General features: G+C 46.9%; 4 protein-coding genes across 10 annotated transcripts in view; 3 read left to right on the forward strand and 1 right to left on the reverse strand.

The window, feature by feature from the left end:
• The first annotated feature begins 6248 nt into the window (after window positions 1-6248).
• On the forward strand, window positions 6249-21014 carry PLIN1 (perilipin 1). 3 transcript variants are annotated; one of them, XM_040257565.1, is made up of 10 exons: window positions 6249-6501; window positions 6914-7080; window positions 7669-7727; window positions 10426-10630; window positions 12454-12536; window positions 14530-14794; window positions 15327-15499; window positions 17250-17441; window positions 17849-18094; window positions 19056-19982. In XM_040257565.1, exons 3-10 carry the CDS (start codon window positions 7683-7685, stop codon window positions 19395-19397), a joined length of 1551 nt encoding a protein of 516 aa, XP_040113499.1. In that variant the 5' UTR covers window positions 6249-6501; window positions 6914-7080; window positions 7669-7682; the 3' UTR covers window positions 19398-19982. The 3 variants fall into 3 exon arrangements, with proteins under 3 accessions (XP_040113499.1, XP_040113500.1, XP_040113498.1); XM_040257566.1 differs by lacking the exon at window positions 6249-6501 and having other exon boundaries at window positions 6789-7017; XM_040257564.1 differs by lacking the exon at window positions 6249-6501 and having other exon boundaries at window positions 6792-7080; window positions 19056-21014.
• A 3185-nt stretch (window positions 21015-24199) lies between these two features.
• Window positions 24200-43519, forward strand: KIF7 (kinesin family member 7). 3 transcript variants are annotated; one of them, XM_040257567.1, is made up of 19 exons: window positions 24200-24277; window positions 26493-26844; window positions 28288-28488; window positions 29131-29524; window positions 29779-30298; window positions 30724-30840; window positions 31487-31714; window positions 32619-32773; window positions 33175-33290; window positions 33486-33638; window positions 34948-35150; window positions 36637-36834; window positions 37190-37315; window positions 37510-37686; window positions 38695-38910; window positions 39768-39974; window positions 40130-40328; window positions 40407-40553; window positions 40763-43519. In XM_040257567.1, the coding sequence occupies exons 2-19, from the start codon at window positions 26517-26519 to the stop codon at window positions 41134-41136; spliced, it is 4059 nt and encodes a 1352-aa protein (XP_040113501.1). In that variant the 5' UTR covers window positions 24200-24277; window positions 26493-26516; the 3' UTR covers window positions 41137-43519. The 3 variants fall into 3 exon arrangements, with proteins under 3 accessions (XP_040113501.1, XP_040113503.1, XP_040113502.1); XM_040257569.1 differs by having other exon boundaries at window positions 37513-37686; XM_040257568.1 differs by having other exon boundaries at window positions 32622-32773.
• On the reverse strand, window positions 43518-86785 carry TICRR (TOPBP1 interacting checkpoint and replication regulator). Its single transcript, XM_040257570.1, has 22 exons — window positions 86008-86785; window positions 77049-77328; window positions 75885-76123; window positions 74412-74646; window positions 73359-73488; window positions 71526-71665; window positions 70370-70588; window positions 68911-69077; window positions 68203-68300; window positions 67306-67399; window positions 67132-67211; window positions 66727-66963; window positions 66114-66207; window positions 64125-64185; window positions 61292-61438; window positions 53722-53812; window positions 52604-52665; window positions 51187-51321; window positions 49949-50106; window positions 46051-48187; window positions 45810-45935; window positions 43518-44996 (listed from the first exon to the last, which is right to left on the reverse strand). Exons 1-22 carry the CDS (start codon window positions 86668-86670, stop codon window positions 44884-44886), a joined length of 5706 nt encoding a protein of 1901 aa, XP_040113504.1. The 5' UTR covers window positions 86671-86785; the 3' UTR covers window positions 43518-44883.
• A 53245-nt stretch (window positions 86786-140030) lies between these two features.
• Window positions 140031-142280, forward strand: part of RHCG (Rh family C glycoprotein) — a 26724-nt gene continuing 24474 nt past the window's right edge. For 2 of the 3 annotated variants that reach the window (XM_040257573.1, XM_040257574.1), the window contains exon 1: window positions 140076-140286. In XM_040257573.1, coding sequence (XP_040113507.1) covers window positions 140100-140286 — 187 coding nt within the window. In that variant the 5' untranslated portion in view covers window positions 140076-140099. Of the gene's footprint in view, window positions 140287-142280 lie in introns of all 3 variants that reach the window. The other variant, XM_040257571.1, reaches the window with a different exon arrangement.

Here is a 142280-nt window from a genome sequence, read left to right on the forward strand (position 1 = left end):
AGTTAGAGTGGGTGATGGGGAGCCTGGGAAAAGCCACCTCTTCTAGAATTTGTGAAAACCTTAATGGTACCTCCTTCCCTGTGCACTTTTCTCTTTTCTAACTAACCTTCCCCACCTTCAGTCCTCCATATTCATTCAGGAAGGATTCTAAAAACCAAAGATATTTTTTTCTCTTCCAGTTTTACTGAGATATAATTGACACAGTACTGTATAAGGTGTACAGCATAATGATTTGACTTAGATACATCATGAAATGATCACCACAGTAACTTTAGTAAATATCCATCATCTCATATAGATATAAAATTAAAGAAATAAAAAAATTTTTCCTTACATTTAGAACTCTTAAGGTTTACTCACTAAAGAACTTCCATAAATAACATACAACAGTGTTAATTATATTTATCATGTTGTGCATACATCCCTAGTACTTATTTGTCTTATAAACTGGAAGTTTGTACTTTTTGACTGCCTTCCTCCAGTTACCTCTCTCTCCATCTCCTGCCTCTGATAACCACAAATCTGATTTCTTTTTCTACAAGTTTGGTTTTGAAGTAAAAGTGACCTACAGCACAGTGTTATTTCCTGGTGCAGAGCATAGTAATTCGATATTTCTACACATTTCAAAATGATCACCACAATAAATCTAGTTATCTGTCACCAGACAAAGGTATTATATATTTATTGATTAAATTTTCCACATTGTACATTCCATACCTGTGACACATTTATAACTGTAAGAAGTTTGTTAATCTCCCTCACCTATTTTCTCTTTTACCTCATACCCTCACCTCAAAAGGTAAGTATTCTTAATAACTATTTCTGTTTCTTCTTTTTAAAAAAATTGAAGTATAGCTGGTTTACAATATTGTTGGTTTCAGGCGTACAGCAAAGTGAATCAGTGTTACATATGTATTTTTTAGATTATTTTCCATTATAGGTTATTATAAGATATTGAATATAGTGCCCTGTGCTATACAAAAAATCCTTATTTATGTGTTTTATGTATGCTGCTGCTGCTAAGTCGCTTCAGTCATGTCCGACTCTGTGCGACCCCCTAAATGGCAGCCCACCAGGCTCCCCCGTCCCTGGGATTCTCCAGGCAAGAACACTGGAGTGGGTTGCCATTTCCTTCTCCAATGCACGAAAGTGAAAAGTCAAAGTGAAGCCAGACACTCAGTCGTGTCTGACCCTCAGCGACACCATGGACTGCAGCCCACCAGGCTCCTCCATCCATGGGATTTTCCAGGCAAGAACACTGGAGTGGGGTGCCATTGAAGTAGTTTGTTAATCCCATACTCCTAATCTATCCCTACCCCTGTTCCCCTTTGCTAACAATAAGTTTGATTTCTATGTCTGTGAGTCTGTTTCTCTTTTGTATATAAATTCATTTGTATTATTTTTTAGATTCCATATGTGCATGCATGATAAATCACTTCAATCATGTCCAACTTTGTGACTCTATGGACTGTAGCCTGCCAGGCTCCTCTGTCCAAGGGATTCTTCGGGCAAGAATACTGGAGTGGGTTGCTGTGCCCTCCAGCGGATCTTCTCAATTCAGGGATTGAACCCACATCATTTATGTCTCCTGCGTTAGCAGGCAGGTTCTATACCACTAAGTGATACCATATAATATTTGTCCAAAGACATTTCTTAGATATATAGACCAGCACATTCACAGCTGAACAGTGTTGCCTAGAATTTGTTTATTCAACAACAAAGTTTGAGTGCCCTGCTTAGATCTGGGATCCATTTGTATACAGGATGTCCAAGGTCCCTGTGCTCATGGGGTAGTTGGACAGAGTTGGGGGCAGGGCATATAGGGATGGGGAATAAAAGGAAATAACTATGTCCTTCAAGCTGCTGTTGGAAAGTGGACTCTTCCCACGGGACTCTGTTAGACCCTTTTCACCACTTCTCACTTCTCACCCACATTCTGGATGCCCAGCTGACAGGGCCAAAGAGCCAGCTTTGTCAACAGAGCTTTCAGACACAGAGCCCTGTACTCCCTCTGGCCCAAAGCCATGACTTCAAAGTCTTAACACTGCCCTTTGGCCCAGGTTGCTCTCTTGACACATAGATAATTTGACCTAAACATTGAAGTGAGGTGAAGGCAGAGGCCACTTCTTCAGGTACTTCCCTCTCTCTCTATTACTGTCTTATATTTTCAAAGCCCAGGTTGGATCAATAAGTATTAAGTGTATCACATATTTAAAATTTTTTAGTAATTTTTATTGGAATGTACTTGCTTTGCAATGCTGTATTTGTTTCTTGCTGTACAGCAAAGTGAATCAGTTATACATGTACATATATCCACTCATTTTTAGATTTTCTTTCTGTTTAGATCACCACAGAGCACCGAGTTCCCTGTGCTAAACTGTAGGCTCTCATTATTTACTTATTTTATACATTGTATCAATTATAAATATATGTCAGTCCCAATCTCCCAACTCATTTTACCCCCCCTCCCCCTTTGATAACCATAAGTTTCTTCTCTACATTTGTGACTCTATAAATATTTTTGCTTTGCTGACAAGTTCATCTCTACTATTTTTCTAGATTCCACATATAAATGATATTATACAATATTTTTCTCTTTCTGACATAACTCTACTTTGTATGATAGCCTCTAGGTCCATCCACATCTCTGCAAATGTCATTTCTTTTTATGGCTATGTAATATTCCATTATATATATGTACAACATCTTTTTTATCCTTTCCTCTCTCAATGTACTTTTACCTTGCTTTGGTGTCCTGGCTACTATAAATAGTCCTTCAGTGAACAGGGTGTGTGAATCCTTTAGAATTATGTTTTTTTCTAGATATATGCTTAGGAATGGGGCTGCTGGGTCATATGGTAGTTCTGTTTTTAGTTTTTTAAGGAACCTCCATACTGTTCTCCATAATGATTGTACCAGTTTACTTTCCCATTGACAGTACAAGAGGGTTCCCTTTTCTCCACACTCTCTCCAGCGTTTATCGTTTATAGCCCGTTTAATGATGGCCATTCTAACTGATGTGAGGTGATATCTCATTGTAGTTTTGATTTGCATTTCTCTAATAATTAGCAATGTTGAGAATCTTTTCAGACGTTTGTTGGCCATTTCTATGTCTTCTTTAGAGAAATGTCTATTTAGGTCTTCCACCCATTTTTTGATTGGGTTGTTTGTTTTTGATATTGAGCTGCATAAGCTATTTGTGTATTTTGGAGATTAATCCCTTGTTGGTTGCTTCGTTTACAAATATTTTCTCCCATTCTGAGAGTTGTCATTTCGTTTTGTTTAGGGTTTGCTTTGCTGTGCAAAAGCTTTTAAGCTTAGGTCCTATTTTTTAATTTTTGTTTTTATTTTCATTATTCTAAGCAGTGGATTGAAAGAGATATTGCTGTGACTTATATCAGAGAATGTTCTGGATATATTTTCCTCTAAGAGGTTTATAGTACCTAGCCTTACATTTAGGTCTTTAATCTATTTTGGTTTTGTGTATGGTGTTAGGGAATGTTCTGATTTCATTTTTGTACATGTGGTACAAGTGGTTTTCATTTTGTACATGTGGTATAAGTAGTTTTCATTTTGTACATGTGGTACAAGTGGTTTTCATTTTGTACAAGTGAGTTTTTGCAGTACCACTTATTGAAGAGACTATCTTTTCTTCACTGTATATTCTTGCCTCCCTTGTCATAGAAAATGCTCAAAATTCTCCAAGCCAGGCTTCAACAGTATGTGAACCATGAACTTCCAGATGTTCAAGCTGGATTTAGAAAAGGCAGAGGAACCAGAGACCAAATTGCCAACATCCATTGGAACATTGAAAAAGCAAGAGAGTTCCAGAAAAACATCTGCTTCATTGACTATGCCAAAGCCTTTGACTGTGTGGATCACAACAAACTGTGGAAAATTCTTCAAGAGATGGGAATACCAGACCACCTGATCTGCCTCCTGAGAAACCTGTATGCAGGTCAAGAAGCAACAGTTAGAACTGGACATGGAACAACAGACTGGTTCCAAATAGGGAAAGGAGTATGTCAAGGCTGTATATTGTCACCCTGCTTATTTAACTTATATGCAGAGTACATCATGAGAAACTCTGGGCTGGAAGAAGCACAAGCTGAAATCAGGATTGCCAGGAGAAATATCAATAATCTCAGATATGCAGATGACACCACCCTTATGGCAGAAAGCAAAGAAGAACTAAAGAGGCTCTTGATGAAAGTGAAAGATGAGACTGAAAAAGTTGGCTTAAAACTCAACATTCAGAAAAAGGTCATGGCATCTGGCCCCATCACTTCATGGCAAATAGATGTGTAAACAGTAAGAGACTATATTTTTGGGGGTCTCCAAAATCACTATAGATGGTGACTGCAGCCATGAAATTAAAAGATGCTTACTCCTTGGAAGAAAAGTTATGACCAACCTAGACAGCATATTAAAAAGCAGAGACATTACTTTGCCAACAAAGATCCATCTAGTCAAAGGTATGGTTTTCCCAGTAGTTATATATGGATGTGAGAGTTGAACTGTAAAGAAAGCTGAGTGCTGAAGAACTGATGCTTTTGAACTGTGGTGTTGGAGAAGACTCTTAAGAGTCCCTTGGACTGCAAGGAGATCCAGCCAGTCCATCCTAAAGGAAATCAATCCTGAATATTTGTTGGAAGGACTGATGCTGAAGCTGAAACTCCAACATTTTGGCCACCTGCTGCAAAGAACAGAGTCATTTGAAAAGAGCCTGATGCTGGGAAAAATTGAAGGCAGGAGGAGAAGGGGATGACAGAGGATGAGATAGTTGGATGGCATCACTGACTCAATGGACATGAGTTTGAGTAAACTCCAGGAGTTGGTGATAGACAGGGAGGCCTGACATGCTTCAGTCATGGGGCTGCAAAGAGTTGGACATGACTGAGCAACTGAACTGAACTGAGGTGGTCATAGGTGCAGGTACATGGGTTTATCGCTGGACTTCTATCTTGTTTCCCTGATCTATATTTCTGGTTTTGTGCCTGAATCATACTGTTTTGATTACTGTAACTTTGTAGTATAGTCTGAAGTCAGGGTGCCTCATTCCTGCAGCTCTGTTCTTCTTTCTCAACATTGCTTTTACTATTCAGGGTCTTCTGTGTTTCCATACAAAGTGTAAAATTTTTTGTTCTAATTCTGTGAAAAATGCCCTTGGTAATATGATAGGGATTGCACTGAATTTGTAGATTGCTTTGGGTAGTATAGTAATTTTCACAATATTGACTCTGTCAATCCAAGAACATGGTATAGCTTTCCATTTGTGTCATCTTTGATTTTTTCATCAGTATCGTATAGTTTTGCCTCCTTAGGTAGGTTTATTCCTAGGTATCTTTTTTTTTTTTTGATGTGATGGTAAATGAGATTGTTTCTGTAAACTATATTTCTGGTCTTTCATTGTTAGTGTATAGAATTGAAAGAAATTTTTATGTATTAATTTTGTATCTTGCAACTTTACCAGATTCACTGATGAGCTCTAGTAGTTTTCTGGCAGCATCTTTAGGATTTCTTAGGTATTGTTTCATGTCTTCTGTAAACAGACAGTTTTACTTCTTTCCATTTTGGATTCCTTTTGTTTGAAATCTTTTGGATTCCTTTTGTTTCTTTTTCTTCTCTGATAGCCATAGCTAGAACTTCCAAAACTGTGTTGAATAAAAGTGTCTAGAGTGAACATCCTTGTCTTATTCCTTACCTTAGAGGAAATACTTTCACCTTTTCACCATTGAGTTTGATTTTAGCTCTAGGTGTGTCGTATGTTTATTATGTGTCATATCCTTTATTATGTTGAGGTAGGTTCCTTCTAAGCCCACTTTCTGAAGAGTTTTTATCATAAATTGGTGGTATCTCATATTTATTATTCTTTTTGGAGACTCTATTTGACTCTTTCCTCCTCTTCCTGACTTCTAGTTTCTTGCCTTATCATATCCTAGACATAGAATTGATTACAGAGGATCTATTACACATCTCCATTCCTCTCCACTTGCTGCCTCTTTCTCTGATTGCCCACGGTATACAGCTTAGCAGAGAGCCAACAGTAGGTACGATTTTGCAAAAAATAAGGGAAATAAGTTTTGTCCTATTACCAATGTTAATTAAAAAGCCCTTCTTAGATAATCTGAAAACTATGGCTTACATCACAGCCTTCCATCATCTCTGAAGCCAGGAATTAGCACTTGGGGTCCTGTCTGATTCATTACTAAGGAAGAGAGGGGAGGTGAGCAGTGGCTGTCTGGATGCTATTGATCAGTAACTGAATCTTGGTCAACATTGTCTTTTCCAGACTTGACAAAATCCAGTTGGCTTTCTCACTGCATATTCTGGTGGCATCTTAAATCAGGCAGGGTTCAGTAAACTTTCTGGAAATCTGGCATTTACAGAGATTGAAATAGCTCCATTAAAGCCTAGATTATCAAGGAATCTACCCCAGCTCTGGTTCTCTTCTTCACTGAGAGTAATTTATCTTCATAATCAAAAGACTAACACGTTCAGGTAAACTGTGTTCCTGTGTGGGTTTAAATCTTACTGTTCAAAAGTCATTCTTGATAGTAAAAAATAAGGATGAGGGAAATGGATTAAAAACCATTCCACAGGACCCTCTATGGAAAAGGAGTCAAAGATTATAAAACTTTAGAGGTTATGAGTTTAATGACATATACCCCAACATCTTCTTTCTGGAAAACAGCTTTTTTGAGAATTGAGGGTCAGAAATGGGTCACAGAGCAGATATTTCATTGCTTAGGAATAATAACTCCTCTGAGTCTGGTTTTCCCTCAGCCCTGCTCTCTACCCCCTAGTTGGCTAAATCTCCTTACAGAAGTCAGGATATGCCCAGGGGACCCTGGGTCAAATAACCATGACAACAGGCTGACCGGACTTTCTCTTCCTCTCTGCCCTCCTCTAGTTGGGAAGTGTTAATAACTTTGCTCAAGAGCAATTGGATTTGTTTCCTCCAGACAAGACACTCGGCAGCCTGGGCTCTGTGGCACTGAGACAACATCAGCTGGAGTGAGTGTGGGGCTTCCAAGACAACATTACCTGGTTGGTTTCTGAGAAGTAAAGAAGTTGAGGGTAAGGGTCTTCTGGGAATTTTACTGAGGATGAAGAGGCCTGCAGGGAAACCCCTGGAGAGGTTACTGAGGGTGAATGACCAAGAATGTAAATACTCTGCAGCCACTGGCTTTTCCAGAACACAACTGAAATGGCTGGTTTTACGAATGGCTACTTTCTTATCTGGCTGAGCAGAGGAACGACTGGCAGCTATGCTTGCTTAAAAAGAGAGGAATTAATGCAGAACTTTTTTATTTAAAAAAAAAAAAAAAGACTAAACCTGAAATTCATTCTTTTAGTCTCTTGGACCCTCATCTAAGAGCTCCCAAACTTCATCTAAAACCTCTTATCTCTTAGAAGCTACTTTCATTTTTTGTTTCTTACCCTGAATACTTAAAAGAAACTTCGGTCTCGACAAGTAGGCTGCCAGGCCTCATCCTTGTAGGACTCTAAGGACTAGCCACTTGTCTGTGACATTCATCCTCCAAATACCTTCTCTTCAGGGAACTTGAAGCCTAGGTCCCCTTGATGGCCTTGAGGGATAGGGACTGACCCTGTGGATCTCAGGCTGAGGACTTTCTCATGGACCTAAAACCTTCTGCTTTGCAGTTTGAAGAGCGTCAATGGCAGTCAACAAGGGCCCCACCTTGCTGGATGGAGACCTCCCTGTAAGTAACTTGGGCTTATATGAAGCAGTAGACAACTCTAGGGGGAGGGAGCAGCTGGGAGGAAGGGCTCAGGGGGCTTAGAGCAAAGTATTTCTAGGTTATATTCATAATTCATTGAGCATTACATCTTCATTATTCTTGCTTTTGCAGAAGGCTGTTAGAGAATGTGAGGGGTGGGGGGCAGGGAATGATGCCTTTTAAAAACTAAGCACCTTGGAGAAAAAATTGGCTGGTGGGGGACAAGGAGAGGAAGGCAACTACTGTATTCTAAAGCCTGACACAGAAGTCCATGCTTTGTCCACCCAGGCAAAACTGAATTCTCAGGACCAAGACTCTGCATTCTGTAACTCCAGAGCCATCTTGGATATGTTAGTCTATGTAAATGGCACATCTTAGAGCTACACAGCACACGTTATGTATGTGAGAAGGGACTACAGGGGCAGTGTGTCTAGTACTGTTTGTCTAGTACTGTTTGTCTAGCCTGGTCTTCAGCATGACTTAGACAGGTTTAACACGTTTAGGTGTATTGATGCCTCCTGGCAAGGCCTCTCCAACTTAGGCACAGTTCAAATAACGAAGCTGAAAAATTGTGAGCCCATCTAATATCCATCTTGTCCCAAGTTAGGCTTTAATCACCTTTGCACTAGGAATCGCCATGTGTTGTATTTGATCATAGAACACAGAGGGGCATAAAATGGTCACGTGCATAATTAAGCCATCCTAACAGATGGTAGTGTATTTCCATCCTAGGACCTCTCTCCCTCTTTGGCTCTGCCTAAATCAACTCCCGAAGGCTTTGTCCAAAATGTTAAAGAAAATTTTTCTTGTTTACAGTCATAACCTTTTTCTAGTTCAGATTGTCAAACTCATCTGCAAGACCAAAACCTGAAATATTGTAGCCTACGGTCTGGTGTACGTACAAGTCTCCTACAAACAGAAGAAGCTAGGTCCTCCCCTCTGGAGAAAAACTATGCAGCAGTGCAAATTCAAAACTACAAAAAGAACCTGACATCTGAGCCAGACTTGGGATGTTTATGTGGAGAATTCCTAATATTCCTAAGAATAGACAGAAAAATACAATACCCTTCACTAGCCACAGCAACCAAATCCCATGGACATACTGCCTTCTCCTCACCCATCCTTTCACCCATCTTATGTTATTTTGAAGCAAACCACAAATTTGCCATCTCAGGCCTGAGTTGGAAGCCTGGCTCTGCCACTTACTAGCTGTGTGTTGTTGGGTAAGTCACTTCATACCGCTGAGTCTTTCTCTCCTCAGTGGCAAAGTGCTGGTGACAATGCTGACCTCAGAGGGTTGCTGTTAGAGTTACATGAGGTTACGTTACTGAAGCACCTCAGTCAGTGCCTGGAGCATAATGGCACTGAATAAATATTGTCTCTCTCTGCAAGATTAGAATCTGCTTTTTTTTTTTAACTCAAAGACCACTTTTTAAATTTTAACTAAGATTCCTAGGTGATCCAAAGTTTAATTATATGCCTGCTGCCAAAGTTAGAATGCATTAATAAGAGCCCAGCATCCCAGTAATGAGAGGTGATGGTCTCACTGGACCTCACACATTCAGATCACACCTGGAATGCTGTCTTCAAGCTTGAGTGCTATAAAGGCTATGTCAAAATGTAGTGTGTGCAGAGGATGGAATTAGCAGATCAGGACACTGAGTCGTTTATAAGCTAAGTTAGGAACTAGAGCTATTTAGAATACAGAAGGAACTGCTAAAGGCAGAGATGCTTATCTTCAAGTGTGTGAAAGGCCAGCCCATGAATGATGAAATAGATGTGCTCAGCATTGTTCCACAGGGCAGCGGGTGGAGCAGTGGGTGGAGGTGGATTCCAGTTCAGCCACGCTGTCCAACAAGGGGCATAGGCCACTCTATGAGGAGTGAGCTCCATTCGAGGAGAATTCCAAATGCAAGCCTACCAGACGAATGTGGGAAGCACTCTTGCTTCAGAGGCTCCTGGAGGCCTAGGATTCTGTCATTCTGTCCAGTTGGGCAGGTCTACACACCTTAGGTGCAGCCCTGCCACCTGTTGAGCTAACATGACTCTGCAGGCTTTAGGTGAGGCCCTGGAGGTACATTGGTGAGAGTCTCCTGGGATGGAGCCAAGTACATAGGTGATCAGCACAAGCACAGCACCATGTGCGAGTCCGGACACATCCCAGGGAGGGAGATGGTGACTTCTGATATGAGGGAGAGTCAGGAAGTTTCTCAGGAGAAACAATGCTCAAGCTGTGTCTTCTGTCAGACAGAAAGGGCTGTGGGAGGGAAGGGGAGCACCCCAGGCAGTGAGACCAGCACTGGAGGCAGGGAGGTGTGTCCCAGAAAGACCCAAAAGTGTTCAGGGGAAGCTCCCAATCCACGGTGGACTGAAGCTCTAAACAGGTACACCGGCTCCTCACTCCTGGCCATGAAGTTCAAGTGGCTGCAGGGTGGGGTGGCCCCTGGAGGATGGAGGCTGCCTCAGGAGCTCTCCAGAGCCAGGACCGTGACCAGGAGAGTGCGGCCACCCGGCTCTTATGTTTCCTGTGAGGCCTGCAGAGGCCTCTCTATTCTGGATTCCTCCTAGGTCATCTGGACTCAGGCCAGCCCTAGTGGGCACCGCAGCTCTGAGACCGCCTCCCCAGGAGGTAGGAGAAGGAGGTGGGCTGATTTCTTTCGCTGCTTTCCTTCCATGCCAGGAGCAGGAGAATGTGCTGCAGCGGGTCCTGCAGCTGCCAGTGGTGAGCGGCACCTGTGAGTGCTTCCAGAAGACCTACGCCAGCACCAAGGAAGCCCACCCCCTGGTGGCCTCTGTATGCAATGCCTATGAGAAGGGTGTGCAGGGCGCCAGCAGCCTGGCTGCCTGGAGCATGGAGCCAGTGGTCCGCAGGCTGTCCACCCAGTGTGAGTCCTCGTGGCACTCGGAGACTGACTGCCTGCCAATCTTTTACCTGTCTGCCAGTCTTTCTGATAGCCAGCTTGTCTGTCTGCCTTTTTGTTTGTATCTGACTACCTTCCTAACTCTCTACATCCCATTCCATGGTTGTTTCATTTATAAATACAGATGATTTAGACGCAGATACGTGGCACTAATGGTGCAGAGACTGCCTGCCAGTACAGGAGACACAGGTTCAGTCCCTCGGTCTGGAAGATCCCCTGGAGGAGGGCATGGCAACCCACTCCAGTATTCTTGCCTGGAGAATCCCATGGCCAGAGGAGCCATGGGGTCCATGGGGTCACAAAGAGTCGGACGTGACTGAAGAGACTTAGCGTGCAAGTATGTTACTGAGAGATGAGAGACAGATATAGACATAGGTCTCATCTCATCTATAATGCCTCATCTCTGATCCAGTTGGCATTTTCCTAGGGTGATAATTGGCAGAAGAAGGGGTGGACAGAGTTATGGGGTGGGCAGTGGGGGGTGTGGGGCATACGGCAGACCAGTTTAGCTCCAGATCCAGCAGCAGCAGAAACTGGCAGAGTCTGGCACAGAGCCAGTGGGCAGGAGGGCTGGCCTGGCAGGGCTGGGGGGAGTGGAGGGAAAGGGGAAGCCCTCTGGGTCCCGCAGCTGATGCTCCTGGCCCCATGACAGGCAGTGGCAGAAGAGAGTTGCCAGCCAGGGCCCTGAAGGTGGAGGACAGCTTACCAGGCCTGCCCCTGTTCAATTTGTTCTGCCTCATTTGAAAATATGGTCTCCCTGGCACAGCTCTTGACAGGACTGAGGGAAATTCCAGCAGTCTAGGACCTTCCACCATCCTGAAGAGAGTTATGGGTACCTGTGGATTTGGCACAGCAAATAGGAGAGGAAGAAGACCTGGGCCTGGGCCCACCTCCCTTCCTGCAAGCTCCTTAAGTAATCTCCCTGGGTCTCATTTGGCCCAATATCAGAAGTCAGCTGAGTCATCTGAACCCTCTGCTGCTTGAGAATTTTGTGAAAACCTAAGATACCTGGAGAAAGAATATGTGAAAGAGAAGATGTAGGTATCCTTTGAAACTGTGATCTCCATGATCACGGGCGCAGAGCTGACGTCCTCAGTAGCCCCTGGGCCATGTCTTCCAGGAGCATTGGCATCCTCTGTCACTTGCCCCTTTCTCTTCCCTGTGACCCTCTTCCCACTGTTGACCATCTCACTCCTCAAGGTTACAATGAAGGGTCACGGACCATCTGGCACTCTAGACCAGCCTGTCATCTCTGGCCCTAAGCAGTGCCAGGCCAGCTCCCAGCAAGGTCTTCCCTGAGGGCCTGACTGCCTTTCCTTCCCGCTGCCACTTCTGCTTTCCCCTGTCATGTTCGCCCAGCACTCACCCAGACGGGGGTCATAGGAGGACGAGAGGCCAAGATCCGTTGGTGATTCCCATAGGTTCTGTCGCTTCCTCCTCCTGACAACCCTGCAAGGTTTGTCCACGTTAATCCACACTTGACAAATAAGGAGCTTGAGGCTCAGCCAAGTTAAGACTTGCCTGAAGTCACACCGCAGATGCAGGCACCGGGCTCTGAGAGCAGGTGTGCAGGACTGCAGAGCTACCCAGAGGGGAGACATCCCAGTGTCAAGGAGTCACAGTGGGTGGGGGCCAATGGTGGCAGAGGGCCTCAGGCTGCCCAGCGCTTTGGAGGTGGCAGGGCTGGGGGTTTTGAGGGCTCCAAGGTGCCTTCCTTGGCACAGAGGCCCCTGCTAGGTCCTCACAGTAAAGGCGGGGTTCACCCCACCACGGCCTTTTGCTTCCAGTTGTAGCTGCCAACGAGCTGGCCTGCCGAGGCCTGGACCACCTAGAGGAAAAGATCCCCGCCCTCCAGTATCCTCCTGAAAAGGTGAGCCCCTCCCCTCTTCTCTGCACGTCTACGTTCTGTTGTCACTGCCTCTCAGTGGAGGAACAGGCATGAGCCCATGATGCAGGATGGCATGGCTTATGCCTTCCCAGGCTGGTGGCCACTGCCTGCCCCTAAAACTGCACAACGGGCTTGTTCCTCTCCCTGTGGGACCAGACAAAGGCAGGCTTTCTGAAACCAGCAGGCACAGCCCAGAGGCAGACTCATACAGGAGCTTGGGGTGGGGGCCACTGCTCCTGATCCCCCCTCTATGAGATACCCCATGGGCCTACATCAGACCACTTGGTGACTGCTGCTGCTGCTGCTAAGTAGCTTCAGTCATGTCTGACTCTGTGCGACCCCATAGACGGCAGCCCACCAGGCTCCCCTGTGCCTGGGATTCTCCAGGCAAGAACACTGGAGTGGGTTGCCATTTCCTTCTCCAATGCATGAAAGTGAAAGTGAAGTCCGTCAGTTGTGTCCGACTCTTAGCGACCCCACGGACTGCAGCCCACCAGGCCCTCCTTCCATGGGATTTTCCAGGCAAGAGTACTGGAGTGGGGTGCCATTGCCTTCTCTGATTTGGTGACTACAGACGCCTAAGATCATGGGTCACACTCACCAGATCTCAGGATTGCAGTCCCATGTCTTCACAATCCAACACCCTATGAACCATGAGACTGAAAAAGTCGTTCCACCTGGATACCTATTCACTGGGTATTTGCCGTCTTAATGGCCAGGTCTGGTACTTCAGGGGAATACATTTCACTCTCAGACCTCATCCATCTCACTGATAAACTACCACTCATCTCACATTTACTGAGTGAGCCCTAGCCTATGCCAGGAGTCATGACACGTGATTTATAGAGTCCTCTCCTTTAATCCTCTTTCCCCCTGGTGGCTCAGACATAAAGAATCTGCCTGTAATGCAGGAGACCCAGGTTCGATCCCTGGGCTGGAAGATCCCCTGGAGGAGAGCATGGCACCCCACCCCAGTGTTCTTGCCTGGAGAAGCCCATGGACAGAGGAGTCTGGCAGGCCACAGTCCATGGGGTCACAATTGGACACAACTGAGCGACTAACACTCTCAAACCTTCTGGGATAGGGGTGGTATCCCCATTTGACAGAGAAAACTTGTGACTTCCCCCTGACCACACAGCCTGAAGTGGAGGCCACAGGAGAGCAGGGCTGTTCAGCTCTCAGGCCTTGCTCTTCACTTATTTTTCCAGATAAAGGGCAATGCCTTTGTCACAAAGAAGCTCCCAAGTCAAAGGAGTTGTTCAGTTGCTCAGTTGTGTCTGACTCTTTGAGACCCATGGACTGCAGCACACCAGGCTTCCTTGTCTTCACTGTCTCCCAGAGTTTGCTCAAACCCATGTCCATTGAGTCAGTGATGCCATCCAACCATCTCATGCTCTGTCGTCCCCTTCTCCTCCTGCCTTCAATCTTTCCCAGCATCAGGGTCTTTTCCAATGAGTTGGTTCTTCGCATCAGGTGGCCAAAGTAGTGGAGCTTTAGCATCAACACCCGTCCTTCCAAGGAATATTCAGGAACCCAAGGAACTGTATTAAAAGGCAAAAAGTCAAAGGAGAGGAAGACATTACTTTAGTGCAGAACCTGTATAAAGGCCAGCCGCATCCGTACGATCACCTAAGCACAGATGGGAATGTGAGGAGTGCTCTGAGGGCAGGACAGAAGCAACAGTGGAGGAGGTGCCTTGAGGATATGAGGACAAGTGTTATCAAGAATTTGGTCACTGGGGTGATTCTTGAAGGATGATTAGCATCTCAACAGGCAGAAATGGGGTGCAGAGAAGCCAAGAGATCCAAGTGGTTGGCGCAGAAAGGACTAGAGCCCTTTCCCTTTAAAGTTCAGCTTAATCAAGGTGCCCCAATACTGGCGCCAGTCCCCTGGGCCTTTAAATGAAACTTTCCTGAAGTGGGATATAGGCCCTGCCAGAGCCTCACGTCTGACTCCCCATCCCTGCTTCCACCAGATTGCCTCTGAGCTGAAGGACACCATCTCCACCCGCCTTCGCAGTGCCAGGAACAGCATCAGTGTGCCCATTGCCAGCACTTCAGACAAAGTCCTAGGGGCCGCTCTGGCCGGCTGTGAGCTCGCCTGGGGGATGGCCAGAGATACTGCCGAGTACGCCGCCAACACCCGAGCTGGCCGGCTGGCCTCTGGAGGGGCTGACTTGGCCTTGGGTGGTGTTGAGAAGATGGTAGAGTTCTTCCTCCCTCCAGCCAACGAAGAGTCAGGTATCTGCCATTGTGGGGGTTGCTGGAAAGGGAGATCCCCCCTCACCCTTGCCCTGTTGCTTGTGGATTAGGAAGCAGCAGCCAGGGCTCATCTAGCCACTGCTCTCCCTGGTGGCTCAGAGGTTAAAGAATCTGCCTGCAATGCAGGAGACGCAGGTTCTGTTCCTTGGTTGGGAAGATCCCCTGGAGGAGGGCATGGCAACCCACGCCAGTATTCTTGCCTGGAGAATCCCTTGTACAGAGAAGCCTGGCTGGGTATACTCCTTAGAGTCATAAAGAGTCGGACACAACTGAAGTGACTGAGCACACGGCCACTGCTGTGGAGCAGGGAAGGCCCAGCAAGATTTCCAGAGGGCTCCATTTTCATTTGGCCCCTCTCCCCATTTTTAAGTGGAGAAAGTGACTTCCCCAAATCTCCACTGAGCTTGTGTTGGAGTAGGGTGATCCCTTTCCAACTCTAGATACAACCCAGCTTTGTCCAGCCCCTCTCTGATCTGCTTTCCTCTCCTTCCCCCCGGCAACTCCCACGTAGCCCCTGCCCCAGGACTGCAGGATGCCCAGAAACCTCCCAAGGCCAAGCCGAGCTTCGTGAGCAGGGTTGGGGCCCTGGCCAACACTCTCTCTAGACACACCTTCCAGACCACAGCCCGGGCACTGAAACAGGGCCATGCCTTGGCCATGTGGATCCCAGGTGTGGCGCCTCTGGTGAGTGTCTGCCCTGAGTTGCCATGGCCTGGGAACCCTGTGGACCTCCTGGTCCCTCCCATCCCCTATCCAATTCCACCTCCTGTCCTGAGAACATCCTGTCTTCCAGCCAGGGGTGGGCGGGGGGTGGGGTGGGGGTGGGACATTAGGTCTAAGGATAAGAGACCTTAGGTGGGGTGGAAGGCTAACCCTCTAGGATACAAGGGGAGAAGAGAGCAGGCCTGCTTGTTAGGATCATCCTGCCCCACCCCACCCCCTTCTGTCTCTCCCATTCTCCCTCTAGGTTCCACTCTATCCCCCAACCTTCTTGGGAGAAAGCAGAAACCTCCCCCTACCCATCTTCTCTGTAGGCACTTGGGAGTGTCACCTCTGAATAAGCAAGGTGCAAGGCACCAAACCCCTCCTGTGGGGCAGAAAGCCCCAGCTGGGCCATATCCCTGACTTCCCCCAGGCTTCTGGTTTCCCTTCTAGAGGCTTCTAATTGGCATCCCACTGCACCTCTGATAGAGTTGTCTTTTCTAGCCCCAGATAGGGCTTACTCCCCCCAACACCACACTCTGTGTATTTTAGCAGGGATAGCATGGATTTTTTTCATTGGAACTTTAATAAGAAACTAAGCCCCCTACCCCCACTAAAAAAGGAAATAAAACGTTACCGCATAAAGGTCAGTGAACAAGATAACCACTTTTCAGTCATCATGAGGGTGGCACTTTTAAAGCACTGTCAAACCTGGCTCATTCATTTAAGCAAATGTTTGCTGAGAGCCCACCACATGCCTGGTCCTGTAGGGAGCAGTAGTTCTCCCCTGTCTCCTACACTGGAGGTCACTTCCCCATGGGGGCTAGACTAACTCCTGTGCCCTAGCCTAGCCCATAGTGGACGGAGGCCACTCTGCGGCACCTCAGAAACCACCATTTACATAGAAAATAATGGTGTCCCCTAAGGTTGTATAACAAGGAGACTCTGTGGGGCCCCCTAGGGGTTTGAAATGAGCTGGGCTGTGCCTCAGCAGACACCTGCCCACCTGCCCAGGTCAGTTTCCTCCTATGGGACCCTCTGGCCCTCTTGATTTTTTTCACTTTTTAAAGAACTGCAAGGAGTACCTCTGAAAGCTAAACACACACATCCCCTATGACTTAGCAACTCTACCCAACAGAGAGGAGAGCTTATATCCCTCAAAGACATGTTGGAAATGTTAGTATCAGCTTTATCCTTAGCTAAGAAATGGGAACAACACAAATGTCCATCAGCGCTGAAATAGGTAGATTTTGGTATATTTATTCAGTGGAGTGTGACACAGAAATGAAAAAGGAGCAACTATTCAGACAGTATTGTGGGTGAAGCTTACAACATGACACTGAACAAAAGCTGTGCAAGGAAGAAAGCGCGTGTGGGGCCGTTCACAGATGGGCGGGATTAAGGCCTGGGAGAGAGGCCCGTGTGTGGTCCCCTTAGGCGGTGCTGGCTGGGGGAGGGGCACGGGGTTTTCTGGGGTGTTGAAAATGGTCTCTGTCTCGATCTGTGCTGGTCACACTCACATGTGTTTCTAAAAATTCCCAGAGCTGTACACTAAAGCCGTGCGCACCTCAGTGGGTGTAAGTTATCACGCCATAAAAAGTTGGAACAGTCCCCTGGGGCCAGGCCCGGCTCGCCTCCCCCTACCCTGACCTTGTGGGGCTTTGCCTGCTGGGGCTGCCTGGCCTCTGGCAGGGGCGGTTAAGGGAGCGGAGCACCGCCTTCCCGCCCTCAGAGCAGCCTGGCCCAGTGGGGCGCGGCGGCGGCCAGGCAGGTGGTGTCGCGGCGGCGGAGCGAGGTGCGGGTGCCCTGGCTGCACAGCCTCGCCGCCACCCGGGAAGAGGGCCGCGAGGAGCACACGGACACTGACGGGGAGGAGACCGAGGAGGAGGAGGACTCAGAGACGGAGGACAGCAAGCTCAGTGAGGTGAGGGGGGAGCCAGCCCAGGGGGTGTGCAGGGCCCTGGGGGTCCCGTGGCCCCCTGAGGTGGTGAGAAGCAGAGGCACAGGGTGTCACCAAGGTCTCTGCCCCCAGGCCCAGGGACGTGTACGTGGGTGCAGCACTCTTCCCATCACCCCATCACCCAGCTCATAGTTCTTTCAGCAGATCCTCCCAACAACCCCATAAAATAGGACAGAGACTGTCATCCCCATTTTGCAGATGAAGAAACTGAGGTTCAGAGCACAGAAGTGACCTGCCCAAGAGCCAGGCCTATAGTTCCTTCTTTTTCCGATTTAGTGTCCAGATTCTTTCACCTCTGGCTCCGGGGATGGTGAGGAGGGGATGGGTCAAGGGAGTTGCTGTGGAGGCACTGACCCTGCTCTGGTCACCAGGGAGCAGCCCTGCCCGGCCTGCAGGGCCTCCTGGGCAGCGTGGCGCACACCCTGCAGAAGGCCCTCCAGAGCACCGTCTCAGTCGTGATGTGGGCACCGGCGGCTGTGCTGGGCACGGCGGGGAGGATGCTGCACCTCACGCCGGCCCAGGCCGCCTCCTCAACCAAGGGCAGGGCCATGTCCCTGTCCGAAGCCCTGAAGGGTGTTACTGACAACGTGGTGGACACAGTGGTGCACTACGTGCCGGTGAGTGCCCCCCACCCTTCTGGCTAATGCCCACCCCACCCCCCAAAAAAAGCAGATTAGACTGAAGGGGCAACAGCAGCTCTCCCTTCGCCCAGTCTGATCCTCAGTGCCCCAGAAACATTCTGACATACTGTGGCTTTGACTGGGGGCCTTTGCAGCCCCAAGAATATAGAGACCCTCCCCCACATCCATCCTTCCTACCTGCTGCTGGAGAGATGGCCCAGCCCTCACCCCTCAGCTCCCGACCGAGGGGCCTGGCAGGTTTGCATGCTGCTCCCTGGGGAAGTGTTGGAGGGAGGCTTCCAGGACCCCGTGGAGGGTGGGCTGTGTTTCAGGGGACAGCAGCTGCCCCCATCCCAATTCCAATACCTGTTCCCAGCAGGAAAACCCCAGGGGTGCCTACTATCAGTTTGGGGGTCCCTGGGTCCCTTCCCAGAGCAAGTTAACAGGTCATGCAGGCTCTAGAGAGCAGGTCAGAGCAGGAGGCCCCTTCAAGCTGAGGGTGAGGGGGCTGGGAGGGTAGGAGTGGGGAATGGGTTACTAGTCACTCATTCACACCAAGAAGCTTAAACAGGGGTCTTGGCAGAGAGCTCCCTTCACTTTGGACCCAAAATGGAGCCAGATGTGGGTGCCCTGACCCAGGAAGGGGCAAGGTGTGGGCTATCCTTAGCTCACGGAATTGGGCCAAGGAAGGGTCAGGAAAGCCCCTGACCTCCCACTGAGTGACCTCTGAGGGGGATCCCGGGGTCCGGAAACTAGAGGGTGGCTGCCTGTCTTGCCTTGGGGGTCCGCACTTGCAAGCCGGCAGGGGTGGCAGGTTCCCTTGCATCCTCCATCCCCGTCCCACTCCCGCCTGTGCTCTCCGGATCGCGCGTGACCGCGGGGCCGCAGACAAGGCGGCGGTGGGAGGTGCAGGGACAAGGGCCAAGCTGAGGCCCTAATATGGCTGCCGTGTCCTCAGCTCCCCAGGCTGTCGCTGATGGAACCCGAGAGCGAATTCCGAGACATTGACAACCCTGCGGCCGAGGCCGAGCGCCGGGAAGCGGAGCGCAGAGGGTCCGGCGCGCCGCCCGCTTGCCCAGAGCCCGCCCCGCGCCCTGCGCCGCCCCGCGGCAGCCTGCGGAGCGCTCGGGGCCCGGGCGCGGAGGAACGCGTGGACGCAGCCGCCTTGCCGCGCGCCGCCTTACCGGCCATTCCCCGCGAGAAGCCCACGCGCCGGGTCAGCGACAGCTTCTTCCGGCCCAGCGTCATGGAGCCCATCCTGGGCCGAGCGCAGTACAGCCAGCTGCGCAAGAAGAGCTGAGCCGCCTCCCCACCGCCCTCCCGGCCCGGCGCTCATCCCCCACCCCAGGCCGGGCCGCTGTCGCCAGCAGACAAATAGAACCCACGAAGTGAGCGTTGGCTTCCTCAAAGTAGTCCCGCTGGGTCCCGAGCCTCCTTCCAAGGATGCTGCCAAGGCACACATCTTTTGAGCATCCTCTTTGGGCTTAGCTATCAGAGCCCATTTTTGAGAAACATCAGAGTAGCAGTCTGATTCTAGGCCTTGGTTTTTTGATTTTTTTTTTTAACCAAAAGATTAATTGCCTAACATCTCTCACTTCTTTCACCAAATTTGTGGCCCGCTGACATTTAACTGTTTCCAATATTTACATCCATCCTCTGTAGACGAATATATGCTACCAGCGAGTATCGTATCACCACGCCAAGGGTTCAAGCAGGCGATCCTGACACATGTTCAAGTCCCGAATGCAGAGATTCCTGTGAGTACACAGGCTCTCAGCTGACTCCTTCAAAGGGAACAGCGTGCGTGGGTGGTAAGTTGCTTCAGTCGTGTTTGACGCTTCGCGACCCCATAGGCTGTAGCCCGCTAGGCTCCTCTGTCCATGTGATTCTCCAGGCAAGAATGCTGGAGTGGGTTGCCATGCCCTCTCCTCCAGGGGATCTTCCGGACCCAGGATTGAACCAGTGTCCCTTATGTTTCCTGCATTGGCAAGCGGGTTCTTTACCACTAGTGCCGCCTGGGAAGCCCCTAGATACATATTAGCATCATTTTCTGAGAACCCTGCTCTCTTTACAGGCTGAGTCCTCGCCTGTGCTCTGTAGCGCCACCTTTCTGTTCCCAGCTACATTGCCATTTGCACCGTTCCGGTTTTACACCTAATGTTCACTCTTCCTTCCACGTTTTGAGTGCTGGCACCCCCAGTCCTAGGAGACAATAGAGAACGTTAGTTGTATAAATAATATATATATAGAATCCATGGCGCGTCCCTTGGTGGCTCAGCAGTAAGGAATCCACCTGCAACACAAGAGATACAGGTTTGGTCCTTGGTTGGGAAATCCCTTAGAGTAGGAAATGGCAACCCACTCCAGTGTTCTTGCCTGGGAATCCCTTAGACAGAGGAGCCTGGTGGGCTACAGTCCAGGGGGTCGCAGACAGTCGGACACGACTGAAGGACCGAACAACAGCAGCATGGACCCTATAGCCACAGCTCATTCCAAACCTGTGTTTGAAAGCGTTAATATTTGGTACATTTAGAAATGCATACATATAATTTAAAATTAAAACATTGCAGAAGGGTGTGTGCTTTCCTCCCTGAGTTCCCTGGTTCCCCTTTCCCAGAGCACTCTTGGCCCCAGTCTTGAGCACCCTTTCCGTTACAGACTGGGGGTGTGCAAGCACACGTGTGTGCCCTCCCCACTCTTTATACACACTGTGGGTGCTACACTCGCTGCTTTTTCACTCAGCAATACATCTTAGAAGTATTTTTGTAAGCAGTATCATAAATCCTCCTTGCTGTTTTTAACAGCCACATAATAAGTGCTTCATAATATAGACGTGCTATATTTGATTAAACCAATATTCATGAACTTTTCTGTTATTTCCTTTTTTTTTTTTTGCTACCAGGAACAGGGCTGCAATAAATATATTTATACAACAATGTTTCATGTAGATGTGTGCCTGTATCTATAGGGTACATTTATAACTTGAAACCATGACATGTTGAGTGAAAGAGCACATTCATTAAAAAATATTGGTAGGTGGTACAGTGGATAAGAATCTGCCTGCCAACGCAGGGGACATGGGTTTGATTTCTGGTGCGGGAAGATCGCACATGCCGTGGAATGTGGGCCATGTGTGTGGCATGTGGACTTAGTCCAACAAGTCCACGTGCCACAATTACTGAACTCGTGCCCTAGAAACCCCTGCCGCCCAAGTGCTGTGACTACTGAAGCCTGCGCCTCTAGAGCCCCTGCTTCACAACGAGAGAAGCCACCACAATGAGGACCCCGAGCACTCAAGAAAGAGTAGCCCCCTCACCGCAACTAGAGACAGCCTGAGCAGCAAAAAAAGACCCAAAACAACCAAAAAATAAATAAATTATAAATAGAAAATACTGATGGATAATGCCAAATAGCTTTCCAAACCAAACTTGGTTTTCCTTGTTATTGTCATCTGTACCTGCACAGGTAATTCTGACATTTCTGTCCATCCTTTTTGACATCTGTATACACACGCTCATCCCCTCACCCATGAGTGCCCTCTTGGCCTCCACTCTGTCGCACACCTAAGAGTCCAGCTCCCTGACTCTCCCTGACACTGACTCTAGACCCTGGCAGATCTTTGGTGTAATGAGTCGTTGGCCTTGATCCATGGTTTTGGAATCTGGGGATGTTCAGAATGAGGAAAGGGGAGTGTTAATGGACATACACAGGTGGACATGGTCAGGACCTTGAATTAGCTTTTGGATCAAGCTCACCCACCTCAACCCCCACCTCACCCTCTCCCCCTACCTCACGCTCACAATGCACAGCACACTCAGCAGTTTCCTGGGGAGGGGGGATGTGGATCTGGCAAGTGAAGCCTTTAGAAGCTTATATGACGTGGCTAAGAAGACAGAGTCCAGCGTAGCCCTGGCAGGGCCCCCATGGGCAGCTGTGGGAGACCTGGCCTCAGGCCTGACATCACTTGCCCACACCTCCTTCTTCCTGGAGTTCCAGAATCCACACTCCTAACTGTTCCTCCATAGCCCTGGGGCCCCTCCAGCCAGGACAGCCATAGAAGTCAACACACCCACTGGCCAGACCCAGACCCCTCACCCTGTCCGGGACCCCAACCAGGGTGCTGGAACCAGCATATGGCACAGGACAGCCCAGGAGGCAAACAGCTTGTCCCCCAAATTCTGTTTTTATCATTCAACTGATAGCAAAGTGCTCTGAGCCTGGCCCTCAGTCTTTCTGAATACCTTCTGGTGAGAAATGAGAAATGAAGCATCTCCTCTAAATGACAGAAATTTGCTTCATTGGCTCCAGGCTGGATGTGGGGCTTTTCTCCTGAGAGATATCAGTTTGGCTGGCCTTCCTGCTCATGTGGGTGTGATGGCTCACCCACACTCTGGACCTCAGGAAGACCTCCCCTTCATGCTGGGGTGCCAAGGTCCCTCTCCAGAGAAATACATTGTTCCTTCTCTTCTGTTGCAGTTCACAAAATGCACCTCCAACTGAATCACAGTTTTGGAGATGGAAAAACAGCCGTTACACTTAATAACATACATTTATCATGTTTTTTTTTTTTTGTCTGTGTTGGGTCTTCCTTGTGGCTCTTGGGCTTCTCATTGCAGTGGCTTCTCTTGCTGCAGAGCACAGGCTCTAGGGCGCACGTGCTTAGTTGCTTCCCAGCATGTGGGATCTTCCCAGACCAGAGATCGAATGCGTGTCCATGAAACGCAGGCGGAGGATTCTTAACCACTGGACTACCAGCGAAGTCCTACAACTTGGGTTTTAATGCTCATTGTATTAAGCATAGTTTCTAAACATTGAAACTTGGTGGTATATTGGAGAAGACAAGAGTCAAATATGGCTTGAGTGATGGGGTGGATGGTGCGGGGCATGCTGGAAGAGATGTTTGAGGGCGGTTTCCTGGACAGCTCCTGCTCAGGAATATGCAGGATGAGCCCCCTCTGCAGGACTTCCACTGACTGTTCACCCACAAAATTGCCTCCCCAGCTGGAGAGGCTGGCTAAGAACTCAGTGGCAGCCCCCACCTCCCGCTAGCCTCTTCTAGGGCCAGTTGTCCAGCCAGGAACCCAAGGCTGGGGGACAGTGTGGTCCACCAGTGAATCCCATGCCCATTCCAAACTGGGGACTTATGAGCCAGAACTGTGGGGCCAGGATTTCTCAGGCCATCCTGCTCTCTGCCCAGCTTGCTAGAAGGCCTGAACAGCAGTTCCCTAGTGCTTTCATCCATCCACCCCTAGGTCACCCCAGCTCTGGGGCAGAGAAGGGGCCCAGGGATGACTTCCTGGTGTGAGTGCCCAAGGAGCAGCCAGGGCTTCTGCCACACCATCCCAATCCCAGATATCTCAGAGCGGATGAGTCCTTCTCGGCTTTAGAAGAGGTAGCGAAATCAGAAGAAAACAAGGCTGGAGGCTTCCTGGGGTCTAGGAAGGGTGAGCTTTGCTGAGCTTTGATGCGGCGTGGGGAGGGCTGCGATAGAAAGGAAGGGGGAAGGTCTCTGCGCCTGAATGAACAATCGAACTACAGTAGTTGATTTTTAGTTAGTGTTAGTCTCTTAGTCGTGTCCGATTCTTCGCGACCCCATTATCCCGCCAGGCTCCTCTGTCCATGGGATTTCCTAGGCAAGAATACTGGAGTGGGATGCTATTTCCTTCTGCAGGAATTGATTTTTAGGGTACTGTTAACCGGAGTCTCAGGGTTAGAAAATGCTTGTGGAACGAAACTGTCTCCTAGTTAGTATTCATTTACCACTTGTTACAACTTGCATCATAAACCTAGATGCTCCGCTCCACCAGCTGGTGGGCTTTTCCAGCTCGTAAAATCCAGGCGGACTTGGTTGCTGTGTTCCAGCTTTAAGTGAGTAGATGCTAATATCAGCGCTCGCGACTCGGGGCGGTGCTGGGGGTCGCGGGGCCTGTGGTCCAGCCGTTCAGCCCAGGCCACGCCCGATTCCCCGCCCCTCGGGCCCCCGCTCCGCCCCGTCTGCGGACAGACTCCGCGGCGCCGCGCAGCCCGCGCCTCCGCCCCGGAGCGCCCAGGCGGGAGGAGTTGCGGATGAGGGGCGGGATGTTTTGGTGGGCGGGGGTCCCGGTGACGGCATCCGACCGCGCCGCGCTGGGGCTCAGAGCCTCAGTGCCCCGCGAGGAGACGACGCTCGCACTCTAGCAGGGGGGGGGGGGCGGGGGGGGGGGGAGGGGGGGGGGAGGGAGGAGGCGTGCGCTCGTCCCTTGCTTGTGCAGGCCTCGGTTGGGTGGCTGTGGGCGTCGGAACCCCGGAGACCTTTGACCGAGCACGAGGACCACGCCCTCCTTCCCCATTTTTGCTAACCTCCTCCAGGCCCCTCTCCGAGTGGACTGGAGACTCCCCTTCCTTAAGTCGGGGCCTGAGGCTGGCATTCCGGGCCTGGCCAGGAGGAGCGAGCACCCACGCTGCGAGAGTCGGGTTCGCCTTTGTAATCACTTTTCCCACTTTGCCGGAGCTCCTGTCCCGTGCTCGGCGCCTCCGACTCCGGAACCCTCCGTGTTGTCCGGGCGCCTTCGGTGCGCAGAGCACTGGGCCCCGAGCCCGGGCGCGGAGAAGCCGGGACCGCGGGGCTGGAAAAGCTGTGACTGAGGGATGCCCGAAGGCGCCTGTAGTATTGCGTGGCAGTTACCGCTGCTGCCCCAGGGCCGGACACCCAGCTGGGACTGTTGATTGAAGGAACGAGCGAACGATTACAGGTGCCGAGAGAAGTAGTGAAAAATAAAGAGCTGTGACCCTCGGGGTGGGGGCAAGGAGTGGGGGTGGTGAAAGTTCCCTTTCCCCATGTACTACTCACCAGCTGCTCAGCGTCGGACCTGTGCTGGGTGCTGGAGATACACTATGAAGGGGACAGGCGGGTCCCTGCCTCCCAGCCCCCAGTTTGGGAGGTGCGGGGAGACCAATGGATAATCTGGCTTTTCCAAGGCAAGGGAGTGATCAGTGGCTGATGGCAGAACTAAAGCGGTGGGTATGGGTGGGTGAGTGGTGGGGGCCACAGAGCAGACGCCCCTCTTTGGAGGGGAGGGCGCTCCCTGAGGTGGCCCTAATAACAGCTGAGTGTGCTGCAGGCAGAGAAAGGTGAGGAAATGTGGGGTATTAGTGGGTAAGTCATCAAGGTAGGCAGGGTCCATTAAAAGTTGTTTTTCCTGTTAAGGTTTTGGATCTAGAGCATTAGGGAGCCCCTCTTGCCTCTTTGGGGGGCAGTTTAAGCAGGAGAGTGGTGTGGTCACATTTGGATTTTTGAAAGATGCCCCTGGTTGTCACATAGGAAGGTGCAGGGAGGCTGAAACCAGTGAAGAGGTTGGTAAATATTCTGTCCAGTGAGCGGGATCCGGGCTTGGGTAATAGGGTGGAGAGAAGTGGGTATACTTGATATTTAGGAGATGGAATTGGCAGTATCTGGTGGTAGGGGCTTGGCCTCAAAGGATGTGCTGACTCTTTAAGAAGGTGGAGCGGGGAATGTGAGGTGACAAAGGCAGTCAGTTCAGTCACTCACTCGTGTCCGACTCTTTGCCACCCCGTGGACTGCAGCATGCCAGGCTAACTTGTCCTTTGCCAACTCCCAGAACTTACTCAAACTCACATCCATTGAGTCAGTGATGCCATCCAACCATATCAATCTTTCCCAGCATCAGGGTCTTTTCCAATGAGTCTTTTCCAGTTCTTTGCATCAGATGGCCAAAGTATTGCAGTTTCGGCTTCAGCATCAGTGCTTCCAATAAATATTCAGGACTGATTTCATTTAGGATTGACTGGTTGGATCTCCCTGCAGTCCAAGGGACTCTCAAGTCTTCTCCAACACTACAGTTCAAAAGCATCAATTCTTTGGCACTCAGCTTTCTTTATAGTCCAACTCTCACGTCCATACATGACTACTGGAAAAACCATAGCTTTGACTAGGCAGACCTTTGTTGGCAAAGTAATGTCTCTGCTTTTTAATACGCTGTCTAGGTTGGTCATAGCTTTTCTTCCAAGGAGCAAGTGTCTTTTAATTTCATGGCTACAGTCACCGTCTGCAGTGATCTTGGATCCCAAGAAAATAAAGTCACTGTTTCCACTGTTTGCCCATCTATCTGCCATGAGGTGATGGGGGTCCCAACGAGAACACAGATGCCCTTGGGTGTTGAGTGGAGGAGTTAGGGCCTCATTTTGTCAGTGATGGGAGCCGTGAAATGCTACCATGTAGGATTCTGTTGTGGCCCTTGCAGCATCTGGGCATCAGGTTAGGGCACAGAGGATGTTTTGAATTTTGACCACCTTCCCTTTTAATCCCTCTAAGGTCAGGAGCTGCAGGAACTGGCTCCAGGTCACCTGCAAGGTGAGTCCAGGTGCTGATAGCCAGGGCCTCTTCCTCTCTCCACAGGGCTGGGAGCAGCAGTCTCTCAACATGGGGCTGGAGGCCCAGAGGCTGCCAGGGGCTGAGGAGGCCCCCGTGAGGGTGGCCCTTCGAGTGCGCCCACTCCTGCGCAAGGAGCTGCTGCACGGGCACCAGAGCTGCCTGACGGTGGAGCCGGGGCGCAGCCGGGTCACCCTGGGCCGAGACCGCCACTTTGGCTTCCATGTGGTGCTGGATGAGGACGCCGGGCAGGAGGCTGTGTACCAGGCCTGTGTGCAGCCCCTCCTCGAGGCTTTCTTTGAAGGCTTCAATGTCACCGTCTTTGCCTACGGTCAGACGGGCTCTGGGAAGACATACACCATGGGGGAGGCCAGTGTGGGTGAGTGACCTGGCTTGAGACTCCCTGTGTTCATTGAGGGGCCTCAAATATCTCCTAAATTTCTGCTCTGCCATTTCCTGTTGAAGATGAGGAGGCTGGAGGAGGGAGGGCAGGTTTCCTAAGTCAATCTGCAGCCCAGGGTAGGATCAGCTGTGTCGTTGGATTGGGTCGGGCAGGAAGAAGAGTCCTCGGAGGTTAGTGGCCCTCTCATGTCCATGGGAGATGGGATCATACTGTCTGGTTCTGGGGACCTCACGGGGAGGAAGGGCATGGGAAGTTGTCTTGTCTCTGGAGGTTGTCAGGATCATTGTCAAGGGTCAGGATGGCAGGAAGGGAGACTGTCCTGGAAGAGACATGCTCTGGGGGCTGCATAACAGGGAAGCAGGCTGGTTCCATGAGGCTCTGGAGCAGAGTTTTGCAAGAGATGCTTTGGGCCAATTGAAGGGATTGCCCGCTTCTAAGGAGCATGATTTGAAAAGTGTACATGTTTGTTGTAGAAAATTAGGGAAATACAGAAAAGCACATCCACAAAAGAAGACTTATTTGATAACTGCCTTTCCCTGGTAGCTTAGATGGTAAAGAATCTGCCTGTAATGCAGGAGACCCAGGTTTGATCCCTGGGTTGAGAAGATCCCCTGGAGAAGGGGATAGCTACCCACTCCAGTATTCTTGCCTGGAGAATTCCATGGACAGTGGAGCCTGGTGGGCTGCAGTCTGTAGGGTCGCAAAGAGTTGGACACGACTGAGGGACTAACACTTGCACACTTTCTGATAATTGCCTTTCACTCACGCTGTTAGCATTCAGTTTTTTCCTGGTGAAAATTTTTATACTTAAAAAAATATGGTACCAATGTACCATTCTTTTGTATCCTGTTTTATTTTCTTAACAATATATTAATATCATGAACATTTCTCTATATCATTAATTATTATTCAAGCAAAAACTTCAATGGCTGCTTAGCATGCCATTGTGGATATAAGGTAATTTATTTAACCAGACCCCCTCTTGGATGTTGTGATGGACACTGAGGGTGTTTATGTTTTGTTTTTTTTTTTAAGTTATGAGGAAGAGTGGTTCTGAACATCCTTTTATTACTTCCTTGGCATAAAGTTAGGGGCTTCTTTAGATAACTGAGTGTAGACTATGATAATGAGTCCCCAGGAGTCATCAAACAAAGGGTATCTGACTGTCTGGCAGGGGTGTAGTGGAGATGCTTACATCATGAAAGTGGTTGGTTGAACCTTGAGGGGTTGCTTCCAACTCTGAAATTCTGCCTGAGCACCCTAGAGCCTGGCCTGGCTGCCCAGCCCATGCTGGCCTCTGCCTCTACCTTCTCCACACTGGAGCCCCACCTGCCAGCTTCTGGCAGGAGCCTCTGGGCCCCGTGGGCGCCATGCCCAGCTGAAAGCACCATGGCAGGTGGCCCTGCGGTGTCTCCCCAGCCTCCCTTCACGAAGACGAGCAGGGCATCATCCCTCGGGCCATGGCCGAGGCCTTCAAGCTGATTGATGAGAATGACCTGTTGGACTGTCTGGTGCACGTGTCCTACCTGGAAGTGTACAAGGAGGAGTTCCGAGACCTGCTGGAGGTGGGCACCGCCAGCCGGGACATCCAGCTCCGGGAGGATGAGCGTGGGAATGTTGGTAAGAAATTCCTGGGTCCTCCTCTGGTTGGGCGTGGGGAACCTGGCTCAGGGAGGCTTCACCTGCTTAGGGTGGATACCCTGTCTGTAGGGGGGTAACCTCCTAACTAGGAAACTCAAGCTCTGGGAAGTTTTGCTTTCATTTCCCTTTCTCTGCTGAGTTCAGTATACACTGGTGTACCCAGAGTGAGTTCAGTACACACTGGTGTACCCAGAGTGAGTTCAGTACCCACTGGTGTACCCAGAGTGAGAGTCACTGAGGTGGGCACAGGAGAAGCTGAAAAAAGTGAAAGTGTTAGTTGCTAAGTCATGTCTGACTCTTTGCAACCCCATGGACTGTAGCCTGCCAGGCTCCTCTGTCCATGGGATTCTCCAGGCAGGAATACTGGAGTGGGTTGCTGTGCCCTCCTCCAGGGGATCTTCCCAACCCAGGGATCGAACCCTGGTCTCCTGCATTGGAGGCAGATTCTTTACCACCTGAGCCACCAGGGAAGCTGCTGCTGCTGGGCAGGACCCCCTGGGCATGCAGAAGGGGCCCCTGAGTCAGGAGGAGCTGTAGAGGACCAGTCTTGCTCAGCCTGCCCTCCTGGCTGGTCAGCCTCAGGCTGCCCTGCCTTGGGCTCACAGCCTTCTGTGCCCACAGTGCTGTGTGGGGTAAAGGAAGTGGACGTGGAGGGCCTGGACGAGGTGCTGAGCCTCCTGGAGATGGGCAACGCAGCGCGGCACACGGGAGCCACACACTTCAACCGCCTCTCCAGCCGCTCCCACACCATCTTCACCGTGACCCTGGAGCAGCGGGGTCGCGCCCCCAGCCGCCTGCCCCGACCTGCGGCCGGCCAGCTGCTTGTCTCCAAGTTCCACTTTGTGGACTTGGCAGGCTCAGAGAGGGTGCTCAAGACAGGCAGCACAGGCGAGCGACTCAAGGAGAGCATCCAGATCAACAGCAGCCTCTTGGCGCTAGGCAACGTCATCAGTGCCCTAGGTGATCCCCAGCGCCGGGGCAGCCACATCCCTTACCGGGACTCCAAGATCACCCGGTGAGCTGCCGCTGCTGCTGGCCCAGTGAAAAGAGGCCCCATGAGCCTCTTAGTCTGTTCTGGCTCCTATCTGGCTGCTCTGGCTGGGGTGAGGTGACAAGATATGGGTCCCCCTCTGATTTCTGGGGCGCAGTCTACACCTGGTTGAAGTTTTGGGCCCACAGGGAGCCACGCAGAGATTCAAACCCTCTTTGGGGTCTGAACTTCTGGCTCTGGCACTTGGGGGCCCCTGACACATCTCCCTGGTGCCTCAGGATCCTCAAAGACTCCCTGGGCGGGAACGCCAAGACGATGATGATCGCCTGCATCAGCCCTTCCTCCTCCGACTTTGACGAGACCCTTAACACCCTCAACTATGCCAGCCGCGCCCAGAACATTCGCAACCGCGCCACTGTCAACTGGCGGCCTGAGGCTGAGCGGGGGCCGGAGGAGGCCGTGGCCAGCGCCCGGGGGCCGCCTAGGCATCGGTCGGAGACACGCATCATCCATCGGGGCCGGCGCGCCCCGGGCCCTGCCGCCGCCTCCGCCGCGGCCGCTGCCCGCCTGGGCGCTGAGTGCGCGCGTTACCGAGCCCGCACCGACGCCGCCTACAGCCTCCTGCGCGAGCTGCAGGCCGAGCCAGGGCTTCCCGGCGCCGCCGCCCGCAAGGTGCGCGACTGGCTGTGCGCCGTAGAGGGCGAGCGCAGCGCCCTGAGCTCCGCCTCCGGGCCCGACAGCGGCATCGAGAGCGCCTCTGCTGAGGAGCAGGCCACCCATGGACCCAGCGTGCGAAGGGTGACCAGGGGCCGGGGGTGGCCTGGTGGGGGGCGGGGAGGTGAGGAAGAAGGTTTTCCATACTGGGATTCAGAGGCATTTCTGCTGATGACCTTTGATGTATCCTCAGGGTTTCCATCTGTTAAAAGATAACAGGAGTATCTACCTCCTTGGGATGTAAGGACTGAGGGTGTCATAAGTGCTGGTGAAGGCTAGTTCTTAATAATTGTAGTGGTGATATTACTGTTAATGAAAATATGATTAATAATGACAAGAGATAGCCCAATGGCTTGTGGAGGGAACTGCAGGCCACGTGGGGTCTGGACCCCCTTCCCAGTTGCAGGCAGGCTTTGGAGCAGAGTAGCAAGCAGGGCCGGTGGGGTGACCTAGGGACAGGTAGGCTCATCCTGACTGTTCCCCTGAAGCTGTGCTCCCTGCCCCACTAGGAAGATGAGGGCCCGCTGCAGCTGCTGGCCCTGCAGAGCCAGGTGGCCCGGCTGCAAGAGGAGAACCGAGACTTTCTGGCCGCGCTGGAGGACGCCATGGAGCAGTACAAACTTCAGGTGGGTGCCCCCTGCCACAGTGATGGAGGGGAGACTTCTGCCGGGAGGTGAAACAGCTGTGTCGGAGTGAGAGGAGTGGGTTCTGGCAGGTTGGGTAGAGGTGGGAGCAGAAGTGCAGAGGAAAGGAACAGATTGGTGCAAGTGGGTGTGTAGGGCGAGTTGGAATTGGGACTGGAGAGGCAGCCCTATGAGACTCCTGAGCCCTGCTTTTCCTTTTGTGCAAAGATAACCAGGTCAGCGATGCTCCTAGCGCCCCCTGGTGGCAGTAAGTGGCATGAATATGGAGGGAGTGATAGATGGGGCAGAGTCGGTTCAGTCCCAGTCTGTCCAACTCTTTGCGACCCCATGGACTGCAGCACACCAGGCCTCCCTGTCCATCACCAACTCTCGGAGCCTGCTCAAACTCACGTCCATCGAGTCAGTGATGTGGCCGGTGGGAGAGTTTAAAACCTCAGCTAATGTACTGTGTATTTCAGAGGGACACCAAGAGGTGGTCAGAGGCATTTGGCCCTCCATTTTAGCACAGAGAGGGCAGGGTGGTCTCAGACGTGTTCTTCATTTTCCTGCACTTCTGCCTGTCAGAACCTCGGCTCCCCACCTCTCTCTCATGCACGTCTCCCATCACCACCTGGACCGTGTCTTGCAGAGTGACCGTCTTCGTGAGCAGCAGGAGGAGATGGCAGAGCTGCGACTGCGGCTAGAGCTGGTGCGGCCAGGCTGGGGGGCCCCAGGGATCTTGCAGGGCTTACCTCCGGGATCTTTTGTGCCCCGGCCTCACACAGCCCCCCTGGGAGGTGCCCACACCCGTGTGCTGGGCATGGTTCCTCCCGCCTGCATTCCTGGAGATGAAGTTGGCCCTGAGAACTGGGGAGAGGTGAGACGATGGCAAGGCTAGGTGTCTGCTTGTCAACCTGGGCAGGCTCAGGCAGGGGAGGGGCAGTCCTGGGGAGTGTGTCACTCAGCTCGTGGTTTCACGGGACCAGCTATGAAATACCCCTTTCTGGTGTTCCTGGAGGAGTGGCCCAAATTTGGGTAGGGCCTCTCAGAAGGGTCTGGTGCCATGGAGCATTCTTGGAGTAGCTGGAGATTGCTTGGAGTGAGGATTACAGAGGGGATTCTGGCTTCCAGTATGGAATGGAATGCTTGCCTGCCTCCAGGGGTGGGGAGCTCATCACCTCTGAAGTCGTCCCCCCCCCCACACACACACCATCTTTGGATGCCTTCCTCTGCAAGTTCAGTTTTCCATGAGCTCTGATCTCCTTGCGCTTGGTCTCTTGTTTCTAGTTCTGTCACTTGGGGCCTTTTGGACAAAGGCTACTCCTGCATCTGCCTGAAAGCTCTGGGTCATCTGAGCTCTAAAGGCCAGAGGCACTGAGGGGTGGGAGGACGTGGGTTTGGAAGAAGCCTGTTATGGACTCCCCACCCCCCACTCTGGTGGGGCGTTGTTGGTGAGATAAGACTCGCTGCAGATGACTTATATACACGGTGGAAAGGGGAGGTTGTCCCCTGAGGAGTGCTAGTTCAGCTGTGGGAGCTGGAGCAGGGTGGGGGTGGGGGTGGGGGGGCAAGAGAACAGGAGGAGTAGAGGAAGGAATAAGGAGGGGAGAAGTTTCTGCTCCAACTTGAGACTGGAAAGGCCTCTCAGATACCACTGGAGCTAGATCCTGAAGGTTAAGGTCAGGCTTGAAGAGCACGCAAGGTGGGCCGAAGACTGGGTGGGGGTGATGGCTGATGGAGAAGACCCTGGGAGCCTGTCCTGAAGCCCTGGCATTCCCCAGAAGATGGAAAATGGCAGGGAGGCTGGAGCCAAGTTTCTGACTGAGGGAGACAGGCTGGGAAGTGGCTCTTCAGATGCATCAGAGGAAGAGGAAGGAGACGAGGAAGAGGAGGGAGAGAAGGAGGGGCTGCCCCAACAGAGCCTGCACCCACGAAGGTGAGTGGGACCCGTGGCCCACCTGACAAGGACCGGCTCAAGGCCTCAGCTGGGCAAGAGGGGGATCCCACTGTAGTCTCAGGGTGCCCTTGCCTCCATCGGCCTGGCCAGCCCTTGGGGAGAGCAGGCCAGGGCTGTGGGCTTCGAATCAAGCGTTCTCACTGGGGCAGGTGTGCTGAGGGATGGACCCAGCCTCCTGGTTCTCAGCCTCCAAGGTGGCCCTCAGTGCCTTGCCGTCTCAGCTCAGCTGCTGGCCTCTGAGTTCTACCAGACACATCCTGGGGTCAAGGTGACCCTGGGATGATGGAAAGCCTGGGGTTCTCTCTTCCCCTCTGGGCCTGGGAGGTGGCTGGGCTGGGGCAGGGCTGGGGAGGGGTACAGACTCCCCTTCTGCCTTCCAGGAATGGGATTAGCAAGTGGAACCAGAAGATGGGGGCCTGCCCAGGGAGTCCACTCAACAGGAAGGGCCCAGAGCTTCGCCTGGAGGAGCTGGGTGCAGCTACCCCGGGACCCAGAGGTGAGCTGGGTGGGGCACAGAGAGGGTCCTGACCCCTTTACCCACTCATGGTCCTAGACTGGCCACCCTGGAGAGTCCACATACCATCCCTGGCTGCCCCTGGCCAGGGTATTCCTCCCCTTCCCTCCCTTCTGCCCACCCCTGCTTCCCCCACTATCTGTCATGGCAGCTGCCCTGACCGTCAGCCTGTTACAGTGGTTGGTGGGAGCAAGGCCCTGGCTCAGCCCCGCCAGCCCCCTGCGGCCATGGCCTCTGAGTGGCGACTGGCCCAAGCCCAACAGAAGATCCGTGAGCTGGCCATCAACATCCGCATGAAGGAGGAGCTCATTGGCGAGCTGGTGCGCACAGGTGAGGCAGGGGCTTTGGGCTGGGCCTCCCGCCTGGGGGTGGGTGGTTAGAAGCGGGGTCCAGATGTTTGCCCACTCAGCTTCTTCCAGATGGGTGGCCTTGAGCAGGTAGGATAACCGTTGTGTGCTCTGAAGTGGAGATAGTAACTGCACCTGTTTCATAGGTTGTTGGAATGAGTTAATTCAGGTAAAATGCTTAGACTGGTTTTCAGGAAGCGTTCTTGCTTACTGTTATTAATCAGTTGCCTGCTGTGTGTCAGACACTGCACTGCACGGGGCACAAACAGCAGTCTTGGGGAGCAAACAGTGTCCCCCAGTCATAGTAGCATGTCTGCTACTGGTGACACAGGCAAGTGAGCAGGGGATGGTTTCAGGTGGTGACTGGTCAAGCTCTTTAATTTTAATAGCTATGAGTTTACTATAAAATGTATTGGCAACAGCTGCAGACAGACATACGAGAGTCCCTACATACCCATCATTCAGATTTAGCATTTCCAAGCTTGGCCCACATTTGCATCTCTCCCTTTTTTCTTTGCTGAAATTTTTTGTTTCTAACTTATTGGCTGTGCCGGATCTTTGCTTGCAACTTGCAAACTCATTAATAGCTGTGGCGTGCTGGATCTAGCCCCCTGAACAGGGACTGAACCTGGGCCCCCTGAATTGGGAGCACAGAGTCTTAGCCATTGGACCACCAGGGAAGTCCTTTTTTGCTGAAATATTCTGAAGCAAATCCCAGACTTCATGTCATTTCATTCCTGCACCTTTTAGTATGCCTCTTTTTGGATATTTTAACCAAAATGCCATTAGCATATCTAACTAAACTGATGCCCTCACAGTGCTCTGAACAGAAGCAGTTCTTCAACAGTGTCTGTGTGCAGCTCTGGGCTTGTCCACACATTTGCTCATTAGGTCTCTGAAATCTCCCTTCTCTCACCTTTTCACAGTCATCCTGTAGAATGTTCCAGATCCCAGATATTCTGGGTTTGTCTGTTAGCTTCCTTGTGGTGTCATTTAGCTTGTTCCTTTGTCCTATCTCCTACAAATGGAAGTTAGTTCTAGAGGCTTAGTTGTATGCCGCTTCAAGTTACATATTTATTTTAGCATGTGTTAGTTAACCTGTATTTTCTCTGGGTCACTGCTATGGAAAAGTCAATTAAAGAAAAGTAGTAAATGGTCACAGTACTGGAGGGTGCAGTCATCATGAAATCCTTGTAGGTGCCAGGGACTGACAGGTCTGGGAAAGCTATTGGGAGGAGGTGCGATGCTTCAGGGAGGGGTCTCCGGTGCTGACTGCACCCCGGTTCTTCCAGGGAAGGCCGCCCAGGCCCTGAACCGTCAGCACAGCCAGCGCATCCAGGAGCTGGAGCGGGAGGCGGAGCGGGTGCGGGCCGAGCTGAGCGAGGGCCAGAGGCAGCTGCGGGAGCTCGAGGGCAGGGAGCCCCAGGACGCCGGTGAGCGCTCGCAGCTCCAGGAGTTCCGCAAGAGGGTTGCCGCCGCTCAGAACCAAGTGCAGGTCAGTGTCAGGACCCCGGGTGTGGTGGCTGCAGCCTCGCAGGCTGGGGTCCTGGGATCAAGACATGTGTGAGCCTCAGAGCCCACGCCCACTGTGGAACCAGGGGTTGCCCCAGCCCTGGCTGGTGATGCGAATGCCCTCCTGGCCTTCCACAGTGAGGCTGGTATTAGGTAGGAGCTGGCAGTGCTGGGATCTTTGAACACAGCAGAGGCAGGGAGGTGGGCCCTGCCTGAAGACCACCTCAGGAGCCCAGTGAGGATGAGGGAAGGGTATGGGAAGGAACCAACCCTCCCTCCTGTAGCCCTCCCCTCCCTCCGTATGTCTACCTTTCCAGCAGTCTGTTTATCCATCCCTCCAGCCCATCATCCCTCTGTCCATCCACCCACCAGTCCAGGTGTCTGTCTAATCCAGCCGTCCAGTTATCCTTTTATCAGTTGAGTGACTATTTATGTGCCTGTTCATTTGTCTATTTCTGTTTATCGATCCTTGCATTGTCTGTTCGTCCTGTTTTTTACTTTTTTTAAAAAAGTGCTTTTTAATTTATTTGGCTGCACTGGGTCTTAGTTGCAGCATGTGGGATCTTTAGGTGTCACACAGGATCCTTTTAGTTGTAGGCATGTGGGATCTAGTTCCCTTGCTGCTGCTGCTGCTAAGTCGCTTCAGTCGTGTCCGACTCTGTGCAACCCCATAGACGGCAGCCTAACAGGCTCCCCCGTCCCTGGGGTTCTCCAGGCAAGAACACTGGAGTGGGTTGCCATTTCCTTCTCCAATGCATGAAAGTGAAAAGTGAAGGTGAAGTCGCTCAGTCGTGTCCAACTCTTCTCGACCCCATAGACTGCAGCCCACCAGGCTCCTCCGTCCATGGGATTTTCCAGGCAAGAGTGCTGGAGTGGGGTGCCATTGCCTTCTCCGCTAGTTCCCTTGAGCAGGGATCAAACCCAGGCCCCCTGCTTTGGGAGCTCAGAGTCTTAGCCATGGACCACCAGGGAAGTCCCATTTTTTACCTTTATATGATCGCATCATCTGTCTGTCCACCCACCCTTCCATCCATTCATCTTTGCACCTGTCTGTCCACTACAGTAGAGTGATTAAGAGTGAAGGTTCAGGAGCCTTGACTGCTTGCGTTTGAATCCCAGCTCTGCCATGTACTAGCTGTGGGTCCTGGGTCAAGTTTCCTAACCTCTCTGCATCTCAGTTCCCTAATCTGTTAAGTAGGAAAGCTTTAAAGTTGTTTCGTAGGGTTCTAAGGATCACTTAATATACTGAGAGCACTTGGTGTACTGTGTGGTATATAGTAAATGTCACAGTATTTTGACATTTTTATAATTTGCTATTTTTATTAGTCTATTGTCCATTGGCCTGTCTTCCCTTTTGTCTGTCCCTCTTCATCGTCCTTCTGTCCTGCCGGTCCTTGTTGAGTGCCAGGCGCCATGCCCGGCTCTTGGCAGCTGCCATGAGCAGCCCAGCAGAAGCTATGTTGGTCCAGGTACTGAAGGAGAAGAAGCAGGCGACAGAGCGGCTGGCATCACTGTCGGCCCAGAGCGAGAAGCGGCTGCAGGAGCTGGAGAGGAACGTGCAGCTCATGCGGCAGCAGCAGGGGCAGCTGCAGAGGCGGCTTCGCGAGGAGACAGAGCAGAAGCGACGCCTGGAGACGGAGATGAACAAGCGGCAGCACCGTGTCAAGGTCGGGTGCTTGGCTGGCGGGGTGCCTGCGTCCCAGCCAGGAGGCCGAGGGGAGCGCGTACCGCCACGCGACTGTAAAAGGCTGGTCACGTGGCCTTCCTGAATTTGTTTCTTCACTTGAAAGTGAGAGTTAGAGGAAACTCAGGGCTAGGGTGAGAATTCAGTGAGATGAACCAGATAGGGGTCCAGCAATCTTGTGTTTGTGAGGCTGGGGGGTGCTGGGCAGGGTTGTCTTGGGAGCAGGACAGGCACTCCTGTGGGCTTTGGGGATCGTGGGCTCTGGGAGGACACTGGTACCCCACAGGGCCCTGCCCACCGGACTCACGCTGAACTCATGCTCCTGACCTCATGCCCAGGAGCTGGAGCTGAAGCACGAGCAGCAGCAGAAAATCCTGAAGATCAAGACAGAAGAGATTGCGGCATTTCAGAGGAAGCGGCGCAGCGGCAGCAACGGCTCTGTGGTCAGCCTGGAGCAGCAGCAGGTGGGGGCCGGGCTGAACTGCACCCCCGGGGCACCCGTAGCCTGCCCGGGCAGACTGGCCAGTTGCTAGAGTGCCCTGCGGGGTCAGCTGGTGGGCACACCATTCTACCCCTTTGAGCCGGGTGGCCATCCACACCACCCATGTGGCCAGAGGGGAGAGCTGAATTCCTTCTTGCTTCCCCCACTGTCCCTCAGAAGATTGAGGAGCAGAAGAAGTGGCTGGACCAGGAAATGGAGAAGGTCCTGCAGCAGCGGCGGGCGCTGGAGGAGCTGGGGGAGGAACTCCACAAGCGGGAGGCCATCCTGGCCAAGAAGGAGGCCCTGATGCAGGAGAAGACAGGGCTGGAGAGCAAGCGGCTGCGGTCCAGCCAGGTGAGGCCCTGCCGGGTGAGGCCCAGCCAGGTGAAGCCCTGCCGGGTGAGGCCCAGCCGGGTGAGATGCCATCAGATAAGGTCCTTCCAAGTGAGATGTCTTCAGCTGGCAATGCTGCCGGGTGAGCTCTAGACGGATGAGGCTCTTCTAGGTGGTGCTCCTGCTGGGTGAGTTCCAGCCAGGCCTCTGTCCTCCTGGGCTCTACCCTGTGCATCTTCAGAGTGTCTGTGATGTGGGCTCTGATGTGTGGGTAGAAGAGCCTCTCCAGCTATCTGCCCCCAACGCATTGTACCTCATTAACCACCTGCTCTGTGCAGGCGGAACGAGGAACCATAGGTGTAGAGAGGTGATTTGGCCAGAGAGAAAGAGCCTTCACTGGGGTTGGGGGCAGTTGCGCCTGCCCCCACCCACCCAGCTCCACTTGGCTTCGTTGCTCCCTCTTGAGTAGCAAGTTTCGGAGCCAAATTTCCTCCTCTCAGATGGAACCACAGTGTTGCCCTGAGGATTAGAGAAGGGGTATGTCACTTCACACAGAGCCCAGAGCTGTCCCAGGAGCCAGTGCTTAGGCTAGATGCCCACAGGGTTCCAGACCCTCTTCTGCTGTCATGGAGTCCTAGAGGGTTTCAGCTGGATTTTCTGGAACGTCCCTTGGCCATTAGAACCCTCCCTTCCTTCCACACTAGGTTCCCGAAGGGCCTTTGGGGTTTGGCCACTAACCCCCCATCCTTCCCATCACCAGCTGGAGTCAGGTCATCTCAGTGACAGGCCACCACCACCCTGCTCTGCCTTTGCCCATGTTGCCCCTCTTGTCCTTAGCTTCTCTGTGTCCTCCTTCCGGGCCGTCTCTGGTCCCCTAGGTCCCCACTCCCCAGCTTGTACAGAACCGAGAGTCAGACCTCCTGCTGGACAGCACACCTCCTTAGCCTCCATGGCAGGGCTGGCCTGTCCTGTGGCCCCTGGGAGGGTGGGGCCTGCCCCTTCCCTCATCACCGGCGGTGCCGCCCCCAGGCCCTCAACGAGGACATTGTGCGAGTGTCCAGCCGGCTGGAGCACCTGGAGAAGGAGCTGTCGGAGAAGAGCGGGCAGCTGCGGCAGGGCAGCGCCCAGAGCCAGCAGCAGATCCGTGGGGAAATTGACGCGCTGCGCCAGGAGAAGGACTCGCTGCTGAAACAGCGGCTGGAGATCGACAGCAAGCTGAGGCAGGGCAGCCTGCTCTCGCCTGAGGTGCGCCCTGCGGGCAGCCCAGACACCTGCTCCCCTCCGCCCCTGGCCCTGGCTCTCCGCTGGGTGTGGGCCTCCCTGCTTCGGGACACACATCCCTCCCGGGTGTCAGTCCCCACAGAAGGTGCAGGACTAGCCCTCCTGCCGCTGGTCCAGCCCCTGGGCCTAGGACACACAGCTGGGCCTCGCTGCCCTCGGTTGCCCCAGCTGGACTCGGGACTCGTCCTGTGTCCTGCATCACGTTGACCTCAGGCATATAGCACATGCTCACACCTCTCAACTCCCAACATGGGATGCAAATCAGGACCATGTCAGCACACCTCATAGCCACATAGGTTTGCCCTCCCGCCAGCAGAGAGAGCCTGTGTTAGAGAAATGGAGCCCCAGGGACTTACCTGGCAGTTTAGTGGTTAAGACTGTGCTTCCACTGCAGGGTTTGATTCCTGGTTGGGGAACTAAGATCCCACATGTTGCATGGTGTAACCAAAAAGTTAAAATTTAAAAGAAGGGGAAATGGACCCCAGCAGACCCTGGGTGCCTCTGCAGCCCCACCACGCCTTCCCTTTAGAGCAGGGTCTCCCAAGCACAGGTCACTCCAGAGGCTGTGAGCTTCAGAGAGCAGCCTCCTAGCAGAGCCCCAGCCTCCCCGACCCCTGAGCTGAGGCTGAGATGGATGTGCCCCTGCTCCTGCTGCAGTGGGCAGGGCGCCTCTGGCTCTGAGGACAAGCGGGCACATAAGGGCTGGGTTGTGGCTGCATGTGGCCATCATGACTCTGCCCAGGACCTCAGTGTTCAGGGGGCAGGTGTCCCATGGAGCGGGTAGCCCGTGCCCCCCTCCACCCGTCCCCGTGTCCCCGCAGGAGGAGCGGACGCTGTTCCAGCTGGATGAGGCCATTGAGGCCCTGGACGCCGCCATCGAGTACAAGAACGAGGCCATCACGTGCCGCCAGCGGGTGCTGCGGGCCTCGGCCTCCTTGCTGTCCCAGTGCGAGATGAACCTCATGGCCAAGCTCAGCTACCTCTCGTCCTCAGAGACCCGAGCCCTGCTCTGCAAGTACTTCGACAAGGTGGGTCACGGAGCTTGCAGACCGCCGCCTCCAGCGGGGTGGGGGGAGGTGGACGGCGTGGGCGGCGGGCCGGCCACACGCCTGCTTGCCCCTGCGTGAACAGTCCCGGGTGAAGGGAGCCGGCGCCGGGGGCTGAGCCTGGCTGTTGGGGACAGGTGGTGACGCTCCGCGAGGAGCAGCACCAGCAGCAGGTGGCCTTCTCGGAGCTCGAGTTGCAGCTGGAGGAGCAGCAGAGGCTGGTGTACTGGCTGGAGGCGGCCCTGGAGCGGCAGCGCCTGGAGATGGACCGCCAGCTGACCCTGCAGCAGAGGGGACATGAGCAGCACGTGCAGCTGCTGCTGCAGCAGAGCCGAGGTGGGGCCCGGGCCCGCCGCGGGGGCCGCCGCCTGCCCCGCAGTGCCTCACCACCTCCTCCTGCCTTTTTCCTTCCAGACCATCTTGGCGAAGGGCTGGCGGACAGCAGGAGGCAGTACGAGGCCAGAATCCAAGCTCTGGAGAAGGAGCTGGGCCGCCACGTGCGGCTGAACCAGGAACTGAAGCAGAAGCTCAGTAGCCTGAGTGCCGCCGGCCAGAGCAGGGGTAATTGCTGTGTGCCGTCACCAGGCCAGCCGGGGCTCAGCCCTGACGCCAGGTCTTCTTTGTTCTGGGCAAAGCTTAGAAACCACTCTGCCTTCAGTTCTTGGGTCATTTCACGTCGTTGATTGCACGGGGCTGTTGGAAGAAGGCTAGGGCTTCAGGAAGGGGTGGCTGGCTACCTCCATGTCTGACAAGGATGTTGTTATTGCCAGTGACGGGTGGGGAGAAGAGGACCCTGTGCCTGGAGAACAGACAAGCCCCTGGAAGCGAGGATGAGCTCTACCCAGCGCCTGAGCCTCTCTGGCAGCCCACCGGCACGGAGGGGGCCCCCCGCCCACGGGAGGAGATGCGGGACTTGGTCCATGCCCCGTTACCGTTGACGTGGAAACGCTCGAGCCTGTGCAGTGAGGAGCAGGGCTCCCCTGAGGAGCTGCGGCAGCGGGAGGCCGCTGAGCCCCCAGTGGGACGGGTGCTGCCTGTGGGCGAGGCGGGTCTGCCCTGGAACCTTGGGCCCTTGGCCAAGCCCCGGCGGGAACTGCGGAGGGTCAGCCCAGGGATGATCGACGTCAGGAAAAACCCCCTGTAGGCACACCTGGAAGACTCGGGGCCTGCCCAAAGGTGTGGTGTGACGCTCCCTTCTGTGAAGGAGTCCTTACCTCAAGCTCTGAATCAGGTCTTGATCTTTCTTGTTAGTCAACAAATTCGGGCCACTGCCCAGAACTGGACTTGAATCACTTGTTTAAAAAAGGTGAACATTCTACCAGTCACTTCCTTTAGGATGCGGCACCCAGGTGCCATGTTTTGGCTTTTTAATACAGTTTTTAAAGTTTTATAGTTGATTTATAGCATTGTTAGTTTCAGATGTGAAGCAAAATGTTTATACACATGCATATGTCCACTCTTTTTCCGATTCTTTTCTCATGCAGCTTATGAGGAGAGCTCTTTGTGCTATACAGTAGGTCCTTGTTGGTTATCTGTTTTATATATAGTAGTGTGTACATGTTAATCCCAAACTCCTGATTTATCCCTCCCCTTCCCTTTCCCCTTTGGTGACCGTAAGTTTGTTTTCAGAGTCTATGAGTTTGTTTCTGTGAATAAGTTCATCTGTATTTTTTGAGTCCACATATAAGTGATATCACATTTGTCTGATTCACTTCACATAGTATGCTAATCTCTAGGTCCGTGTTGCTGCAAACGGCATTCATTTTTTACAGCCAAGTAATATTCCAGTGTGTATATGTACCATGTTTGTGTCTGTTTCTCTGCTGATGGAAATTTAGATGGCTTCCATGTCTTACCTAGTGTAAATAGTGCTGCAGTGAACATTGGAATGCATGTATTTATCTTTTCAAATTATAGTTTTCTCCAGATACGTGCCTAGGGGTGGGATTGCTGGATCATATGGTAGTACTGTTTTTAGTTTAAGGAACCTCCATACTGTTCTCCATAATGGTTGTACCAGCTTACATTCCCACTGACAGTGCGAGAGGGTTCTCTCCACACCCTCGCCAGCAGTTACTGTTTGCAGACTTTCTGATGATGGCCGTTCTGACTGGTGTGAGGTGATGCCTTATAGTTTTGATTTGCATTTCTGTAATACCTAGCGATGTTGACCATCTTTTCGTGTTTTCTGGCCACCTGTATGTCTTCTTTGGAGAAATGTCTATTTAGTTTTTCTGCCCATTTTTTGATTGGGTGGTCTTTTTTTTTTTAATGCAGAGCTGCATGAGCTATTTGTGTATTTTGAAGATTAAGCCCTTGTCAGTTGCTTCATTTACAAATATTTTCTCCCATTCTGTGGGTTGTCTTTGTGGTCTCCTTTGCTGTGCAAAAGTTTTTAAGTTTAATTAGGTACCATTTATTTTTATCATCCTGGGAGGTGGATCTAAAAAGATACTGCTGTGATCTCTGTCGAAGAATGTTCTGCCTATGCTTTCCTCTAAGAGTCTTATAAAACACAGGCAATCACCTTGACTGTTCTGCCTATCTCCACTTCACTTAGTTGTTCTTCTGCAGTTTTATTATCTTGTTCCTTCATCTGGAACTATTTCTGTGCCATATCCTTTTGTCTAATTTTGTGTGTGTGTTTGTGGTCTCCGTTCTTCAGGCTGCAGGATTGCAATTGGTGTCTGCCCCGTGGTGGATGAGGCTGGTCTAAGAGGCTTGTGCAGGCTTCCCATGGGGGACTGGTGCCTGCCCACTGGGGGGTGGAGTGGGGTTGTCCCCCTGCCTCAGGACTGTAGAGGGGTGTTTGTAGGCGGCTGCTGGCTCCCGTTTTAGGCAGCCTGTGTGCTGAGGGGAGGCACTGTTTCTACTCTGTTGGTTTGGGCTGAGGCGTGCCAGCACTGGAGCCGGCAGGCTGTCAGGTGGGGCCAGGTCTTGGTGCAAAAGTGGTGACCTCCAGAACCCACACCAGTATTTTCTGAGGTGTCTGCCACCTGTGTTCTTGTCCCCATGGTGAGCCACAGCCAATTCCTGCCTCCCCAGGAGATCCTCGAAGACCTGCAGGTAGGTCTGGTTCAGGCTCTAATGGAGTCATTGCTCTGCCCTGGGCACCAGTGCTCATGAAACCTTGTGTGTGCCCTCAAGAGTGGAGTCTGTCTCCCCCAGTCCTGTGGAGCTCCTGCACTCAAGCCAAATGCTCCTCCCCCTGATGCCAGACCCTGAGGCTGAGAGCCTAACGTGGGCTCAATACTCACTCCTGTGGGAGAACTTGAGCAGGTGTGGGATTTGATTACATCGTGAAAGCGGCCCTCCTCCTGTCTTGTGGTTCTTCTTGGTCTTTGGGTGTAGAGCCTCTTTCTGGGTAGGTGCCAATCCTTCTTTGATGAGGTTGTTCAGCAGTTAGTCGTGATTTTGGTGTTTTCATGAGGAGATGAACTCAAGTCCTTCTACTCCACCGTCCTGTCTCTCTGCCACCTTTTGGCTTGAGTTTCAGAAAACCATCTTACAATAAATGAAAATCTCTGGAGGGAATAAACAATGGGTTTTATTTGTAAGATCATAGTAGGACTCAGATTTGGAAACACAACAGGCTTGAAAGCTTTTCAGAGACCGTGAGATGGTTCTGAATCAGCTCTTGTTAGCCAAGGCCCTGGCCTAGACTTGATAGCCAGCTGGGCTGCGGGGTGCCCTGGACAGCTCCACGACTAAGGTGAATTTCCCTGTGAAGGACAGGAACCGTGCTGGGGACTGGCCAGCTCTCAGGGCAGACCTTGAGATATGGCTGCTCTGGAAACCACTAGAGCTGGACCGTGGTCAAATTTAACCTCAGGTTGGAATGTTACACAGAAATGCACCAAATGCTAAGCAGCTAGAGATGACTTTATTGTTACACAGGGAATGCAAACCTTTATTCTGCCCTGTAACTCAGCCTTCTGTTTTGTGTACAAGCGCTGCCTCTGTCTTGGGGTCCTGGCCTTACAGCAACTGGAGGGACTGACGTAGGGGTCCTTCTCCCATTTTGCAAGTGACAGAGAGTGTTCTGAACTCACCATGATCACTGTTGACGTGGGGCTGGAATGGAATCCTGCCTTACAGTTCCTTGTCTGATTCTGGACACCCAGGCTGCCACTGAGTTATACTACCAGCTATACCACCTCACATGGAGAAGGCAATGGCATCCCAGTACTCTTGCCTGGAAAAATCCCACGGACAGAGGAGCCTGGTAGGCTGCAGTCCATGGGGTCGCTAAGAGTCGGACATGACTGAGCGACCTCACTTTCACTTTTCACTTTCATGCACTGAAGGAAATGGCAACCCACTCCAGTGTTCTTGCCTAGAGAATCCCAGGGACGGGGGAGCCTGGTGGGCTGCCGTCTATGGGATCACACAGGGTCGGACACGACTGAAGCGACTTAGCAGCAGCATACCACCTCACTCAGGCCAGGCAGGTGTGGTGGATTAGGGCTGGGCTTGGGGGTGGATGGATTCCAGAGGGGGATTTGAAAACTTGAAGGCATTCTACTGGGACTCTGAAAGCTGATCCTGGTAAAAGAGGCTTGGGACCAGGCCACCAGTTTCTTTCTGCCCATGGGAACCTGGCTGGCCTCACCTTCATGTTTTAAATTTCCTCAGTTCCATTAAGCCCTGGTTATTCCTGTTTTTGTGCAGCAAGCTGAGGGTTACATATGAGGAGTGGACCGTAGGGCCCTGGCTCAGATGGACCGGGTTCCTGGGTACATGACTAAGAATGTGTTTATTCTACACGTCTGGAATTCCGTGCGTGTCCAGAGAAAACTGCTCTCAGAGCACTTTTGTGAGGAAGTCCAGTGGCTCTGGGCAAAGTCGGTAGTGTTTGTAGTTACACGTCCCCCAGACGGTTCCATTCTAACTAGCTGAGCAGCTTCTTCCGTGAGTAAGTTCTGCCGATAGGGCGTCTCCTGGAGAATGCTCGGCTGAAAGGAGAGTCTTCTGCCGTGGGGGAAAATACATCCACATCCTCATCTAGAAAAAAGGGGAAAGACTTACAGAGGAAAGTGGGCTTGACCTGCAGAGGGTTACGCATGAAGATGGACTTAAGAAAACCAACATTGCTTGTAGGTGCTCTCACCTGTGGAAGCATTCATTACTCTCACTGTTTATCAGGCCCTCTACTCTTAATGTAAGCACTGAGCAAATGGCAACAAGTGACTGAAAATGCAGAAAACCTGTGGCGCTCCAGTTTTCTGCACCTTCTTTTGGTCTCAGATTGTGAGGGTTTTGCTATTTCGCATGATTTGTGTCATGGTCTTGAGGGAGGAGAACCATTGAAGACCCCCGCCTCCTGCACCCCCTCAACAATTCTAGCTACGCGGTGCAGTTAGCAGGTTCAATCCCATTCTTCCCAGGCGGGGTTGAGGGGAATCCTCAAGTCTGAAGGGTGATTATAATAGCCAGTCCTTTTTCAGACCAAATGGGACGGAAACCCAGGGGTGTAACCTCTGAGGAGAAATGGCTGGCTGGGTCGACACACAGCCACTTGGGCTGCTCGCCCCTCTGACCCCAGGGACCGAGATGAGCAGAAAGTGGTTGTGCGCCCACTTCTGTTGCTGTCTTCAAGAAGCTAAAGTAATCCGGTAGGATTTTGAGGGTTTTTTTTTTTTGGTGGTGGTGGTTCCAAAGCACGTAAGTTCTAAAGTGGTACTTCTCTGGGAGCCCATGACAAGGCGGGGGATAAAACCACCCTAACCCTACGACCCCTCCGAGATTCAACTGCCTGAAAACCCCGGAGGTAAGTTGAGATCGAGCTAACCAAAGGACAGACCTCCAACAAATTACCTCTGGTGTCTTTACGCTGAGAGGAGGGTGTCTTCCCCTGGAACAGGAGTGGAGAGTGGGTCAGCGCCTGTAGCCCGCTGGCAGAGAGGCAGCTCCGCACGGCACAGCCAGGAGGCGGGGTGGCACCTGGAGCGATGGCACGGTCAGCGCAGCCCACGGCCCCGACGAGAAAGCCTGAGCCTTCCCCCCCGCGTCCCCTCGGTGCTGCCGTGCCCACAACAGCCCGACACAGCAAACTCACCTGAGACGGATGCCTCGTCGTCCGCCGCGGAGGGCAACTGGCGAATGCTTGTGCCTGGAGACCGCTCTTCCAAGTCTCCCTGCTGGTCGCAGGCCCTCTTCACTTGTCGTTCAGCCTCCTCCTTAGCAGAGAGGCATCTCTTCCTAGATCCCAACCCAAACTGTCCCCAGGAGGCCTCCTCAGCCTTGGGCACGCTGTCCCTGGGAGGCGACTGGTCTGGCAGCTGACACACGCCCTCTAGCTCAAAATCCCCCAGGATGGGGGGCCTGCCGATGCCAAGTTCCAGGCCTTGCTCCTTGCCCTCTGGCTCCAGTGGTGACAGTCCCCCGGGAAGGTCGGCACTGACCTCGCTCCTCCCAGCAGAGGGGCCGAGGCTGCAGTCCACCGCCCTCTTTCTGCGGGGCCAGTCTTTAATTATGTCAGGAGTCGTCTTCCCACTGTGCTTGGGGGATGGGGTCCAAGGAACCCCAACTTCTGTCTGGAACGGAGAGGGGGTACCGCAGGGGCAGCGGGTGGGGGTGCATGACTGGCAGATATAGGTCTGTCCCCCACTCTTGCCTGGAGTGCTGTGCGAGGGGCGAAGGCAGGGGGCCGACAGGCAGGTGGCTTCGGGTCTGCCTGAGGACTTGCTGGCCTTGGGCACACTGGGACCCGGGAGGGAGCTCTCCTCCCTTGGCGGGGGCTCGGCTTCTGACAAAGAGCTGGAGTCTATCTTCTTAATTCGGAGCTTGGGGAGGCCAGAAGCTTGCATCTCCAGCTCAACCTCATAGGCCTGCGGACTGGCAGGGGCTCTGCAGGGCCAGGCTGATGCCTGCTGGTCCTCTAGCTGCGTGGCCGCCTGGCGCTGCTCTGTGTCTGCTGTGCAGTGCGGGTCGTAGCGGGGCATCAGGGGAGAGCGAGGCTCAGAGGAAGGAGAGGTGGGAGGAATCCCGGGGTCACACGGAGACAGCTTCTCACATGTACCCGTCCTTAACCCCTCATCTTTGTCCAGGGGTGAAATGCTGCTTTTTAAGTTATCATGGCCATGGTGCTCAGCTTCATCCAGGAGAGTGAGACAATCCGAGTCTGTTGCAATAAGCAAAGGAGAGGATGTATGCCAGTCACCCCCAAAGCCAGTTCCAGGGTAAGCTGGAAGTTCAGGCGAAGCTGGAGAAGAGAGGGTCGCTGCCTTCTGGTTCTTTCCAGCGTCTGTGATGGCAGCTGGGTTGTCAGTTATGGCAACCCTCAGAGCAGCCAAGCTATCAGGCTTGCCCTCCAGGAAGTCTCGTTCTGTTCCCGAGGTCTTTTTATGCCGTTTCCCATGTTTGGAAGGGGGCGGAGGGGGCCAGAGGTCAGACGGAGCTACCTGTGAGGCACTGGGGGGTGTCAAGGGAGCAGAACAGGAGGGAGGTGTGGTGATGCTGGGTGATTTCTGGACCTCTTGCCAGCCCACTTGTCCAGAGGAAGGAGATGCTATGGGAAATTCCCCAAGTGAACTCTTCTTGGAAATACCACGTGAAGGAGAGGTAACAGCTTTTTTTGGAAAAGTCAGAGCTGCGTTCCCTGGTCTCTCTGGGGTTTTGATAGCGTTGTTACTCCACAGCTGCGGCAGCTTCTCTGCCTGGGGTGCTCCAGAGCCCCGGGGGAGCTGGTGTTTCTGACTTGGAGATGTGCCCTCGGAAGCGGCTTGTCTCTGGAGCCCCGAGGCTGCTGTCCTGGGAGGTGCTTGAGCAGAGGATCTGCTAGGGGTCAGACACTCACTCCTGGTCGGGGCAGTTGATGAAACCAGGGCTGCTGGACAGGAGGTGCTTTCCGGACTGGAGTCCCCCAAGCGTGGCCAAGAAGAATTCTGCAAAAATCTGGGGGGCTGACCACCTTGTCTCTGGGGAGTTCTCGGTACCTTTTCAAGAGGAGAGACACCTTCTGCCAGGGAGTGTCCTTTCCGAGGGGTGACTTTTGGTTGTGATGGTGAATCCCAGCCATGTGGAGAGAAGTCTTTCGAGAGTTCCTTAAAAATGACCTGTTTGGCAGGGGTCATTTCCGCAGGGGATTTCTGCAGCCTTTCCGAGGTGCACAGTGGAGTCTGTGGTGTCCGATGGACCTTTCTTGGTGTGGCTTTATAAGAGCTTGGAGACTTCCAGTAACTCTTCTCAGGTGTCTGTAAAGAAAGATGCTTATTAGTGCTTTGAACATCATAACCCATAGTCTCGGAAATGTTTTAATGATCTCTAAGAAGATTAAAAACTTCAGTGGGAGGTTTCTTATCATCAGCCAAAGGAATGATAAGTTGGATTTCATACAGTGACACGTTTCCACTTCCAAAACATGACCCAAATTTTACTTGTCAACTTTTTCTAGCACTAAGCACTATCCAAGCTTCATTTCTTCTAAGACAAATTATTTTAATAATTTGCACACTACAGTGAAAATATGCTTTGCCTCTATATCACTCCACTCACTATACTCACAGCTGTCTTTTCCTCTAAGGAGAAAACTATTTCTAATCTTTGCCTGAAGTAACCTTTAGGAGCCATGTCATCTGCTCTTCACCTGCCTTCAACATGTGCTTTTAAGTACTTGATATGCGTCAGGCAAAATGTGTGCAGAAGGCCAGGGTGGTGGGGGAGGAGGAGGTGAAACATGGACCCTATGGATACACAGCAACAAAGATAACATCTCAGAGAGGAACCTTCCCAACAAAAAAACTTCCTTTCTTGCAAAAACTGCAGTTTCTAACAGGTAAGGAGGTCTGACAATTATTGTTTAATCTTATTATCTCAAGAGTCCTGGTCCAGTTGGCATTTCATGTGGCGTATAGACAGATGAGGGGAAGATTCTCTGGAGGAGGAAACGGCAACCCACTCCAGTATTCTTGCCTGGAGAATTTCATGGACAGAGGAGCCTGGTGGGCTACAGTCAATAGGGTCGCAAAGAGACATGACTGAAGCAACCTAGCACACAGACGGATGATAATCCACTCGGGCTGATGTAATGACGGGGCGTGCATGGGACACTTGGCAGCACAGAAGGGTTGGCTGTCTAACCCAGCTGGGGCTTGGGGAGGCAACGAACAGTGAGTCAGGTCTTAAAAGAATGGGTGTCGGCAGGTGAAGACAAGGTGGACAGTGCAGGAGAGGGAACTTGAGGCACAGACAGCAGTATGAGCAAAGGCAGGAAAGTGAAAAACAGCAGCTATGTGCATCCTGAGGCAGCTGGGAAGGTGAAGTGTGAAGCAGAGATGGGCGAGCAGGGATCAGATCACGGAGGTCCTTGCCTGTCCAGGGAGGAGACTGAACACGGTCCTATGGACCCTCCCCACAGCTTCCTGTGTCTCCCCAATCCCCTAAATGGTTTTGGGGCAAAGTCTACCTCACAGCACAGTGAGGTAGTCAGAGGAGCACCCGATGGGGTCACAGAGGTCCGGCCAACCTCTGGGGGTGGGATGGATTTGAGAGGGAAGAGGCTACGGAAGTGTTGCAGGCAGAAGTGGACTGGGGTAGGAACTGAAGGGATGGAGGAGGGAATGGGTATCAGATAGGCTGCCAATAAAATGGGCGGGACTGATGGCTTAGCCAGGCCAGAGGAGAGGGAGTCCAGGATGACTTCCAGGTTTCTAACATGGGTGACTGGATCGAGTGGGCAATCAACGGAACAGGTGAGAATGCTGCTGCACATTTCAGATAGAGACAGACCTAGTGTCCAGTGTAAATGGAGATAACCCAAGAGATAGGTGAGATCTATCTGCTCAGTCCAGCTGCTACCTTAAGTCCCCATATACCCAATAATCATTCATCAAGTCAGCCTCAACCACCTCAAATCTCTATTATTATCTTTTCCTTACTGGCCTCAGTGGCCTTCCTTGCCCATGTCTACATGTTCCCCAAACTATACTATTTTAAACATCATAGTAATTTCATACCTGATAGGCTGTAGGTACTGCAGAACCCAGAGTGTTTCCTGAAGGCCTTTTAATCTGTGCTGAGCCCTTCTCTGAGGGACTGGTCATCTCAGACACTGCTCCGAATAGAAGTCTCTTGGGAGACCGAATACTTTGGACTGGAGAGTTTTCTCTTTGGTCTGCAAGTCAAAAACAGTGACAATGTTTAATTCTTTCTCAATTCCTGCCCTCTCACGCCCCACCCAATACTCATAAAACAGCCAGTCTATATAAGAAAGATGACAATTTGGGAGCAAATGGGGGGAAATCCCACCTAATTATGACAGCAGTGGTAACAAGTGCTGCTTTATTGCACGGTGAGACTGCATTATCAAGCCCAGACCCTATGTTAGGAGGTGTGGGCAACTAATTTGAAAAGACAAGTATAAAAAGATACATCTGATGAGCTAAGTTCACAATGGATAAAAGTATGAAGGTCATACAGTACCTTCAACCTGGGGATACCTTCCCATAGTATCTGAATGCATGGAGGAAGTTACAGGTCATTCCCTCTTGAGTGAATGGAAGTACCTACAAGGCCAATGTGGACAGCCAGCCAGAGGAAGCCAAAGGGGTGATTCTGATATGGTGGCCGCGGTCACCTGTTCATCTGGGCATCACTCTGAACCTCAACTACTTATGCTCTAAGTGCCCTGCATACAAACGAGTTCCATTCTGAGAGTTCCATTCATTAAGTCCAACTTGTTCTTAAGTCCAAAGTCAGCCGAGGTACCCCGCTAACACAACTGGCTATGTAGTACTGTATTATAATCGGTTTGTAATATTTTTCACACAAAAATTAAAATATTCTTAGCCTTGGAGTACAGTACCTTGCAAAGTACAGCACAACAGCTGGCAGCAAGCAACAACCACCAGCTACATCACCAGTTTTTACGCTTGCTTCCAGACATCCTGGGCTTGAAATAAAGATGCTGTACTATTAAACCCTATACAGTACTGTAAAGGACATACAAATACAACCACTTGTAGAAGATGCACGCACATGACAGCGTATACCAGACACTTGAACTTACGTGGTTGGACATTCTAACGCATGTTAGCATCTTTGAAAGCTCACAATCTGAAGGTTCATACATAGGCAACTTACTGTACCTGACCTGTTTCTCCAATATCAACTTTCATTCTTTTCCGGAGAAACGTCATTCTTTTCCCACCAAGTTTGTGTGGACCTCTGAAGACAGGCAGGCAAAGTGTGTTACCTGACTTCACTTGCTGGAGTGAGTGGACCCTTTGTATGCTTCGAGACTTTGGCTGAGACACAGAGTAGAAGGAAGCAGAGTTCGTCCTGCTGAACGCCAACTGCTTGATTCGAGGACTTCGTCTCAAACTCACCACTGTAAGACCAGAATCACCGTTAGTAACCAAGAAGAAATGCAAGCTCAGTGGTTCCCCTATGAAATGGGTAAGATCTATGTGACACCATGTACAAGAGCGGCTTCCCTGGTGCCTCAGTCGGTAAAGAATCCGCCTGCAATGCAGGAGACCTGGGTTCCATCCCTGGGTCGGGAAGATCCTCCTGGAGAAAGGAATAGCTACCCAATCCAGTATTCTTTCCTGAAGAATTCCATGGATAGAGAAGCCTGGTGGGCCACAGTCTGTGGGGTTGCAGAGAGTCGGACATGACTGAGCAACTAACACTTTCATGTACAAGATGGAAACTTGGTTTCCAACAAGCTCTTGGTTTGGAGATCTTTTAAGTGTGACAAAGCTAAGAGGGCTATCATATGTGGCCCCAGCAAAGTTCCCTCCCAAAAAAACAAACAAAAAATCCGACCCCTCCAGATTGTAATCTACATAAGTATTATGAACTGCCACCTTGAAGCATTATGTAGAGTGATAAAAAAGGTTTGTAGAGTGTGACTTTCATTAAAAAGTTTTAAATCACGGTTTTCATACTTATGTTACATATATTTGTACAGAAACAACACCTGTAAGAGTATTATTAAAGCTAAACATATTTCTGATTTGTGGGATTACCAAGTGTTAATTTTTTGGCTTCTCTATGTTTTCTAATTTTTCTAGAATAAACTACTTGATTTTAAAAAAAATATGTTTTTGGAAACCCCTCCTTCATGTATACTTTAAAAATAAGCCACAGGTTGGTTTGTTTTTAAATGTTTGGCTGAGCTGGGTCTTTGCTGCTTCACGAGCTTTTCTCCAGTTACAGCACGCGGGGGCCACTCTCTAGTTGCACTGCACAGGCTTCTCTTGTGGTTCCCGGGCTCTAGAGCACAGGCTCGCAGTTGTGGCACGTGGCTTAGCTGCTCCGCAGCATGTGGGATCTTCCCCGTCAGGCATAGAACCCATGTCTCCTGCAGTAAACATTCTTTACCACTGAGCCACCAGGGAAGCCCCACAGTACCTTATATTAACGTAGTAGTTTAGCGTTCACTCTGAATCCCATTTCTATTATGTAAAAATATTTCTTCTCCAGAAACTCTCAGTACATTCTGTGTAACAGATCATTCACCAATTAACATGTACTGATACACACTGTGGGCCCAGAGGTGTCATAATGGATATGCTGAGCAAGAATACAAGTCCAGAAAAGTGTTCATAGAAAGTAGAGAAAACACAAAAGCCCAGAACCCCAAAACAAACAAAAGTAGGTAATACCATCTTCTTCTTTCTCTGGGGACTCTTCAACGACGTCAATATCAGGACCAGGATCAGAGGACCTTGAGGAACAGCGGGTACAAGGACTATTCAGCATCACTCATAAATAATGCACATCACAGACCTACAAGTTCTCACCTCACAAGGTAACAAAGACCACAAACGGTCTTGATGACATCACTGTAGGCAGGCACTTTCAGACATTACTGTCAAGAGTGAAAGGGTAAGAACTTTTTTTTTTTGAAAGCAGTTTGACAAAGTTAAATTTGTATACCATTTGATCCACAAATTTCACTTCTTACAATTTACCCTGTAGATAAATGAGCACAACTGTGTAAAATCCACACACAAATAACGTCCAGATGTAGCCTTGATGAGGAGGAGTAGATGTACTTCTCGCCATTCGTCCCCTCAAGTACAGTTAAGAATCCTGGGTGTGTTACATACAAAGCAAGCAGAAGGCTCTCAAAGATGGAGAGAAGACTTAGGACCTTAGAACCTGAAGAGACACAGGGCTGTGAGCTCTGGGAACTCCCTGTTGTGCTTCATAGATCCTGGATCGGGTGCTCAACAAGCTGACAACCCCAGTACACCAAGAGGTGCAGACAAAACTGCCCTGAGCAAAGTTAGTTCTCTTTAGACAAAGAACCAGGAAAGGGGCAGCAAAGTAAGACAGAAACATTCAGTAAGAGCTGCCCTACTCCAGCCAACTGCCATGGAAACCTGTGGCCTCACCACACGCCTGAACAGGCCCAGCTGGGATCATCCCAGGCCTGGCAGCGAGACTCCCTCCTTCCCCAGGTCAACACATGAACAGATTTTAAAATGAGGCAATATCCATTCAATAGAATACTACTCAGCAATAAAATGGAACGAACTATTGATATATACAACAACACAGATAAATCTCAAAATTTAACTGTGCCAAATGAAAGTGGCTGGACACCAGAGTGCATTCTGTATGGTTCTCCAGCCCTCACAGCATTTTCAGAATGGTCTTTGGTGACAGGCAACACGGTTGAGACCGGGTCACAAATGTCATGAGAAGGTATGCATGGCCCATAAGATCAGGAGGGCTGTGTGGGAGCATGAAGAAGCTAGACAAGGATGTCGCTCACCTGCCCTTGATCTGTCTATGAAGCAGCCTTCCGGAGATTTGCTTGTGTACTGGCGTCTCGGCCACACTCTTGGTCAGCAGCTTGCGATAACCTAAAATGTAAACAGGATAAATTTCACATAATCTCATCAAGCACGAACAGCAAGGCAGTGGAAGCAATTTGAACTTAAATACGGTTTATCATTTAGCCAGAGTGACTCTTAATGGTCTCGTGGACCAAGGTCTAACCATAAGATTTGACTTAACATGACATTACAGTTTATCAGCACTATTAGAGTTTAACAATAAATAATCCAATATAAAATATAATGAAAATTTAAAATAATGATCCTAAAAAAAAGTTCTTACTTATTAGGGCTAATACTTCTGTCCACCTAGTTGGTGGTTCTTTTATTTATGATTAAATTATTACATTTATGATTAAATAAGGCATGTGAAAATGCTGATCTGTCATGCAATGTTAAGATATTTAATACAAAGATAAATCTAATTTATGCTCTGGCATAAATTTTCTTAATAGCGTAGGGCAGACAAGTTACTCATGGGAGGAATGGTTTTAAGTGAGATAAAAATGACTAGGAAGAGGACTAATGTCAGCAGGAATGTGGGGTAAGGACCTCTGAGAAAACTCCCCCATAGAAGGAACGAGAACACTGACCAAAAGTGAACATCAGTTTCTCCAGAACTCTGGAAATTAACCAGTTCGGAGTAATCCAAGGAGTAGTCATTCAACAAAAACAGCTGTATCTCATTAAGAATAGCAAGCCCTGCACAACTTTAACTTCTCTGGCCCCGACCTCCTCTCCCTGGCCCCACAGCAGCCTTGAGAACCAACAGCCCAGGGGCCCTGGATGAACAAATGGTGTCTAAGCTCCTCCACAGCCCAATTCCCAGATAACGGTCTATTTAGCCTATTTGGTGGTTCCCTGGAAAATCCCACTCACTTGGCCTGTCTCTATCTGACCTGACTCAGAATTCGTCCAATGCAAACAACTTTTTCCCAGGGAGCCATTTACTACAAACAATCAGCAGCAACTGTAAACATCAGCTGCCTGAGGTGGTGATAACTCTTGAGGCAAAAGTCTGGATGTGGAAACTGGGGCATGAGACCTCCACAAGGGCCTCTGCTAACTTCTGACACACTCCTGGGAACCTGCAAGTCCATGTGCGGGAGGGCTGTGTGCATGCCCAGGATGGACCTAAGAAAGCCCTTGCAAGTGTGCTCAGTCGTGTCCAACTCCCTGTGACCCCATGGACTGCAGCCCTCAGGCTCCCCAGTCCATGGAATTCACCAGGCAAGAATACTGGAGTAGGTTACATTTCCTCTTGGCTGTCACCTTTGGCTGACCCCAAGGCTCTAGAAAACAGAAAGAGTTGTAAAATGTCTGGCTGAGTATTGAAGACGTGAGCCAATGCACACATAGGGCCCCTCAGCAAAAGCTGGGAAACTTACTAGTTCCAGGCATGGAAGGAAATCTCTGTCCAATCCTTAGCTGACCACTAAGCTAACCAAGCAGAGATTTTAGTGGCTACACATGACAGAATACAGACTTGAAAGAACTAGTTCAGTAAACAAACAAAAGCAGTTAAGAGTAAAAACAAACTCTGCCCTGGAGCCGTGGCAATCTGATTGTCAGAGCTGACTCAACATTTAACATGTCCAGTTGTCAACAAAAAATGTGAGACAAGAAATAAGAAAGTATGGCCCATAAACACGGGCGGGGCGGGGGAACCCATTCAACAGAAAGCATTCCTGAAGAAGTTCAGACATGGATTCATTAGCACAAGACTTTAAATCAGCTATCTGCAATATGTTCAAAGAACTAAAAGAGAAAAAATAATATCTAAAGAATTAAAGGAATGTACGAGCCTGATGACTTGCCAAGTACAGAATATCAATAAAGAGAGATGTCAATAAAAAGAACCAAGTGGAAATTCTAAAATCGAAAAGTATACTACCTAAAATAAAAAACTCATTAGAGGGGCCTAGAAGCTGATATGAGGTGGCAAAAGAAAGAATCAAAGTTGAAGACAGGTAATTGAGATTATCCAATCTGAGGGACAGAAAGAAAAACGAACAGTCTTAGACACCCATGGGACACAATCAAGCATAATAACATAAGACATAGTGGGAGTTCCAGAGAAGAGGGGAGAAAGAGGTGGAAAACTTTGAAGAAATACTGGTTGAAAACTTCTGATGTCTGATGAAAGACATTCCATAGCCAAGTAGCTGAATAAACCTAAGTAGGATAAAGACAGAGATCCACACCAGACAAATCGCAATCAAATCGTCAGAAGTCAAAGGGGCAGAGAGACTCTCGAAAGAATCAAGAAAGCAGTGATCTGTCATGTACAAGCAGTCCTCGATAAGATTAACAGCCGACCTCTCCTCAGAAACACAGGGTGACAAAAATGCAGGGGGATAAAAGGCACAGGGATGAAAGAAAAAGATTTAATCAAGAATTCTGTTATAGCATCTTATAGAAAAAACTGAATGAATTTGTTGGCCCACGCAACATACCCTGTAAGGGAATTCCTGACGGCTCAGCAGTAAAGAATCTGCCTGCAAAGCAGGAAACGTGGATTTGATATCTGGGGAGATATCCAGGAAGATACCCTGGAGAAGGAAATGGCAACCCACTTAAGTATTCTTGCATGGAGAATCCCATGGACAGAGGAGCCTGGAGGGCTACTGTCCATGGGTTGCAAGAGTCAGACAAGACTTAGGGACTAAACCACCACCACCAATAAATCCTGTAAACTATTACTCAAACATGAAGGAAAATGAGCACATCCTCCCCACCCTCAAAGATACACCCAAAAAAGCAACACCGAGAGAATCTGACACTGGCAGACCAGCCCTAAAAGTGATACCCATACTACAGGGAGTCCTTTAGACTGAAGCGGAAGGGCACTAGAGAGTAACGTGAGTCCACATGAAGAATTAAAGGCGCTGGCAAAGGCAATCGTACAAGTGAATGCCAACAAGAGAATACAAGTATTGTTATTTCTGTATCTTTCTCTTTTGAGTTTAAAGATAAAGCAAGGAATATAAATGTGCTGATGGGCATACCATGTATCAAGATGTAACCTGTATGACAAGACAGCACACAGAAGGGGGTAGAAAATAGTTAGACAGAGGAGCAAAGTTTTTGTTGCACTCCTGAAATTAAGTTTATATTAACCTTGACTAGATACAGTAAGAAATTAATTGCAACCCCCATGGAAAGAAACACCATACAAAACAGTGAAGTAGGAAGCTCTAGGGTTTGGTCCCTTCCCTAAAACAACCAGTAAACTAGGGAAAAAATGATCAGAGTAAACTATTTTGGAATTTCTAGAACCTGACTGGCACTAATGACAACCAGGAAAGAGCCTAATGAAGGGAGACCCTGATATTTAGTAAGGGGATGATGTGCCCGGAACAGCTACCAGCCCTCTTTCCTCAGCCCTGCTGCAGCTGTGGGTGCAGTGGCCCACATCCTAGGAGCAGCTGGCAGGTGGTAGAGCAGACAGTGGGGACCCTGTCTTCTAACTCTGGGTTATAAGGTTCAGTCAGGCGCTTGGAGAATGGAGCCCTGTGGGGCCACAGCAGACATCTGCCCTGATTTCTGCCCTCGGGCACCAGCAGCTTTCCCCGCACTGCATCCAACAGGTGACTTAAAGGGACAGGAACACCTTTTTGTTTGTCCCTTTTTGGAGCCAGACATTTAAGGAAATCTTTCTCAGGTTACCAACTAATTACAGAGACAACACAACAGAAACTTCAGGGACCACACAAGAGGGAATACATGCTCTGTAAAAATAGCTGGGAAAAGGCACAAATGGACAGGCTCTCAATAAACAAAGACCAGTAATTTCACAGGAGTGGGAGAATCTTATCTCCAGAGTCAACAGACTATAATATTCAGAATACCTAACTCTCAACAAAGAATTACAAAGCATACAAAGAAACAGGAAAGTGTGTCAAGGAAGAAGAGAATTGGACAGAAAGTAACCTTGAGAAATCCCAGACATTGGAATCACTGGTTAAAAATGTTACAAGAGCTCAAGGAAAAAAAATGAACACAGAACTGAAAGAAATAAGGAAAACAATGGATAAACACAGTGAGAATATCAATAACGTAACAGAAATTATAAAAAGGAACCGAACAGAAACTTCAGAGCTAAAAAGTACAATAACTGGAAAAGTTCACTAGAGGGGTTCAACCTCAGATTTGAGCAGGCAGAAGAATCAATAAACTTGAAGCTAAAAACAACCAAAATCCTCCAATCTGAGCAGAATGAAAAAAAGGACTAGATGGCTTCATCGATGAATTCTACCTAACATTAAAACAAGAATTAACCTCCTAACACCTAAGCAATTCAAAAAGCACTCAAGGAGGAAAGAACAGTCTTTTCAACGCATGAGGCTGGTACAGCTGGATAACCACAGGCAAAAGAATGACACTGCTCACCTCACACAATACACAAAAACTAACTGGAAATGAATCAAAGACCTAATTTAAGATTTTAAGCCATAAAACTTGGATTGAATAATGGATTTTTAGACGTGCCACCAAAAGCACAAATAACAACAAAAATATGTTAAACTGGATAGCATCAAAATTAAAAATACTTTATATATCAAGGACACTATCAAGAATACAAAAAGCAAACCCAACAAATTGGGGTAAAAATATGTGCAAATCACATATCTGATAAGAGATTAGTATCTAGACTATTATATAAAGAACTCTTACAACTCATAGTAAAAAGACACACAATCCAATTTCACTTCTGTTCAGTCGCTCAGTCTCATCCGACTCTTTGTGAACTCACAGACTGCAGCATGCCAGGCTTGCCTACCCATCACCAACTCCCAGAGTTCGTTCTAACTCATGTCCATTGAGTCGGTGATGCCATCCAACCATCTCATCTTCTGTGGTCATCCCCATCGCCTCCCACCTTCAATCTTTCCCAGCATCAGGGGCTTTTTCAATGAGTCAGTTCTTCACATCAGGTGGCCAAAGTATTGGAGTTTCAGCATCAGCATCAGTCCTTCCAATGAATATTCAGCACTGATTTCCTTTAGGGTAGACTGGTTGGATCTCCTTGCAGTCCAAGGGACTCTCAAGAGTCTTCTCTAACACCACAGTTCAAAAGTATCAATTCTTCAGTGCTCAGCTTTCTTTATACTCCAACTCTCACATCCCATACATGACTACTGGAAAAACCACAGCCTTGACTAGACGGACCTTTGTTGGCAAAGTAATGTCTCTGCTTTTTAATATGCTGTCTAGGTTGGTCATAGCTTTCCTTCCAAGGAGCAAGTGTGTCTTTTAATTTCATGGCTGCAGTCACCATCTGCAGTGATTTTGGAGCCCAAAAGATAGTCTCACTGTTTCCATTGTTTCCCCATCTATTTGCCATCAAGTGATGAGACTGGATGCCACGATCTTAGTTTTCTGAATGTTGAGTTTTAACTTCCCAGGTTGGTAGGTGCCCAGTATGCTACTGGAGATCAGTGGAGAAATAACTCCAGAAAGAATGAAGAGACGGAGCCAAAGCAAGAACAACACCCAGTTGTGGATGTGAGTGGTGATGGAAGTAAAGTCTGATGCTGTAAAGAGCAATATTGCATAGGAACCTGGAATGTTAGGTCCATGAATCAAGGCAAACTGGAAGTGGTCAAACAGGAGACAGCAAGAGTGAACATCGACATTTTAGGAATCAGTGATTAAAATGGACTAGAATGGGTGAATTTAACTCATATGACCATTTTATCTTCTACTGTGGGCAAGAATCCCTTAGAAGAAATGGAGTAGCCATCATAGACAACAAAAGAGTCTGAAATGCAATACTTGGATGCCATCTCAAAAACAACAGAATGATCTCTGTTCATTTCCAAGGCAAACCATTCAATATCACGTTAATCCAAGTCTATGCCCCAACCTGGAGAAGGCAATGGCAACCCACTCCAGTACTCTCACCTAGAAAATCCCATGAACGGAGGAGCCTGGTAGGCTGCAGTCCATAGGATCCCTAAGAGTCAGACATGACTGAGCGACTTCACTTTCACTTTCCTTTTTATGCACTGGAGAAGGAAATAGCAACCCACTCCAGTGTTCTTGCCTGGAGAATCCCAGGGACGGGGGAGCCTGGTGGGCTGCCGTCTATGGGGTCGCACAGAGTCGGACACGACTGAAGCGACTTAGCAGCAGCAGCAGCAGCATGCCCCAACCAGTAATGCTGAAGAAGCTGAAGTTGAACAGTTCTATGAAGGCCTTCAAGACCTCCTAGAACTAACACTCAGAAAAGATGTCCTTTTCATTATAGAGGACTGGAAAGCAACCCAATTTAAAAACGGGCAAAGATCTCTTCAAAGCAGCTCTTCAGGGACTTCCCTGGCTGCCCACTGGTTAAGAATCTGTGTTGTCACTGCACTAGGTGCAGGTTTGATCCCTGGTCAGGAAACGAAGATCCTGCATGCCGTGCAGTGGTGAGACCGGAAAAATAAAAGAGGCTATACACGTAGCCAGCGAGCACAAGAAAAGAAGGTTAGTAACACTAGTCATCAAGGGAATGCAATTCATAATCACAATTACACACCACTTTACACCCACTGGATGAGCGGAATCAAAAAGGGACAACAGACAGCAGTGGTAAGGATGTGGAGAAATCAAAACCCTCACATGTTGTTAGTGGGAATATAGCCACTTTGGAAAATAGTTTGGTAATTGCTCAGAAGTTAAACAGAGTTATTATGTGGCCCAGCGAATTTCATTTCTAGGCATATGCCTGAGAATTAACATGTCTACACAAAATCTTGTACATGAATGTTTAGAGTAGCATCACTCACAATAGCTAAAGGTAGAAACAACTTAAATGACCACCAACTGATGAATGGATGAGTAAAATGGAGCTTATCCATACAATGGTATATTATTGCCAATAGAAAGAAATGAAATACTGAGACACACTACACCATCTATAAACCTTGGAAACATTATGCAAAAGTAAAAGAAGCCAGTTACAAAGACCATATGATTCCTCTTATAATACCCATAAGAAATCTATAAAAATATAAAGCAGACTGGTGGTTGCCTACAGCTGAAGGATTGGGAGAAATGGACAGTGACTAGTTAGTAATAGGTTCAGGGTTTCTTTCAGGAATGATGAAAATGTTCTGGAATGTGTCATGATGTGGACAACTTTGTCAACATACTGAAAACCACTAAATGTTGATTTTCTGATATATGAATTACCTCAATTACAACAAACAAGCAACAACAACAAAAATAAACACACCAAAAGATTTAGAAAAGAGCTAGTTACCATCTTTCACTTCTGTTTAACTGGTTTTATAAAATAGGTATTTGTTTGTTGTCTTTCAGAAGGGAGGAATGAGAAAAATACCAGGATTAATTCTTCATCTAAGCTTGGAGGGAGAGAGATCCCAAGTGGAAAATTAACTGACGGTAACCACAGAGGAGAGGAAAACATGAGATTAATGAGCTGCTGCAACACACAGCCTGGAGACTGGCTTGAGGTCGAGAATCCCTTCTCTTGGTTGCCCTGCAGTGCGGTACCTTTGGTCCTCTTAAAATTGTCATGTTTATACTCCAGATCTTCCACAGCTGACACCGAATGGCTTCTGGGCAACCCCTTCTTTACAGATCTCTTTGAAGGAGAAATCATTTCCTGGTTGAAAAGATTTCTTCGAACTTTAGTTACTTCTGAAAGCATTAAAAAAAGAAAAAGTCAAACATTATCATTAATAAATGCCACACATGAGAAAAGAAAGATATCCAAAACAGAGAGTCTGCTTGAGGAAACTATTTTACAGACTGACTGCTATTATATATTCACACTTAGTAATAGGATTTCCTTAAATAGTACACTCACATGGTATATCAAAACTATTTACTCTTATAAATTTAATTTAAACCCAATCTTCTGGGAATACACAGAAGGCCCACATCACTTAAATTAGAAAAGATTTCATTTTTCTTCTTTTGAGTATTTTACTAGTTTGCTGGGTAACAGTAGCCCCATCCTATCCAGGGTTTCACTTTCCAAGGTTTCAGTTATCCACAGCCAATTATGGTCTGAAAACATCAAAAGAAAAATCCTAGAAATAAACAATTCATAAGGATTAAAGTTGTGTGCCTTTCTGAATAGCATGATAAAATCTCATGCCATTCTGCTCTGTCCCACACAAAACATAAATCATTCCGTTAGTCACTTAGCAGCCATCTGGGTTATCAGCTCAACTATCGCAATATATAAGTGCTGTGTTCGAGTAACCCTTATTTTACCCAAATATCTCTTGAGCCCCAAAGCACAAAGTAGTGATGCTGGTAATTGAGATATGCCGAAAAGAAGGGGCAAAGTGCTTTCTTTAAATGAAAAGTTTCTCTACTTAAGGAAAGAAAAAAAAATTATATGCTGAGGTTGCTACGATTTATCATTCTTAATCAGAATGAATCATCTGCAAAATGCTGAAGGAAAAATTCATGCTAGTTTTGCTGTCACATCTCAAACTGCAAAAATTATGCATGAAAGTGTTTAGTTAGGATCGAAGAGGCATTAAACCTGTACAAGATGTTCTTAGAGCAAGAGACCAAATGCATGTTAACTTTTGTTATGATTGGTCTACTTTATAAGATATTAATTCCTACTGTGCCTAATTTATAAGTTAAATTTTATCCTAGGCATGTATGTATGTGCATGCTAAGTTGCTTCAGTTATGTCCAGTTCTTTGTGACCCCATGGTCTGTAGCCCACTAGGCTCCTCTGTCTATGGGATTCTCCAGGCAAGAATACTAGAGTGAGTTGCCATGCCCTTCTCCAGGGGATCTTCCTGACCCAGGGATCGAACCTGGGTCTCCTGCATTGCAGGCAGATTCTTTACTGTCTGAGCCATCAGGGTGGACAAGGGAGAACTACTGTATTTGAAATCCTCTTCCTAACTCCAGAGCATAAGAGTTGCAACCACCTAAACCCAAAGTTAGTAAAAAAAAAAAAAAAAAAGCTTAAGAGTCAAGAAATACTTGACAAGGCAAGCGGGATGGCATCTTAAACTTAAGCAAGATGGCCTAGTGGATTATACTCAAAAATTCACTCAGGGTAAAAAAAATTCTAAGACCAGGTTTCCCTCGTGGCTCAGCGGTAAAAAATCCACCTGCCAATAATGTAGGAGACACAGGTTTGATACCTGATCTGCGAAGATCCCACATGAGGTAGAGCAGATAAAACATTGTGCCACAACTATTGCGTCTGTGCTCTAGAGCCTGTGAGCCGCAACTACCGAAGCCCAAGCGCCCTCTAGAGCCCGTGCTCCGCAAGAGAAGCCGCTGCAGTGAGAAGCCTGCACACGGCAGCTGGGCAGCAGGTGCTGCTCGCCGCAACTGGAGGAAGCCCGTGCACAGCGACAAAGATGCAGCACAGCCAAAAATAAAAATAAATAAAATTATCTTAAAAATTTCTCAGAGCAAGTCATTTAAATAAAAACCAAATAAACCAGGATTCACAAACTGGGAGAAGCCTCTTTGTTTACCCATCAACAATATCAATAATACACAAAGTTTCCAAAAAGTGTTTCTCTATCTCCATTATGAAAGCCTCTGTTACCTGCCTTAGGCTGTTCTACAAAACTAATCTATGATCTGACAGCCAAATCTGATCTATTACTTTCTGTTTTTCCCAAGTTTTGGAAAAGTTTAATATCAATAGAAAATTTCAAAAAGAAATACAACAAACAGAATCGTCACTAAAATTTATCAACTGTGGACATTCGTTTTCTCCCTCATCCTCTCTACGTTTATCCAACTGCCCATCCCAAAACGCTGCGGGGTGACCTGCAGACATCACGACTCTGCAGTTTCCTGTGCTTCAGCAGGTATCTCCGAAGAACAAGGGCACACTATCTAACCTACCCTCTCTCATCACGCAGCAACACCCTTCACAGCTTTACTGTCCTAAATTTAAGATCCAAGCAGCGGTCGCATGGTGCACAAATGCCACACCTGAACTCCTTTTATCTAAACCAGTTCTGATGCCTCTTTTCTTTTTGGGCTTTCATGTGAATGGCATTTAAAAATATATGTATATTTCAGCCAGTTATTTTACAAAATGCAGTATTTTGAGACCATGTGAACATCCTAGTCTCCTAGCACACAGACATGTTTCATTAGTTGATAATTATACCAAACTATGTATTACATATACTGCAATATGTAGTTGCAACATGCAATTACAAAGCTATATACTTATACATACTATAAAACTATACATACTACATGCAACTACAAAACTATATACTATATATACTACAAGACTACATATACTACATGCAGCTGCTTAAATATATATAATCAAAATAAACTTGTCATTGGCTATGACAAGGAAACCAAAGCATACCTTGTACTGTGTCTTTCACTGGGAGAGGAGGCTGCTGCTGAAGGGTAGGGTGAGAATTCTCCTGAAAGATGAGAAAATCCAATAAGAAAACTTCAATAGGTACTCATTTAAAAGAACAGGAATTCCACAAAAAATCCCTTTGATCCTTGCAATTTCACTTGTAGGAATCTGTAACAGAAACAGTTGTAAAATGGACAAAAACAGGGTCTGGGAGTATACACAACAAACTGCCATCGGTGACTACTTCCGAAGAATGGATGGTGAAGAAGTACTAACATTTAACTTCATATAATTACTATTTTTTTAAAAAATGCATTTATTTTATATTTTGGCCGCACAGCAGATGGGATCTTACCTGTCTGACCAGGGGTTGAACTTGCAGTCCCTGTGGTGGAAGTTTGGGGTCTGAATAACTGGACAACCAGGGAAGTCCCTAATTTCAATTTTTAAACAATGTTTCTGTATACCTTTTATAACTAAAATATAAGGGAAACCCCATTAGAGGATGGCTATACTCTGAGGAACGTCTCCATATAAAACTGCTATTTGGGGACTTCTCTGGCGGTCCAGTGGTTAAGACAACGCCTTGCCTCCACTGCAGGGGGCTTGGGCTCCATCCCTGGTCAGGGAATTAACTAAGATTCCACATGCCACGTGGTATTGCCAAAAAACAAAAAAAAACTCTTGCTATTTATTTGCAGTAGAGGATTCAAGTACCCAAGATCAAATGGCATCTAAATGAGAGAACTGTTTTTAAAGATTTTCTTGCTTTTTTTCAAGTATGCCACTGTAATCACTGAAGAAGGAAAGTCATAGTAGAGCAAAAACTTAACAAATGATACTCTTTAACCAAAATCAAATCCTGACCACATAAACCTGGTCCTTTTCTAGGCCAATCTGAAACAAAAGTTTTCAGAAAGGAAACCTATCATATAGAATCTTCTGACAGAGATGTTCTGACACTTTGGACTTCACACTCTCCAAACAAATTCTAAGGTTTGAATCTTACTCACTTATATGTATTAAGGTATACTAAGAAAGTGAACAGACTTCCTTGGTGGTAAAAAACCTGCCTGCCAAATGCAGGAGATGCCAGTTTAATCCCTGGGTCGGGAAGATCCATTGGAGGAAAAAATGGCAACCCACTCCAGTATTCTTGCCAGGGAAAATCCCATTGTCAGAGAAGCATGGAGGGCTATAGTCCATGGCATCACAATAGAGTCAGACATGAATTTTTAGCAACAACAACAAAGTGAACACCATTAACTCTTCAAAAGAAACCCCACCTCCTATTCTAAAGCACAGCTATAAATCTCAAACAAACCACTATTGTAATGACTAATGCTTGAAAGCTAGTTCTCCTAGAATTCTAACTCTTCTCATAATTCATGCAGTTCAAAAGTTTCAATGCATTCTTTGTCTCTCTCTTCTTAGACATTAATTCTATTTAGTAAATAGACTCCAGCTGGATTTCTTTTTTTCTTTGGTAACCAACAAGTCCTAAATCTACTGACACAGAAAAATAATTACCACCTGGCTTCACATGTTTTGTTTTTTTAACTTGTTATTGAAGTAACACATATTCACTGAAAAGTACTTTCTGGTACACAGAGTCCTAATATGATTGCATATTACTTTTTCAATGGCCTCTTTGCTTATGTTAGTTATCATTTCATAGTTTTCTTAACTACATTACAGATTTTAGTTAACTTATCCCTAACTTTTACTAGTGTTTTTTTTTTCTCCCTTTAATATTACCTCACTTTTGGGAAAAATGATTAATCTTTAACAAATTTATATGTCTTTACTCCTTAGACCACGGTTGTGGACCACACATTCATAAAAATACCTAATTTTAGTTCTGTATCCACTAACATTCATTTCTTAAAAGTGAAGATACTGCCTTTCATTCTTATTTATTGCATCAATTCATGCCCAAAGGAACAACTCTGGCATAGCACCACTTTCTATCTCCTGGAAATGACTTACATTTTTGGTAGCTCTCTTGGCAACTTTGGGAATTTCAATTTGTCGCAGATTTTGTGAAACCTCTGTGATGCTTTTATGTCTGATTACATTTTTCCTTTTAAAAATAGAAAGAAACAGTCAATATACACTCAATACAGGTGACAACTAGTTAGATTAGAATGGAACTAGAGTTTAAAATAAACATTTAAATAAAAGTCAATTATCTTAAGGGTGGCCTGAACTTAACAGCAAAACAAGTCAACCCCCGATTTCTAAAAGTAACAACTACAAATTTAAGTAGTTAAGAACAGTGAATAGCATCATGGAAAATAAAAAGCTAAAACCCTAAGCTTATCTCATAGAAGGCTCCTAGTTCTTGAAGACCTCATATGGACAGTCAAGAGAAGACTATGGCTACACAATACATATTGCACTGTATGTTCCCAAGATAATATAAAGGCATCAGATGCTCCTTGCTAAGAACTCTTAATAATTGGCTTCTGTGATTCAGACACAAAGGCAACTATTAATTCAATAAATTATAGACAAAGACAACTGGACTGTGGGCTTAAATGTGCCCTATGCCAGGACGGTAATAGTGCAAGAAAATACCTTTAAATCCTTGCACTCCTACCTTCTCTTCTTAGCTGATCTGGTACGAAGCTCCTCCAGTTGGTCAGATTCAGTGCCACCAGACAATGACCTATGAGCGTTTGACGGAAGAGGCACAGAAAGGGGTGATTTGCTCTCTTGGGTCATGGAGTCATCGCTGAAAAAATCTGCAGGAAGGACACCAGCCAGCTTCTGAGGAATCACAAATCCTAGGCTGTCGTAAAGACTTCCCAGTATCTTTGGGATTGAGTCAATATACCTGTGGAAGAGGTTGGTTAAATGTGGAACAGTCAGTCACCATTCCACCGTCTCTAATACCTCCTTCACCTAGAATGAGAAACAGTCCTTACAGTCCTACAACTCTGAGACAATACCTATATAGTACTTGGTTAAGTAATGTAAATTTTAAATTAGTCATCAAACTTACAATTCCAAAACTTCTTCCAGAAACTTTGCTAGGTATGCTGAATCTTCAGTTAAACACACCATGCGCAGCAAATCTATCACCTGAAAATTTTAGAAAATTACCACATGGCCTCCTCAGGGAAGCTGAAACAATCTGTATACAGCATGTCCCAGTGGCACTAAGCAGTATACTTGCCTCATCCACTACTTGCTCCAAATCCTCTACACGTTCATGTACTGAAGGGCACTGCAGACACAGCTCCAAACGAAGAAACACCTGAAGCTGGCACCTTGAGAGAAAAAAAACACTCGGTCATATCTACTTTGAGTGTCACCTAACTAAAATGAAAATTCCTTCATTATGTAGAGATCTGTTTATAGAAGAAACAACCAAAAAATAGAAGAGCCATGGCTTTCTAAATAGCGATAGGGTTATTAGGTAAATAGGTGGTGCAGACTGCATGTGGTGGTGGTTTAGTTGCTCTGGCGTGTCTGACTCTTTGCGACCCAATGGATCATAGCCCTCCAGGCTCCTCTGTCCATGAGATTCTCCAGGCAAGAATACTAGAGTGGGTTGCCATTTCCTTCTCCAAGACTGCACATGAGAACATTACGAAGAATCAGCCAAAAAAGCCTCTTCAAGCAACAGACAATCTATTTTAAACTGATAATTTTTCAGCCATAGAAAAAAAAGAAACAATGCTATTTGCAGCAACATGAATGGACTGAGAGATTATCACACTAAACGAAGTCAGGAAAAGAAAAACAAATATCCCATAATCACTCATATATGTAGAAACTGAAATATGACACAAAATGAACTTACCTATGAGAAGACTCACAAATATAAAAAACTTATGGTTACCAAAGGAGGAGGTGGGAAAGGGATAATTTGAGAGTTTGGGATTAGTAGATACAAACTATTATGTATAGATAAACAATTATGTCCTAGTGTATAGCACAGGGAACTATATTCAATATCCTATAATAAAAAGAATTTTTTAAAAATTTAAAAAATATTAAAATCAATACAAGCAAATCTTCAGAGCTCTGTTTTTGGAGTAATTGTTTAAAAGAAAAGGTAGTTAATTACTCTCTGACTTTGCTTTCTTTATCCAGTTTTCCTACATTCTGTCGAAGACTTTTGCTAGTTTTCAAGAAGTTGTTTCTTACTTGATACAGGCAGTTCATCTGAAAATATAAAATTATTACATAGAATATTAGTATTAATGCTTATCATTATTTCTAATTTTCACACAATTTTCTAATGCCCTAAGAAGGGAAGTACATGTTCTTTCTTTCATTTGAGTGAAAAATAGTATACTATTCTTCTTTTATATATTTTAAAAGAACATTTTTTAAAAATGTTGAAAGCATTTGAGAGCAAGTGGGCATGGATACAGCAAGTTTGCAGGTTTGAACTTCCATAAAAGGAAGATTTCATTAAGTAGTGACTGAGAAGTCTAAGCAAAATACATCAACATTTTAAAGAAATGTTCCAGGTGACTCTAAAGTGCAGTCAGGGTTAACAGCTACTGGTTTAATTCATGCAGCTAACATGCAGCTCGGATGAGAACAAAGCTTCCATTTGAAGAGAAGTACATGTAATTATTCCTAATTGGCCCCTTTCCTTGATTTTCGCCTTCCCAGTGGACCATGTCCCCCTTCCAAGACCTAGAACTGACTGGACTCACCCTTCTCCCTCATCATTTCTAAATGTACACTGCGTAAGAGACATTTTCCAAGACACACGAGCCAGACCCAACAACAAGTAACCAACATAGTTATGACAAACGACAACCTCCAGACTGGCTTCTTCTACTTCCTTGGTTCCCTTGGACTTCAGGAACGCTTTAATGTTTGAGACGGTGTTCCGAGCACATGAATACAGCATGGTGTCTTCTGCAGCCACAGTCTTTTGGTAATTTTCGTGTATGTGAGATAGTAGCTCTTCCTCAGTTTTAAAATCTGTGGGCGGGAAAAAGTGAAACTGATCACCAGACCCAGTGGAAGGCACTGTCTTTTATTTAAGCCAGTGGTTGTCAACCGGGAGGTTTTGCTGCTCAGGAACATCTGGTTCTGTCTGGGCTGCCGTGACTGGTGGGGAGAGTAAGGATACCACTGGCATCTCATGGGTGGAGGCCAGGGATGCTGTTAAACATCTTATGGTTCACAGAGGATTATCCAGTCCAAACTGTCAAAAATGCAGAGGCTGAAGTAGTGCAGAGATAGTGATTAATTTTAAGGGTTTGCACATCAAGTGCACATGTTATAAATTCAAGGGTAACCAGTAACAGAGAAGAAATAAACTATACTACCTCCAAACCCACTGAAGATTATCCTTGTCCCACTGAATTGTTGGGGCACTGTTGTGCTAGTCTATTTACGGAAAAAATATCTAGTTCAGAAATTATGCTAATGCCACATTGCCTTACATTACAATTAATCTACTTTCCCATCTGCATTCCAGTATACCATAATAGCTCACAAAGGATGTTCTGTCTCACTCAAACTGACCATCATCTATGATCTAGTATTTCACAGGAGAAAAAATTGCTTAAAGAAGCAGATAACTTTTATCCCAGAATTTTCAAAAGAACTCAGAGGTGACATCATGCAATTATTGCCCAAAGTTCTTCTGCTCAACTTGAAAGACCCCAATAGTCTAACCCTAGATTATTCACAAAACTTTTCCCTTTCTCTTTATTCACAAATATATAAAACTTATTTAACCACTTGTCCTATGGCCAGGTCACAGACCTCCTTTGTGACTTTCCTTCTACTAATCCTTCATCGGGCACACACTTCTTTTTTATCTTTCTGCCTTCTAATCTCTGCTTATTCTTCAAAGTCTAACCTGGGCTCCACTGGCTTTTTAAAAGCCTTCTCAACCTGTTCTTCCCTACAATGACGTTCCCTTTCTCAACTCCTAGTATGTCTTTACTTCTAAAATGAACAAGTATTTTCAGTTGCAGACTCTTGGTTCTTATATTCATTTTACCAATTCATTGTGTAGAGAGATGTGTGTATGTATACACACACACACATATAAATTCATTATTATTCTTTGTTACAGGATCATAAATCTAAGCAGAACAAATTATTTACTCTACTCCCCATAACACACTTGTGGACATGTAGCAGAAATCTAATAAATGTTCATTAAGTGAAGGATATGATTACAGCTTAAAAATATGAGTGTATATACGCAAGAGGAAACATGAGTTTAGGCATCAAAATCCAATGGAAGTAAGGAATACCTTTAGGCTTAGAACTTCTCAGTGTTCTTCCTCTGTTTTCCAACCTATCCGCTGTTCTCCCATTGGCTGTCTTTTGGATCCCTTTCTCCCCAGCTGTGTCTGGACTGCCATCCGGATGTAATTTCTGAGCCTTTACATTCAGTCTTGCAACATTCAGCATCTTTAAGGAACGGCACATGGTATTCATCTTCTTCCTCACTGGAGTGCGAGGGACACCTCCTACCAAAACAACATCATGGGAAGAAAAGTAAAATAACTTTTACTTCCGTGGGATCAAGAACTACTTTAATTCAGATTAAATATTCCGCAAAAGAATACTGAGATGAAGTATATCCCTTCAGAATGATCTGAGCTGGGTAATTCTTGCTACAACATAGGGTGGAAAGCGCTCTTTGAAGTTTAGGAGCTAAATATCTCAACATAATTGGATGATTTTTACCTCTAATGCCAAACAGACTCATTTTGGTGTTAGCCAATAGTCACAGAGTTGCAATGAAACTCTTTTGAAAGGCAATCCAGCAGTCTACACCCAGAGCTCCCTTTTCCTCACTTTTTGATACAGTAACTTGTTCATGGAAATGTATGCCAAGGAAATCACTCAGAGGATAAAACACAGGCATGATATACACTATAGGATTTACAATGGTAAAACCTGAAAACAATCTACATGTTCAGCAACATAAGGAATTTGCCACTTTTTCAAGCAATGAGATAGAACAGTAACTAAAAAAAACAAAGGAACAGACGAGCAAGTATCTATACACAGCACACAAAGTTGCATTTAAATTTCTGTTACAACTAAAACCAAAAATGGTTTACTCCTTAAGAAGGTAGGATTGTGGGTGACTTTTAAAATCACTGTTGTACTAATGTAATTATTTTCAGATGTTAACTGGAAGAACTTGACCTTTATTCAGTTACCATTTCAACTTCATTTTTGGGAATATCAATCTTTTAAAACATACAGTGTTGGGACCTGCCTGGTGATCCAGTGGCTAAGACTTGGCACTCCCAATTCAGGGGGCCCGGGTTCCATCCCTGGTCAGGGAACTAGATCCCACATGCCACAACTAAGAGCCGGCTCAGACAAATAAATAATATATACAATATACAGTGTCAAAAAAGACTGTAAGAAACAGCCTATCTACATGCTTACTTTTCTTTCTGCTGTCTTCCTGATTGGATACACTGTATTCTTCACGAGACTTTCTTTGGTACAGCTCAGAGAGACTGCGTGTCAAGTCACTCTCAGTTTTGGAAGGCTCTTCCTTAGTAGATGAGGCAGCCTGTAGTAACCTGTAGGTTAAGATGTCACACATAAAGGCAACATTCTGATTTTCCAAAATGCTTTAAAAACAAAGCGACAACAATATTCATTATCCTTTTAAAAGCTACTCAAAAGAGGTCCCCACAAGGGACCTCTTATCATTTATGATTTGAGTAAATTCAAGGACAGTAGTTACCTGTTCACAAAACCATTAATGTATTAGGGCATCCAGTATTGACTTTATACACACACACACACACACAATTAATTTATTTTTGGCTGTGCTGGGTCTTCGTTGTTGCGTGGGTTCTTTTCTACTTGTGGTACACAGGCTTCTCATTGCGGTGGCTTCTCTTGCTGTGAAGCACAGGCTCTAGGCGCTTGGGCTTGTGGTGGCTGCAGCACACAGGCTCAGTAGTTGCAGTTCCCAGGCTCTAGAGCACAGGCTCAGTAGTTGTGGGCACACAGGCTTAGCTGCTCCATGGCATAAGGGATCTTCCCCAATCAGGGATCAAACCCATGTTTCCTGCATTGGCAGGTGGATTCTTTACCACTGAGTCACCTGGGAAGCCCCAATACTGACTTTTATTAATAAGATTCTTCATATCCTAGGGTTCATGTCTAATTATGGCAACTAATTCACTCACTTCTGGGCTTCCATAGTCCTTACCCAGTGTCCATACATTAAAGTACACGATGATGTAATACCGTGTAGTGAGTATCAGGGTAACTTTTGAATAAGTCTTTCACATTCTAGTAAACTAATTTGGGACTGATGAGCAGAGAAAGAAGTAGAGCAGGGGAGATTAGCTATTAACTGCTTTACCACCAAGAGCTAAATTACAGTCACTAAGGAAATAATGAAAAGAGCACAACTTTCAAAATGTATAATTTCTATTTCATTATCTTCTATTATCTAATATCATCTGATTTAAAAGTAGGAGAAAGTTATGGTCATTAGTTTAATTAGTTCATACAAGCAGCAGGCCCGAAAAAGCCTAATTCTCCCCAAGTGTGTTGGTATTTCCTTAATAGTGAGAAAGGTTTGCTTTTTTTCTCCCTGTTAATTTACCAGAGCTTCAGATGACTTTTTAAATGAAGATCAATCATGACAGACACAGAGAAAGCCTAACCCAACTTCTCCCCATTCCTTTCTCCCAGAGGCACGCAAGTCTAAGGCTGGGGTTTTATTTATTTTCAGTATTGCTTTTTAAATTTTTGGTGTGCTCTCAACTTCGTGTCTCATCTAACTAGTTTTTACTTCTTCAGAAGATGCTTTAAGTCTGTAAATTTTCCTTTATGTATGAATTTAGCTGCATCACACCAGTTTGCTGTTTTTCTTTTTTATTGAGATTTAATACTGAATATTTTCTGACATCTATGAGAGTATTTTATTTTTGTAATTAACCTTCTCTAAATTTTTAATTCTGGTAAAATACACGACATAAGCTTATCACCTCCATCACTTCTAATCACCACCTGGATCAGTGGTATTAAGGCTATTCCTAATGTGCTACCATCAACTCCATCCAGCTCCATAATTCACCTTGTAAAACTGAAGCTCTGTACCCGGTAAACAACATTCTCCATCTGTAACTAGTTTTTAAAATTACTGGACTATAATCAGGCAATGTGGCTTGCTATAGACAACAACAAACTCACATGCAGACAACTGAGAGCTGATTTCGATTATCAAAACCCAGAGAAATAAATAAGTTTTACCAGAATGACTCCATCAAACTTGAACTGGCTCCACTGAGGTTAGAGCAAGGAAACCACTTCTCCACAACAGCCGAAGTCCAGGGAGCACTGCGGCCAAGCTCCTGCTGGGCCCATTCTGGGACAGGCAGGTCTATAGAAACGAGCAGATGGAGCAGAAGAGGCGTTAGAAGAAAGCAGAGACTCCCAAGCGCCTGCTCCTCTCAACTGACTGCGTTCTTCCAGAGGAATTCCAAAGCAGCAGCATTAATGACGTTCCTTCAACTGCACAACCAATCCCAACAGGCCTTTGTTGTCTATGATCAATGTGCAAACACACGCTTCCTCACTATTCCTCAAACACACTGGACACACAAGCCTCAGGACTGACTTTTGCTGCTATTACCTCCTTCAACGCCTTTGCTCAGATATCACTTTTTTAACAAGGCCTGTTTAAAACTGTAACTCTCCCATCCCTTAAGACTCCCCATTCCTTTTTCTCTGCTTTATTACTACAGCACTTAACTCTTTCAAACACACTACATAATTTCCTTACGGAGTTTACTGCCTTGTCTCCCCTGTCTAGGTAAGCTTCATGAGAACAGAGAGCTTTATTTTGTTCTCTGATGTTCTCCTAGCACCTGGAACAGAGCCTGACATGCAGGCACTCAATAAATATCTACTGAGTAAATGTGAATGGAAGAAATATCAAACTGATTCTATTTATATCTATTTGGCATAAGTAAGGTTTATACCCTATTAGTAATAATGCAATAAAGTAGAAGGTAGACAGAACCCTAAGACTTACATGCACTTTATTAAACATATTAAAAACTAGCTTTCCTCTTATACTTTCAATTTCAAAAAGGTTTTACAGAGCCGTTGGCCTCCTCAGAAGTGCTTCAGGATTTCTATAAATGATGATTTAAAACTGCCAGAAATACTGTAGCTGACTTTTACCTGTTCTATAATGGATGCTAAGTTCTACTAAGAGCATACTGAAAAAAAGGCTATGATGCTAGAAATGATGGTAAACCACTGACCTGGAGTAGGGTAGTTACTGGTTCAGAAGCTTACCTGAGGTAGCAGGAACTTCAAGAGAACTGTCAATCTGTTTCAGTACACCATCCACAACCTCAGAAAAAAGGGAAGCTGAATCCTGGGGGCTCTCTGCCACAACCGTCTGGAGAAGATGTCTTTGAGATTCGGTCTCCCTGGTGCGGAACAAGGTGAGAACTGTAGCACTGACGGAGAAGGGAGAAATAACTCCAGTGATGGGGGGCCAGCCTTCGCCAGGGTCCACACTGGCAACCTATGTGAGAAGTTCTAGTTAGTTGAGAATACTGTTAACATGTGTCTAAAGAAGCATGTGGTTTAGTAAAAGAATGACCGTGTCATCCAATGATTAACATAAAGGAGAAAACTGAAAGGGACTTGGGGGATACTGTGCTGGAGCTGAACTTACTGATCCTATAATCCCAATCCCTCAATTTACAAACTAAAACCTAGGTTACCAGGAGTATTTACTAAGCACTTACTATGTACTTACTGCAACTCACAGAATCCTCATAACCACTGAAGTAAAAACGATAATTGGGACTTCCCTGGTGATCTAGTGGTTAAGCCTCCAAGCCTCTACTGCAGGCGGCCTGGGTTCCATCCCCGGGCCGGGAATTAAGATGCCACATGCTGCACCATGTGGTCAAAAAAAACCAAACTAATCCCCATTTTATAGAGGAGGAATTGAGGTTGAAGAATAAGCAACCTGCTTAAGGTCACCCAGTTAATAAAAGGCAGAAGCCAAGCGTGTTTGAATTCAAAATTTATGCTCTTAACCAGAAATCAGTCCTATCACTTGAGGCGATTTATTCAGATCATATGGTGGGCAGCCGAGCTGAGATCTAATCCAGGTCACCTGACTCTGACCCCAGTGCTCTGTCAGAGCACACAACTTTTAGAACAACACCCATCCAAACGACTACCCAGTTTTCCTCTGGAATGTTTCACAATGGAATCCAGAAGATAGAAACCTTCTGAGCTTACAAAAGGAAAACATGAAGTAAAGTAAGGAATTTGCTAGAGTTAAAAAATTCCATCACCTTTCTATCAAATCTGGGTATACATGAATTCCGCTTCAGAAGACATTAATAAGTTTGTATAACTACTGGACACTATTATATCTAATTTTACAACAAAGTTTTTTTAAAAATGAATTTATTTATGTAAAAGTAATAAATACATAATACAATGTATTAAAAACAATGAGAAACCACCTATCATTTCACTTCCCTAATGTAATTATTCCATCTGGCCCACCACATTTCCCTATGTGAATATAATTTAGTTTAATTGGATTCAAGGTTACATGCAGTTCTAGATGCTGTTTCTTTAATAATAAGCACTGTCATGACTCTATATTGCTTGCAAAAACAGGATCTGTTTCATTGATACTGTATTACATAGGGGGCTCCCTGGCATTTTATAAATGCACTCATTTCACTTTACCCGTGTTACTAGACCAGAATAACTCACCACCTGGAAGATACCTACCAGATGTAACTCTTCAGCAGTCAGCCTATTTACCAGCTGCTGAAACAACACCCTCTGAGTTGATCTGTCTCCATCGGGACTTTGCAGCATCCAGCTATCGGTGCCCAAAGTTTCACTTGTTGGGAGGGCCCACTGGGTCACTGTGCCTTTTAGAAAAATTCTGACTGGTTTCTGAAAATGTCTCTGATGCATGGCCAAGGGCTCTAGTGTGACTGTCCATGTTTCCTGAAGCTCTTTGCCTGTGAGGAATAAAGGATATTGAAATTCTAATAAAAGTAGTAGTTCCTAAAAAGAAATTCAAGGTTAAGAAGAAAAAAATTACACTGCCAGCTGAGGTACCAGTATTATCACTTAGTTCACACTTCAACCCCCACTCTACCATCAACAGGCTATCATAGTAAATTCTATAAGGAAAAGCTGTATGTGACAGGAACTATAAGGGTGTGATTGATGTCAGAACTCAATAATTATGACTTAGAGAATAAGTATTCAAGCAATACACACACACGAAATCTGCTGGTTTTTAAATCCATAAAATACAGCACATCCTATCTTATGAGGTTAAATTCTAAAGACCATGTAAGACAAACCTGCTTAAATAGTACTCTTGAAATTTCCTTAAACTGCCCATCATGTAAAATACAGTTTATGTATATCTCTATATAATACTGCTTGAATATATAATGATTCAGAAATTACGATTCATTATATAGCAAATCATATGATAAAGCAAATTCATGAAGATTCCTGTATGCTGACTCTTTATGGTAATAAACACCATTTTCTACTTCAACTGACTAATTTGTTATGTCTTCTTAGTCAATCATTGATTTTCTAGGGTCTTCAATTTATCAATCTCATCTATGAGACAGTGAAACCTTACCACTCATTTGCTTGGGCACCTGACAACTCTGCAAAAAGTTGGAACACTCTTTAAAATCACTCAGCTGTCCTTTTTGCATGGGCTTACAGTGTACCAGACTTCAGTCCTTTCCTGTGGTATCTCTGATTTGGCTTAGACATCTTTTAATTACAAGCATTAACAGAGGGCCAAGGCTGCTAGAAATTCTAAAGAATTCATCAGCCTGCCTTGAAGAAATGAATGACACCCAGACCAACCACTCCATCCCCACGCTACCCCTGCCCCAAACAGTATTTGCTTACCTTTGACAGGGAAAAATAATGTTCCTTCCATCCGTGGAAATGAGGCTTCATACTCAGGAGAATTATAGAGCAAACAGTTTAAAGTGGAATCAGTTGGCAGAGTTGAAATCCATGAAGAGAGGTGAGGTTTCCTTGACAGCTTTCTTTCACCACTGAGCAGTGTTTCCCCAGCTTTGGTAAAATCCTGGCTGAAACTTTCAAATGGCAAGATGGTGCCTCCCACATGGTGGAACAGTTCACACACTGTCCAGTAGCCAAGGTGGTCTGAGGATTCCCAGAGCTAAAATGAAAATTACAAAGAATGTTGGGTTATGTTCATCGCAGCACTGTTTATAATAGCCAGGACATGGAAACAACCTAGATGTCCATCAGCAGATGAATGGATAAGAAAGCTGTGGTACATATACACAATGGAGTATTACTCAGCCATTAAAGAGAATACATGTGAATCAGTTCTAATGAGATGGATGAAACTGGAGCCGATTATACAGAGTGAAGTAAGCCAGAAAGAAAAACACCAATACAGTATACTAACACATATATATGGAATTTAGAAAGATGGCAATGATGACCCTGTATGCAAGACAGCAAAAGAAACACAGATGTGTAGAGCGGACTTTTGGACTCAGAGGGAGAGGGTGGGATGATTTGGGAGAATGGCATTGAAACATGTATACTATCATGTAAGAAACGAATCGCCAGTCCATGTCCAATGCAGGATACAGGATGCTTGGGGCTGGTGCACGGGGATGACCCAGAGAGATGTTATGGGGAGGGAGGTGGGAGGGGGGTTTATATTTGGGAACACATGTACACCCATGGTGGATTCATGTCAATGTAGGGCAAAACCAGTACAGTATTGTAAGGTAAAATAAAGTAAAAATAAAAATTAAAAAAAAAAAAAGAATGTTGGGTTATTGTAAATTAGGTATTCATTGTGGTGTTGGAGAAGACTCTTGAGAGTCCCTTGGACAGCAAGGAGATCAAACCAATTTCCTAAAGGAAATCAGCCCTGAATATTCATTGGAAGGACAGACACTGCAGCGGAAACTCCAATACTTTGGTCACCTGATGGAAAGAGCCAACTCATTGGAAAAAAACCCTGATGCTGGGAAAGACTGGAGGCAGAAGGGGATGACAGAGGATAAGATAGTTGGATGGCATCACCAACTCAATGGATGTGAGTTTGAGCAAACTCTGGGAGATGGTGGAGGACAGGGAAGCCTGGCATGCTGCAGTCTATGGGGTCACAAAGAGTCAGACACGACTGAGTGACTGAACAACAAAAGGCATTCATGAAAGTAAGGGAAATCGGGAGAAAGTAGATACGTACATTAAAGGATCAAATTATATGATTCATGTATTGGTTGAACCAAACATAAATAATGGCCAGCATCCCATTACCATGGCTTCCTTTGTGGCTCAGGTGGTAAAGAATCTGCCTGCAATGCAGGAGACGCAAGTTTGCTCCCTGGGTTGGGAAGATCCCTGGAGAAAGAAATGGCAACCCACTCCAGTATTCTTGGCTGGAGAATCCCATGGACAGAGGAGCCTGGCGGGCTATAGTCCATGGGAGTTGCAAAAAGTTGGACACGTCTGAGCGACTAACACACACACATCCCATTAGTACACAGCCCAAGAATAACTGCAGTATAATAGGCCTTTAAGAAAGCACCTATTCAGTGAAAACAGCACTTCCAAGTTCTATCTTCTATCAAGGAACAGAAGTGATGCAAATCACTAGGGACAAATCATAAAATGTTAGAAGGAATACAAAACCATTACACATTAATAAAAGAGAACAATCATGTCCTCTACCACACAACCACAGCCAAGTGTCACCAGAGTGAGGCAGGAGCACCTCCCTTAGAGGGTTACCACCCACAGGTCTGTGTGGAGAACAAACAGGTCTTCTCAGTTCTATCTTCAGTGTTTTCACTTAAGTCTGGGACTCTTACTGTAGCCTAGAGTCTGTACTCTGCCTCTAGTCTTTCCTCCTTTAAGAAGTATTCTAAAAACTGCATACTCAATCATGTTACTTCTGTGAAGACTTCCCATTGCCCTACAGTAATGGTGATAGAGCCCTTTAAACCCAGCTCTAAACAACCTTTGCAAAGACACTATCCTTCCCTCACTCGTCCCTACATCCCAGGCAAACTGAACCATTTGCTGTTTCCTGAACACGCCGTATTTTATAACGCTTCCATGTTTTCGCTGGTTCTGTTTGCTGTGTCTCCTCCTTCCATTTTCACCAACTGGATGCTCATTATACTTCATTATCTAGCTCAAACCCCGCTGTCGCTGTAAAAGCATTCCTTACTCCATCACACATAGCTGACTCTTCATCCAACTTTAACAAACTTTTATTGAGCCACCATATGTGCCACTGAGACCGGCTAGCACTTGGGACCCTTTATTAGAGTGAGTGCACCTGGACAGACGAATTCAGAGAAATTATGAGGGACTGAAAGGAGCTGTATGCAGCCAGGGCAACTATGAACAATACGATACAAAAAGGCCACAAATCAACTGCCATTTCTGAGGTGTTGAGAGCAAAAGCAGGGTACTGACCATGATCCCGTACACAGCGCCACCTGGGGTGGGTGGACAGTTCACCCAAGCTATACCTCCACCCAACCCACCCATCTGCTCCCAAGGCACCCCATGTAAGAAACCAGATCCCTGCCTGTCTCCTAAGGGCAACTGTTTCTTTCTTGTTCTTGCTCCCTCAAGCAGTAGGAGTCCCAACAAAACCTAGACTGAATTTCTCATCGGGCTTCTCACCAATTTCTGGTGATTAGAGTCCAAGGACCCAGGTTGATAACACCATGAATTAGCAAAACATTCTATCTTTGTTGATCTTAAAGCCAAGAGTGGGGTGAGTAAAACACCAATAACAAGTAAATTTTAACTCAGAACTACAATATACCGTACAATATTCAGGCACTATGTGGTTTCCCAGGTGGCAAGAATCTGCTGTCTGCCAATGCAGCAGATGCAGGTTCAATCCCTGGGTCAGGAAGATCCCTGGGAGGAGGAAACGGCAACCCACTCCAGTATTCTTGCCTGGAGAATCCCATGGACAGAGGAGGCTGCCAGGCTACAGTCCATGGGGTCACAAAGAGTCAGACATGACTTAGCACACACATTGTTACATGAAAAGGCACCTCCCCTAGAATACATTGATCATGCTTGTTTGCCTACTCCACAGATGAGCTAACAACTGTAAACCATAAATTGCTATGTGAATGTGAAAAATTAAAACCAGAAGGGCCTTCCAGGTCATCTCCACACTTTTCATTATATCAAAGTTCAAAGAGGGGCATAAGGGCGCCCAGGTTCACAGAAAAGCAACGACACTCCAGTCCAAGAACCCAGGACTCTCCTGACACCGCTCTTAACATAGGGGTCATGGCCCTGATGGACGAATCGATTGAACGGTTTAGGATCAGTAGTTAAAGGAAAAAAAAAAAATGAAAGAAAATAATCAGAGCACAACAGAACACATCACGTACAGTGAAGCTAAGCAATGCACTGCAAATGTTTTGCTCTGGTAGTGCCTGTCACTTTGGAAAATGCTGCGACAGACTAATCAATTGTTATTTAATGTTACCACCAAGGCAGCCACACCCATGCTCACTGGCTAAGGGGGAGAGTGCTAGCTAGTTCAGGTATCATAGATTCTGATTAGGATTTTCTGCCAAAGGGAAACAAAAAATGATTTGAAACCGTTTCAGCCCAAAGACCAGCCAGGAAAAAAAAATTTTTTCTTAGCAAATGAAAACTTTCTTAGTAAGTAAAACTTTAAAAAGGAGCTGAGAAGGACATTAGCTTTGGTTAAAAATATATGTACATGGGGCCTTCCCCAATGGTACAGTGGGTAAGACTCCACACTTCCAGAGCAGGGAGCCTAGGTTTGATCTTTGATCAGGGAACTAGATCCCACAGGCCACAGCTAAGAGTTTGCATGTCACAACTAAGACCATGTGCAGTAAAATAGAGAAATACTAAAAATATACACATATATGTACATGACTTTCAAGAGGCTTTTTATTTTTTTTTTTCAAGAGGCTTTTTAGTTCCTCTTCACTTTCTGCCATAAAGGTGGTATCATCTGCATATTTGAGGTTATTGATATTTCTCCCAGCAATCTTGATTCCAGCTCTGCTTCTTCCAGCCCAGCCTTTCTCATGATGTACTCTGCATATAAGTTAAATAAGCAGGGTAACAATATACAGCCTTGACGTACTCCTTTTCTTATTTGGAACCAGTCTGTTGTTCCATGTCCAGTTCTAACTGTTGCTTCCTGACCTGCATATAGGTTTCTCAAGAGGCAGGTCAGGTAGTCTGGTATACCCATCTCTTTCAGAATTTTCACAGTTTATTGTGATCCACACAGTTAAAGGCTTTGGCATAGTCAATAAAGCAGAAATAGATGTTTTTCTGGAACTCTCTTGCTTTTTTGATGATCCAGCAGATGTTGGCAATTTGATCTCTGGTTCCTCTGCCTTTTCTAAAACCAGCTTGAACATCTGGAAGTTCACGGTTTACGTACTGCTGAAGCCTGGCTTGGAGAATTTTGAGCATTACTTTACTAGCATGTGAGATGAGTGCAATTGTGCGTAGTTTGAGCATTCTTTGGCATTGCCTTTCTTTGGGATTAGAATGAAAACTGACCTTTTCCAGTTCTGTGGCCACTGCTGAGTTTTCCAAATTTGCTGGCATATTGAGTGCAGCACTCTCACAGCATCATCTTTCAGGATTTGAAACAGCTCAACTGGAATTCCATCACCTCCACTAGCTTTGTTCGTAGTGATGCTTTCTAAAACCCATTTGACTTCACATTCCAGGATGTCTGGCTCTAGGTGAGTGATCACACCATCGTGATTATCTGGGTCGTGAAGATATTTTTTCTACAGTTCTTCTGTGTATTCTTGCCACCTCTTAATATCTTCTGCTTCTGTTAGGTCCGTACCATTTCTGTCCTTTATCGAGCCCATCTTTGCATGAAATGTTCCCTTGGTATCTCTAATTTTCTTGAGATCTCTAGTCTTTCCCATTCTGCTGTTTTCCTCTATTTCTTTGCACTGATCGCTGAGGAAGGTTTTCTTATCTCTCCTTGCTACTCTTTGGAACTCTGCATTCAAACGGGAATATCTCTTCTTTTCACAGCTATTTGTAAGGCCTCCTCAGACAGCCATTTTGCTTTTTTGCATTTCTTTTCCATGGGGATGGTCTTAATCCTTGTCTCCTGTACAATGTCATGAACCTCCGTCCATAGTTCATCAGGCACTGTCTATTAGATCTAGTCCCTTAAATCTATTTCTCACTTCCACCGTATAATCGTAAGGGATTTGATTTAGATCATACCTGAATGATGAAAGTGAAAGAGGAGAGTGAAAAAGTTGGCTTAAAGCTCAACATTCAGAAAATTAAGATCATGGTATCTGGTCCCATCACTTCATGGCAAATAGATGGGGAAACAGTGGAAACAGTGGCTGACTTTATTTTTTGGGGCTCCAAAATCACTACAGATAGTGACTGCAACCATGAAATTAAGACACTTACTCCTTGGAAGGAAAGTTATGACCAACCTAGACAGCATATTCAAAAGCAGAGACATTACTTTGCCAACAAAGGACCGTCTAGTCAAGGCTATGGTTTTTCCAGTGGTCATGTATGGATGTGAGAGTTGGACTGTGAAGAAAGCTGAGCGCCAAAGAATGGATGCTTTTTAACTGTGGTGTTAGAGAAGACTCGAGAGTCCCTTGGACTGCAGGGAGGTTCAACCAGTCCATCCTAAAGGAGATCAGTCCTGGTGTTCCTTGGACGGACTGATGCTAAAGCTGAAACTCCAATACTTTGGCCACCTCATGAGGAGAGTTGACTCACTGGAAAAGACCCTGATGTTGGGAGGGATTGGGGGCAGGAGGAGAAGGGGACAACAGAGGATGAGATGTCTGGATGGCATCACTGACTCAATGGACATGAGTTTGAGTAGACTCCAGGAGTTGGTGATGGACAGGGAGGCCTGGCGTGCTGCAGTTCATGGGGTTGCAAAGAGTCGGACATGACTGAGCAACTGAACTGAACTGATGTACGTGACTAAAAAAAAACCACAACCAGTATACATATAGAATATGGCAATGTTTTTATTTTTATGCATATTATGGACTAAGTAATAGACAAGTCCTAGTGGCAGTTTCAGACTTAGAAATTTATAAATGTGCACAAGACTATAAGCTCCAAGACAGCGGGGACTACATCTGTCTGGTTCACAAATGGTACAGTCAGTATTCAGCATATCAGCATATGGTGGTGGTATGGTTTAGCCACTTAGTTGTATCCGACTCTTCTGACCCTGTGGACTGTAGCCCGCCAGGCTCCTGTGTCCAGCATGGTATGCATTAAGTAAATCAGAAGCATAACACTGAAAATGTGAGAAGGGCCTCTCATGCTCCCTTCTAACTGATGTCTTTGCAAGATTCTGTGTGCTTGGATTCCCTTCCCCCTGAGTCTGTTTCTCCCAGTTCTACTTCCCAGACTGTAAACTCCACATGGCAGGCCCTGGAATTTCTCTTCTTTCTACTCTTATTGTGAGAGCTCCCCAAGGACAGAACGTAAGTCCCCCTTTCACCTCTGCAGTACGGCAAAGCAGAGGCTTCTGAATAAGAAAAATTAGATCTACACTAGAAAAAAAATTCCAGAAAAGCTTAAGATTGTTTGATGGGCTTTTTCTCACAGGAAACAACAAATGCAAGAAGGCTCAGAGAAGATCCACCTCTGCAGGTGATGGGATGTAAAACCTGGAAAAATATTTAGACACTGTCAACCTACTTATTTTAATATATTTCTGAAAAAAGAAAAAGAATCTTCAAGCCCTTTCTGCTAAGACTTCTTTCTAGCCAACATCTGATATAATACAATTTCATCTCTGATGTGATTTAGTATCAATTATCCCAAATCGAGCACTAATGTGTTGTGTACTGTGTCCAACACTTAATTTGCTGTCTTCACAAACACTTTTAGGATTCCATCTTCTCTATCAATGTTTACCATCCCCTTAAACACTTTTGCCTTTTTCTTTTCTTTGACAAGCCACTGCTGGCTTATTTGGCATTTGCTCCATCTTTCTTGGGCTTTGTATGTGAAAGTAATTCAGAAATTTTAACCCACTATATCATTATTTGTGTTAAGTATCTCCTCATTTCCCATTTGCAGCCTTGCACTTCTACCTCAGTAACATGTTTCCAATAGATGCAATCACATCTTTCATCTGGTTAAGCCACTTTCCCAATCAGAACAAAATCTGAATTTATTACCTTGGCCCTACAGATAGGCCTCTGCTACCGTCTAACTTCCTCTACTCTGGTGCTTGCCCCTTGTCTACCAGGTTTTGGCATTCCCTGTTTCTAAAACAAAAGAGGCTCGTTTTCCACTCAGATCTTTATACTGGAATGTTCTCTTTGCCAGGAATGTTTTTTCCTAACATCACATTCCTCCTCCTACACCATTCCATTCTCTGTTCAAAAAAGTCTTCCCTGACGAACTAACCTATGTACCACTGCCTCCAGCTTCTACCTCCTCTGCCCCACCCTCAGCCTCTTACTCAGCTTTATTCTCTTGAGAGCATAATTTGAAATCCTATCACTTACTTGCTCATCTGTTAACCTTCCCTGTGTAATATTTCTTCCCCCAGAAGGTAAACTCCCCTTGGCTGACCACCACCTGCCCAGCAGCTAAAACAATGTAGTGGGTACACAATGTAGTGACTCCTCAAATTAAATTATTAATTGACAACGTGAAGTGATCGGAAGAAAATGATGGACATATAAATATATACTTATCGTAGCACTTAACTACAGCAGGGGATCCACTGCCTCACCAAAAATTCAAATTAGCCATTTTGGACTGTAAGTAGGTAAGAATTTGTTCATTTGGCCAACAAATATTTCCTGAACACCTCTAACACAGGAGACAAGAGAGATATGTGTGCCTGCCTCTGAGGTTATTTTTAAACTCGATGGAAGGTGGGTGACTGCACATCTGGAACATATAATAGAGAAAGGGTAAGTGCCACAAAAGTGTTTGGAAATTCAGAAGTTGAGATTGAGTAAGCTGCCATGTGGCAAAGGCCCTAAAGAATGAAAGACTGAAACTGTTAGTCGCTCAGTCGTGTCCAACTTTTTGATACCCCATAGACAGAAGGCAATGGCACCCCACTCCAGTACTCTTGCTTGGAAAATCCCATGGATGGAGGAGCCTGGTCCAGGGCTGCAGTCCATGGGGTCGCTAAGAGTCAGACATGACTGAGCGACTTCACTTTCACTTCTCACTTTCATGCATTGGAGAAGGAAATGGCAGCCCACTCCAGTGTTCTTGCCTGGAGAATCCCAGGGACAGGGGAGCCTGGTGGGCTGACGTCTATGGGGTTGCACAGAGTCAGACACAACGGAAGCGACTTAGCAGCAGCAGCAGCAGCAGACAGTAACCCACCAGGTTCCTCTGTCCATCGGATTCTCCAGGCAAAAATACTGAAGTGGGTTACTATTTCCTTCTCCAGGGGATCTTCCTGACCCAGGGATGGAACCTGGGTCTTTAAACTGGCACAAAAGAGCAGTGGCATTTCAAGTGACTAAGACAGAACAAGCTGTGAAGAGCTGTTGGGCAACTAGATTATGTTTCAGACAGGCTGGAACATGAGTCCTGTGTAGAAAAAAATGAAGTCTAGAAAGACAGACAGGACCTAAATAGTGAAGGTCCTCAAATGAGTTGACTCAGTAGGTATTCAGGGCCTACCTATCCCAGTGTGATGACTGTAGGGATGTGTTGTGACTCCAGGACTTTCCTCCGAAAGGGACACCTGTTGGTCATGTTAGTCTCCTTCTGGGTCCAGGGGCTGCTCGGCAGACACTGCCAAGTTCTGGTTCATTAGAACCAGTTCACCGTTTAATCTTACCTTTGGCCAGTCGGTGGTATCCACCCAGTAGAGGGTGACTTTTCGGGTTCTCATGACTTCCTGGACTTTCCTGGGCAGCAACTTCTCCATCACCTGCTTAGGAGTAGGCGGCAGGCGCTGAGCATGGGCCTCGGAACCGGACACGAACTGCAGCAGCTCTCTCTGAGAGTGCGGACAAGGGGCCAGGAGGAAGACGGCGTTCACAAAGCCCCCGCGCGCACACTCGGCCTCCCTGGCCTCGCCCTCCACGTCCAGCAGTCTCCTCCCGCTGTTACGCAGAATCGGCTTGGTGGGCGACGTGATCTCGGGCCGGTCCCACTGATAGTCTAGCAGCGTCTCCATGAGCGCGCTGTGAGTGTGGCTGGCCCTGGGCGCCGGGCCGGGCAGGTGGGCGCCCTGGGCGCCATCCTCGAGCCGGGCCTCCAGCTCCTCCTCAAAGTCCTCCCAGGAGCGGACCCCCAGCTCTCGGAAGTCAGAGACGCGGGAAGGCCGGCTCCGCGCCCCGTGAGAGTCAAAGAATCTGAAGGCCCAGCGGACCCTGGCCAGGCCGAACCGGCAACTCAGATAAGTGAGAAGGCGCAGGGCAGCTCGCCGGACCAGGCTCTCACCAGCGACGCCTCCCGCGGTGTCCAGCAGCAGCATTACGTTGTGGCAGCAGGCCATGTCTCCCGCCCCACTGCCTTAGGGTTCGAGACCGGACCTGCGCCGCTCTCTCCTAGGCCCTTGCTTCAGGGAACCAACGCCATCCTCCGCTTCTCTCAGGGACTCTGGTCGAAAAGCTCCCGCGCTCTCCAAGGGCCGCTGGCATTGGTGGAGCTAACTCCCAAACTCAGCTCCAATTGGTCGCTTGCCTTACGTAAGTTACGTGAGTAACTTTCATCCTTGGCGTTGATTGGAAGAGCGATGGAGAAGAACTCGGCTTGATTGGTGGAGGGCGGGACTATGGGCGGGACGCTTTGTTCCGGGAAAAACTTAACGTTCATTGGCCCGAGCCTCCGTTTTAAAATTTAAAGAGGTGGTGCCTGCGGCCTGTGTCTTTACGTTTCCATTTTCTGGAGCACTGTGCTTGTGCGGGCGGAGAAGGTGATGGCACCCCACTCCAGTACTCTTGCCTGGAAAATCCCATGGATGGAGGAGCCTGGTAGGCTGCAGTCCATGGGGTAGCTAAGAGTCGGACACGACTGAGCGACTTCACTTTCACTTCTCACTTTCATGCGTTGGAGAAGGAAATGGCAACCCACTTCAGTGTTCTTGCCTGCATAATCCCAGGGACGGGGGAGTCTGGTGGGCTGCCGTCTATGGTGTCGCAGAGAATCGGACACAACTGAAGCGACTTAGCAGCAGCAGCAGCAGCAGTACTTGTGCGGGAGGTATTTACTAACAGCTTGAAAATAGTAGGGGAAGATAATTTGGGGTAGTTTGAACTGATTTGTAACCCACCCTAGACTTTCTATGGAGTGGGATCTGAAGACGAAAACAAGCTTTCTCTAATTTCAGAAAAAAAAAATTATAAATTAGAAGTTCAGTCTCTTTGCCCTAGTTTCTAGGCGTTTCTGTTGAAGAAGGTAATTGAAGATTGGGATAAAAGTTTAACTTGAGGAAAAGAAACAGCTTGAGAATGATTAATTAAGTTATGGTACACTTCCAAGGGGAACATCATGCAAATTTTAATGTTTTTATACGTAATGTTAAATGGAGAAAAGACCGCAAACCACACATGCAATGAGATCCCAAAATTTTCTGTCTACCTGCATATATATTTTTAAACTGTTAATACTGTGTAGGGAGAATTTAAGTGTATCTGGTAATAAGATGGTGATGGTTTTAATGGTTTGTTTTGGCTTTTTTTGTTGCATTTTCCAAGTTTTCTACAATTCTATATTTTTTATTTTGCCTTTACATTCTAGGAGAATATTCTTTTTTTAATATATTTGTTTTAAAGTGAAGGATAATTGCTTTACAATACTGTGTTGGTTTCTACCATACATCAACATGAGTCGGCCATAGGTATACATATGTCCCTTCTCAGGGAGAGTATTCTTAAAAGGATTCTTCTGTTCCAAATAGAAGAATCCTCAATTGTAGAAAAAGTTGTGGCTCTAGATCCTAGAGATTCCTATTATTGGTTCTAACAGCAGAGGAGAATCTAAACTTTCTAGCTAGAACTGGGCTACCTTAAATATTCTTCCAGTCCTGAGATTCTCTGAGCCAGTTGTCTCAAGAAAGACCACCAATGATGCTTTGTAGATACATTCCTGGACATTTCCGGATCCATCGACTGTCAGAGCAACAAACATTTTTTTACTGTCAATGTGTCAAGTGAAAGTCAGTCAGTCCTGTCGGACTCTCTGGGGCCGGATGGACTGTAGACTGTCAGGCTCCTCTGTCCGTGGAATTCTCCAGGCAAGAATACTGGAGTGGGTAGCCAAACGCTTCTGTAGAGGATCTTGCTTACTAAAAGTACGCACACCTGTTCATCATTCATTCAGTAAATAATCATTACAGGGAACAAAAGAGCTAACTGTCCTTGCCCTGGGAAGCTTACATTCCAGTAGGGAGAGCCAAAGAAGGAAGTAACATATATGTTAGGTGGTGATAAAAGCTTTGGAGTAGAATTAGGTGGAAAAAGTAACATAGAGTAGGTAGCAGTATGCAGTTTCAAATGAGGCAGTCAGGGAAGCCACGTGGACACAAAGGGAGAGAGGCCCTGTGAACATCAGGGAGCAGAGGGTTTCAGGAAGAGGGAAGAGCAGGTGTAAAGGTCCTGGGACAGGATTTTGCTCCCTATTCACCAAGCTAATTTCTAAAGAGTTATTATTAGACTCTTGCTTTGACAAATAGAGGAAACTGAAGCTCAGAGCAATTGAAGAGTCTCCATGATTTTATACACAGCAGAATCACAAATGGGATCAAATTCAGATTCCAAAAAGCAGGTTCCCAGGGTACAATACTTGCAACCTAGATTGAAAAATCAGCTTCATAAGGAGGGGCTTATTACAGAATACTTTAAAGAGTAAAGGGGATTGGTTAGGGCTTCATTTAAAACAATGACAGGGATCTGGCTATTCTGCATTTCTTCTCCCCGCTGCATTCAAAAATCTCCCTTAAAGTTTCTTTATTTAATATTTGTTTCTCTTTCTCTCCCTGTCTTCTACTCTTTTATTGGGTTGGCCAATATACCCCATTTGTATTCAAGGTCGGAAGAAGAGAGCAGATCCCAAGGCAAGAAAGCAGAGCTTTCACAGAATCCATCCCACCATCAGATTTTGACTTCAATCTCAGGGGGTCACACAGCACTACCTCTAGCTGCGAGGGAGCCTGGGGAACTTGGGAAGACCGACTGAGAGGTCTGTGTTGGATAGATCATTTTCACAGATGCTGAAGTTACCAAGGATGATGACAGGGGCAGTGGTAGAGAGACAGAGCCTGTGGCCCAAATGCTCAGTGAACGAGGTAAGTATCTACAGATGACTGTGACAAGGAGGTAGGGTATGGTTTAACGTCAGAAAGCCTGGGGTTTTATGGAGAAGGGGAAAGTAGGACAGCTTCCCCCACCTGCAGGCCAGGTGAATGAGTGATGTGAGAGGGAAAACGGCCCGTACCTAGGGAAACTACATTGGAAGTAGTATCAGCAGGCGTTAGCCGGGTTTCCAAAAGAGCAGGAAGGTGAAGATCTGAGGACATGGATAAGTTTGTTCACGGTACACTGCCAGTCCAGCAAACACTATAGGGGGTCAAGGAAGGGTGGGAGATGGGATCTTAGGGGAAATACAGAGCTGTAAGGGGTTAAAATCCAGGTGATGAAGGTTACCTGGGAGGCCTGGAAAAAGAAGGGCTGAGGGTTCAATGCAGGACTCAGAAACCATGCTAGGTATTTAAAGCAGGAAGAATGTAATACATGCATTGAATATCGACCTAGAGTGGAGGGAGACAGCCTCTCTCTATAGTAAGACAATGTGGCAGCAAGAGAAGCCCACATATTTAGAGAGTGCACCACAATGGGAAGCCTGAGCACCACACACACAGAGTAGCCCCCTCTTGCTGCAGCTAGAGAAAGCCTGCATGCAGCAACAAAGACCCAGCGCAGCCCTAAGTAAATAAGTAAAGAAACATCCTCTCATACCCTTAAAAAAAAATTCCACTCCCCACTTGGCCTTCTTTGATGCCACTCTGACCAAGGAGGGGGCCACCTCATCATGTCCGAGTCTGGAATTGTAGACTCCCACTCAGACTTTTCTTACGGGGCTAAGCCATTGCCTTTTTTTTTTTTTTTTTAAATTCTGGCCAGATGGAAGTGATTTATTATTGCCTAAAAGTTTTCTCTCTTACTAGCCTGCCCCTTTCCTGTTCTTTTGACTAGGGAGAGCCGGTTTTGTTGCTGTTGGGGTTTTTCTGCCTGCATCCTTTGGTCTATTAGATTGCCACTTCTCCAGTACCCAGTTAGATATGAAAGGCATAAAGGAAACCCAGAGTACACACTGCTATGTCATTTCTTGGATCTCAAGAGGTCTGGCCAGTCTGCCTCTTCTTGCAAACTCTCAGGATATTCTTATGTTTGTTTATATAGAATGTCCAGGGGAACTTTAGCTTTTACTAGTCAGAGACTAGGAATAAATATGTCTACTCCATTTTGTCTGGAACCAGAAGTCAGGAGTCATTGTTTTTATTAAAACATCACATTGCACTGTATTTGAAAAGCGAAAGTGTTAGTCTATCAGTTGTGTCTGACTCCTTTTGACCCCATGGACTGCAGCCAGCTGGGCTCCTCTATCCATGGAATTCTCCAGACAAGAAAACTGGAGTGGCTTGCTGTTCCCTTCTTCAGGGGATCATCCCGACCCAGGGATTGACTCCAGGCCTCCCACATCGCAGACAGATTCTTTACTGCTGAGCTACCAGGAAAGCCCTGTTGTACTGTATTTAAGATATCTCTTTCAGAGTTTGTTTCACATCTACGGTGAGGGCAAGAACTGTGTTTTATTTGTCTTTGCATCCCTAGTGTCTAGAAGAGTAGCAATCAGTTATTTTTTTACTGTGCTATTCCCTTTTATTTTTCAAATTTATTTATTTTTAATGGATTATTGCTTTATAGTATTGTGTTGGTTTCTACCAACATCAACATCAATTTTTTTTTAATGGAATTGTGGATGGAAACAGAGTTTGCAGCCTGGTGGGGTCGCTATGAGTCGAGCACGACTGAGCGACTTCATTTTCACTTTTCACTTTCATGCATTGGAGAAGGAAATGGCAATCCACTTCAGTATTCTTGCTTGGAGAATCCCAGGGACGGAGGAGCCTGGTGGGCTGTCATCTATGAGGTCGCACAGAGTCGGACATGACTGAAGCAACTTAGCAGCAGCAGCAGCAGCAGTACGTGATCAAGCATCTTTGTACTTCCCCAAAGGATGTTACGAATTTATGCAGATACAGATATATTACCACCAGAGGGCAGTAGCAGCAACACTTCATTAAGGGCTCTGAAGCCTACACACCCTGCTCCAGAATGAAAGCTTTCCCCACAATTGCTTCTGTCTTAGTTTGTGTGAGAAAAGCTGAAGTCTGGGCCCTTAATGTGCTTGGGCCTCGCAGGGGGAAAGAAAAGGACCCGACAAAGCTGAACTTGGAGCAGATGGTGCGGAGTTATACATTTCCAGCATCTAGAGCTGACAGAAAGTGAAGAGGAACTAAAGAGCCTCCTGATGAAAGTGAAAAAGGAGAGTGAAAAAGCCGGCTTAAAACTCAACATTCAAAAAGCTAAGATCGTGGCATCTGGTCCCATCACTTCATGGGAAATAGATGGGGAAACAATGGAAACAGACAGACTTTATTTTCTTGGGCTCCAAAATCACTGCAGATGGTGACTGCAGCCATGAAATTAAAAGACACTTGCTCTTGGAAGAAAAGCTACGCCCAACCTAGACAACATATTAAAAAGCAGAGACCTTACCTTGCCGACAAAGGTCCAACTAGTCAAAGCTATAGTTTTTCCAGTAGTCATGTATGGATGGAAGAGTTGGACTATAAAGAAAGCTGAGCACTGAAGCATTGATGCTTTTAAACTGTGGTGTTGGAGAAGAGTCTTGAGAGTCCCTTGGACTGCAAGGAGATCCAACCAGTCCATCCTAAAGGAAATCAGTCCTGAATATTCATTGGAAAGACTGATGTTGAAACTGAAACTCCAATACTTTGGCCACCTGATTCTAAGAACTGACTCATTGGAAAAGCCCCTGAGGCTGGGAATGATTGAAGGCAGGAGAAGGGGATGACAGAGGAAGAGATGGTTGGATGGCATCACTGACTTGAAGAACATGAGTTTGAGTAAGCTCCAGGAATTGGTGATGGACAGGGAAGCCTGGTGTGCTGTAGTCCATGGGGTCCCAAAGAGTCGTACACAACTGAGCAACTGAACTGAGAGGGACAGTCATGCATCTAGAGGGACACGCCTCACAATATTTCACAGGCATTATTCCCTCCCTTTTATAGATGAAGAAACTGAGGCTCAGAAGGCCTCTCACAGCTAGTAAGAGGAAGTTCTGAAGCTCTTACCCTACTTCCTCCAAGAGAGGCAAGGCCAGCCTCCTACCTGTGATGGAATGAACAAGAGAAGGAACCTCCCTGGGCAGTGGACCCAGACCAGCCCCACACCAACAAGCCTCTTTGCTTCAAGTGTGTTCCTCTTTATTTAATGGGGTGATAATCCACTCTGCTTTTAAGAGCTGTATGATCTTGGGCCGGGGTCAGTGCAAAGTGCAAAAATGTGGGACCCCTTTAAAAAATTTTTTTTTAATTCAAAACAGCAACAACAGAGCATTAAACCAACACAGGACCTTTCTAAGCATGAGGGCCTGTGTGATTTTGCAAGTCGTTTGTCCCTGATGCCAGCTCTATCTAGAGCAATAATAGAAATAATGAAATAATTGCTGGCGACGGAATGAAACACCAACACTGCAGAGTGGTTTAAATCTTTTTTTTTTTAACCCCCGCTTCTTACAGCTGCTTTATTTTATATCCCTTGCACAACAACCTACAGGGCAAGTGCCAAGCAGTATGATTCAGCGACTATACAGTGCGCAGGCGCAGGGCGAGATAACTTTTACCTTAACTTATTTACTGCAGCTATGACTTTGTTTTGGGGAACTTCCTTGTCAACTTAGAATCCGTTTTGTCTCTGGGTCTGTTCCTTTTGAGGAATCAGAAACATCCTTGTGTGCAAGAAATGTTCTTTTCCCACGGGAACAAACAGGATTCTTAGCTGAACATCTCGTTTGCAAGAATGTTCAGCCCTGGTTGAGAGTCTCGTTTGCAAGCACTTCTCAACCTTCCTTATACCTTGTTCCCTACATCTCCCCCTTTCTTTTCTTGCAGATGCTGAATAAGCGCTTGAATACGCAAAGCTTCTTTTTTCAATTGTTTCCCTTTTCGCCAGCGCTGCCGGTAGACTATAAAAGCAATAAAACATAAAGCAACAATTAACAAAATATTTACAAAGGATGTTGTTAACAATGTAGATATATGCCCTAAAGGATTAAGGTTATCTAATCCTTCTTGAAGACTCTTCAGTATATCAGAACCAAGAATATCAGGCAGCGTCTTACTAAAAGTTGACAATATAGTTTGTTCCAATTCCATAATTTCAGCAGTTAAATTCTGGTGTCCCGCTAAAGACCTTTTCATTTTTTCCCAACCCTCACTCATATTAAAGGGAACAGGGGTTACACATAGGTGAGATGAGTTCCAATCACATTTTAATACACTCTTTGTAGCTAACACAGTCACTTGATCTCCTAATCAGGAAACAGTGTGTTGTAAATTCAATACATCAGTAGCCAATTGAGCGTCCAAATCATGCTGTTGTTGCCACAATAAATGAGCATCCTTATGCCACTCCCTGACAAAATCAGCAGTCTGTATGCCCTGATGCAAAGCAAGACCTGCTACAGTTGCTGTTGCTGTTACTGAAGCCACGGCGAGAATTGATGCGATGACAATGCCAAGCATTCTTCGAGATCGATGGAGAAGAGTTTGTACAGCATTCACAAGATGAGTGACAGCAAAAGAGTCCGACCAAGGTCGAGTAAGATTAACAGGCAACCAAAGTTCAGTCCGTGTTTTCACAATAACCAAAGAGTAATTACTGGAATGGACCATCTTGTTTTCAACATTTCCCCACCAGGAACGGTTTATACATTGAGTCAAGTTACAATCAGAACATGATATAACTCCCAAAATTTCATTCCAAATCCATTGTCCATACAGTAAAGAATAAGGAAATTTTTCACATGGTATAGCAGAGTAAGATTTATTAATATGCAAATGAACTTGAAATGGCCCTCTAGGATCATTAATATTCAAAGTAAAGTTTCCCGTCCAATAGTAAGGTTACCTGACACTGCCCATGATTATACACTGAAATAGTAAAAGCAAATTTATTTCTATCCTCCAATGGCAAAGGAATAGTAAAAAAGCAATCCTTCAAATCTAAAACCATCAAAGACCAATTCTGTGGAATCAAAGCAGGAGAAGGGAGACCTAATTGCAAAGCTCCCGTAGGTTCTATACATTTGTTAGTCAACATTCTCCATTTACCAGATTTTTTCTTAATGACGAAAACAGGGGAATTCCAAGGAGACGTGGAAGGTTCGATATGGCCAGATTGAAGCTGTTCTACTAATTGTTCTAAAGCCTCGAGCTTCACTTTTGGAAGTGGCCACTGCTCACCCCATTTAGGGACATCAGTTAACCATTTCAATGGGAGAGCTCGAGGAATCTGAGCAGTGGCTACAAGTTTTCCGACGAGATGGTGAGCGTTGTTCCTAAAGAAAATAAAAGATTCCTTCCCCAGATATTAATAGGTATATTAATGTAAAAAGAAATAAATACTTTCTTTCCATTAGACAGTTGGCATGACAAAGGTTGAGCGCTTCTCCACACATCTGCTGTAGATCCTAAGCCTGTTAAAACAAGAGGACTTTTTTCTTTTTTCCAGTCATTAGGCCACTGCTGGAGAGAAACAACCGAAACATCTGCTCCTGTATCCGCTAATCCTTCAAACTTGTTTATCTTCAATAATCAGTGACATTAAAGGACAAGAGCCATTAATAAGAATTTCCCAAAATATACTTTGTCCCGTACTTCCAAAACCACCGACTCTCTACAGAATCTGAATCCTCCCCCGTACTCACATCTCTATCTGTCTCTGTGGATGAATCTGTACTATCATCCGGAGGTTTGGGCAGAGGCCAAGGTGAAGCCCCCTCCTCACATTTGCCTTCCTTCTCACTGACAGGCACATCCTCATACGGGGGATCGTCCTTCTTAAGAGAACCTGAGATGGCCTCACTATCAGCAGCCATTAATTTTAATTTATAGCGCTACATAGAGTCCACAGCCTTAAAGGAATCACATTTCCTTTTTGATGTTGCCTTAACTCTTTCTGCATCACTTTCCATTCCTTCAAATTCAGCTGTACTTCTGTTTGATATTGAAACCAATAGCAATGCTGCTCTATAAGACAGAACAACTCACTCAAGCGGCGAGTAGACATTTTAATTCCTATAGAATGCAGGAGCCCCTTAACCAGCTCCATATATTGTGACTTTAAAGACGGGGAATTCCCCATAATTTTCTCTTTTTCTCGAAAGTCCCCCTTTCAGCATTTCGCCCTGGGGTGCTCACCCTTTCTTTTTTTTCTCTCTCTCTTTTTTTCTATTTCCCGAAAGTCCCCCTTTCAGCATTTCACCCCGGGGTGCTTACCCTTTCGGTTCCGTCGTGCCCCGCGCTGGGCGCCAGATGCTGGCGACGGAATGAAACACCAACACTGCAGAGTGGTTTGAATCTTTTTTTTTTTTTTTTTAACCCCCGCTTCTTACAGCTGCTTTATTTTATATCCCTTGCACAACAACCTACAGGACAAATTGCCAAGCAGTATGATTCAGCGACTATACAGTGCGCAGGCGCAGGGCGAGATAACCTTTACCTTAACTTATTTACTGCAGCTAAGACTTTGTTTTGGGGAACTTCCTCGTCAACTTAGAATCCGTTTTGTCCCTGGGTCTGTTCCTTTTGAGGAATCAGAGAAACATCCTTGTGTGCAAGAAATGTTCTTTTCCCACGGGAACAAACAGGATTCTTAGCTGAACATCCCCTTTGCAAGAATGTTCAGCCCTGGTTGAGAGTCTCGTTTGCAGCACTTCTCAACCTTCCTTATACCTTGTTCCCTACAAATAATTGGTTCCCTCTTTGGGGTGGGCTTCCCAAGTGGCACTAGTGGTGAAAAAAAAAAACAAAACCCTGCTGCAAGAGACGAGGGTTCAGTCCCTGAGTAAGGAAGATTCCCTGGAGGAGGAAATGGCAACCCACTTCAGTATTCTTGCCTGGAAGATTCTGTGGACAGAGGAGCCTGATGGGCTACATACAGTTCATGGGGTCGCAAAGAGTCAGACATGACTAAGTACGAATGTGCTGGATTTTTGGGGTCCTACTTTATACTAAATTCTGCCTGTCCCTTTAAATATTTTATTACTTTTAACTCTTCTGAGATTACTTTTTTCTCCCCCCTGTGTGTTTTTATCTCTGCAATGGGGAGGTTGGACTAGACCGGTAGTTCTTAACCCTGGTTACACATTAGAAGCACCTGGGGACTTTTAAACAATACCCAAAGCTGGCCATACCCCCACAGATTCTAACTGAACTGGATTGAGGTTGCAGGTTGGAAATTTTTACTGGCAGTGACATGAAGAATAGGTGTCCTTGGTGGGTCTGGGTAAAGGGCAGGTCTTTGGGGACATTGTTTCTCCTCCACAGCAGCATTTGTCCATCCATCCATTCTGCCCGGGGTCACAATACTCCAGTGTTACCTGCGGAGGGGGGGAAGCCATCCATTGGTAGCAGTATTTCTGGGCACAAAGAGAAAACAGTGGCTTCCCCACTCCTGCTGAGAACTGCCAGCTTGCCTAGCTTCCCTGATAGAGCAAAGCAATGGGCACAAAACTGTTACAGAGAAGAAAGAGAGGAAAGTGATGTGTATTGCACACTCTCTGAGTGTCTGGTATTATATGAGGAGCATTTCTATTTAACCTTCCAAAAATCCTCTGGGTAAGTGTTTTCTAGAATCCGCCCGCCCCCCACGACCGCCTTTGTTTTTATTCAGCTTAGAAAGCTTAAGTTGCTGGACAGCACACAGCTGATTGACTGGTCCCTCCACTTACTGGAGGGGCAGTGATGCGGTTCAGGGACATGGAGGAGGAGGGTGTGGAGTGCAGAAATGGAGGGGTAAAACTGGGTGGGAAAGAAAGGCCCTGATGCTGGGAAAGATGGAGGGCTGGAGGAGAAGGGGGCGACAGAAGATGAGATGGCTGGATGGCATCATCGACTCAATGAATGTGAGTTTGAGCAAACTGGGAGATGGTGAAGGACAGAGGAGCCTGGTGTGCTGCAATCCATGGAGTTGCAGCGTCTATAAGTCACAACTTACAGACTGAACAACAAGGCTGGGTGGGGCTTGCCCCCACCTCTGTCCCATGCTCTCTGACCCCAGCCAACCTGAGGCCTGGGACCCCTACAGCTTTGCTCTACCACCACCCCCACTCCTACCCAGCCATGGTCCCTGGACAAACCCTGTCTGAGGGTCGGTATAATCCCAGCGCCCTGTGGGCCCGGCCCTCCCTTTTCTGGCAAAGTGAGCCAAGCTGTGACTGAAGCCAGTGAAGCCTGTCCAGGCCTGCCTTATCAGGACCACACAGAGCCCACAAACCCTTCCCCTCAAGTCCTATGGAAATGGCCTGGAACACTGGGTCATTCATTTTCGTGAGAACCCAAGGACAAAAGGAAGGTCCCTGGGGGAGGCAGCCCAGGCACCTCAGGGAAACCTGTCAAGAGATGGGACTGAAGCGAATGAGGGGCCTCTGGAGCCACTGAGCAAAGTGGAAACTCCTAAGATCAAACTCCTTGGAAGCCAGTTACGCTGCTCACAGACCCTGGCAGGCCTCACCCTGACGACCAGCCGTCAGCCTCAGGGTCGTCCAAGGCCGGATAGCCTGGCTTCTGAGGAAGGAGCACACATTTCCCTCCCTGCTCTTGGAGGCAGGCTTCCCAAGTGGCTCAGTGGTAAAGAATCCACCTGCCAATGCAGGAGACGTGGGTTCAATCCCTGGGTCGGGAAGATCCCCTGGAGCTGGAAATTGCAACTTATTCCAGTATTCTTGCCTGGGAAATCCCATGGACAGAGGAGCCTGGCGGGAATACTGGAGTTAGTTGCCATTTCCTCCTCCAGGGGATCTTCCTGACCCAGGGATCAAACCTGCTTCTCCTGCACTGGCAGGCAGATTCTTTACTGCTGAGCCTGCAGGGAAGCCCCTCCATATTTTTTAGCAGTAGATCATTGAAAAAGCAATCCAATTTACAGCAATAACAAGACAGAAAATACTTAAGGCTAAATTTAACAAATGTAAGTCTTGCACATCGTTAGACTGAAAACCACAGGTCACTGCACCCCCATCCTGCTCCCTGGCCTGCTGGCTTTACTACTAGATTGGGTGACTGCTCAGTTGACCTAGGAACAATGGCACCAGCCTGGGTAGTTCTTGCCAGAACTGGCAGGGGTTAGAGTGGGGCAGGAATAGCTGGGAAAGGCCCTCTTTTTGGGTAGGGCCAGATGATCTAAAGACTCTCAAAGATGACTTGACTCTTTCAGCTAAGTGCCTATGGCATCCTTCCCGGTCACCCCATCCTGCCCATCCCCACCCTGTGATTAGTGTGGTAACTGTGAGTGATGAGGATGACAGTGAATACTGCAAGAATCAGGGCTGATGAATAGGTGTGTAACATCTTTGCAAGTACCTACAGGCCTGGTATCCTCCTGTCTAAGTATTTCTGACTTTAAAGGCATGGTCCTGGGTCAGTCCAGTTCTTACTTTCTTACCTAGTAGGGCTACTCTTTGAGTGTCCTTGTTAAATATGATTTCTTATTAAAAAGTGATATTTGCTTATCATAGAAGATTTAGATAAACAAATTGAATAAATTGAAATAGTCACTCAAAGATAACCTCTTGGAAGACTGTGATTTGGTTCCTGACAATGCAGTCCATTAGGAACCGGTAGTTTCTGTTTCAGGATCATCAGATAGTCCAAGCTGATTAAGAAAATTCTTATTTACAGAAGAACATGCTGTGTATTTAGTCACTCAATCGTGTCAGACTCTTTGTGACCCCATGGACTGCAACCCGCCAGGCTCCTCTGTCCATGGGGGTTCTCCAGGCAAGAATACTGGAGTAGGTTGCCATGCCCTCCTTCAGGGGATCTTCCCAACCCAGGGATTGAACCCAGGTCTCCCGCATTTCAGGTGGATTCCTTACTCACTGAACCACTGGGAAAGCCCAAGAATACTGGAGTGGGTAGCCTATCCATTCTCCAGGGGATCGTCCCAACCCAGGAATTGAACCGGGGTCTCCTGCATTGCAGGCAGATTCTTTACCAGCTGAGCTACCAGGAATGCCAGCTAATAAATGTCGAAGAAATTATAGCATTAGAAAAACACCCTCTTGCAATCCCTACTGAAATAATTAATTCAGGAAAGGAGAGTCAGTGAATGCTAAAATCATTAGGTAAAAGCTTTCTTGGGGAAATGATTTTTCTAAGGAAGAAAATATAGTTACAATGGCAGGGGTCTTCTAAACCTAGTCCTTCATCTAGCATCACTGTTACTGAAAGAGTGTGTGGGGCTGGCTGCTTGCCACTTGAAAGCCAATAAACAGGCCAGGTTGGTGGAAAAGAAAGTTTGCTTTATCTCAGATGCCACCAACTTGGGAGGGCAGATATCTGTCCAAAGGCCAATTCCCCCCCACACAATGGCAACCAGTGGGGCAAGAGCTTTTATAGACAGAAGGAGGGGGCTGCATATAAAAACAGCAGTCAGCCCTGACAGTCATCTTCAGACTGGTCATCAGTGATCTGACCAACACCATCTTGATTGTTTTAGGTACAGTTAATCTTCATTTATAAGACAGCTCACAGGAGATGGCTCAGAATATTATCTATAGCCCTTGAGAAAGAACAAAAGGGCTTGACTATGCTTAATGACTACATTACTCTTGTTTAGTCTCCTTTGCCTGTTTTCCTTTGTTTCCACATGTCTCACTTCTCTGGTTAAACTTATTCTTTGACTAAAGTTTTTCACAGACAAAAGGCAGACAGAGGTCATGGTTCAGGCGGGGGGCGGGGGGCAGGGGGGTGGTGGTGGTGGCAAGGACCAGAAGGTCTTATTCCATTTCATCACTACTAGTAGGACATTGTCCCCTGCTTTCTGAGGTGATGAAGTAGGCAGAGTCAGCATCACCTGGATTTAATCGAGCCTTTAGCTCTAACTTTCAGTTTTCAGCAAATGCAAGGATTAAGGAAACAAAGTGACAGACATCACAAGGAAACAGCACGTATATCTAGACAGGCAACAAGACACTGGTGTGGCTTCCTCAAATCATTGTCAGTAGAAACGCACAAAAATAGCAAAACAAACAGCCCAGTGTTTCTTCTAGATTAAAGATACTTAAGACCCAGAACAACCAAATTCAATTCTTAGTCTTCTATTGGATTCTGGCTTGAACAATCCATCTAAAGTCATCTTGGGGAGTGAAAGAAATTCTAGTAAACAAGGAAGGGGCAGTTCTTTCAGTTCCACTCCTGCCAGCTCCCTGCCCTTCCCACCGCTCACTTCACCCATTTATTTACCTGTCTGGCCCTTGAAGGCATTTGAGTTTGCCTAAAAAAGCCCAACCAACCATAAAAACAGCAAGGATTAAACCATTGCTCCTGAGATACACAGGGAAGAAGGCCATATGTTGTGGATTCCTGGAGCAGGGCAAGAATTTGAGGGAGTGTAGGGTGGGTTCACACCCACGTAGCAGATCAGAGCTCAAAGATCTCTCTCAAAGCAGTATGGTTACCTCTGAAGGATTCTTAGTCTTGTGAATTTTAAAGTTCCTGATTATATGTGAATGTTCGTCATTCTTCCTGCATCCCCAAACACTCTTCTTTTGTACAAAGTCTGCCCCCCTTTCACTCTTCGCCTCCACTGAAGTAGAAACCCCAGTCGCACTTTCCCAGCTTCCTTTGCAGTTAGGGTCCACACATGTGACGTGGTGTCCACCAATCAGATGCAGCCTCAGAGCCTACCTGTTTGGGAATTGAGCCCCACCCAGTTTGGCGTGGGTGGTCCGGAAGTGTCCTGCTTTCAGAGGTGGCAGCAGCAGAGTGTAAGCCCAGCATCAGTCCTGCCAGGCATTGTACCTGGCCCACACTCAGTCAAGGTAGCAATGGTATCTCCTTACAGCAGCTCTGCCTTCTCACAGCTGCCAAACATAGCCTCATGCCTTCACAGAGATTGTTGAAAGTGAAAGGCACTCAGTCATGTCTGACTCTGTGACCCCATGGACTATACAGTCCATGGAATTCTCCAGGCCAGAATACTGGAGTGGGTAGCTGTATCCCTAATCCAGGGATCGAACCCAGGTCTCCTGCATTGCAGGCAGATTCTTTACCAGCTGAGCCACCAGGGAAGCCCAAGAATCCTGGAGTGGGTAGCCTATCCCTTCTCCAGGGGATCTTCCTGACCCAGGAATCAAACTGGAGCCTCCTGCATTGCAGGCCAATTCTTTACAAGCTTAGCTATCAGAGAAGAGATTCTTAGAGGTATCTTAAGCCTTTTCTGCTTAAGCTGGCCACAGTGGATTCTGTGGATTCTTCCCCCTGTGACTGCAGAGGGAAGGAGATAATATTGCCTGGCATGCAGTCAGGGACTTCTCTGGTGGCTTTCGTGGTAAAGAACCTGCCTGCTGATGCAGGAAACGTAAGAGATTTGGGTTTGACCCCTGGGTCAGGAAGATCCCCTGGAAGAGGGCATGGCAACCCACTCCAATATCCTTGCCTGGAGAATCCCATGGACAGAGGAGCCTGGCAGACTACAGTTCATGGGGTCACAGAGTCAGACACAACTGAAGTAACTTAGCATGCATGCATGGGATGTAGTCAGAGCCTTTTTCATCCAAGTCTTCCAGTTCCCCAAACCCTGAGTCATTTTGGGAGACATCCCTGACCCTCAACCTCCATGCTCACCCCCGGTGAGATGTGAAGTCTCAGGGTGCTGTGGAAGAATTAGCAAGAGGCGCTGCAGTGGTGGGGCATTGGGCCTGCGGAGGGTGGCTGTCCACTGCTGAAGTCTCCAAAAAGAGCGTTGTCCTGTCTACCTTGGCAACTAACTTCCTGTTTCTTGGCTTGGAAGAGTTAGTGTCACTAATCAGATGAGGCTAAACTTCTTCAAGCCAGCCTACTAGATTTTCCCTTGGCCCTGTTTTACATGGAAAGATCTCCTATCATGAATACTTTCAGATGCTCCCAGAGCTCAGTGAATAATATCACCTTGGTCCCAGCACACTATGATTCCCTATAATTCCCATGATTCCCAGAGGCCAAGTTCAGTGGATTTAGGGGTGGGGGGTGGGAGAGAGAAGAAAAAGAAAACCACAGTCATAAATTCAGAATATTGAGAGACAGTACATAGAATTATCCAGATCAGTTCACCAAATGATTGGTAGCAGCCATATTTAAACAATGCTCTCTGATTCAGCCCTCCTGGTACCATTGTGGGAACGGGACCCATGCACATCCTGGGCCCCAGCCATCACCCAGGGGTGCCCTCACTGCATACAGTGAGCTAAAGGGGAAGATTTCCACCACCTGATGACTTCCTGCCTTTTCAGTTTGCCCAACCCAATCTCTTCAGTAACCTCCTGGGTCTGCCCACCTTCTTGCTTCCCTCTGGCCTTTGAAACAGGAACTTAACTCCACAGGCACACGAGGAAACAATGAGGCGGCCAGCCACACCGAAACTCAGGTGGAGTGACTGGATGATTGGACTGCAGATATTAGTAATGTAATAACAGCCAACAGTTAGTGCTTACTAAGTGCCAAGCACCGTCCTGAGAACCACATACATATTAACATTTCATTTTCGCAACTCCATGAGGTAAATGTCATTATACTCTCTATTTAAATGGGGCACAGAGAGGTTAAGTGACTTGCCCAAAGGCACATCACTTCCGTCACAGACTCTCTACTATTTACCCACAAGCGGAAGAAGCAGAGTGAGAAGTGAGTTTCTAGAAGTGTGCCCTGATTTCTGAGAGGGCTTTTTACTCTGAGAATGTCTGGAGGATGAGGCCATCTCTCTAGGCTTTCTGTGAACGCACGAGGGATCACTTATGATCCTCAGGGGTTTTCAGTGGCTCCCTTGGGTGGTCAGTTCCCCAGACAAGAACACCTAAGAAGCCAAAGGAGCGTGGCGTCTCAGTAGGACTGTGTGGCTCTCTTCTGACCAATTGTGCAGCCTCATTTAACCTCTTTGAGCCTTCATGTCCTTACCTGTAAATTAGGACTACTACTACTACTCAGCTCATGGAGTTGCTGTGAGGATTAAAGGAGATAATGCATGCAGAGTGCTTTTACAGATTAAATAAATGTTCACTGTAGTTACTAGATGTATTGTCTTCCTTATTCTCCGTATCCACACCCCAGAGTTACATTCAGTGTGATGAGTACAGGACAGGTGGAGAGACTCTGAGCTGCCTAACTCTTCCTATTCTCACAAAAGACTGGGAAACCACCAAAGTCTGAGAAAAGGCAGGGACTTCCTTGGTGTTCCAGCGGCTATGACGCTGAGCTCCCAACGCAGGGGGCCCAGGTTTAATTCCCAGTCAGGGAACTAGATCCCACATGCCTCAATGAGCATCCACCACGCTGCAACTAAGACCTGGAGCCGCCAAATAAATAAATATTTAAAGGAGAGAAAAAGAAAAGACTAAGGGAGACAGAGGTCACCAGACAGAACTGAACTTGAACAAACACTTGCAGAATGTTGGCCTGCTGTTGGGAATCATAAAAGACAAGTGAAAAGTATGAGAGAAAGAGAAACCAGTAAGGGATGGGAGTGGGTATGCAGTGGCCCCACCTGGACCATGGGATATGGAACTATGCAGTCAGAGGATAGAGAAGACACTGTCTCCATCTATGGAGAACCAAAGTGGGCAGGACAGCAAACGAGGCTGCATTTAAATTCTCCTCCAGTTTCAGACCTAGATGCTGAAGCAGGGCACCCAGCACGGCTCACCCGCATGCTGGGGGTCCTTTGCAGAGTCTATTTTTAAACTGACTTTACAACTACCTTTTCCTTCTTTCTTGAAAAAAATTATCATTGTAATTATAATTATAAAATATTTAATATGTACAAAGTTTATTTAAAAATTGAACTATTTTAAAGAAAAATAAATAATAGAATGACTATCTATATACTCACCACCCATTTGAAAAACAATGCATACCTAACATCAGTTCAGTTCAGTCCCTCAGTCGTGTCCGACTCTTTGCGACCCCATGAATCGCAGCACGCCAGGCCTCCCTGTCCCTCACCAACTCCCAGAGTTTACTCAAACTCATGTCCATCTAGTCGGTGATGCCATCCAGCCATCTCATCCTCGGTCGTCCCCTTCTCCTCCTGCCCCCAATCCCTCCCAGAGTCACAGTCTTTTCCAATGAGTCAACTCTTCGCATGAGGTGGCCAAAGTACTGGAGTTTCAGCTTTAGCATCATTCCTTCCAAAGAACACCCAGGACTGATCTCCTTTAGGATGGACTGGTTGGACCTCTTTGCAGTTCAAGGGACTCTCAAGAGTCTTCTCTAACACCACAGTTCAAAAGCATCAATTCTTTGGCGCTCAGCTTTCTTCACAGTCCAACTCACATCCATGCACGACCACTGGAAAAATGATAGCCTTGACTAGACAGACCTTTGTTGGCAAAGTAATGTCTCTGCTTTTTAATATGCTGTCTAGGTTGGTCATAACTTTCCTTCCAAGGAGTAGGCATCTTTTAATTTCATGGCTGCAATCAGCATCTGCAGTAATTTTGGAGCCCCCCAAAATAAAGTCTGACACTGTTTCCCCTGTTTCCCCATCTATTTGCCATGAAATGATGGGACCAGATGCCATGATCTGAGTTTTCTGAATGTTGAGCTTCAAGCCAACTTTTTCACTCTCCTCCTTCACTTTCATCAAGAGGCCTTTTAGTTCCTCTTCACTTTCTGCCATAAGGGTGGTGTTATCTGCATATCTGAGGTTATTGATATCTCTCCCGGTAATCTTGATTCCAGCTTGTGCTTCTTCCAGCCCAGCCTTTCTCATGATGTACTCTGCATATAAGTTAAATAAGCAGGGTAACAATATACAGCCTTGACGTACTCCTTTTCCTATTTGGAACCAGTCTGTTGTTCCATGCCCAGTTCTAACTGTTGCTTCCTGACCTGCATATAGGTTTCTCAAGAGGCAGGTCAGGTGGTCTGGTATGCCCATCTCTTTCAGAATTTTCCACAGTTTATTGTGAGCCACACAGTCAAAGGCTTTGGCATAGTCAATAAAGCAGAAATAGATGTTTTTCTGGAACTCTCTTGCTTTTTCCATGATCCAGCGGATGTTGGCAATTTGATCTCTGATTCTTCTGCCTTTTCTAAAACCAGCTTGAACATCTGGAAGTTCACGGTTTACATACTGCTGAAGCCTGGCTTGGAGAATTTTGAGCATTACTTTACTAGTGTGTGAGATGAGTGCAATTGTGTGGTAGTTTGAGCATTCTTTGGCATTGCCTTTCTTTGGGACTGGAATGAAAACTGACCTTTTCCAGTCCTGTGGCCACTGCTGAGTTTTCCAAATTTGCTGGTATATTGAATGCAGCACTTTCACAGCATCATCTTTCAGGATTTGAAACAGCTCAACTGGAATTCCACTGCCTCCACTAGCTTTGTTCATAGTGATGCTTTCTAAGGCCCACTTGACTTCTCATTCCAGGATGTCTGGCTCTAGGTGAGTGATCACACCATCGTGATTATCTGGGTCATGAAGATCTCTTTTGTATGGTTCTTCTGTGTATTCTTGCCACCTCTTCTTAATATCTTCTGCTTCTGTTAGGTCCATACCATTTCTGTCCTTTATCGAGCCCATCTTTGCATGAAATGTTCCCCTGGTATCTCTAATTTTCTTGAAGAGATCTCTAGTCTTTCCCATTCTGTTGTTTTCTTCTATTTCTTTGCACTGATCACTGAGAAAGGCTTTCTTATCTCTCCTTGCTATTCTTTGGAACTCTGCATTCAGATGCTTATATCTTTCCTTTTCTCCTTTGCTTTTCACTTCTCTTCTTTTCACAGCTTTTTGTAAGGGCTCTTCAGACATCCATTTTGCTTTTTTGCATTTCTTTTCCATGGGGATGGTCTTGATCCCTGTCTCCTGTACAATGTCACAAACCTCTGTCCATAGTTCATCAGGCACTCTATCAGATCTAGTCCCTTAAATCTATTTCTCACTTCCACTGTATAACCATAAGGGATTTGATTTAGGTCATACCTGAATGGTCTAGTGGTTTTCCCTACTTTCTTCAATTTAAGTCTGAATTTGGCAATAAGGAGTTCATGATCTGAGCCACAGTCAGCTCCCGGTCTTGTTTTTGCTGACTGTATAGAGCTTCTCCATCTTTGGCTGCAAAGAATATAATCAGTCTGATTTCAGTGTTGACCATCTGGTGATGTCCATGTGTAGACTCTTCTCTTGTGTTGTTGGAAGAGGGTGTTTGCTATGACCAGTGCGTTCTCTTGGCAAAACTCTATTAGCCTTTGCCCTGCTTCATTCCATATTCCAAGGCCAAATTTGCCTGTTACCCCAGGGGTTTCTTGACATCCTACTTTTGCATTCCAGTCCCCTATAAGGAAAAGGACATCTATTTTGGGTGTTAGTTCTAAAAGGTCTTGTAGGTCTTCATAGAACCATTCAACTTCAGCTTCTTAAGCATTACTGGTTGGGGCATAGGCTTGGATTACTGTGATATTGAATGGTTTGCCTTGGAAACGAACAGAGATCATTCTGTCATTTTTGAGATTGCATCCAAGTACTGCATTTCAGACTCTTTTGTTGACCATGATGGCTACTCCATTTCCTCTAAGGGATTCCTGCCCACAGTAGTAGATATAATGGTCATCTGAGTTAAATTCACCCAATCCAGTCCATCTTAGTTCGCAAATTCCTAAAATGTCGATGTTCACTCTTGCCATCTCCTGTTTGACCACTTCCAATTTGCCTTGATTCTTGGACCTGACATTCCAGGTTCCTATGCAATATTGCTCTTTACGGCATCGTTCCTTGCTTCTATCAACCAGTCACATCCACAACTGGGTATTGTTTTTGCTTTGGCTCCATCCCTTCATTCTTTCTTGAGTTATTTCTCCACTGATCTCCAGTAGCATACCTAACATAGTGAAGTCTAAAGTCCAATCAGAATCTGTGCATTCTTCCCAAATACATAAGGGTCTTAGAATTTTTTCATCCCAATCACAGTCTCCTAATTTGTTTGATATTCTCACCCAGTATTTTAGCCTGTTTCCCTTTTCACATACACACAAAGTTCACAGTATTTAATATTTTTATACAGACAATATGTGCTTAGTTTTATACACATGTCAGCTAACATCTTTGCTCACCATTTCTTCTTCTTTTTTTTACTTGGTTCTTCTATCCAGGATATCAGAAGTATATTCTTTAGATTTTCTTTACTGAAAAAATTTTGGCAGCACACTCTGCTTTTGTTTGAAATGGTTTTATTTCATCTTTCTTCTTGAAAGCTAGTTTCACTAGGTATAGAATTATTATAGGTCAACAGTTATTTTCTGTTAGCAAATTAAAGATATCATTCCACCCACTTTGTGTTTCAATTGTTGCTAATTCACTACTTCTCTAGTTCACTAATTCTCTCTTATGCTATATCTAATCTTTTATTTGAAATTGAGGTTGGCAAACTATAGCCTGTATGCCAAATCTGGTGCATAGCCTGTTTTTATATAGTCCTCAAGTTAAGAATGTTTTTTAAAAATATTTTAGTGTGTTGTGGAGAAAACCAAATAATGTTGTTTGACAGAGACCTATATAGCCCACAAAGCCTAAAATATTTATTATCTTGCACTTCAAAGAAAAAGTTTGCTAACCCCTGATTTAAACCATTCGCTATTGAAAATCCTATATATTAATAGTATTGTGTATCTCTTCCCAAGTTCATGTTCAGTGAAATCACATTGGTAGCTTGAAATTAGCCATGGTGAAAGTATTTACACCTGAAAATCAGCAAATGCTACAAAGGAAGACTTGGTTTAATGTTTTATTAATTGTCTAGCCTTAAGAAAGTGATAAAATATTAATAATTTAAGTTAAACTTAAAAGTATGTTGTGTCTGCAGCCATTACGTTGAGATTAGCACAGAAAAAGTGAAGAAGTACTCTTCCAGTATTTAAAATTATTATCTGATTGATAAAGAGGTTGGTTACATTATTGACTAATGCAGAAAGTGCCAACATATGTCTTGTTTCATTTTATCTTCCTCCTTAACATAAAGAAGTGTTAGCTAACATTCATGTTAGAGCTACAGTGAATTACAACCATAGGTTGGCTATGGATGAAACATTTTGGCAAAAATCAGCAAGTGTTTTGTAGGAATCAATTTTCTACATAGAATTTACAATAAGGTATGTTGTGTGTTTTATTATTATTTGTAAATTGGAGCCATATATCAATTTATGTCAGTAAAATTTACATACATATATATGCATGCATTTTTTTCCCATATCACTGGGTGGGCCCTAAGATTTGTCTTCTGATCTCTCACCTGAAGCAACTGTCAAAATGGAAGCTCAAAGCCTCCAGTGTCCAGCAGAAAGCCTCAGAGTACCAGCTGGCCTTGGGACTCCTTTACCCCCAGTTTTGATATCTATAGATTACTCATTTTTGTGTCAGTTCAGTGATACATTTTAAAAGATATTTAGAGGACATACCTGGTGGTCCAGTGGTAAATTAAGACTCTGTCCTTTCACCATAGGAGGCACAGATTCAACCCCTGGTCAGGGAACTAAGATCCTGCATTCCATGCGGCACCGCCAAAAAAAAAAAAAGAAGATATTTTATTTAATATTTTATTCAGCATTCAGTTTTTCACTTTCTCACTGGGAGAATCATTCAGATATCTAGTCTACCACACTCACATTGTCCAGTGACCTGCAGGCACAGGAGGCTCTGGATTAAAAGTTTAAGAGCCCGGGCTTAGTTTATTCATTTCACCTGTCCACTCTATAAGACTGCAGACTCAGCCATTTCAATATGTGCGGCAAATTAGTGGGTAATAAATACCTGATTGCTGTGCCACTTCCTGTCTTCTCAAGGAAAATGTTTGGATTTAGTTTGTGAGGTTTTGGGTGGTTTTATTGTTCTGAGCTTGGGGTGTGTGTGTGTGTGTGTGTGTTCACTTGTGAATGGTACAGGTGGCTTCGGCTTGGGTGTGAATTATCATCACTATGATCATCATTTTGATTCTCCCTCAGTCCTGCTCTTTTTGAGCAGAGCAATATTCCATGGAAGGAGAGCTGTTCATTTTAATCAGCATCCTTGGCTGCTCTGCAGCAGCTGAGCTCCTATCTTAGTCTAATTGGGCTGCCATAACAAAATACCACAGACTGGGTGGCTTAAACAGCAGACATTTATTTCTTATGGTTCTGGAGGCTGGGAAGTCCAAGATCAAGGTGCCAGCTGATTCAGTTCCTAGTGTGGACTTTCTTCCTGGTTTGCAAATGGCCCTTTCTCACTGTGCCCTTACATGGTAGTGAAAGAGAATGAGCTCTCTTATGTTTCCTTTCATGGGGACACTAATCCTTCTGGATCAGGGTACTACCCTTATGACTTTATTTAATTACTTCCTTACTCCACATATAGCCACACGGGGAGTTAGGGCTTCCACATATGAATTTGGCGGGGGACACAGTCCAGTCCACAGCAGTCCTGCTGACTGGGAGGCCCAGTATGAGCTGTAAAGTCAGACAGACCCAAGTTCAAAGCCCAGTGCTACTACGTACTAACTTTGTAAAATACTTCATCTTTCTGAGGATTTGCTGGTGGTCCAGTGGTTAGGACACGGTACTCCCACTGTGGTGGCCTGATCAGGGAACTAAAGATTCTGCAAGCTGCAAGGTGGCTCCCCCATTTTTTTTTCTTTCATCTTTCTGATCCTCAGCCCCCTATTCTGGAAAGTAAAAGCAGTAAGTTCCATTTCAGAGGATTGTTGAAATTATTCCATTAGTAAATGTATAGAAAGTAGCGAGCACAATGCCTGGCATAGCTCAGGGGCTCGGTGTGAAGTTTCCCAGATGATGCCACTCAAAGTGTGGTCTTTGCAGCGGCAGAATCACCTGACAGCATGTATATTTTCTCAGAATCCTCTCAAGGACCAGGCATTCTTATTCCTATTTTACGAGGGAACCTGGCTCAGAGACTTGCTCTAGGTCACACTCCAAGCTGAAAGATGGCAGATTTAGGATTTGAATCTGCATCTGCATGATTCCCAGGGCTTCCCTGGTAGCTCAGATGGTAAAGAATCTGCCTGCAATGCAGGAGACCTGGGTTCGATCCCTGGGTTCAGTCGGGAAGATTCCCTGGAGAAGGGCATGGCAACCCACTCCATTTTTTTTTTTTTTTTCCAGGATCCATTATTCTTGCCTGGAGAATCCCATGGACAGAGGAGCCTGGTGGGCTACAGTCCACAGGGTCTCAAAGAGTAGGACAAGTCTAAGCAACTAACACTTTCTTCCTTTTACTTTCACTAGGTGACTCCAAATGCTGCCTGTGCTTTTCAGGACACCAAACTGTTGCCCTCCTCCCAACCTTGCACACTTGCCAGCCAGGCCTAGTCCCTTCCCCGCCCAGGCCTCCTCCCTCAACTCACCCTTTAGGGGAGGGAAGGGTCTGCAGGTATTAGCGGGTGGGTGAAGAGAGGCACCAGAGAAGGCAATGGCACCCCACTCCAGTACTCTTGCCTGGAAAATCCCATGGACGGAGGAGCCTGGTAGGCTGCAGTCCATGGGGTCGCTGAGAGTTGGACATGACTCAGTGACTTCACTTTCACTTTTCACTTTCATGCATTGGAGAAGGAAATGACAACCCACTCCAGTATTCTTGCCTGGAGAATCCCAGGGACGGGGGAGCCTGGTGGGCTGCCATCTATGGTGTCGCACAGAGTCGGACACGACTGAAGCGACTTAGCAGCAGCAGCAGAGAGGCACAAACTAGGCCTCTGTCAGCCCAGGGGTTCTTGTTCCTTCCTTAAGTTGTGTCTGACTCTCTGTGACCCCATGGACTGCAGCATGCCAGGCTTCCCTGTCCTTCACCATCTCCTGGAGGTTGCTCAAACTCACGTCCATTGAGTCGATGATGCCATCCAACCATCTCATCCTCTGTTGTCTCCTTTTCCTCCTGCCTTCAATCTTTCCAGCATCAGGGTCTTTCCCAATGAGCCTGCAGTGGGGTTGGGGCTATTTATCTCATGTCCTTGAACTGTGTCTCTTTCTCCCCTCCCCAGCAGCTCTGGGGTGGGGATGGGGCTGCAGTGGGCATGGAGCTATTTATCTCAGTCCCTGAACTGTGTCTCCTCCCCTCCCCACCAGCTCCCCCTCCCCACCCACCTAGGTGGGTAGGTGGTGGGGAGCAGGGCTCTGGGCTTTCTGCTTTCCAGGTGACTCTCAGCTGGCTGCCTCCCCTCGCCCCCACAGGTTTCCCTTATCTCTGGCCATCAGAATCTCTCTGGTCAGCATCCTCCCCTCCCCCAAGGTCACCTACATGGGATTTGGCACTAGCTCACTGAACAGGCCCCCTTCTGCCTGGAAGTGGGGGATGGTTTTAAAGAGCCAGATTCTTTCCTGGAATCTTCTGTGGATACTTTCCACCCCAAGGAACAGAGTCAGAGTGAAAGCGGTTTGGGGAGGGGGGGCGCGGGTAGAGGGGAGTGAAGGACAGTGGCTTCCAACCAGAAGGCTCAGGCTCTGTGCCTTATTTGTTGTGAGAAATGGAGCATTTCCTGCCATACCTGTAAACAGGGATGTCACAATAATCAGTGATTATAGCCCTCCAAATGGGAATTCCTGAGACCTCAGGGCACTCAGAGCCTCTTGATGAGGATGAAAGAGGAGAGTGAAAAAGCTGCCTTGAAACTCAACATTTGAAAAGCGAAGATCATGATATCTGGTCCTATCACTTCATGGCAAATAGATGGGGAAAAAGTGAAAACAGTGGCTTTATGTTCTTGGGCTCCAGAATCACTGCAGATGGTGATGCAGCCATGAAATTAAAAGACACCCGATACTTGGAAAGAAAGCTATGACAAACCTAAACAACTTATTAAAAAGCAGAGACATCACTTTGCCGACAGTGGTCCATATAGTCAAAACTATAGTTTTTCCAGTAGTCATGTACGGATGTGAGAGTTGGACCATAAAGAAGGCTGAGGGCTGAAGAATTGATGCTTTTGAACTGTGGTGTTGGAGAAGACTCTTGAGAGTCCCTTGGACAGCAAGGAGGTCAAACCAGTCAATCCTAAATGAAATCAGCCCTGAATAGTCTCTGGAAGGACTGATGCTAAAGCTGAAGCTCCAATCCTCTGGCCACCTTCTACGAAGAGCTGACTCATTGGAAAAGACCTTGATGCTGGGAAAGATTGAAGGTGGGAGGAGAAGTGGATAACAGAGGTGCAGGGCCCACCCTCAGAGTTTTGGACTCAGTAGGTCTGGGATGTGGCCTGTGGTCGTTCCCTACTTCTGCTTTAGCAAATCACCACAAACAATGATTTAAACAAGACAAATCTATTATCTTAGACCCTTGAGGTCAGAAGTTAGAAGTGACTCTCATGGGGCTGAAATCAAGGTGTTGACAGGGCTGAGTTCCCTGTGAAGGCTTTAGGGGAAATGCTGCTCCCTTGCCTGTCCCAGCTTCTAGAGTCCATCTACATTCCTTGGCTTCAGGCTCCTTCTTCAAAGGAGGAGACAGGCTCCTTCTTCCATCTTCAAAGCCAGGAACTGCATCACACCAACCTTCTGCCATCATATCTCCTTCTCTGACCCTGACTTGCCTGCCTCTCTCTTTCACTTATAAAGAAACTATGTGTAAGGACTTGCCTGGTGGTCCAGTGGCTAATACTTCACCTTCCAATGCAGAGAGTGGGGGTTCAGTACCTGGTCAAAGAGCTAAGACCCACACGCATGCCTCAGGGCCAAAAAACTAAAACATAAAACAGAAGCAATATTGTAATAAATTCAATAAATACTTTTAAAATGGCCCACGTCAAAACATTTTTTAAAAACACCCCAACAAACACTGCAGCACAACCTACCAGAGGCAACACCCATAAACAGCAAAATCCTCACCGACAGATTAAAGCTTCAGCACGTATGTATGATGGACTCTCAGTCATATCCAAACACTAAACAAGGAAACTGTGCCCCTGGGAGCTGATCGGGCCCACACGGGGGCTCCTAGTAGAAATGGCTCATTATGTTGACCTCACAAACAAAGAATAAAATCACAGTGACCCTTGAGACTGACCAAATTGCCCAAACGACATTCTGTTTTCCTGAGGGCGCCTATGTTCTCAAGGCTATGAGACCACCTCATTCCAGACCTCCAGCTATGTGACCCCAAGACTCAACTACAGGCTAAAAGTTAACCATCCCTTCAGAGAATTTTTCATTGGCAGGGTATACAAAAGACCCTGTCAGAAAGGGAGGACACTGGTTCTCCTTAAGGGCCAATCACCCTCCCGTTCCCCTCTAATAAATTTCCTTTTCTTGTCTGGAAAAAAAAAATTTTTTTTTTTAAAAACAGAAGGAATCTGTGTGATGATGTGATTATATTGGGCCCACCCAGCTAATCCAGGATCATCCCCCTGTGTCAATCAGCAAAATCCCCTTTGTCATGTAAAGCAACTTCTTCACAGGTTCTGGGGATTGTATGAGGACATCTCTGAGGGGCCATAATCCTGAATACCACAGGGCCTAAGATATCACATTTCTAACAGGCTTCCAGGTGCCGCTGGTATTTTGAGAATAGCTTTTAGGGGCTTCCCTGGTGGTTCAGCTGGTAAAGAATCTGCCTGCTGATGCAGGAGGCATAAAGGATACAGGTTCTATCCCCGGCTTGGGAAGATTCCCTGGAGGAGGACAAGGCAACCAATGTTGCCAGCGTCATCCAAAATCCTTTTACCCATTTCTACACCTAGACATCCACTTCTCAAGAAAACTTCGACTCCTTTGGATCTCATTTTCTATAAACTCTAAAGTGTGCGAGCGCTCTCAGTCATGTCCAACTCTTTGGGATCCCATGGATTGTAGCCCGCGAGGCTCCTCTGTCCATGGGATTTCCCAGGCAAGAATACTGGAGTGGGTTGCCATGCCCTCCTCCAGGGGATCTTCCTGACCCAGGGGTAGAACTCACATCTCTCACGTCTCCTGTCTTGACAGGTGGATTCTTTGCTGAGCCACCGGGGAAGCTCTGTGGAGACTCTATGAAGTGAAGTGAAGTGAATTGAAGTCGCTCAGTCATGTCCGACTCTTTGCGACCCCATAGACTGTAGCCTACCAGGCTCCTCTGTCCATGGGACTTTCCAGGCAATAGTACTGGAGTGGGTTGCCATTTCCTTCTCCAGGGGCTTCCCAACCCAGGGCTCAAACCCGGGTCTCCTGCATTGTAGACAGACGCTTTACTGTCTAAGCCACCAGGGAAGTCTATACTTCCTGGTGGAAGTCTATACTCCAAGTGGAGGCTCTATACTTAACAGTAAATAACCATCTCAGGAGGAACTCTGTATTAGTCTGCTCAGGAGACTTCTTGCTTCTTGGCAGAATGTAAATGAGACAGAGGTTAAAATGTAAATAGGATCTTTCTCCCACCTATCTGGTGTCTTGATTCCTTATGTTATTGAGATCCCTGAAATTTAAATATTCTTCCATCCCCCTTCCCTTTCCTTTACTAAAATTCAAAGTAATTGATACAACAGTACTCTTCCCTGGAGTATCTTTTCATTTTAACCAGACCTAAATCAAAGCAATGTTTTTTTAGATTTATAATTCCTATTTCCATATAGGGATACAGGAAATGCAGCAGGATTGTATAAATAAAAAGTAAGTGAGAATGTGACAGGGAAAACAAGGATAACATAAAATTAAACCAGGAACAAGGCTACTATTAAAAAAAAAAAAAACACGATGGAGTTCTATATTTTTGCTGCAAGTATTGGGTTTCCTGGCAGGCAAGAGAAAAAAGGATAACTAGTTATTTTTCACAGGGTTCGTGTGGGAAAAAATGAATCCACTCTGCAGAGGCAGAGTTAAAAGACCAGAATGACCTTGTGTAAAATAGGGAAACACCCCTTCAATAACAGCTTTACAATGGACTCAGGGCCAAGTTTCATACAGCATTTCTGTTTGGCAAAGCACAGCAGAATAAAGGCAAGTCTGCGGGGAGTGGAGTATATGCCCTGGAGTTCATCCCCTGTTTGATCTGGTTTAAGCTGGGGTTAGTTTTACAGTGTCTGGATTGGATTATCTGCTTGACCTTCAAAGAGAGCTGTATTACCAGAAAAAGGACCTGTCAGTTAGGATCCTAACACTTGCAAGCAACCTAAACTTTAATCCTACTGGCTAAAACAAAATGACATTTCTGGGTTCCTGTGACCAAAAAAGATCAGCGGTAGTTTTAGGATCAGACAAGGCTTTACCTGGGGCTTCCGGGATGGCTCAGCGGTGAAGAATCCACCTGCCAACCCAGGACACACGGGAGATTCAGTTTGATCCCTGGGTTGGGAAGCTCCTATGGAGGAGGAAATGGCAACCCAGACATGATTGAGCGACTACACACGCGAGGCTTTACCTAGGACTTAAGAGCTCTGAAAAGGGCCTGGTTTCTTTCTACATTTTGAGGACCAGTTCCTGGGTGTTGGCCTCATACTCAGACAGATTCAACAGTTCTCAGAACTGACAACACTACACACGCGTACATTGATACAAATAGAACTTTAGAACATTTCTCTACTCCGTGATAAATAGGCACCATCTCAAGCCATCTGAGTATCACCGTGTGTGTGTGTGTGTGTGTGCACTCAGTTGTGTCTGACTCTTTGCAACCTCATGGACCATAGCCTGCCAGGCTCCTCTGATAGTGGAAGTTTCCAGCAAGAATATTGGAGTGAGTTGCCATTTCCTCCTGCAGGGGATCTTCCCGACCCAGGAATCAAACCCACGTCTCTTGTGTCTCCCACACTGACAGATTCTTTACTGCTGAGCCACCAAGGAAGCCCATCCCCTTGGTGGTGGTTAATTTTATATTCAACTTAACTGGACCAAGGGGTGCCCAGATTAAACATTATTTATGGGTGAGTCTGTAAGGGTGTTTGTGGATGAGATTAGCATTTAAATAATGGACTCAGTAAAGTCCAGTTTCTTCCTGCTCCACTCCCCCATGTGGGTAGGCATCATCCAATCCATTGAAGGACTAAGTAGAGCAAAATGATGGCAGAAGGAGGAATTCACCCCTATTGCCTCTCGCTTGCCAGTCTGAGCTGGGACATCAGTCTTTTCCCGCTCTTAGACTGGAATTTGTCCTATTGGCTCCTCTAGTTTTCCTGGTCTCCAGCTTGCAGATGGTATATCTCAGCTTCCCTAATTATGTGAGACAATTCCTCATAATAAATCTCTTCTTATGTCTATGAATCATATTGGTTCTGTTTTCCTCTGGAAAGCCCTGAGTAATACATGTAACCACCCTGAGCCTCCCTAAAATGCAACTGAAGTGTTATTGCCCAGTGTAGCCAAGAGCCTTGAAACCCTTGCTTCCTGGACTGGCTTGCTCTGACTAGTCAGATTTTGAAAATTCTCCCTAACTATACTTTCTCTGTATTGTATGGGGAAAGAGAAGGTGTTTTCCCTAGCATCCTCAGCAAATGTCCTGAGTCTCAATCTGATTACACTCGCTTAGGTCATATACACCCACTCCAGTACTCTTGCCTGAAAAATCCCATGGATGGAGGAGCCTGGTAGGTTGCAGTCCATGGGGCAACTAAGAGTAGGACTGAGTGACTTCACTTTCACTTTTCACTTCCATGCATTGGAGAAGGAAATGGCAATCCACTCCAGTGTTCTTGCCTGGAGAATCTCAGGGATGGGGGAGCCTGGTGGGCTGCCGTCTATGGGGTCGCACAGAGTCAGACTCGACTGAAGCGACTTAGCAGCAGCAGCAGGCCATATACACTCCCCTTAACCAATCACTGTAAGCTAGAAAGCACTGACTGACCTAAGCTAGATTACACGTTCTATCCTTGACTCCACCAGTCCCTGGATGAGCACCTTGTCTAGGAACAAAGTGATGGAGCAGAAACTCATGGGCTTTAGAATCAGATCCTGGTTAGTTCATTCATTCATGGATCAAAGCAATGGATAGAAAATACCAAACAAAACAGACCTAGTCCCATCCCTAATGGAGAAATTCAATGAGTGTATTTAATGCTGTGTAACAAACCACCCCCAAACCCAGTGACTTGAAAACTACAACCAGTTTAGTTGCTCAGCATTGTGCTGGTCGGCAGTTTGGGCTGGGCTCAGTTGACTGATTCTTCTGGATTCACCCCCCATGTCTTCAGCCAGCTTGTGAGGCACCTAGAGCTAGTTGATCTAGGGGGTGACCTTCCTACCGGGTCTGGCCGTTGTCATTCACTGGGCCAAGCACTTCAGCAGGCTAGACTGGGCTTCTTTACTTGACAGCAGCATTTGAAGAAGGCAAGCCCAATGCACATGTGCTTGTCTTTTTTTTTTTTTTTAACTTAGTATTTATTTAGTTTTGGCTGCAATGGGACTTCACTGTTGCCTGTGGGCTTTCTCTAGTTGTGGCATGAGCAGGGGCTACTCTCTAGCCTTGGTGCACAGGCTTCTTCTTACAATGGCTTCTTTTGTTGTGGAGTATGAGCTTCAGAAGTTGTGACATGTGGGCTCTAGAGTACGGACTCAGTAGTTGTGGGACACCAACGTAGTTGCACCTTGACAAGTGAAATCTTCCTGGATGAGGATTTGAACTTGTATCCCCTGCATTGGCAGGCAGATTCTTAAACCACTGAGCCACCAGGGAAATCCAGCGCATATGGTTTTCAAGCCTGTGACTGTGTCATCGTGCTAATGTGCCATTGGCCCAAACAGATCACATGGCCAGGCCCAGAATCATTACAATGAGAGGCTTCCCAAGAATGTGGGTATGGAGAGACATGATCAGTTGGGGACAGACTGTAATAATCTCCCGCAATCAGTAGCAAATGCATAAACCAATGACAAGTTTGGATTACTGGTCTAAAGGAAGTGATCAGGATACTGTGAGAGGATCATGGGAAGGACCACGTTTAGGTGGCAGTCAGGGCAGGCCTTTCTGAGGAGGGTCATTTGCACTGATGCGTAAGGAAGGAGTCCCTGGAGGAGGGCATGGCAACCCACTCCAATATTCTTGCCTGGAGAATCCCATGGACAGAGGAGCCTGGTGGGCTAAAGTCCATGGGGTCGCAAAGAATTGGACACAGCTGAAGTGACTTAGCATGCATGCACTAAAGGAGTAGCCACATGAATGCAGGGAAAGGACTGAAAGGAGGACATCTAGGGTCTTGCTGCTCAAAGTCGTTCCTGGACGAGCAACATCAGCATCATCTGGGATTTGTTAGAAAAGCAGCACCCGGGCTGTGTTCTAGGCCTGCTGAAGCTGCATTTTAGCAAGGCATTCGTGTGCACTATAATCTTCGAGAAGCTTGTGACTATCAGAGAGAAGGTAGAAGTGTAAGAAAGAGGGAAGGAAATAGCACAGCTAGCCCAAGACATTCAGATGTGCTCCTCAGTTCTAAAATTTCTACTGTGACCTAGCTACTAGCCCAGAAGAGACCTTTCCTCCACTGCCCTGGGCCCCACTGAAGGGCCCCATGATCACGACTCTGCCGGGAGAAGGGCTTTGGTCCACTGGGCATCACCCAGAGGGAAGCACCCGAAACCGGAACTCTGCTGGCCTCGGCAGGGCACTTGATCTCTGGTAGGTGGGAACACTACAAATGGGGCCTGTTTATGCACACACAGCTCCAGGTGGCAAGGAGGCCTGTTATGGAGCAGCCAGTTCTAGGGCACCCTGATAATCTGTGGGAAGGCCAGACCCTCAAGCCTGCTTTGTCCTCTGGCCCCTCCCTGGGTGTTGAGGGTGATGACGAGTTTTCAGGTTCCTTCAGCCATAAGCCTACAAAGACGCTTTCCTGGAGGGCAAGTGGGTGGCATTCAGCTGTCATGCTAGGGTGATCATATGTCCCACTTGCCCTGGGCAGTCCTGTTTACACCTGCCATCCTGGTGTAATGATTAATAATGCCCCCTCTCACTCTGGTTTGGATGATAACTAGGGTCACCTTAGAGCCCAGGCTTGATCCCCAGAACTAAGGGAAGGTGACCCTGAAAGAGCACTGGTCCAGGAGTGAGAAATATGGGCTCTTGTCCTGCCCTATTGCTGACAAGCAGGGGGACCTTGGGCAAGTCCTCTCTGGCTGCCACTGCCTCATCTCTGAATTGAAGGAGTTAGATGAGACAGGCCTCTTCTAGCCTGGGGAGTCAATGAACATGAGACATGGGTCCCTGGGGGTTCTGCCCCATCAATAGGTTGATGAGCATATGGCCACGTCCATGGCCTCTGGGGACCCCATATTCTGCCAACTCTTTCTCCAGGTCCATCTCCCTGGGCCCACAGCTCCCAGGGCACTAGGCTTGTGTCTCTGCTCAGGGCTCTATGCCAGCAGGGCCTTGCTGCCTGTCAGCCACTTTCTCCTTCCATACGCCCCACCCCAGGGGGACCCTTCTTCAGCCTGCACTTCCTTATCATATGATGTTTTGGACAAACAAATCACCTGCAACTGAGTCTCCGCCTGTCACAGGGTATAAGATGTCAGTACTGTAATGACTCAAACAGTAGAGAAGCTGCCTGCAAGGCAGAAGACCTGGGCTCAGTCCCTGGGTTGGGATGATCCCCCAGAAAAGGGATCATCACCCACTCTAGTATTCTTTCCTGGGAAATCCCATGGACACAGGAGCCTGGCAGGCCACAGTCCGTGTGGTGGCAAAGAGTCGGACACGGACTGAGCAACTGACACACACACACACACACACACACACACACATTATTGATCAGTGTGTGGGTTGGGAGAAATTGACGAGGCCATCTTGGGAGAATACAATCTGCCACATTCTCCCCAATTCATATGGAAATCAGGGCTGTTCTAAGTCACAAAGTACAGGAGCTGGCTCTGGTTAGCTTAAGCAAAAAATTGGACTCTTTTAGGATTTATAGATAGAATTGATAGAGGCTAGAAGGCCAGGATTGTCAAATAAACCAGAACCAAGGAGATCTGGAGGCCTGGGCAACAGGTACTCACATAAAGGAGGAACATAAGAACTGTACGATCTAAGGAGTCTGGCCCACCACTGCTCAGACAAATACAGTCCCTTGGCACTCAGCTTCCTTGCAGCACTCTAAAGAGCAAAGCCCAGGAAAGTCAAGTTGACAGGCTGAGTCACATGCTTTCCTCCTGAGTGGGGCCAGTGTAGACAGAGAGGATTCATTGGTACCTTTTGCTTTCCTAGTGACAAGTTGGGCTGTTCTCCACAAAGACTACACAGTGGGGCGGCAGCCTCCAACAAGCGGGGAGATTCTCTCAAACAGACGTAGGGTGCTATAGGACAGGGGGAAGAAGGTGCTGGAGATCCCCAAAGTGTCCAGCAGAGAGCCCCCAGACTCAGACACCCCTCTGCAGTTACCGGTGCCCCCAGTACTGAAAAGGAAGAACAGAAAGCTGAAGAAGACTCTCAGAGGGAGCAGAATATTGTCTTAAGGACTTGAGGGGCTGTCGCTTAGAGGAGAATTTGATTTGTTCAACACAGCTGGGGGATATATTTTGGCCCAATATCAGAAAGAACTTAAAAATTTTTTTTTCTATTTTTAATGTTTTCAATAGGCAATACATTAATTGAAAAACTATTAAAAGGAACGTAGTGAAAGTCTTGCTCCCACCCCTGTTACCTGTCCGCCTACTTTCCAGCTCATTCCCCACCTCCACTCCAGATAGTCATCTTAATGACAGTGGAGGTTTAGGCACTCATGTCTGACTCTTTGTGACGCCATGGGCTGTAGCCTGCCAGACTCCTCTGTCCATACGATTTTCCAGGCAAAAATACTGTAGCAGGTTGCCATTTCCTTCTCCAACTCATCTTAATAGCACCTTGTATACGGTCCCATAGGTTTTTCATTTCCTTTTAGGTTTTTAAAATTTATTTTCCTAATTGTGGTAAAATACACATAACGTGAAATTGACCATTGTAACCAGTTTTAAGTGTACAGTTCAGTGGCGTTAAGCACATTCACATTCTTGTGCAACCATCACCACCATCCATCTCCAGAATGGTTTTCATCTTCCCAAACTAATAATCTGTGCCCATAAAACAATAACTTCTCAGTCCTCCTTTCTCCAAGCCTTTGGCAACCAAGATTCTATTTTCTGTCTCTATGAATTTGCCTATTTCAGGTACCTCATACAAGTGAAATCGTACAGTGTTTGTTCTTTTGTGTCTGGTTTATTTCACTCAGTGAATCTTCAAGATTCATCCATGTTATGTAGAATTTCCTTCCTTTCTAAGCTTGAATAATATTCCATTGCTTTACATACTTTGATGATCTGTTATTAGATACACATGTGTTTATAATTATAATATCTTCTTGCTATATTAAGCCTTTTCTTAATAGATAACTCCTTCTTTGCCTTTTAGAACAGTTTTTAATTTAAAGCCCGTTTTGTCTGATATTACTATAACCACTTCTGCCCTTTTATTTGGTTACTATTTGCACGGAATATCTTCTTCCATCCTTTCACTTTCAAGCTATTTGTGTTTTGGGATCTAAAGTATAAAATACTCTATTGTTAGAAGAGCAATGTTGTACAGCAGATATCCAGATTACTAGATCTTATTTGTCTCGAGTAACTGAGACTTTATGCCTCTTGATCAGCAATTCCCCATACATTAACGTTTTAATATTATTTAAAATTGTAATCTGATCCTTGTCATCCTGATCCGTTTCAGCACTCTTCCCCCGACATTTTTTTTGCTGTAGCATTTATTACCTTCTAGCATGCGATAATTCTGTAGTGTCTGTCCTCCTCATTCCATGCCATTAGAATGACAGCTTCATAGGAGCAGAGACTTTTGTCTGTTTTACTCACTGATTTATTTCTTAGTGCATAGTTAGTGCTCAGTACACAGCACTCAATACAGACCATTTGATCGAATAGATAACTGAACAGCACTATCTAATGAGCGATGGGTAAAGCCTTCCTCAGTGATCAATGCAAAGAAATAGAAGAAAACAATAGAATGGGAAAGACTAGAGATCTCTTCAAGAAAATTAGAGATACCAAGGGAACATTTCATGCAAAGATGGGCTCAATAAAGGACAGAAATGGTATGGATCTAACAGAAGCAGAAGATATTAAGAAGAGGTGGCAAGAATACACAGAACTGTACAAAAAAGATCTTCATAACCCAAATAATCACGATGGTGTGATCACTCACCTCAAGCCTGACATCCTGGAATGTGAAGTCAAGTGGGCCTTAGGAAGCATCATCACAAACAAAGCTAGTGGAGGTGATGGAATTCCAGTTGAGCTGTTTCAAATCCTAAAAGATGATGCTGTGAAAGTGCTGCACTCAATATGCCAGCAAATTGGGAAAACTCAGCAATGGCCACAGGACTGGAAAAGGTCAGTTTTCATTCCAATCCCAAAGAAAGGCAATGTCAAAAAATGCTCAAACTACGCACAATTACACTCATCTCACACGCTAGTAAAGTAATGCTCAAAATTCTCCAAGCCAGGCTTCAGCAATACGTGAACCGTGAACTTCCAGATGTTCAAGCTGGTTTTAGAAAAGGCAGAAGAACCAGAGATCAAATTGCCAACATCCACTGGATCATGGAAAAAGCAAGAGAGTTCCAGAAAAACATCTATTTCTGCTTTATTGACTATGCCAAAGCCTTTGACTGTGTGGCTCACAATAAACTGTGGAAAATTCTGAAGGAGATGGGCATACCAGACCACCTGACCTGCCTCTTGAGAAATCTGTATGCAGGTCAGGAAGCAGCAGTTAGAACTGGACATGGAACAACAGACTGGTTCCAAAGAGGAAAAGGAGTACATCAAGGCTGTATATTGTCACCCTGCTTATTTAACTTATATGCAGAGTACATCATGGGAAAGACTGGGCTGGAAGAAGCAGAGTTGGGATCAAGATTGCCGGGAGAAATATCAATAACCTCAGATATGCAGATGACACCGCCTTTATGGCAGAAAGTGAAGAAGAACTAAAGAGCCTCTTGATGAAAGTGAAGGAGGAGAGTGAAAAAGTTGGCTTGAAGCTCAACATTCAGAAAACTCAGATCATGGCATCCGGTCCCATCACTTCATGGCAAACTGATGGGGAAACAGTGGAAACAGTGGCTGACTTTAATTTTGGAGGCTCCAAATTCACTGCAGATGGTGACTGCAGCCATGAAATTAAAAGACACTTACTCCTTGGAAGGAAAGTTATGACCAACCTAGACAGCATATTGAAAAGCAGAGATATTACTTTGTCAACAAAGGTCCGTCTAGTCAAGGCTATGGTTTTTCCAGTAGTCACGTATGGATGTGAGAGTTGGACTATAAAGAAAGCTGAGCTCCGAAGAATTGATGCTTTTGAACTGTGGTGTTGGAGAAGACTCTTGAGAGTCCCTTGGACTGCAAGGAGGTTCAACAGGTCCATCCTAAAGGAGATCAGTCCTGGGTGTTCATTGGAAGGACTGATGCTGAAGCTGAAACTCCGGTACTTTGGCCACCTGATGTGAAGAGCTGCCTCATTTGAAAAGACCCTGATGCTGGGGAAGATTGGGGGCAGGAGGATAAGGGGGCGACAGAGGATGAGATGGTTGGATGGCATCACCAACTCGATGGACATGAGTTTGGGTGGACTCCGGGAGTTGGTGATGAACTGAGAGGTAAAGTGCTTCTTGCCACCTGAAGTGTCCTCTGAAAGGGTGGAGAGGGATCAGAGAGCAAAATCAGTCTTCAATAGGCTGGGTCAGTCAGACAGTTCAGTTCAGCTCAGTTTAGTCGCTCAGTCGTGTCCGACTCTTTGCCTCCCCATGAATCGCAGCACGCCAAGCCTCCCTGTCCATCACCAACTCCCGGAGTTCACTCAGACTCACGTCCATTGAGTCAGGGATGCCATCCAGCCATCTCATCCTCTGTCGGCCCCTTCTCCTCCTGCCCCCAGTCCCTCCCAAGGTGACCTTTACGCTGTCTTCAAGCCTAATGGAAACAAATCTAAAACTTGCCTGATTCAAGAACAGACCCGACACCTTGCACCTGAAGGTGTTTGTACTGTGCTGTGGTGTTCAGGGAGGGGCAGGTTACCATGGAGGAGCTGCAGGAGGAGGCAGGGGGTGCCAGCATCCTGGTCTGTTTGTGAGAAGCATCTCATTCCCAAGGAGTGGGTAGCAGGGAGTCAGAGCCTAGGAACTCCTTGATTCCAGCTGCTGCAACAGCTTGTTCAAGACAGCTATGTTTGGAGAGGTCTAGTTTTGGGGAAAAAAAAATCTTCAGTGCTCCTTTCAGGACAAAACATCTCCCTTTCCATGGCTTACTATCAATCATCTCAGTCTCAGATATTGCCCAATTCTTTGTTTTCCCCACAACATTGCACTTAATGAATGATATTGCTGTGAATTTACAAAGTTATTTCTAAAACTTGTGGTTCAAAATCAACTGTCTTTTATAGTCTATGTGTATGTGTATTTTTCAAATGATGTTGCAAGGGCTAAGTTTTCCCTAAACTTATTTTTAACAGTAAAAAAAAAAAAAAAAAAAAAAGAGGGGGAAATCTCTAAATGTTCAAAAAGGTTAAATAAAAAAAACTATGATGATGTGAAATTTTATTTACTAATACAGGAAAGGGCTTCCCTGGTGGCTCAGCTCGTAAAGAATCCACCTGCAATGCAGAAGACCTGGGTTCGATCCTAGGTCGAAAATCTGGGAAGATCCCCTGGAGAAGGGAACAGCTATCCACTCCAGTATTCTGGCCTGGAGAATTCCATGGACTGTATAGTCTATGGGATTGCAAAGAAATAGCCACAACTGAGCAACTTTCACTTTCATCAAGTCTCACTTTCACTTTCAATACAGGAAAAGTGTCCATAAGGCATTACCCAAGGAAAAAAGGAGGTTACAAACCGCTGTGTGCAGTATTATTCCATTTTTGCTATATATTACATATTTTAATATACAAATATTTAAATATATTTATGTAAATTCTAGAATGATATGCAGCAATATGTTGACAATAGTTATCTGTGGGATTCCAGCCCATTTTTATGTTATTTCCTTTATTTGTATTGGTAATTGTGAGCTTTCTTTCCCTTATATTCAGGAAAAAGAGTCATACTGAATCCGTTCACTTCAGACTGGGACTTGAACTCATATGTCCAGGCCTTGAACCTGGCCAAATCCCATGATCTTCCAACTGAGATTACACACCCAGTCTCAGGACTTAATGAAGCTCAGGTTCTTGATGTCACACTACAGAAAGGATTCAATGAGAGACAAAGTGATAAGTCAGAAGTGGATTTATTTAGAGAGATATACATTCCACAGAGTACGGGCCATCGCAGAGGGCGAATACAGCCTTGAAATGTGGTATGGTTAGCTTTTATCGGCTGGATAATTTCATAAGGTAATGAGTGGGAAGATTATTCTAACTATTTGGGGGAAGGGATGGAGATTTCCAGGAACTGAGCCACTGCCCACTTTTTGGTCTTTGATGGTTGGTCATGGAACAGTCGTAGCACCTGTGGGTACTTAGCATATGCGGTTTCCCTGGCGGCTCAGATGGTAAAGAATCTGCCTGCAAGGCAGGAGACCTGGGTTCGATCCCTGGGTCAGGGAGATCTAATGGAGAAGGAAATGGCAACCCACTCCAGTATTCTTGCCTGGAGAATTCTATGGACAAATTCTTGGCAGGCTATAGTCCATGGGATCGCAAAGAGTTGGACTTGACTCAGAGACTAACACTCACTAAAAGATCTTTACCTGGTCATGAAGATCTCCCATGTTTTCTTCCCAGGGCTTTATTAGTTTAGTTGTCACTTTTATGATCCATCTTGAATTAATTTATACAGTGTAAGGAAGGGGTTAGAGTTCATTTTTTTTCCCCTTATGAGTATGCATAGAAAAAAATTGGTTTTCCCCCAGAATTGCATAAATGTCTTTACAGTAAATGAAGTTACCATATATGTATGGGTCTATCACAATCAACTTTATTATTGATTTTAAAAAAATTTTTTTATGGCTGCGCTGGGTCTTCTTTGTTGCGTGTGGATTACTCTTTAGTTGTGGTACACGAGTTTCTCATTTTGGTGGCTTCTTATTGCAGAGCACAGGCTCTAGGACTTGCAGCCCTCAGTAGTTGTGGAGCAACAGGCTTAGTTGATCTGCAGCATGTGGGATCTTCCCCAACCAGGGACTGAACCAGGGTACCCTGAATAGCAAGGTGGATTCTTAACTACTGGACCACCAGGGAAGCCCCACGAACAACTTTAAAGGCATCAATTTCCAGATCCTCAACTTCTGTATGTCTTTTTTTTCTAAAATGGATCTGTTTGCCTATGCAATGAAACGTCAAGCCAATTGTTCTTTCCCACTTCACTTAACTTTCCAAGTAAGGCTTACCTTTCACTCAATTCCCCTGGGAACATGGTTTGTCATCTAGACAAGTGCAAAGCACTATAGACCCAAACAAAGGAGCAATTAGAGAGTGCACACTTCTGAAGGAGAGACCCCCTCCACAAAGCGCAGAGAGCATCAGCTATAAATATTGAAGGGACAGCATCTTATTCCATCTAAGGGACAAATTCTAGGTGACAAGGCTCTGTGCAATGTCTATTTAGCTTAGAATATGAAAGTGAGATGGTTGTCATGAAGCTATGTATTAATACATTTATCTGAACTGAAAAATGAATCCAGATTTTTCTTTTGACAGAGAGTAAGTCTAATTGGGCTGACTGTTTGACAATGAATTCTGGCTTTGCCAATTAGCTTATATGGCAGACATTTCCCATCAATTAAATAAACCAAATCTGCAACTCTGAGGTTCTCGAGAAAATATATACAACATGCAGGAAATTATATTTTTTGCTGCTGTTAAAATTATGATAAAAAATTTAGATGTCAACTTCAATATATGAGAGTATGTCGTTTCCCAAAATTCCTTGAGGGGATACACAGCATGAAAATTTGAAGAACAATTATCTAGGGCAGTGGTTCTCGAGTCTAGTTGCAATTGGAATCACTTGGGGAGATTAAAAGACGGCGATGCCTGGGCTTCACTCCAGGCCGATTATGGCAAAGACACTGGGAGTGAGTACTTTTTAAAAACTCCCTAGGTACAGCCAGGCTAAAAACCACTTGCTCCTTTCTGCCTTGTCTCTCTGGACTCGCTCAATCTAAACCCCTCTCCCTTCCTCACTCCCGGCAGCCCAGGCTGTCTCCCTGACTCACACCCATATCTAGCTCCAAGCCTAGACATTATCTCTTGGACATTCACAGGCCCTTCAAACACAACATGTCTCAAGCCAACCTTGGCAACAGTTTGTTTATTATTTTTTGACTGTACTGGGCCTTCAACTGCTTTTGTGCAGGTTCTCTCTACTTGTGGGACCTGGGGCTGCTTTTCGTTGTGGTACACAGGCTTCTCACTGCAGTGGCTTCTCCTGTGGTGAAGCCCCGGTTCTAGGCACAGGGACTTCGGTAATTGCAGGATGCGGGGTCAGTAGTTGCAGCTCCCGGGCTCTAGAGCGCAGGCGCATGGGCTTAGTTGCTCTGGGGCATGTGGCATCTTCCTCTCTGACAGGTGGATTCTTATCCACTGTGCCACCCAGGAAGCCCCTTGGCAACAGTTATGATCATTCATTGGTAGAAGATGTGTGGGTGTGTGCCTCAAAATACATATATTAGAAAATAAACCAGGGGAGTTTCCTGGTGGCTTAGTAGTTAAGATTCTGGGCTTTCACTGCTGTGGCCCAGGTTCAGTCCCCGGTTGGGGGACTTAGACCTTGTAAGATGAGCAGTTCAGCAAAAAAACATCCCTCCAAATTATATGTATTACTATGTTAGCATGTCTATAAAATAGGAAATATAAAAACATGAGACTAACAATGAATATAAGAGACTTCCCTGGGGCTCCAGTGGTTAAGAATCCGCCTTCCAATGCAGGGGATGAGGTCCTATCCCTGGTTGGGGAACTAAGATCCTGCATGCCTCAAGGCAGCTAAGCCTGTGTGCTTCAACTAAGACCCCGATGCAGGCATAAAGAAGTAGAAATAAAAACCTTTTAAAAAATGAATATAAATACAAGTTCTAACGTTTTCTCTCCACATCCTATGGATGACCTCTGTTCTTTTGCACATACTGGTCGCTCTTCTGGGAATTCCTTTCCTCCTTTGTCTTTCCCTACGATCTTCCACTTATTCCTCAAGACCCAGTCCTCTGAGACTCCCCCACATGTGGACCTTCCCTACCTCCAAAATGCCCCCAGGGGACTCTGCACAGGCCTCTTCCTTTACAATGACCATTGCTTTGGTTTGGCTTTTTAAATATTTATGTCAGCCAGGACTGCTGCCCCATATCCTGCAATGAACAGGAAGCCGCACAACAGAGATTCTTTGGCTCCTGTTTCCACCAGGGCCAAGGCTGAGGATCCCTGCCCACACCTTCCTCCCTCCACATCATGCCTGACAAGCAAAAAATTAAGTCCGCCTGTCAAACGTCTTCAAGGCTGAGATCGTGTCACCTGCTTTTCCGGATCTGCCATCCTTTAGCTGTGTGACTTTGCTGTGTGCTTAGTCACTCAGTCGTGTCCGACTCTTTGTGACCCCATGGACTGTAGCCCACCAGGCTCCTCTGTCTGTGGAGATTCTCCAGGCAATAATACTGGAGTGGGTTGCCATGCCCTCCTCCAGCGGATCTTCCCAACCCAGGGATTGAACCCAGGTCTCCCGCAGTGCAGGCAGATTCTTTACCATCTGAGCCACCAGGGAAGCCCAAGAATACTGGAGTGGGTAGCCTATCCCTTCTCCAGGGGGTCTTCCCGACCTAGGAATTAAACCAGGGTCTCCTGGATTGCAGGTGGATTCCTTAAGAGCTGAACTACCAGGGAAACCCTTGTGTGACTTTAGGCAAGTGATTTGACCTCTCTGAGCCAGAGTTTCCACCTTGTTAGAAAAAAATTAAAAAAACAAACTCCCTCCCCTGGCCAGCCACTGTGAGGAGACACAACGATGCCCAGAGAAGGCCCAGCTCTGTACTTGGCTCCCAGAAGAGCCCAGTTCACAGAGTTTGCTGTTGCTAATCTCTGCTTCTCTCTTCCCCGAGACCTCTGCTATCTGTGGGTTTGGGGAGTCCTATACCCAGAACATGGCTCAGTGGTAAAGAATTCGCCTGCAAGTGATGCAGGAGTTGTGTCAGATTAAGACCCAGGGTTCAATCCCTGGGTTGGGAAAATCCCCTGGAGAAGGAAATGGCAACCCACTCCAGGATTCTTGCCTGGAGAATCCCATGGACAGAGGAGCCTGGTGGGCTCCAGTCCACAGGGTCGCAAAGAGTCGGACACGACTGAGGACAGCAAGCAGGACATACTCTGCCACGGCGAGAGCTGCAGAGAGAAATGAGAACTGCGCACACTGAGAGGGCAGGGGCTGAGCAGGGGCCTGGCGTGGGCTGGGTGTCAAGTGCTGAGTCCCTGGTACAGGCTGCTCCCTGTGCTCTAAGGAACACAGGGAGCGCCATGGGTCACGCAGAGTTTGAACTGTGATCAGGCAGAGTGTGTGGGTGGGACTCTCCTTGAGCCTTTGATTCTGGGCCTTCTGCCTGAGGCCTTGTGGAGGCTGACTGTTCCACTCAGATGTCAAAGGCTCCCAGTAACAGGGCTCCACGAGGGATTTTCCCCAAACTTTTTGTTTGCAAATTTCAAGCCTACAATAAAGTTGCAAGTCTGGTGCAATGAGCATACATATACCCTTCACCTGGATTCACCTCTTTGGGTTCATCTCTGTCTGTACACAGGCGTGCGTGTTAGGTCGCTCAGTCATGTCAGACTCCGCGACCCCTCGGACTGTAGCCCTCCAGGCTCCTCTGTCCATGGGATTTTCCAGGCAAGAGTACTGGAGTAGGTTGCCATTTCCTCCTCCAGGGGATCTTCTGGAACTAAGGACTGAACCCACATCTTCTGCGTTGGCAGGCAGATTCTTTACCACTGGGCCACCAGAGAAGTCCCTGTCTGTATACATGCACACACTTTTTTCAGAACCATTTGAAAGTTGACATCATGACACTTGATCTCAAAATGTTTCCCCAGGCATCCTCCCAGAACAAGGACATTCTCCTTTAAAACCACAACACGGTGATCATATTCAAAACACATGATGCTGATGAATCCCTTATCTAACTGTGGTTCTTGTTTAGATATCCCCAGTTATCCCAACTGTGATTTTTTTAGTTTTTTTTTGTTTGTTTGTTTTGATCCAGGAGCTGATTAAGGACCTCTCTAAGCACTGTATGTAATTGTCAACCCACTCCAGTATTCCTGCCTAGAGAATCCTGTGGACAGAGGAGCCTGGTGGGCTGCTGTCCATAGGGCCGCATAGAGTCGGACACAACTGACGCAACTTAGCATGTATGCATGCGTTGGAGAAGGAAATGGCAACCCACTCCAGAATTCTTGTCTGGAGAATCCCAGGGATGACGGAGCCTGGTGGGCTGCCGTCTATGGGGTTGCACAACCTGTCTTTTCAACCTAGTTCTCCTTTTTTGTTTTTTTGTCATCTGGGACACTTATGTTAAAAAAAAAAAAGATTTTAAAATTTATTTATTTATTTTGGCTGTGCTGGGTCTTCACCACTGCTCGGGCTTTTCTCTAGTTGGAGTGAGCAGGGGCTGCTCTCTAGTTGTGGTATGAGGGCTGCTCTTGTTGTGGAGCACAGGCTCTAGGGCTTGAGGGCTCAGTATTTGTGGCTTCTGGGCTCTAGAGAGCTGGCTCAATTGTTGTGGTGCATGGGCTTACTTGGGCTTCCCAGATGGCACTAGGGGTAAATGAATCTGCCTGCCAATGCAGGAGACATGAGACTCTGGTTCAGTCCCTGGGTTGGGAAGATCTGGAGGAGGGCATGGCAACCCACGTTAGTAGTCTTGCCTGGAGAATCCCATGGACAGAGGAACCTGGTGGGCCACAGTTCATAGGGTCGCAAAGAGTTGGATACCGCTGAAGCAACTTAGCATGCACACACTTAGGCTTAGTTACTCCTCAGGATCTTCCTGGATCAGGGATCGAACCCATGTCTGCTGCACTGGCAGTAAGATTCTTTACCACTGAGCCACCAGGGAAGCCTGATACTTATATTTAAAAAAAAAAAAAAAAAGAATCCAGACTAGTTGCTTTGCACAAATGTCCCTCAATTCGAGATTGTCTGGCTACTGTCCATGGTGTCAAAAAGAGTTGGACACAGCTTAGCAACTGAGCACGCGTGCACACTAGTTATTTATGATTAAATTCAGGGTGTGAGGTTTGGGTAGGAATATTAATAGCACAGGGGGCTTCCCTGGTGGTGCAGACATTAAAGAATCCGCCTGCAATGGGAGACCTGGGTTCAATCCCTAAGTTGGGAAGATCCCCTGGAGGAGGGCATAGCACCCCACTCCAGTATTCTTGACTGGTGGGCTACAGTCCATGGGGTCACAAAGAGTTGGACACGACTGAGCAACTAAGCACAGCACACTGATAGCACAGAAGAAAAGTCAGACATGCTTAGAACATCCCACCAGGCAGCACAAGATGTTTTATGTCCCACTATCTGTGACCTTATTTTTGACCTTACAGGTTGTCATAGAGGAGAGAATTTTGCGGGAACCTGCAACCTCTGTGCTTGCCCCCCAGGCCAGCCACATTGGAGACCTCCCCATGGGCATGGGAAGGTGGCACCTTCTGTGACTTTGAGGGACTGAAGGGAATGGAGTGTGGCCAGAACTGCTTCTCAGTGGAAGCAAACCTCACCTTCCCTAACCCCACCTTTAGCCCTGGGGTTTTCGGGGAGAGCACAGGGGCTCACTCTCTTGGCTGTTCCCCCTTTATAGATTTTTCAGAGAGCACCAGAGGAGAAAGTCATTATACATCATCACAGAGGCAACCCCAGTGTTTATGATACTTTTCAATTTACAAAGGACTTTCCCGCTTCATTTCCAGGTGCAAATAAGAGGACTTTCCCGCTTCATTTCCAGGTGCAAATAAGAGCCAGTCTCTTCAAGCACCAACCATGTTCTGTGTTAAAGTTTCATATGCCTTAGAGTGCTCTACTCCTCACACCCATCCTGAGAGGTGGGTACAACCATCACCTCGGTGTATAGATGGGAGAATGGAGTCACAGAGAGGTTAAGCAGCTTGCCCAAGATCACCCAGCTAGGAAGTAGCAGTGCTGGGACTCGAACCCTGGCTCCTTTGAACCCCTAGCCAAGGTTCTAAGCAGCATGCTGTGAGTTCTCTTTTGAGCTTCACAGCAGATCCAGTGGCAGGCAGGGAAGACGTGCAGGTACCCGTTTGCAGATGGAGGAAATAAAACCAGAAAAGTTGTATGTTCTGGCCAAATTTGTGGAACTGGGAGTAGGCCTCAGAACTTCGGAGTCCTGGCCTGGTGCCCTTGCCATAGCCTCAGGCTGCTCTTGGGACTGAGGCCAAAGATACCAAGGAGGGCCTTCCCTCGCGGTCCAGTGGCTACTCTGAGCTCCCAGTGCAGGGGGCCTGGGTTCCATCCCTGGTCAGGGAGGAACTAGATCTCACACACTGCAACTAAAATAATAATAATAATAGTAATAATAATAGATCTTGGCATGCCACAACCGAAAGATCCTGCCTGCTGCAACCCAGACCCGGCCCAGTCAAATAAATATTTTTTAAAAACCAAAAAAATAAAGCAAAGATGCCAAGGGTCCTGATGGTGATATGCCAAGAGGGATGGCAAGAGGGCAGGGCAATGGCAGTGAGTGTCCTTCCGCAGCCTCCTCAGCATGCCACCATGAGTGAAGCAGGGATCTTCCCTGCTTTTGCCCCTAAGCCACAATCCCCCTCTTGCCTGCCTATGTGCCTGTTTCATCCTGCCTCTCCTTGGCTGGGAGGAAACCATCCTGTGCCAGCCATCCACTTGTCAAGGCACCCTTGTTTTAGGAAGAAATGGCTGGTTCCTATGGCAAACCCCTGCCTAGCCTGATAGACCTGAGCAGCTTGTTTTTGAACCCTGGTCTCAGAGGAGAACCCCAGAATCCCCACCTGCTGGAGGCAAGAGGAAATACTGGGCCAAGATGGGGAGGTAGCCTGGAATCACCTGGTGGGACATGGGTAAGACAAGGGAAGCCAGAGGGTGAAGGGGAAAAGGTCTATCTCTTTACTGCTTTACAAATCCTAGATTGGGTCACCTCTTCCGTGAAGCCCACCTTGATCACCTTGGTGCTCAGCAAGCTCTGCTCAACTATATGTACTTAGCCAAATAGTTATGTCCAACTCTTTGAGACCCCATGAACTGTAGCCTGCCAGGCTCCTCTGTCCATGGGATTCTCCATGCAAGAATACTGGAGTGGGTTGCCATGCCATCCTCCAGAGGATCTTCCCAACCCAGGGGTTGAACCCAGGACTCCTGCATTGCAGATGGATTCTTTACCATCTGAGCCACGAGGAAAGCCCTGTCAACTATATGGGAGAGTACTTAATTCTGCTTTAACCAAACCAGGCAAAGTACCTGCGTCTCCTCTACATGCCCCATTATCCTTGGGCTTCCCTTGTCTCAGCTGGTAAAGAATCTGCCTGCAATGCAGGAGACCTGGGTTCGATCCCTGGGTTGGGAAGATCCCCTGGAGAAGGGAAAGGCTACCCACTCCAGTATTCTGGCCTGGAGAATTCCATGGACTGTATAGTCCATGAACTCCCAGAGTCATACATGACTGAGTGACTTTCACTTCTGGGCTTCCCTGATAGCTCAGTTGGTAAAGAGTCCGCCTGCAATGCAGGAGACCCCAGTTCGATTCCTGAGTCAAGAAGATCCCCTGGAGAAGGGATAGGCTACACTCCAGTATCCTTTGGCTTCCATTATGCAGGAGACCTGGGTTCAATCCCTGGGTTGAGAAGATCCCCTGGAGAAGCGAAAGGCTATACCCATTCCAGACAGTCCATGGAGTTGCAAAAAGTTGGACACAACTGGGCGAATTTCACTTTCACTTTTCTCTTATATAGTACTAACTGGCGGCAGGCGGGGGGCGGGGGGGGGGGGCAGCTATGTGCAGCTATTTGGGCCTAATCCTGAGTCATGTATGCAATAGGTTTTCAGTGCATGGGTTTTTGTTTTGTGTTTTGTAAAACCAGGTGACCATTGTAGATGCTATTTCAGATGCATTCATTCCTGTATTGTTGCAAACTTGAATTTTCTGAGATACGTCAGACTCCACAAGGATTTAAAAATTCCCTCACCCTCTTCAACAAGATTTTGGCTAAAGATTTGAAAGGATCAAGGTTGAATAGAAGACTTTCCAGCCAAAATGGAAAAAACATCCCAAGTGACAAAAGCCCTTCTTAAGGACAGTGTTAAGAAAACTCTCACCAAGCTATGCTGGAAAACTCATCTAAAATTACTATCAAGGAAGCCTAAAATGGAAAAAAGTCTTACAAATTGCTCTGCATATACCAGTGGCCCTGGAAGTGGACTAGGAATGAGCCCTTATGAAAGGATATATAGGAGACCATGCTTAGCTCCTGAGCTTCCGCAGTGGCTTAGCGGTAAAGAATCTGCCTGAGAGGCACGAGATGCAGGAGACTTGGGTGAGGACCCCCTGGTCCCCTGGAGGAGGTAATGGCAGCCCACTCCAGTATTCTTGCCTGGAGAATCCGCATGGACAGAGGAGCCTGGCCGGCTACAGTCCATGGGGTCACAGAGTCAGACATGACTGAAGTGACTGACCACGCACACACACTTAGCTCCTAGAAGTATAAAGAGAAACATGTCTAACACAGGAGGTAAAATTTAACAGTATGTTCAACAGGTTGTGTTCCACCAGGTCTCCCTCTCACCTGGAAGCTCTCTTTCCTCCCTTCAAAGCAGGAGGCCAGGTGCTGCTGAAAGTGTGAAAAAGAGAGATGCCTTGAGCCATACCTTGAAGCAAAAGGGAAAGAATTCTATGCTCCTTAAGACAGAGGGGTATCAAAGAAAAGGGGGCGCGGGGAGAAAGTTCCCTGGTTATCTAGTGGTTAAGAATCTTTCTGCCAATGCAGTGGATCCCTGGTCTGGAAAGATCCCAGAGGCTGCAGGGCAAGTAAGCCCATGAGCCACCACTACTGAGCCCATGCGCCCCAGAGCCCGAGCTCCGCAACAAGAAAAGCCACTGCAGTGAGAAGTCTGCACATCGCAACTAGCAGGTAGCCCCCGCTCGCCGCAACAAAGACCCAGAGCAGCCCAAAAGAAATACGTATATAAATCTTTTTTAAAAAGAAACAAACGTGATAGTTCAACAAAGAAAGAAAAGAAAAGGGGCGATTAATGCTGGGCACGACCCTGCGGGGCTGCTGGATATGGAGGCCTTTTTGTCCCCCTTTTTTTGTAGGCAAGACTCCAGCTTCCATTACTCAGCACATTTTATTAGCTAAATAAAATGAAAGACTATTCATCCATTCATTCACTCGAAAAAATCATTAACATCATTAAACGAGCAACTCCTCTGAGCTAGAATCTCTTCTAAGGGCGCTCGCCCTCGGGGACTGACATTTTAGTGCAGAGAGACGGATCACAGACAGATAAATAAGCAGGTAACGTGAGGCCAGCTCTAGGAAGAAAGAATGAGTGAGTGAGTTGTCGATGGAGGAGAGGAGAAAGTGGATGAAAGGCTCAGGGAGGGAATTTCCATCCTCCTGCCGTCACCCAGGAGGATGGGCGCTATGCAGAGAGTCTGCTCTCACCAGAGCTGGGGCAGCCTGTTGACCTGGCCTTATGTCAGCCCGAGAGAAGATATTCCAGGAGGAGATATTTACTCCAGGGTTTTAGAGCACTGGCCATCACCCACCTCCACCCCCACCCAGAGGCACCAGAAATGAAACTGCTGGCCTCTCAAAGGAAAACCAGAACTCAGTCCACCACTAAGACCTAGGGCAGCCAGTGAAGGGGACAGCTGCCCTGGGACATTCAGAAAAGTGCAGCAGCATCAAAATGCTGCCGAGGAGGCCGTGTTCCCCAAGGCCAGGGCTGAGCTGGGACTAGAGGCAGCAGAAGAATCTTCTTCCTTCCTTCCTTTCGTCCCTCCCTTCCTTCTCCCTCCCTCCCTCAGTGTCCCCTTCCCTGGCCACTGTGTGCATATTACACTCCCAGCCTTCTCTCTTCCACTTCCCATTTTATTTTTCTCTGTGGCACTTATTACCTTCTAACACACCATATAGTTTACTTATCTATTGTGTTCTTGCTTTTTTAAAATCAAATTTTTGTTACTCAGTAACGAGGGGGCCAGTTTACCAGGATGTGATAATGGTAGTAGCAAGAGCAGTAGGAAGGAGCTCAGCATTCAATGTATCTAATACATAAAGCTTTAGTGATTTGTTAAATATTATGATATTACACAGGATCAAAACTCTCAGCCCTTCCCTAGATCTTTAATTGATATCTTTCAGACAAGAAGACATGGATTTGATCCCTGGGTTGGGAGGATCCCCTGCAGAAGGAGATGGGAAACCACTCCAGTGTTCTTGCCTGGGAAATTGCATGGACAGAGGAGCCTGGCAGGCTACAGTCACAAAAGAGCTGGAGATGACTTAGTAACTAAACAGGAACAGCAGATAAGTTAAATAATCTAAACAGGTCAGAAATTGCCTGCTGACATCATGCTGCTACTGCTAAGTCGCTTCAGTTGTGTTCGACTCTGTGCGACCCCACAGATGGCAGCCCACCAGGCTCCACCATCCCTGGGATTCTTCAGGCAAGAACACTGGAGTGGGTTGCCATTTCCTTCTCCAATGCATGAAAGTGAAACGTGAAAGTGAAGTCACTCAGTAAGTGTCCAACTCTTCGTGATCTCATGGACTACAGCCTACCAGGCTCCTCTGTCCATGGGATTTTCCAGGCAAGAGTACTGGAGTGGGTTGCCATTGCCTTGGAATTACCTTGCACAGGGAACTCTACTCAATACTCTGTAATGACCTGCTGTACAGCGAAGTGTATCAGTTATAGATATACATATGCCCACTCTTTTTTAGATTCTATTCCCATATTGTGTTTGCTTTTGTCAACAACCCCCCAGACCCCAAGTGCAAGTTCCATGAGGGCAGGGATTTACCTCTTCTGCTCATTGTTATATTCTAGCACCCAGAACAGTGCCTGGCACACAGTAGGTGCTCAAAGAATATTACTCACCCCTTCCTTCATCCTTCCAAAATTATTTGAGTGCTGGTTCTGTGCCCATACTGTGCTGTGGGCAGGGGCGAGAGTCATCTATAAGACATCCTGGGACTCCCCTGGCAGTCCAGTGCTTAGAACTCTGTGCTTCCACTGCAGGGAGCATGGGTTCGATCACCGGTCGAGGAACTAAGATCCCTCAAGCAACTCAGCCAGGCCCAAAAATAACTAGTAAGACATCACTCCTCTCTTTAAGGTGCTCATGGCCCCTGGGAGCCATCCTTTGGAATGGATGGTGCCAGAAACCTGGGTGCCCCTCCCCCCACTTCATTCCCAAAGTTTCCCTCCATTCAGTCCCCTCGCTGTGTGAATGAGGGGAAGTCTTTCCTGTAACAGTGAGCACGAGTCCCTGAAAGCACAAGTCCCTGAAAGCACGAGTCCCTGAAAGCTTCCTTCTGGCTCTGCCCGGAGCCGACAAGCAGCCTGGTCCAGTGGAATCAGACAGTCCAGAGTTTGACTCTCCATCCTGCTCCCCGGCTTCTCTGAGAACTCAGTTTCTTCATCTGTAGGATGGGAGTCCAATATCCACCTTGCAAGGGTTCCACCGCAAGTAGAAGCTGTCTAAAGGGTTTGGCCAGAGCAGGCAGTAATCAAAGGCCCCTCTTTGCTGACACTGTTCCTGCGGTGTCTGGCTGTGACTTGCAGCAGGCTGCCTCGCGTAGAGAGGACAGTCGGGTGCCCCGTGCTGGCACAGGGAAGCCACACTCCAGTCCCCAGCACCCTGGGCAGGCACTCAACCTCAGGTGTTCCACACAGCATTCGTGGCTTTTACAAATCGAGATTCAACTTGGCGATGACTGTTTAAAATCCAGCATTGGTGAGGGTGTGTGCTTACCACTGTCACACCTGGCTCCCGAGGCATGTGTTTCGTTTGGGAAAATCTAGTGATATCTCGGGGCCTCCCAGGTGGCGCTAGTGGTAAAGAACTCAGCTGCCAGTGCAGGAGACATAGGAGAGACAGGTTCAATCCCTGGGTCAGGAAGATCCCTGGAGGAAGGCATGGCAACCCACTCCAGTATTCTTGCCTGGAGAATCCCATGAACAGAGGAGCAATATCTATCAAAACAATTCAGGCTCTAGGAAGTCACTGAAACCTGTACAAAGACTCACAGACCTGGATGTTCATGAAAATGTTATTTATAATACCAAACAAATAAATAACTTCATTGTCTAACACTAGGGATTTACTAGATAAAACATATGATATATATCCTGCCATTAAAAATAGTGTTATAGAAAAAGAATAATATGGGAAGATGTTTACAAAATATTAAATGAGTAAAGCAAACATAAATCAATATTATAGTATGAATCTCTTTCCCTGTTTCTCGTACTAAAGTTGCCTCTAGATGGTAGGATTACAAATGTTTTCTAGTTTCTTCTTTGTGCTTTCTTTTCTGTATTACCTGTTTTTAAAGAAAAATTAGAAAATCAAACTCATTTTTGCAAAATACAGACTAAACAGAGATATAACAAATTACATAGTTAAATTTTATCTTATGTCATGTCGAGATCACTTATGTTAACCTATAGATAATTTCTGATCATAGCTCAATGAACTTGTGAAAAAATTTTAAACTGTCCCTACTATCTTTTTATTACTGGACCAGAAAGATCCTCTGGAGAAGGGAAAGGCTACCCACTCCAGTATTCTGGCCTGGAGAATTCCATGGACTGTATAGTCCATGGGACTCACAAAGAGTCGGACATAACTGAGTGACTGTCACTTTCATACATATATATGTAAATTTCTTAAAGCCCTTTTCTTTGGGAATAATGTTAATTTACAGAAAAGTTGCAAAGGTAGTACAGAAAGTGCCCCTGTTCCACCCCCATCCCTCCTAACTTGCATAACCAGGGTACACTTGTCACAACTCAGAAACCAGCACTAGTAACTAAACTTCAGACTTTATTTGGATTTCGCCAGTTTTCCCATTAACATTCTCATTCTGTGCCAGGGTACAGTCCCTGGGTACCACATCGCCTTGATCTGGCCCTGTCTTTTCAGGCTTCCCTGGTCTGTGACAGTTTCTTGGACGTTCCTGGTTTTTCGGGTACCTGTATGAATTTTGTAATCAGGAAAAGAAAGGGATGACGCCGAAGCAGAAGAAAAGCAATGATGATGATGGCAGTGGTGAAGAGTTCTGTCTCGGAATGCCTTCATTTTTATCTCGGTGGGAGGCAAAGGATCTTCTTTTCCTTTCTCTGTTCACCGGAACAAAACGGGGAAAGCAGTTGCTGCCTGGCATCTGTGGGATCCACAGAGGCTGGGCGCCTTAATCCCTCCCTGCCCTCTGCCCTCTCGGTTCCTGCGCCTGCTACCGTCCCCCTCGCCCCCCAGCCCGATGCGGGGGGCCCTTGGTTGCAGGGCGAGCCCGGAGCCGCGGGTCCCCTCGCCAGTTGGGCGAGCGCGCGGGCGGCACCCGGATCAACTGTTCCGCAACACCCGACTCGGCCGCCCCGCCCCGCCCCTGCCCCAGGTCTTATAAGGCTGTCCTGCCTTCAAGCCTCCGAACAGCCCGCTGCCCGCCCCGGCCAGGCGCCCCCTGCAGCATGATCTGGAACACCAATCTCCGCTGGCGGCTGCCGGTCGTCTGCCTGCTCCTGGAGGTGGCCCTGATAGCCCTCTTCGGCGTGTTCGTGCGCTACGACATGGATGCCGATCCCCACTGGATGGAGGAGAAGGTGATCAAGAACTTGTCCACTGACTTGGAAAACGAATTCTACTATCGCTACCCGAGTAAGTCCCGCCACCTTGCAGGTCCACTTTGGGGGTCCCCTCCCCCCGGGCGGAGGGTCCTGCCTGGCCTCGGCCGGAGCTGCAGAAGGAAATGCCGCCCCCAGCCCCCTGCCCCGCCCCTCTTAGGCTCCCAACTATGGAGACTTCCCAGTGTCTGGAGGTTAAGCTCCAGAAATGGCCAGGCGTGCCCAGATTCCTTTCAGCTTGCGAAAACTCATGAAGAGAGCTCCCTCCAGGTGTCCTCCGAGACCTCCAGCCTCCTTCAGAGAGCCCTTCTTGATGTCTTCAGGAGACCCCAGCCAGTGGGTGACCTTAGCTCTCCTGTCCAGCTGTGCCCAAACTCTCCACCTTAAGAGAGTAGTTCCAACGTCAAGGGCTGCAGGGGTGGCTCATTGGCTTACCAGCCCTGCTGGTGTGGAGGACCACAGCACAACCATGTTTTGGCTTGGAGAGGGAGAGAAACACCCCCTGAATTCTCTGGCATCCGAGGTGCCATGATTAACAGCATGTCCACAGAGTCACCACACCTCACCTGTGTCACGGCTTTGCCCTCAGCCAGGTGGGTAACCTGTAGCAAATATCAACAATACACAGACTCGATTTCCTCATCTGTCCAATAATGGGACCTACCCTACTGGAGTGGGGTGAGGCTGGCATGAGACATGGCACATAAAGTTCTGGCACTGTGCTGGGCATGGAGTCCTCACTTCATAATGCAGCAATTACTAGATGAGTACGAAATGCAGAGGCCCTAGGACTCAGCAGTTAGAAGAACTGGGGCAAGGTTACTTGGGTTGGCCCAACCTCTGGACTCCCAGCCCTTGTGCTTTCTAGCTTTCCACACCATCTGCCAACAGCCAATGGCAGTCTCTTTCTAACTGTTGGTACTCACATAGTCATGGACTGTTAGTTTCAGAAGGGACCCTAAAGTTCATCTCCGACAGTCTCCTATGCAAACTGATCTTCCCTCCATGACTTGTTTGTCGTTGTTCAGTCTCTCAGTCGTGTCTGACTCTTTGCAACCCCATGGACTGCAGCACGCCAGGCTTCCCTGTCCTTCACCATCTCCCAGAATCTGCTCAAACTCATGTCCATTGAGTTCATGATGCCACCCAACCATCTCATCCTCTGTCACCCCATTCTCCTCCTGCCATCCATCTTTCTCAGCATCAGGGTCTTTTCCAATGCCTTGGCTCTTAGCATCAGGGGACCAAAGTATTGGAGCTTCAGCTCCAGCATTAGTCCTTCCAGTGAATATTCAGGATTGATTTCCTTTATTTAGGATTGATTAGTTTGATCTCCTTGCTGTCCAAGGGACTCTCAAGAGTCTCCTCCAGCACCACAGTTTGAAAGCATCAATTCTTTGGCGCTCAGCCTTCTTTATGGTCCAACTCTCACGTCTGTACATGACTGTTGGCAATGTTATGACTCCCATTTCACAGACCAGGAAACTGAGGCCAGAGAGGGGACATGTCTTGCAAAAGTCACTCATCCAGAAACCTAGTGAGCCAGCATAGGAGCTCCAGGGACCTGAACCCACCCTCCTGGACTGCTCTCCTCCCTTTCATCTCACCTTTCCCCTCTTCTCCTTCCCTACTTGTGGCTGTGACTAGGAGTTGGAACGTAGGTGTGGCCCCAAGCTTGGGTTCCCGGGCCTCAAGGCAGTTCCCAGGGGCGTGGAGTGAGTGCAGTCCCTTTAGGTACTTTCTGAGTTCTTGGTTCCATGCTGTCAACACCTGTGCAGCCTTCATTCCTGCCGAGGATTGGAGGAGTCCTTTGGGCATCTCAGTTTTCAGAGAAGTCTAGCTCCAGCTGACTCAAGCTGGGGACCAGGGGTGTCTGAATATGGCTCCCGGGTCATGGGCCCCTTGGTAAATAGTAGGCACAGAACCAGCTGGGGACCCATCCTGGCAGTGCCCTGAAAGCCCAAGCTGCTGAACACGAGCTTCCTCCTGGGCTGATGTTCCGGGCAGTGTCTGGGGAGGTTGGCCTAA

This window comes from Oryx dammah, unplaced genomic scaffold (assembly GCF_014754425.2).
Source record: "Oryx dammah isolate SB20612 unplaced genomic scaffold, SCBI_Odam_1.1 HiC_scaffold_16, whole genome shotgun sequence".
In the NCBI taxonomy this organism is placed as follows: domain Eukaryota; kingdom Metazoa; phylum Chordata; class Mammalia; order Artiodactyla; family Bovidae; genus Oryx; species Oryx dammah.

Excerpts from the sequence above, each read along its gene's own strand:
- PLIN1 (XM_040257565.1), top strand. The coding sequence starts at position 7,683 with ATGGCAGTCAACAAGGGCCCCACCTTGCTGGATGGAGACCTCCCT. Across the intron at positions 7,728-10,425 it reads TGCTGGATGGAGACCTCCCT|GAGCAGGAGAATGTGCTGCA; the intron begins GTAAGTAACTTG and ends CTTCCATGCCAG. Across the intron at positions 18,095-19,055 it reads CAGTGGTGCACTACGTGCCG|CTCCCCAGGCTGTCGCTGAT; the intron begins GTGAGTGCCCCC and ends CCGTGTCCTCAG.
- KIF7 (XM_040257567.1), top strand. The coding sequence starts at position 26,517 with ATGGGGCTGGAGGCCCAGAGGCTGCCAGGGGCTGAGGAGGCCCCCGTG. Across the intron at positions 30,299-30,723 it reads ATGGACCCAGCGTGCGAAGG|GAAGATGAGGGCCCGCTGCA; the intron begins GTGACCAGGGGC and ends CTGCCCCACTAG. Across the intron at positions 39,975-40,129 it reads TCTGCAAGTACTTCGACAAG|GTGGTGACGCTCCGCGAGGA; the intron begins GTGGGTCACGGA and ends TGTTGGGGACAG.
- TICRR (XM_040257570.1), bottom strand. The coding sequence starts at position 86,670 with ATGGCCTGCTGCCACAACGTAATGCTGCTGCTGGACACCGCGGGAGGC. Across the intron at positions 52,666-53,721 it reads CATAGACAGATCAAGGGCAG|GTCCTCTGATCCTGGTCCTG; the intron begins GTGAGCGACATC and ends CTGTTCCTCAAG. Across the intron at positions 44,997-45,809 it reads TCAGCGTAAAGACACCAGAG|ATGAGGATGTGGATGTATTT; the intron begins GTAATTTGTTGG and ends CCTTTTTTCTAG.